This window comes from Rousettus aegyptiacus, unplaced genomic scaffold, assembly GCF_014176215.1.
Source record: "Rousettus aegyptiacus isolate mRouAeg1 unplaced genomic scaffold, mRouAeg1.p scaffold_m13_p_4, whole genome shotgun sequence".
In the NCBI taxonomy this organism is placed as follows: domain Eukaryota; kingdom Metazoa; phylum Chordata; class Mammalia; order Chiroptera; family Pteropodidae; genus Rousettus; species Rousettus aegyptiacus.
Genome location: NW_023416307.1, coordinates 99,203,919 through 99,348,097, shown reverse-complemented (window position 1 = coordinate 99,348,097; position 144,179 = coordinate 99,203,919). Strand labels below are relative to the sequence as shown.

Here is a 144,179-nt window from a genome sequence, read left to right as displayed (position 1 = left end):
ATAGCAGTGTGATTGAGTCTGGCTGTGAGACAATATCCTACCAACCGACTGACTTGAATGTGGTGACTGGAGGGACTGGCTGACTGATTTTGATTGGCTGTTGGGTGACAGATGACTACTAGGTGATTGGCTGGCTGTTTGACACAGGCTGACTGACCCTGCCTTGACTGATTAACTGAGTGGCCGATAGATTGAGATTGACCAGGTGGCAGGAGACCTGCTGACCATGGCTGTGACTCACACTGTGAGTGGCCATGTCTGACCATGTAGCCCTGACTGTATAACTGAGTGTGACTGAGACAATGACTAATTGACTGGCTAGCTAAGACTGGCTGAGTGGCTGGCTGGTTGACTGGCTGTGACTGACCCCTGTGTTGAATAGCTATGACTGGGTATAACCAATTTTGACTAAGTCAATCATTAACCTCTTGACAGGCTGACCGTAGCTGTGTCTCGTGTTGTGAGTGGCCTTGCCTCACTCTGTGGCCCTGAATGTGTGTGAGAGTCTGACCGTGAGACAGTGACAGACTGACTGACTGGCTGACTGACTTTCCTGGCTCACTGCCTCTAGGTCAGCCTATAAACACAGCCCTTACCCATCCCAGAACCACTAGAGGCCCTACATGGAGACAGCCCAGCCTGAGGGGACAGAGCAGCTTCTGTGGAACAGCCAGGGCAGAAAGAAAGGCGCTGCCAGAGGGAGAACAGGAATAGGCCCTTCCCAGGGCTGGGCCCAGATGGAAAGCTTTCTGCCTCACTCTGGCAGCAGCTAGGTCACTGACACACATTCTCTGAGCTGTGTTTTTGGCTCAAGTCTCATAGCTCCTTTCCTTAGGGGAAGTAGGGGGAGGGGATGAGGGAGAACCTATAAAAACATTGAGCCAATAACTCACCAGACAGGACTCCAATTATAGGAGCTTGGTGTGGGGGAGGGGATGGAGGAAAGGCCCAGTGAAGTTGGGGTGGGGCCACTGACTGTGGGTTATAGGGCTTGGTTTTGAGCCAAACTGCCGCCCTAGAAAATTCAGGCCTTGTAACATTGGGCAGGGGGAAGCCTTAAGAAGGAGGAATGTGTTTGTCAGGCATACCTCTACTACCTCTACCATTTTACAGCTGAGGAAACAGAGGTGCATGACCCTCAGGGCCTAGGGCATTTATCCAAACCCAGTCCTTTTTGGGCCACCTCACCAGAGCACAGGAAGATGATGAACTCCAGCCCTTAGTCTCCCAAAAGGTCCTGGGCAGCAAGTTTTCAGGGGCAGGATTGATGACATTCTGCAAGGAATTCTACCTCTATGAGCCTCGGTTTTCTCATCTGTAAAGCAGATAATTCTAATAGGCCACTTGGGTGAACTCAGACTGGGTTCACAGTTGCCTCTGCCACTTACTAAATATATGGTTTCCTCACCCACAAATGAGATTAATATCCAAAATGGCTCTTACTCTGTAAGCTTGTCATGAGAAGAAATAAAAACATAATCCAAATAAAGACTTCAGCTCGGTGCCTGGCACAGCTCTCTCCAGCCACACTGAAATGTCTTCTGTCCCCACAAAGGATCCCAAAGACTCTCTGGGGGACACCACAGCCACTGGGGCCTAGCCCCCAGGGATAGGGAAGCAAAAACACAAGGGAATTCTCTGGGGTTTCCCTGGGAAGAGCTGAGGGCCCAGTTGTCATGAGTAGTCCCTGGTGGGGCAGAGGCCTCTTCCAGGAAGCCTTAGGGTCTCGGGCCATCCAGGGTCAGGAAAAAAGGCCAGGCTGCCTCTGAATCGAGGTAGGCTAAGGGGCAGAATTTCCCCAATAGGCTAAGAACCTGAGTGTGAGCCCCGAAAAATCCCTTTCATACGAACACTGCTGCCCCATTTCCCAAGAGGCTGCTGACTGATGACATGAGCTCATTTGACCTCATAGTCACCCACTGCTTTGAATTACAACAAACCAGATACTAAAGCACCCCAAAGTTCACATCTAAGAAATAGAAGATTGCCTCCTGACTCACTTCTTCTTCAATAATTCCTTCATGAGGCCTAAGACCTCAGACTCAGGAGCTGGGGAGACTTGGGTTCAAATCCCAGCTCAGCAGTTACTAGATCTATGACATTGAGCCAGCGAGACTGGCTCCATCAGTCTCAATTTTCCCATTTGTAAATGGCGGACAATCATAGGGTCATGGCAAGGATTTGACAAAGTGCTCAATAAATGCTTTAAAAATGTAAGACTCAGCAGAAAATGTGTCCATTCTGCCCATAACACTTCCTCCTCTGCACAATGGGTGTAAGAAACTACCCCAGGGTCATTGTGAGGAGGTCATGAGCGCTTGGCATAGTTGCTGCCACCTTGCCCAACTTCAGGGGGTGCTATTCACATCCTACTTGATTAGTCACAGCCTGGACAGCTCTCTGTAGTGGTCTGGTCTGGCACACAGTAAAGGCACAATGAATAAGAGCTATTTGTCTTCCTCTTAGAGGGGAAAAACATAGCAGGAAGCCAGCATTTAAATACCAAGGGTGTGCTAAGGGCTAAATTAATGTGTGGTGAGAATGCAAAAGAGGGGCCTCCACTTGGTGGAGGAATAGTGAAAGAATGAGGAAGAAATGGAAGGGGTCAGAGACATAAAGGGCTAAGCCATGGGACAGTCCTCACTAGCTGAGGAGCTCCTGGAAAGGGGAACAGCCTGTGTGATGCCTGGAGGCTAGAAAGAGGGAAGTATGTGGGGAACAGGCTGGTGCCCGGACCTGCTGGTGGGCTGGAGCTAAAGTCTCAGCAGAACAAAGAAGGAAAAGATGCCCTTGGCCTGTGATGTGGTGGGATGGGGCAGAACAAAGGCCCTGATTCCTGGCTCCAGGAGTGCTAGGGGAGTGATCCTTTCAGCCTTGACCAGGGTCTTTGGCCAGTTCTGAGCAGCTCTCCTGCCTAAGGTAGGGCTGCTGGGTTCTCCCCCAACCCCACCCCTCGTTCTACAGGGCCTCAGGCAGGGGCTATCACTGCCCCATTTTACAAGAGATGAAATAAGCTACTTCTTATATTAGTTTCCTATTACTGCTGTTAGAAATTGCCACAAACTCAATAGCTTAAAACAACACAAATTCCTTATCTTATAGTTCTGGAGTTCTGAGGTCTATAATTAAGATGTCAGCAGGTCTGCACTCCTTCTGAAGTCTTCAGCAGAAAACTTGGTTCTTTGCCTTCTCTAATTTCTAGATGCCAGCCATGTTCCTTGGTTTATGGCCTCTTCCTTGTATCACTTCAACCTCTTGCTTTCATTTTCACACTGCCTCTGTCCCTGGAATCTTCTGCCTCCCTATTAATAAGGATCGTGTGATTACGTTAGACTCACCAGGAAAATCTTATCTCCAGAACCTTGAACTAATCATATCTGCAATCACATCCTGCCTCAAGGCCTTTGTACTTGCTTTTTTTCTTGCTAGGAATGTTTTTTCTCCAGATATCCTTATGGTTCGTACCCTCACTTCTCTCAAAGTTCTGTTCAAATGAAACCCCTCCCCTACATGCTGGTAGTCCTCATTCCTCTGATTCTGCTTTATTTTTCTCCATGTCACTCATCACTAATTTATGTATTAGAGATTCATATATTTGCTTATTGTCTCCTCCAACTAAAATATAAACTGCACAAAGACTGGGATTTTGTCTGCCTCATTCACTGCTGTATTCTTAACACCTACAATAATAAATGAACAAATGGGGCAACTGAAGTTCAGAGAGAGTGACTTGCCCAATGTCACACAGCTGATAAGTGGCAAAACTAGGAATTTGAAATCAGATGGGTCTGATTCCCATAGCTTAATTGTTTGGCTCAATGATACTTGTCAGCCTCTTAAAATTTATGTGAGTACTAGGCCTTTAGGCCCTGCTCTCTGCCTTCTTCTAGTTGATGATGAAGTATTTGTGGACTGCTATATGACTCACCCTAGGAAGCAACCAGAGGAATAAAAGTTGTTTCTATTAGCCCAGGGCATTAAATCTCAGAACAGATTGAGGGCACCTTGAGAGCATGAGTGTTTCCCTTGGAACTAAATAATCACTGTCCGACAAATGCCTGGCACATAGTTAGTGCTTATGAAATCTTTGTTGACAAATGAATGAATGATACTCATTTGATTGCATAGAGAAGATCTGCTCTATATCTTTATTTCTATATTTCTATACATCCATCTCTTCTCTCTCTCTCTCTTTCTCCCTCGGCTTTGGGGATCACCTATTTTCTTTCTGTCTTGAAGTCCGGACTGCATTTCCTGCTTCTCTGAGTATCCCTGTCACTTCTGCCTGTTTGGTTTCATGACAGGGTCCCATCCATCAGTGCCTCAGGAGGAGACTCCTCCCCTCCCCAGAAGTACCTGCTCTCAGAGATCAGCACCCATGACAATGGCCCCAACAACATGGTGGTGAAAAAAAAAAAAAACAACCCACATTAACCTCCCTGCCTCTCAGCCTGAACTGTACCCTCAGGATTGGCCAGAGGGTGAAGACAAATGTACTCTCAGATTCTCACATTTTTCTGTCTCTATCTGTCCCATCCCTATTCTGGATTTTCAAGAAAAACAGACCCTTTACCCTTCTGTACAGTTTCCTTATTACCCAGCTACCAGAAAGAGAAGTCTATAAATCCCCCACATTGGGAGAGAGGGGAAAAAGCAACGGGGAAGGTATAAACAAGAATTGATTAAATCCATATGCAGCCCTGAGGGGCAGAACAGTGGCAGCTGTGGCTGCAAAGACATCTCCCAAAGGAGAAAAAGGATAATAGGAGGGTCAATTGGGCTGCCCACAGCAGTAGGTGACTGACCCTTCATTGAAGAAAAAGGAACAAGACTTGCAGAAGAAATGTTGACCTGCCTTAAGAGGGGGGCCTAACTGATGTCACTGTAGCATTCATTCAATTCCATGCACAAACATTTCAATCAATCACTAAAGTACCATGCACTGGGTTAACTCTGATTCCATATGTTAAAGCCTTTGTTTTCCAAATACAATCATTTTGCCTCCAAGTAATAATAGAGCTGCCATAGTGTGTGGCCAGAGCACCGACAACAAGCACTGGCTCTGTGCTCAGTGCTTTATCTCCATTAATACTAAGAAATTTTGCAACATTTCTGCGAGTTAAGGTGTGTCCATTCTACACATGAGAAAAATGAGGCTCAGAGAGGTTAAGTCACTTGCACAAGGCCACAGTGCTCTTCTAATTTCCATTTTGTTACCCTCGGCAAACCACCACCTGTAGGACAATCCAGCTGCTGCTAGTTTTCATGAAGTTTTATTAGAGCACAGTCATACTTAGTTGTTTATGAATTGTTTTTGGCTGCTTTTGTGCTATACAACAGCAGAGATGATTAGTCACAATGGAGACTGTACGGTCCCCAAAGCCAAAAATATTTACAGTCTGGTTCTTTACAAAGAAAAGTTACCAACCCTGGCCCTGTAATCCATTCTCAGCCTGTTCCCCAAAGGGATCCTTTAAAAAGCTAACTCGGGTGATGACATGACCTGTTTAAAATCTTTTGAATACAATAGAAATTTCTTCCCACAGTCCATAGTGCCAGCAGGGTTTGGTACCTGCTAACCTCTCCCACTTTAATGCCACTGGCTACGTTTTAAGACATGGGACATTTTCCAGTTATCTAATGTGCTGGCTCTTTCTAGCCTCAGGGCCTATGCACATGCTGTTCTCATATCTGTAATTCTTTTTCCCAGCTTTAAGTCTTAACTCAAATACAATTTCCTCTGAAAGGCTTTTCCTGTTTTTATTCTCCATCTCATACCCAGTTCATTTCCTTTCTAGCAGTGATAATAGTTTGTCATTGCTTGTCAGTAGGTTCACTTATATTCTCTCTTTTGCCCTAGCCTGCAAGCCCCATGAGGGCAGGGACTGTTGCTGTGTTGTTCAGTGCTATAACCTGGCACATGGCAATCTATAAATATTTGTTGAGTGACTACAGCAAAGGCATGTTGGCATCCAGGCCACATTCCTCATGCAGACACTCCTGTCCTGTCTTCCCTTCCACAAGCATTCAGAAAGCTATATTTATAAAAGTCTGCAGAGGGACAAAATAACGCCAGAGAGGTGGCAACCAGACTCCTGCTCTTAGTGAGTTCTCCAGAAACCAAATCCTCCCAGCTCATTCCCTTTCCTTCTTCTTCAGAAATGGCAGCCAAAGAAGGGAGGCCCCCATCATGGCCGGGAGCAACCTGCTCTCCAGAAAGGATTCTGCTGCTACTCAATCAGGCCCCACCAATGTCGCCCAAGATTTTTATCACCTGAGAGGGTTTAGGACATAGCCTAGGCTTCCCTGGAGAAGGTGACACTGCAGGACTGGAGTTGATGCTTAACAAGGTCCAGATCCCAGGTGTAGTGGGTTGAAGTGGTAGATCTAGTGGTAGCTACAAAAAGGTATGTCCAAATCCTAAATCCCAGAACCTGTGACTGTGACTTTATTTGAAAAAAAAAAAAAAAGGTGCGGGGGATCTTTGCAGTTGTAATTACATTAAGGACTCAAGATGGAATTATCCTGGGTCACCATAGGTCCTAAATCCAAAGATAAGTGTCCTTTTAAGACACAGAAGAGAAGACACAGACACGGAGGAGGAGGCCATGTGAATGGAGTGAGAATAGAGTGATATGGCCACAGGTCTCAGAATGTCCAGAGGCACCAGAAGGTGAAAGGGGTAAGGAAGGCTCTTTCCCTAGAGCCTTTAGAGGGAGTGTGTCCCTGCCCACACCCTGATTTCAGATGTCTAGCCCCCCAAACTGTGAGAGAATAAATTTCTGTAGCTGTAAGCCACTCAATCTGTTGTTAATATGTTATGATAGCCACAGGAAACTAATACACCTGAGAAGGGCAGGCTCACTTCTTTCTTCAGCCCACGGAGGACATACTTTTGAGATAACAGAATTTTCTGCTGGAAGGAACTCCAGGGCTGAGTTACCTGGCATTTCCCAAATCCAGGCAGCCAGACCTCACCTAATGGCTGTTTCCACTTCCACTTACCACTCTACCTTATTTCACTTAGTATTTATCTTCAAACTGACCTACCTTTCCTGCTCAAAAGTTCCAGGGAGAACTTTATGAGTAGGGAGAACCAGCACCACTTGTGATTCACTTGCTCCTCCCCTTTATTCATACCAAAACATTTATGAAACACCATCTCTATACTGGACACTATTCATGTCTCTGGAAATGCAGTAAGGAAGAAGCAGACAGGAATCCCTGTCCTTGTGGGTCTGGCATTTACAGGTGGCAGGGGCTGCAGCATAATTGCCCAAATAGGTACGAAGCTGTTAAAATTAAAAACGTCCATTAACATATCCTTGAAAATTGTCTGTGACCCCCAGGGAAGTGGGGAGAAGGCAGAAACCAGGGTTTGAATTCTGGGTGTGCCATATTCTGGCTCTGAGAGCCTCAATCTTCCCTCCACCAAAGAAGAAAGGAATTCCTGGGTTCCCTGGTCCTGTCTCTAAGAGCCCTGGTGCTGTGAGAGGGAGAAGGGCCTTCCCCACACAGGGACAGGGCTGGAGCTGGTCTGTGGGGCTGGGATTGTGAGCATTTCCAAGGTGTTGAGCCCTCTGGGCCCAGAAGGAGAGGAAGGAAAGGGAAGCAAGAGAGAGGTTCTGGGAGAGAAGGTACAGCTGCCATAGCTAAGAGCCAGAGCCAACTACATCCACCTGCAGGCTATAGGAAGGGGTGTTCTATGACTTGTGGGATCTGTGGGCCCACAAACTATGAAGCAGGATATTTAGGGAGGACAGGAAATCTGCTCCCAAAACCTTTGGTTACAATAAACATGAACTATTCATGGAGTAACAACATAAATGATCTGTTTATATGGTTTACCAGCACAACAATCATCAAAGCAAGTATTCTCATTTTACAGATAAGGAGACTCAGGCTTAACAAGGTCACACGGCTCTAAGTGAAAAACCAGGATTTAAACCCAGGGCTGATCTTAGTCATCTCACTCTATTACCTTTAGATCTATTTCTTAATTAGTAAGGTGTTTTCAGTTACAAGGGACAAATATCCAATTCAAACCGGCTTAAACCCACTTCCATCCCAAAAAAGAATTTATTGTAAAGGTTAGGATTTTCAAGCACAGCAGATCCAGATGTCCAACAGTGTTCTCGTAATTCTGTCTCATCCTTTGGCCCTATTTTCCTTGTGTCAACTTTATGGTACCAGAGGTACAAAGATGGCCACCTGTGGCTCCAGGCTTCTATTTTGCTTCAAAAACTTACTGGAAACATGACTTTCTATTCTAATAGTTCTAGCACAAGTCATTGGCACATCTTGGGTCACATGACAGGCCTGAAAGCAATTATTTGGTCAAGGGGATGCAGTATACCCATTGGCCAGAAATGGATCAGGTGTCCACCCCTGTAGTTGGCAGGTAAGGACAGCAATCCCTTGTCCAAATTACAAAGACATAATAGGACAAGGTGATTAACCAAAGAGAAATTGTAATCATTTACTAGCAGAATGGATTCTTGGTAAGCAGAATCTACTACATCTCTCTGTTTTTCCCTTTAGTCTTTAGTAAACTTTCTTTGGAAAATCTCCAACCTGATCATCAGGGAAAGAAGCAAAGCCTTTGCCCACTGCAGCAAGGCAAGATGGCCTTGGGACGAGTTGCCTTTGTGTAGTAGATTAGATTGTAACAGAAGTGGATTGTACATCTCCCCACAGCAATGGTATGTTGGCCATTTGACTGGTTTTGACCAACAGAATGTTGAGTGTGTGCAAACAGAGGTCTCAAGTGCATTTGCTTCATTTGTCCTTGTCTTCTGTGCTCCTTTCATTTACCATTATCCTCTGAGTAACCACTGATATAGACCCAAAGCCTAAAGCTGACCTACCCCCAGATGACCCACAGTCCTAGGAACAAAACATATAAATGGTTGTTGTCGTAAGTGCCCAAGATTTGGAGGGTATTGTTTGTCATGTGGCATTATCACAGCAAAATATAACTACCACACTTTGAAAGTTTTAGAGGTTTTATGTTGAGAGAAACCACTATTCTTTGAAGTGAACAGTCTTTCAAGGAGTTAGTACTCTGAGCTATGGCCAGTCTCTATTTTGCCAAGATGCTCCAGTAACCCCAAAAGGCATAGCACCATATTTTAACACAACAGCCATATTTCAACGCCCACCAAAGAAATTCTTCACAGGCCAAAAAGAGTTTCAGCATCTTTTCTGGAGCCCTACAATTTGCCCTATCCTTCATTCGGGGTCTCTCAGGATCTTTACCAGTTCTGTGACCTTAGGCAAGTCACTTGCCCTCTCTTAGCCATAGTTTCCTCATCTGCAAAAAGGAATAATACTAATCTTTAGCTTTGAGGGGAACTAATTGAGAGAATATATAAAAACAGTTATAGTGCCTTGTGTAGTGAAATAGCTCAATAAATGTTAGCATTATACTTCCTAGTTTTTTCAAATTACTGGAGGAATAAAGATGCATTTAAAATATTCAATCCGATCCTCTGAGCCTTGGGGGCATCAGGCAATAAAGCATGTCTCATAGTGAAGACACCCTGAGGTGCCTGAATCTGGGAGAAGGGGAATCTGGAACACTGGCAAGGTAAGTTTTCTTCTGTTTGTTTGTTTGTTTGTTGTTTTTTAGTTACTTGAAATCATACAACCAATTTACTTTAATTGTTCATCATACAGATAAAAGTAAAACAAAGACATGTGAACGATGACAGCATTTGCTTCAACTTCAACCCATGAGAAAGAGTCATGGCTGAAAGAAAAGTCCCAATTCCATTAAATGGGAAGACATTGAACTCCAACAATTTATTTGCATAGGAAATTTACTATGAGGTGAGATTTTAATGCCAATTGACAAATTGGCCTCTGGTCCAGCCTTCTTTAGGCTCTACCTTTCAGTCTCCTGTCCCCAGCCATGCCGTGAGGACCCTGGAGTGAAATGATGATCCTTGTTAAATGATAGCAGCAGAACAATAGTTGACTGGGTGCTCAGCAGGTGTCAGGCACTGTGTTACACACTTGATGTGTAAAATCTCATTTAGTTCTCACCACATTGCTGTGAGGCTGCTATACATTTTATCTCAGATGAGGAAACTGAGACTCAGAGATTTTATGTGATGTGCCCACATCCCCTACCTAGCGGAGGACAGATACAGGACTTGAACTCAAATCCAATAACAAAGCTGGTGCCCCAAATCTCTATTTTAGGCTATTCTGTCATGGTCCTGGGTACTGCTAGTTCTAGGAGATGCTATATCAGAGAGAGTCACCTCAGTCCAGTGTGGAACCCCAGAAAGAAGCCCAGCAACAGGGCCTTTCTTCTCCTTGCTATGCACTTATGGTCCTAGCCTATGAATCTGGCCCCATAGCTCCACCCTCTCCTGGGAGGGATGAACCCAAAGCTGCAAATCCTTCAAGCCCATCACTGGCCCTGTCTAGGAAGGGCATCCTCAGAACTCAAACCTTCTGCCCTCACAGCAAACTCCCCAGTTTGGGCCTCAGTGGCAGGCAGACTTCTTTACTGCCAAAAGGCGCAGACCCACGATCCACTGTTGATGTGACCTTTCACAGGTGTGTAGACTCAGGCACTTACTAATCTCCCTGGGCCTCAGTATCCTCATCCTCATACTTGATCAGTGGTTTCCAGTTTTAGGCAAGGACACCACTATTGAAAGTGAACACAGACAGACCAGCTGTTCCAGATGATAGAGGCCTGGGTCTTGGCACCCTTCAGTCTCCATGGGTAGCAGTTGCAAAAGGGAATAATACTAATCCTTAGCTTTGAGGAGAACACTACTAGCCCAACTCACCCCTGAGGTCCATCCAGTTCTAACATTCTATGATTCTTGGATCTTGATACATACTCCCCTGACAAATTTTTCTTCCTAAATGTGTTAATCAAGATCCTTAGTGACAAATACCCAATTCAAACTAAGTGAGCAAAAAGGGGTATGTATGAGCAGAGTCCCTAGAATTCCACTTTGGTTTGTTTTCAAAGTCTATATTTCTTGCTTAAAGCTTTCTTGAATGCCTTTCCAGCCCCAGGAAATGTGAATGCCTTCTGTGAGCCTTTAAATCCCTGCCTGACCTGGCCCGTGGTTTCCACTCCAGCCACATTCTGAGCCTTTCTCTCCTTCCTCAGGGCCTTTGCACATGGTGTGCCTACTACCTGGGATAGTTTTTCCTAAGTTCTCAGTACCCAGCTTATTCTCACCATTCAGGGTTCAGCTCAAATCTCACCTGTTCAGAGGCCTTTCCTGTCCATTCCAACCTTGATAGTCCTCAATCACTCCCCTTCACCTCATCTGGCCTTGTTTACTTATCATAGTCTGGAACAATCTTATCTATGTACTCATGAGCTTGTTGTCTATCTCCCCACAGAATGTCCATTCCACAAGGCATTTTGCATTGTTTACTGCAGTGTCCTTGACATCCAGCACTTGCCATGTACAAGTGCTCTATAAATACTTGTGGAATGAATGAATAAATGATTGAAAGTAACTCTTCATGCTTTATTGAATCTAGATTCCTCTGCCTCAAGTTCAACACGCACCTGCTACAGCTTCCAAAGGGCTCTTCTGGAATCTCTTCTTGTCCTACTCCAACTCAGAGCATGCCAACCTTTGCTGAAAATCTATCAACAGCATTAATCTGGTACACTCAGAGAAGCCAAGCTGCCAAAGGATTTGCATGGCCTGACCCTTGGAGCCCGCCTTGTGCCTTCCTGCCCCTACATTTCTACTCAGTCCTGTCTTCACATGGCTCCTGCCCCTCAGCTTCACAGAGCACTTATCACAGTTGGTTCACACACCTCTGTGGCTACTGCATCAAGTTGGCCTCCTCTACTTCACTTTATGTTCTTCAGGGCAGAGACTTCACTTGGCTTTGCACACTCAGCCCAGCCTTGTTCCTGGCAGTTAGTGGTGCTTCTTACATATTGGTGAATGAATAGATGAATAAATGTGGTTGAATACTTACTATAGGCCAGACATTAAGCTAAAAATGTAATTATGTTATCTCATTTTATTTTCTCAGCAATCTCGCAAAGTAGGCACTATTACGTTTGATTGAATGAATACATGAATGAATAAATGAATGGATGAATGAACTTCTAAAGGAGGGCAGAGCCATAGTCCAGAAACATACAGAAGCTAGGAGGCAATGTAATTAGTGAGAGGCACCCAGTTTAAGGCACTAGCAAATGGAAGGAACCATGGCAAAATGAAGCACCATGGCATGTTACAGCTTGAATTGTGTTCTCTCAAAATTCATATGTTAAAGTCTTAACCCTCAGTACCTCTGATTATAACCTTATTATGAGATAGAGTCTGCAGATGATTAAATCAAGACAAGTTCATTAGAGTGGGCCCTAATCCAATATGATTACTGTCCTTATAAAAAGGGGAAATTTGGACACAGAGACAAATACACATAGAGAGAAGATGGTGTGAAGAGACACAGGAAAAAGTGGCCTTCTACAAGCCACGGAGAAAGGCCTGAAACTGATCCTTCCCTCACAGCCCTCAGAATGAACCCTGCCAACACCTTGATCTTGAACTTCTAGTCTGAACTGTGAGACCACAAATTTCTGTTGTTTAAGTCCCCCAGTCTGTGGTACTTTGTTATGGCAGCTCTAGCAAACTAATCAGCATCCTAAAGCATTCACATTCAAAAACACTTTTCAACACTGATGGGCCAAATAAGGCTTGTCGAGAGGCCATATTCTGCCTGAGAGGGTGCAGGTGGCAATCCCTGAAGCCGCCCTTGTTCCCAGAGCATACTCTTCCCACCAGGGAATGGGCTCTGTGGGACACTGAGGTCAAACAGATCAAATGGGAATTCAATTATGGTTTGGAGACAAGCCCAGGAGGTCACAGATTAAATGAGGGCAGGGATGGGAGTCAGGGCCTCACTGTGGTGCTTGTGCCCCAGGCTCCAGAAGCTGTGTGGCTGCATCCACACAGAGCCTGTTTGTCAAGTACAGGAGAAAATCTGAATTAAGAAGATAAATTGAATCAATTTAGACACGGCTGTCCACTAATACCCCCAGCATATGGTAATCAATACTCTGTAAAGACCATTGGAACTGCTGCTTACAAGTATGTTCATTATTAAAATTGAACCTCTTTCCCCCACTCCATTTAGTTGAGAAATCTTATGTTACACAGAAAGGTTAATTACAAACAAACTTCCAAGAACCCTTCCTTGGAAGCTTCTGTTTCATTTTCTCCAGGAGGAATCCTTGAACTCCATATTTGGGAATGCAAACCTGGGCCAGCTTAGTGAAATTGTTTGCTCATCCTAGCAGCTCCCAGATGGAGCAAACCTCTCAGATGCCTGATGGAGCTGGGATTAACCAGGAACCACGTCAAACTGTCCAAAACCATCTAAAATGTAGGTTTTTGTTAGTTTTTTCATTTAGATTGAAGACAACCATCTTTTCAACATGTGTTCTGGTTAGAAAAGTAAGAGGGTCTCAAGTTCTGGGACCACAGTGAGAGACATACAATATTCCAGTGGCTACACCAATTAGATCTGTTTGCTCCCGACTTTGGGGAAGGTAAATGGTCTATTACTTGGTGGGTAATGCATACCACATAGCATTCCTCAGTCTCAAGGGAGGCCTAGAAGCCTCATTTTTTTAGTGATAATCAGAGTGGCATGGTACAGAACAGGCCCTCAGCACCAAGGCTGAGCCCTTTCCCCACCATTAGCTGTACAAAGAGCTTTCCTGCTTGCCATGGCTTCAGCAGTACCTTCCCAGAATTTGGTTTTCTCCATCTATGTCGGGAAAAGTCCTTGTAGAAGGTAGGGGCAATACTGGTTCTTGTCTGCCTGGCCATTTTCTGCTTCCTTTGGCCTTTTCAACTCCAAGTGTCTTCTTCATGTAGTTTCACCAGGCTGCGATTATGATATGCAGTCACTGGGCATATGTCTAGGCCAAGTTTAGGACTACATTGCTCTGTTTGGGTCAGGAATGGGCGCATGATCAAAACTCCCTAGGACTAATTCTGTGCTATAGGGATATATATCCACGCTTCTAAGAACCAACTCTCTTGCCTGGCTGCAGCTGGATCACAAAGTAAATGATGATGAGGATGAGGATGATGATGAGGATGATGATGAGGATGATAATGATGTTAGTAGTAGAGCAGTAGTGGTAGTTAACTACTAGTAGTTAAATATGTAGCACTATTCTAAGCACATTACATATATTACCTCATTGCATCTCCACAACTCTCCTCTGAGGTTGGCACTCTTATCACTATCTTCATTTAATATAGACTAGGAAACTGAGGCATAGAAAGGCTAAGTAACTTGTTCAACATCACATGATAAGCAAGATTAAAATCCAGGCAGTCTAGCTCCAGAATTGTTACTCTTAACCACTACCATAGAGGGAGCAGGGAAAGAGTGAGGGATGATGTTACTTAAGCCCCTGGACTTCCCAGTAACACAAACCAATTCATTTCCTTTGCTCAAGTTGCTTTGTTTTGTTGTCTGTTACTTGAAACCAAAAAGTACTGCTTAATACATTCTTCTACAACATTCTTCATGGGTAGAAGACAGGCAAAAAGCATCCTAGTGTTTCCTACAGTCTATTTAACAGGGCTCCTTTCCTGTGGTTCTTTTATTACCCTTATTCTACAGACTATCAAACTGAGATCAAAAGGCATTAGGTCACTCATTTGAGAGTCCCTCAGGTTTGCCTGAACCACTGTCTATGACCCCAACTACCTCCAAATCCATAATATCATTATGCTGATATGTAACAGATAACCCAACTATTTCCGAAACTAATATAAAGGGTTATAGTAGACATGTAGGTACCAGGGTAGTTAAAATTGGTTTTTATTTTTTTTAAGATTTATTTGTATATAGTTCATATACCATACGGTTCAATCATTTAAAGTGTACAAGTCAATGATTTTTTAGTATATTCACGGAATTGCGTAAACATCACCAAAATAAATTTTAGAACATTTTCATTACCAAGAAAGAAACCCTATACGAATTATTTCCTATTTCTCTCCAACCCTCTCTCCAGTCCTAGGCCACCACTAATCTACTTTCTGTCTCTGTGGATTTGCCAATTCTGGACGTTTCTTATCAATAGAATCATACAATATATGCTATAAAATTAGGGCTTCCACATATGAATTTCAGGAGACAACATTCAGTCCATAACACTTAACATTCTTTGTTGATCTATGAGATTCTTTACACTTTGTTGGGTATATTGAATAGGGTATATCCAGGGAGCATCCACCATGTGTTAAAGCATCCTGTTATAAAGCTAGATTCGGGGCATATAGAGTTGGTCTAATCATGAACATTTTAAACATATACTTCTTATGAGTCCTGCCTTTGGATCATCACAGGTGACTCATTGTCAAGAGCTACTAAGATGGACCAGATTCCCATAAAGATCTTCTAAAGAAAAAAACAATTAAATATGTAACTAAAACCACATCTCTTCCCCTACCCAGAACTTCAGACCACAATACTCCAAACTTCAGTAACATGTCCCAGTTTTTACCTTAAAGGAGTCTAGTTAACTAGAAGCAAAAAGGTGACTGGGAATGTGAAACTGTGTTCATCTCCTGCCTGGTTTTTCCAGTGTACCAAGTGCTTCCACCTGGCTTCACTTTTCTTCCAATTTTAACAATGCAGCAAGAATGGAAATCAGATTTTTCTCTTCAGAGTCTCTCCTTGGATATGGGGGTGAGGGGTGAGGGGTGAGGGGAATGCAATGGAGGAAGCTAGGTTAGATTTAGTTCTTTTTAATCTTTGGTCAATTTATTTGTATTCTTATATTACAATAAAGTGATTTGGTAGTTAATGCTCAAAATATTTGCTGCCTTCCCTGTGGCACTTATCCTATGGGACAATTATACATCCCTATCCTAAGCAGTCATGTGATTCTTTAGCTCATCAAATGTGAGCAGATACTACATGTGTTATCTCTAAGTAGAGTCTTGAAGAGCCTGGGCATGGTTTGCTATCCCTTCCGCCTCAAGGCTGACAATAAAATTCCAGAGAGAAACTGCTCCTTCAGACTAGATACCAGAGTAAAGATGGCATGAAGTAGAGCTGTAAGAGACTCATAGCATGAGTGAGAAACCAACCTTTGTTGTTGTAAGTTTTGAAGATTTAAGGTCATTTGTTACAGCAGCAAAACATGTCCTGAGCTGACTGATTCAGGTGGGGATTTCTTCAGTTTGAAGTTGCATAACAGTTCCCCATTAACTCATATGACCACCACATTCTCTTCATAATATAGTCTTTTATTTTCAGGGAGGAAGTCATTTAGAAGAAAAGAAGAGGGAGCCATTTCGAAATTATCTGAATTCTTCTTAGCCTGCAGTAGCACTTCAATTTGGTACCATTCTAGAGTCCAATGAAACCTCTGAACACTGCCCCCAATAAAAATGCACAATTGCAATAAAGGACACACACATTTTTGTAAATAATTTCAAGCAATTCACAGATCCTCTGAAGCCCATTCATGCACCCTTGATTTAAGGTCTAACTTCAGACTCATTTTCAGCAAAATTCCCAGCAGTGGAAACTAAGCTGACAGCTGAAACTTGATATAGCACTCAAGAAACCTTCCACTAGTTCTGGTCAGGATGGCGAAGTAGGGAAATACTGTGCTTGCCTCCTCCCATGACTACATTAAAAGTACAACTAAATTATAGAAAATTCAACCTGGAGAACCATCTGAAGACTAGATGAACAGAACTCCTATAACTAAAGCTATAAAGAAGAGGCCACCTCAAGACTGGTAGGAGGAGCAGAGATGCAAACCAGGCTGTTCTCACACCCACAGGTAGCAGGAGGGTTATCTTGGCTATGGGGGAACGAAGGGTCTCAGCCCCACTCTAGTGCTCCCCAGCCCAGAGTTCCAATGCTGGGAAGAGAAGACCACATAAAATCTGGCTGTGAAAATCAGTGGGGATTTCAACTATCAGGGTAAGATAGAAGGCTGCTGGTAACCCAGATATCCCCTTAGATGCACCCACAGGCACTCACCCTGGATTTCAGCAGAGTCACAGCTGCTTGGGAGGCACCAGAGACATACAGGGAAAGATGAGTTGTGTGGCTTCAGAGTGAGGGCTTGAGGGAACAGACTGTTATCCGTTTTATGACCTCTCTGTCTATGCAGCCTACAAGGAAGTGCCATCTTGCCAATGTTGAGCCCTCCCCAGACATGGCCAAGTCTCAGTCTGCACTGACAAGATGAACTCTCCTAGTTCCACCCTGGTGACTGCCTGAGGCCCTGTCCCCACAATTCTCACATTGCTAGATGCATTTTCATGACTGAACTACAAGTCTCACCCTGAACTCGCATCGGGACACTCCTTCAGCAATTAATAGGCCTCAGCTCATGCTCCTCTAAAGACACTTTCAATGGCAGACAACCAACTCAAGCCCAAGCTGCAGCATTTCTTAAAGAAGTCTTGGGAGCCTGTGGGCCTGAGATGGGCAGTAGCTGGACATGGTGATCAAAGATTTTTGTGAGTGGTCACAGGCTCAGCACTGGCACCAAACCTGAATCTGCACTAACCTGAGAACACCACTTGCCCCACCATGGTGACACCCTGGGAGCCTGCCTCGCCCAACTCACATACTGCCTGAGATTCTTTCAGCTGAGCCTTATGGGCAGCTGGTAGGCAGCCTCAGGTCTTGGGGTGCCTTGGGCCTTTTGATGAGCTGTGCAAAGCTTGATACTGGTGGCAGCCAGTGTTGACCTAATGCATACAAACAAACATAGAGATGCAGCCAAAATGAGAAAATAAAAAAACATGTCCCAAGTGAAAGAACAGAAAAACACTCTAGAAAAGAACTAAATGAAATGGAGACAAGCAATCTATAAGATGCAGAGTTCAAAACACTGGTTATAAGGATGCTCAATGAACTTAGAGGAGGAATAGATAATCTTGTGAGAACTTTAACAAAGAGATAGTAAGCATAAAAAAAAAGGACATAGAAACCATAGAAAAAGAACCAGTCAGAAATGAAGAATACAATAACTGAAATAAAGAATACACTAGAAGGAATCAACAGCAGATTTGATGAAGCAGAGAATTAAATCAGCATTGTGGAAGATGAGGTAGCAGAAAACACCCAATCAGAACAGCACAAAGAAAAAGGAATCCAAAAAAATGAGGATAGTTTAAGGGACCTCTGGGACAACAAGTGTACCAACATTCACATATTAGGGGTACCAGAATAGAAGAGAGAGAGCAAGGGATTAAGAACCTATTTGAAGAAATAATGACTGAAAACTTCCCTAACCTGGTGAAAGAAATAGATATACAAATTTGTGAAGCACAGAGAGTCCCAAACAAAATGAACCCAAAGAGGCCCACAGCAAGACATATCATAATTCAAATGCAAAAAGACAAAGAGAGAGTAATAAAAGCAGTGATAGAAAGGCAGCTACATACTTACAAGTGTACTCCTATAAAACTGTCAGCTGATTTCTCAACAGAAATTTTGCAGGCAAGAAGAGATTGGCACAAAATATTCAAGGGGATGAAAAGTAAAAACCTACAACCTAGACTTCTCTACCAAGTAGGGCTAATAAATAAAATTGAAGATGAGATAAAGAGTTTCCCAGACAGGAAAAAGCTAAAGGAATTAATCACCACCAAGCCAGTATCATAAAAAAAAAAAAAAGTTAAAAAGAATTCTTTAAGAAGAAGAAGGAAATACATAGATATAAATAAATAAATGGCCATAACTACATACCTATTAATAATCACTTTAAATATAAATGGATTAAATGCTAAAATCAAAAGGCACAGATAGGGTAGCTGAATGAATAAGAAAACAAGACCCATACATATGCTGTTTATAAGAGACTCACTCAGATCAAAATACAAACATAGACTGAAAGTAAAGAAGTGGGAAAAAAAAATTTTCATGCAAACGGAAATTTAAAAAAGCTGAGATAGCAATACTTAGAGCAGACAATATAGACTTTAAAACAAAGATTATAATAAGAGACAAAAAAGGACATTACATAATGATAAAGTGATCAATCAAAGAAGAAGATATAACCCTAGTAAACATTTATGCACTCAACATAAGAACACCTAAATACATAAAGCAAATACTAACCAACATAAAGGGAGAGACTGACAGCAAGACAGTCAAAGTAGGAGAATTTAACACCCCACTGAAACTAATCAGATCTTCCAGACAGAGAATCAACAAGTAAACAGTGACCTTAAATAACACTCTATATGAGATAGATTAATATTTTTAGAGCTTTTCACCTAAAAGCAGAAGACCCAAGTAAATAAAATCAGAAATGAAAGAGAAGTGACAATTGACTCTTTAGAAATGCTACTAATTAAATCTAATCAGTAATAAAAAACAAAACAAGACAAAACCTTCGAACACCTGTGGATGGCTTCACAGGTGAATTTTACCAAACATTCAAAGAAACATTAATATCTATTTTTCTCAAATTATTCAAAAAAAATTTGAAGAGAGGAAAAGGCTTCCAATCTCATTCCAAAACCAGACAAAAACATTACAGAAAAAGAAAAAGAAAAGAAAAGAAAGAAAATTATAGTCCACTATCTCTGACGAACTTAGATGCAAAAATCCTCAACAAAATACTAGCAAACCTAATTCAGCAAGACATCTAAAAGATCAAACGTCATGATCAAGTTGGATTTGTTCCTGGGATGCAAGGTTAATGTGATACACCACATTAACAAATTGAAAGATAAAATTCATGTGATCATCAATAGATGCAGAAGTGTTTGACAAAATCCAGCATCCATTTATGATAAAAACTCTCAGCAAAGCAGGAATAGAGGGAACATACCTTGACATAATAAAGGCCGCATATGAAAAACCCACAGCTAATATACTCAATGGGGAAAGCTAAAAGCCTTTCCTTAAAATAGATCAAGACAAGGATGTCCATTTTCACTACTTCTGTAGTATTGGACATTCTAGCCATAGCAATCAGACAAGAAAAAGAAATAAAAGCTACCCCAATTGGAAAGGAAAAAGTGAAAATGTCATTATTTGCATATAACATGATGGTATATAGAGAACTCTATAGATTCCACCAAAAACTATTAGAACAGATAAATGAATTTAGTAAAGTAGCAATATACAAAATTAACATTTAGAAATCACTTGATTTTTATACACCAATAATGAACTATCAGAAAGAGAAATTAAGAAAACGATTCCATTGACAATTGCATCAAAAAATAAAATACCTAGAAATAAATTTAACTAAGGGGGTACAAGATCTATATTTGGAAAATTATAAATCATTGAAGAAAGAAATTGAAGATACAAATAAATGGAAGCAGATACTGTGCTCACAAATAAAAAGAATTAATATTGTTAAAATGTCCATATTATCCAAAGCAACCTATAGATTTAGTGCAATCTCTATCAAAATACCAATGATATTTTTCATAGAACCAAAATAAATAATACTAAAATTTATATGGAAACATGAAAGATCCCAAATAGCCATGACAATCTTGAGAAAGAAGAACAAAGTTGGAGGTATCATGCTACTTGATATCAAGCTATACTACATGTCTATAATTATTAAAACAGCATGGTAACAGTATAAAAACAAACACATAGATCAATGAAACAAAATAGAGAGCTCAGAAATAAATCCACACCAATATGGTCATTTAATCCATGATAAAGGGGGCAAGAATATACAACGGGTAAAGATGGTCTGTTGAATAAATGGTGCTGGGAAAACTGGACAGATACATGTGAAAAATAAAACTGGACCATCTTTTTCCACCATTTACAAGAATAAACTCAAAAATGGATTAAAGACTTAAATGTAAGACCTGAAACAATAAAATTTCTAGAAGAAAACATAGACAGTAAACACCGACATTATTCTTAGTGATTTTTTTTTCTTATGTATCTTCTTAGGCTAAAGAAACAAAAGAAAAAATAAATGGGACTACATCAAACTAAAAAGTGTTTTTACCCAGCAAAGGAAACCATCAACAAAACAAAAAGATAACCTACTGAATCGGAGAAGACATTTGCCAATGATACATTTGCTAAGGGGTTAACATCCAAAATTTATAAAGAACTCGTACAACTCAACATCAAGAAACCGATAAGTTTAATTTAAAAATGGTCAGAGGATCTGAATAGGCAGTTCTCTGAAGAGGACATACAGAAAGCCAATAGACATATGAAAAGATACTCACCGTCACTAACCATCAGAGAAATGTAAATTAAAACTACAATGAGATATCACCTCATACCTATCAAAATGGCTACCATCGTTAAATCAAAAAACAAATGTTGGTGAGGATGTGGAGAAAAGGGAGCCCTTGTACATGGTTAGTGGGACTGCAAATTGGTGCAGCCACTAAGGAAAACTGAAGTTTCCTCAAAAAATTAAAAATAGAACTACCTTATGACCCACCAATTCCAATTCTGGGTATTTATCCAAAGAAAACCAAAACACTAGTTCAAAAAGATATTTGCACCTTTATGTTCACTGAAGCACTATTTACAAAAGCTAAGATATGGAAGCTCATCAATATATGACTGGATAAAAATGGGATGATACATATATATACAATGAAATATTACTCAGCCATAAAAAAAATAATAAAATCATACCATTTGCAATGACATGGGTACACCTAGAGGGTATTATGCTAATAAGTCAGACAGAGAAAGACAAATATCATATGATCTCACTATATGTGGAATCTAAAGAACAATATAAATGAACAAACAAAACGGAAGCAGATGTATAGATACAGAGAATAAACTGGTGATTGCTAGAACAAAGGGCTGGGTGAAAAAGGTGAAGGGACCAAGCAGTACAAATTAATATGTACAAAACTGTCATGGGAACATGAAGTACAGCATAGGGAAATACAGTCAATGATATTATAATAACTACGTATAGTGCCAGGTGGATTCTAGACTCATGAGGGGATCACTTTGTAAATTATATAAATGTCTAACTAATTTGCTATACACCTGAAACTAATATAAAATAGTATTGAATGTCAACTCTACTTGAAAAAAAAAAATGGAATCTTCCAGTAGAGGACAGGGACTCTATTACTCAGCTCTGGGTCATTAAAATATTTAGCACAAAGTAGGCAGTCAAAAAAAGTATGTTGGACTAAACACAACAGCCATGTAGGGAGGTATCTCATTGTATAGGAAAAAACTCAAGGTCATCTGGCTGTTAAGTGATAATTGGATCTGTACCCTAAAAGTAATGACTGTAGACCCTGGTGCTGTTCATAGGCCCAAGCTACTCAGACCCAAGGTACAGGATACTGTAGGAGACATGTAGCACTTTTTTTCCTAGGGCATCAGTTTCACTAAAAATTGTATCGAATTGTATTAAATTATTATATTAAATTCATCTGCATATAACAGAAAACCCAAAGTAATAGTACATAATGGTTAATTTTGTATGTCTGCTTGACTGGGCTAAGGGATGCCCAGATAGCTGGTTAAATATTATTTTTGGGTGTGTTTCTCTGAGAATATTTTTGAAGAGATTAGTATTTGAATCTGTAGATTGAATACAAAGATCCCCCCTCACCAATGTGGGCAGACATCAGCCAATACACTGAAGGCCCAAATAGAACAAACAGGTGGAGAAAGGGTGAACACCATCTCTCTCTGCTTGAGTGGAGACCTTCTCCTACCCTCATATATCAGCATTCCTGGTTCTAGAGATTATGAACCCAGACTGAGATTTATATCATTGGATCTGTACCCCCCTGAATTCTCAGGTCTTAAGATTCAGACTGAATAAACCATCGGATTTCCTGTGTCTCCAGCATGAAGATAGCTGATTGTGGGACTTCTCAGCCTCCATAACCACGTGAACCAATTCTATTCTCTCTCTCTCTCTCTCTCTCTCTCTCTCTCTCTCTCTCTCTCTCTCTCTCTCTCTCTCTCTCTTCCCCTGCCACCCCACGCTGTTGGTTCTTTATCTTCGGACAGCCCTGTTACATAGTGGCTTAAATAAAAGAGAAGTTTCCATCTCATTTCTAAGAGGTCAGAGGCTAGGTAGGCAGACCTGGGATGGCAGCTCCATAGAGTCATCAAGGATCCATGCTTTTTTTGGGTCTTGTTACTCTTAGTATGTAGCTTCCATACTTAAGGTCACCTCATAGTTCGAGATGACTGACAAGAGTACCAGCCATCACACTTAAGTTCCAAGCTTGGAAGCTTGAGGAATCAGTCAAAACAAAAGGATGCTTGTCTCCCTCTCATCATTTGAGGACATTTCCCACAAGTGACATATGATAGACACTTGAGCTTGCTCCCAATTGGCTAGAATGTAGTCACATGGCCATACTCAGATCCAGGGGAATGTTGTCTTATTCTAGAAGGCAATCTGTCCTGCTAACAATCAAGATTTCATTATTAAAAAGGAAAGGAAGAAGAGAAATTGGGAGGAAATTAATAGTTTCTACCACATAATTGGAAGATGTTATTGTTTTATATTTAAATATGACCCCTTCTGATTAGGCTCTATTTTCAATCTGGCTGTGTACTTTGTGACACTAGGCAAGGGTTGTCAAGATGTAAAGGTTGTTGTGTTTGTGCATGTGTTTAGTGGGAGGTCAGGTCAGACTTTCACTTCCAGGGTGAACTCCTTGTGGGCAAAAATTTAAGGGTGGGCAGTAATAAAGGTAAGTATGCTGACATCTGACAAATCAAGAGAAAAGCAGCCCCAGCCAAGGAACACAAAACTCAGGAAATGAAATGTTAAGCCTTTCAACATAGTGGTGGGAGGGTGGCCACCAACTTAGCTCTTCCCAAAGAGCATGCTGTCCCTTGGGATTTAGGCTCCCAGCAGAACCGGTGGCCCTGGAATGGGAGACCCTGCTCTCTGAGGATGAAAATTAAGTCAGGAAGGGGTGAGAGTCTTCACTGGGTTACTGTCTTTGAACTATGTCCTTTTAACATCAAGCAGCAGCAGAGTCAATGTTGGTCTTCTGGGGGATGGGGGGACAGGGTGCTGGCTTTATGTGTGGGGAAAGACAAATTAAAAACAGAGGGAGGTTAAGAACCAGCTTTCACATGGTTGATTCCCATGCTTTTTAGAGGCATTCAGGAGGATATGTAAGAGAGGGCTGCTGACCCTAACTGCCAACTGCTAGAGACTAGGAAATGCACGTAGCAGGGCCTTGGAACCCATGCTTTATCAAATACATATTTAACCCGCTTCTCTGTACCCTCCCCAAACTAGGCTGCATGCGGGTGGGGAGCAGGGAAGTAGCAAGCTATTCAAAATGTGTCAAGTGAAGCACTCATCAAGGCAAAAGAGTACATGGAGAACATGAAATTTGAAGTCTTGGATTTTCTTCCTAAAAATACATATTGAGGTTGTATTTCCCCACACTCCATTCTCCTAGTAATTATATTGTACATTCAGCTACTCTTATGTGCCAGGTACCATGCCAACTCCTCCCGCTCTGGGGAGTGCCAACCTTTCCCACACAGGCACTGATGTGGAAATCACCCCAGCTCAGGCAGAGCAAGTTACCTCTCCGCCAGGCTCCCAAGCCTCCACACACTCCTTCCTGCAGTGACTCTATTAAGAAAAATCTTCAGAAGTCTGGGTTTGGAGGCAGTGGGGATTTTCGAAGGCACTGAAGTGAATGGTCATGTCAAGAGGCTGCCAGCGTCTCACCTACTGTCAGGAAGAAAGGCTTCTGGTGTCCAGGGAGTCCAGAACGACTCACTCAAGCAGAAGTGTGACTAAGATGAGAGTGGATTCAAGAGCACTGCTGACAGTCTGAGCACACTGTTATATCTCTCCCAAAAGGTGACAGAAGAGAAACCTAAGGGACGAAAGTGAGGCTCCCTGTAATGGCACCAAGCCACGGCCATGCTGTTGGTACACAGATGCACTGGGAATACTTTCCCATTTGCAATAAGGATGCCAGAACCTTCCCTTTTCTGTGGTGGGGGTTCTATGGCTCTGAATAGTCCTCTCTCGGCACCTGAGGGCAAAATGAGCTATCCCTTTGCAAAGTGGTCCCAAATGTGGCCATGGTGGGAACTGACAGGTGCTCAGGATGGATACCCAGGTAACCCAGGGCAAAGCAATGAACAGACATTTTGTGAGCATCTACCAGGAGCCAGGAACTAAATCCGCTTAATAAATTCTTATGACCACCCACCTTACCAGTCTACAGAGAAAGAAACTGAGGTTCGAAGAGGCTCGATAATTTTCTTATGGTCACAGAGATGCAATTTGTACCTAGTATTTCTTAACTGCAAGTCTTTTCACTAACTCTTCCCCAGTTATATCAGTTGGTGGAAGGTACATCAAATAAGTTTTAAAAATACCATATTAAAGTAAGTTAAATGGGTTTCTTTCCTGTAGAACTTCTCAGAGCCTTTGGTATGCTAATGACTGTGAAACTTCAAACAAACAGTATTTACCAAACTTATTTGGCCACAGCTAGGCAACTAGCCATGTTCCAAGGAATATGCTTTTGAGCAAGCTATCCATTCAGGCTCTCAAAAAGCAAAAGCCAGGACTCTATATCAGGCAGCCCTGATTCAAGTCCTAATGCCTCCACCTACTAGCTGGGTAACTTTGGGTAAGTTCTTTAAACTTGCTGCACTCAAGTTTCCTCATTTGTTAGGCAGGTAGTGATTCCTTCATTCTACAACCATTTACCTGAGTGCTGACTCAGTAATCCTTCTAGACACTGAGTGCTTACCTCACAGAATATCAGTAGAATGTAAGATAGTGTATTCTAGGGGTCAGTAACACTTTACTTAAGGCCCCAGATAATAAATATTTTAGGTTCTGTGGGCTACCTAGTCTATGTCGAAATTACTCTGCTGTTGTGATGAGAAAGCAGCCCTAGATAGTACAGGTGGGCACAGCTATGTTCCAATAAAACTTTATTTAGACATGGAAATATGAATTTTGCATAATTTCCACATGCCACAAATATTATTCTTTAAAAATTGTTTTTAACCATTTAAAAATGTAAAAACCATTCTTAGCTCATGAGCCATGTAAAAACAGGCAGTGGGGGTAATTTGGCATGCAGACTGCAGTTTGCCCCACCTCCCGCCCCAGCTGTATTACACAGTGGTACTGTGAGGAGGACTGAGATAATATACCTAGGGTGCATAAAACAGTACCCATAAAATGTGCTATCCTTGCTACTTAAATGCTTGTCCATGTTGAATTGAACTGGCTTACAGAGTCAGAATGAAATGAGGAGCTGTTACAGGGCTGGGAACATAAAAGAAGATCCTAGAGTGAACCACTGTTCTCAGCACTGCCCACTCACAGGTGTCTCCATTCGCAGTTCACTCAGACTCATTAGGGCATAGTTTCCACTTGGATCATCAGCTACTACAGAAGAGCAGTGCTCCTGGCTTGGTGTTGGCACTGTTGCCTGTGCTTAGCATTTCACCAAAGTGGTCTCCATTTCTTACCACATGGGCGAGCTAGCCCATCTGTCCGCAACATATTTGCTGATTGCTCGAGATGAAGGGGAGATGCTCTCAGTTCTTCTTCTTAGCATTCTATTTGCTTGTTGCCTTTGTCTACATAGTCAGGATGATCTCTGTAAGCAGGAGTTGCCCGGAACTTTACAGTATAACTTATTAGAGGGTCTTGCCTCTTGGGAATGCCTCAAACTCACTCATTTTCCACTCTGGCAGACTGTTAGAATTCCAGCCAATGAGATAACTACAAAAAGGTACAAATTCCTTTAAATGTGAACAGGCAATGAATACAATTTATATATCTACCTTGACCCAATACACAGAGCTCTCCTTACTCTGGGGCTGCTATGATGGCTGAAAAACAGTTTTCATCTAGAACTCACTCTTCATGAGTGTATATGTGGCTGATCTAGTGGTGTGTAGTTCCAACTTCTCTGTGCTAGGAGCTTGTGCCATTTACGCATGAATGAAAAAAATAGCATTCTTGGCATTGATACTAGATGTATCAGGGGGATCGCTTTTTAAGTTATATGTTGTACACCTGAAACTAATAGAATATTGTATGTCAACTGTAATTGAAAAATAAATTTTAAAAAATCCCATTCTCAATTAATGAAAGCTCATGTATGTATACATACGTATATTATGTGTCTGTATATATGTATACAATAAGTAACCCAACAACTAACACTTACTAAGCACATACTGTGTGGTGGTGCCACACAGTAGGCACTGTAGGTCTCTAATTCTCTTAGTGACTCTAAACTATTTCTGTTTTAATAATAACAGGACAGTGGATATTTTAATATATCAAATTTTTAATGAAGAAAGGTCACATTCATTGTAACACTGTTTGTAGATACAAACACCAAGCAGCTGTCAAAAATACGACTGGACTTTGTATTTGGCTTTCAACGCACCGCTCCCTCCTCTGGGTCAAGAAAATAAATAAAATTTAAAAACAAGATAAAACAATTACGGAATAAGCCCTTTTCATTCATTCCTGGTATTGATATCTGTGAAGCATTAGAATGAATATTTAGAAAAATATTTTTCTCATTATTAAAAACATGGCAAAATACAAGCAACTCCTAGGGCACTGGCCCCCAGTCTCTTGGAGCACAGAAAAAGGCAGTAGAGGGTTTCAGAGATGAAAATAAGCCTAGAGAGGCCGACTTGCTTAAGGTCACCCAGTCAGGTGGAGGTGATAGTCTTACTCAGCTGACTCCAAAGGTATATCCTGTTGTTTCTAGGAATCACATTCCTTTGGTGTTTTACCCTATTATTTGAGACTCTCAGGTGGATAGAACCAGTGTGACACCTTAGGCAGGTCCCTGTCTGGCCTATATTACTGGCAGTCCTGTGAGTCTGGTATTTAAAACTATAATGCTCAACACAGGCCTCTTGGTCTGGTCTACTTTTGAACATGGAGATGAGCCTTTGAAGAGTTGAGTACTAGATATCAAGTTCTCTTCTTTGACTCCTAAAAGCCTCTCAGTCTTTCTCTTGGAATTACTCTGGTCCAGGGAGGGCCCACAATTGAAGAGTTGATTAAAAACTGCCTTGTAAAGTTCCCCAGTTGCTTTGGGTGGGTTTTGTCCAGGGCAGGAATGACAAATGAGTTTTGCTTCACAGGAACATGGAGTCGTGGTGCACATGTGCTGCGGCGGTTCCTGAGTCTCAATAGAACTGAAAAAGGGTACTGTGATTAATGATGTCTGGCACAAGCTTGAGGGAAAACAGTGGTGGGTGGTGTCACTTTTTTTGCCAGGTCTAGGTCAAAAGCATCTGCAGGAATAGGCCATTTTCGGTCTATACCTTCCTCTCCACACACTCATTCCCGTTTGCTATTTTTATAGCATAGCACTGATGTGTAATTGGGACTATTGTAGAACCTAGTCACTGGAAGCCTTATAGGGAGACCCAGCCCCAGCCTCGTGGTTAATGTCTGGAGAGAAGGCAGATTTACCGCACAGAATATTAACACCTGGATATCTACTTTCACGCCAGGGTCTACCCATACCTGAGCCCTACTCACTTTCCCGACAGGTCCTACAATCTTTTCTAAAAAAATCAGAGCCTTCCCTGCAGTATTCAGTGGTCTATGTCTATTCAGTTTCCTAAGGGCACTAAGGGAAAGCCAGATTAGCCCCTGGCTCTTGTTGATAATAAGCAAATAAGACCTTGATGAAGTTTTTAATCCTAACACAAGGATAGCTATGAACTTCTCCTTGCTATGATTTTAAGGTTTCAGAATAGCTCTTCATAACCGCTGGGAGATCAGGGACAAGATAGACCAAGGGCCTCCCTGCCATCCCTCACCTTTGTTGCCTCATGCAGAGGCTGGCTGGTTTCCATGCCACAGGCCTATGAAAGCAGAGCATAAGCTTGGGCACTTCTCAGTTTAAGACATCTTCCTACCTTTGAGCAAGATTATTTCAGAAGTAGCTTCTTACCACAATGGTCACACAACAGCCATGGTACTACTCAACGGGGGTTGGGTCTGAGCATGTGGTTATCTTTGCCTCCTTTCTCATCCACACAATTGCAAAGAACCCACACTCTTCCTAAAAGACATCCCTGCACTTTCATTGTAGGGTCCAACCTCTTGCTGCATGCTTGCACCCAGTGTGGGAAATAGCTTCCATCCTCCCCAAAAGGTGATACCAGTGCTACCAGCCACAGGGACCCTCATAGAGGACTCCTCAGGTGCAAAAGAAAGCTGAGGAGTGGGGGGACTGAGGGTAAAGGGTGAAATGCAGCCTTTGCCTTATCTATACCTACAGTGACCCTTGGGAAAGACACCATCTGATCCCTGCCCTTCAACCCTTCCAGATCCTCCCCAAGACTTCTGAGGAGCCAGACTTGGGTTGTGACTAGGTACTAAATAATGACAAAGGAGAATGGAGTCTGCCGTTTTTTGTTTTTTTTTTTTTTTTACCATGACAAATCCTTTTTCAAATTAGGATCCTGCATCATCTATACTCTTCCTTTCAATGTTAGCTCAAGTATTAAACCAGGACAAAGAAGTGACTAAGGATGGATCTTGGTTTTTAAAGTAGTTTCCATATTTCTTGTTAGCAGCCCAGTGGCCTCAGCAGCATCCTCCAGCAGGGGAATAAGCCAGCTTTGCTTGTGTGCCTTCTGGGTTTGACTCTGCCTTTCATTTACATCCAAGTCACAATTTACCTAACTGCAGTTGGCCAGAAACAGGTTGTCTTTCTAAGGTTTTCAGTTATAGGATGAATTAACCATGTTAGTCATCATCTCCATTTCCTTCTTTCCTCAAATCACTGCAACCTATTTCAAAGGATGAGCTTAGAGATATTAGTTCACTTTCTTCCAAAATTTAGTTGTTCATTTGTTCAATTTTATTTCCTGCTGCAGCCATGTACTGAGACGTGCAAATCAACTTCTGCTTCTAATAAACAACTCCAGTTCTTAGACTGCTATTCACACTGGGAATATTCCACAAGTCAAAACTCTTGAGTACAAAAAGTAACTTTTCCTAAAAGCTAAAATCTACACACACAAAAATAAAGATTTCAATGTAAATTTTACTATTTTATTTGTGAAAAAACTACAAGCAGAATTCATAAATAGACATTTCTATTTAAAGCAGGAAAATGATAAAGTGGCTTCTAATAACATAGTCGTGCACATGCCAGTTAACAGGAATATATTAACATCTTTTATTTGCTAGACAAAGAGCAGTGTCCAATATAAATTTCCCCCAAACATTTAAGACCTGTGAATTTCTGACCAGTTCACAAAACCACCAACTGACACTTTAGCATGAAGAAAAAAACAAACCTAAGACTGTCAGCTCTAAAGACGTTACAGAGCATAAACTTCCAAAAGCGTTATACAAGCTGTCTTTCTGGGCAAATGAAAAATATAGCTCGTATAATACATTAACAAAAATTCACAAGATTATGTTTTGACATACTTAACAAGCATTCTCTATTTGTCTCCAACAAACAAAGCTAAGGAAATAATGTAACCATCTTTACACAGTAAATTAAGGTTACAAGTCATACACAAGAACAGAACTGCTTGCGCATTAAAAACTGTTCAGCTCCATTGTCATACTCTAAATGTTGGCTCTTAAACCATTTTCGGTTACATACAAGCAAAGGTTATTATATATTCAGCAATTAATAAATTTTCAATAATTTAAGATATGGTAGCTTAAAAAAGTAGACTGAGAATGGTCTTGATAAGGCAGGTGAAACATCTTAGTGGAACTAAACTCACAGAAGCTTCTGCCAATGTTTTTAAATATCCAGACTGAAACTCAAAGGTTTTGACTAAAATATTTTATGGGTGTCAAGATGTCTTTTTTTTAACTGCATGACTTAAGCAGAGCATGTCAGGTAAGCTCTGTGTGTGCGCACACACAAGTGTGAAAGATCACGTGGTGTTAAAACAAATGGAAACTTGCAAGCATTAACACTGTGCTTTTTTTTTTTTTTTTTGCTTTGTTTTATAACCTGCTTACTGTGTCACTGAATATACCAAGTATTTCTGGCCCTCTTTTATGTATCTTTCTAATCTACACTAGTGTCTTTACACGCTGCCTACTAGTTGTAGGGCAAACTGCAAATTCTGTAAGTTATAGGAATTCCATTTCCATAATACATGCCTGAGGGAGCTCATCAATTTCAGAAATTAAAAGTCTCAAGTACCTACTACCTCACTAACCTCAACAGAATACACAATGGCAGCTAAAGGACAGGTCCAATAACATCCAATTGCTGAGAAAAGTTCCAGTTAGCTGCAGTTTCTATCAAAACGGCAACTTCATCCCACCTGTTCTAAAGCAACCCTCTCTTTCTTCACTCTTTCCCATTTTTAAAATTCTTTATCATGGAGGCAAAATCAAAAAACCAAGACATTGGCAATGAATTAGCAGCCTATGAGTAGCTGGTTAATCAGCTTTTTCCACTATTCTATGGGGTCCAATCACTTTACATGAAACTAATTTTGAAAAAGTACACAGTGTTTCTGAACAAAGTGCATACCAACACTTATTGGTTCAAAAAGCAGTGCAACCCACGAGTTCGGTGGCATTTAAAAATTTAAAGTTAATTAAAAAACAGCATTTCCTATCTCTGGAAAATAAATATGGCTGACTAATTTACCCTCCCTGAGACCCTTAATAAAAGGAATATTAAAACTTTAGAAGGAATGTCTTTGCAATACCCTACTGATATTAAAATGTGGATTTAAAATTCATAGTCAAATCACTATGTCTTATATAGCCTGATGCTTACAGAAAGCATCTGATTTCCTTTGGTTCATTAATAAATACTTTAAAAATGTATTTAGAAAGATAAGCGTAGCTTGCATCCCAGATACAAGCATTTTTAAAAAGAGGGGAATATTGTTCATGCATTTGAGTAGAGGACTACAGCAACAAATGGCACTGCTTTATAATCTTTACCTTTGAAAACAGAATTTAAATCATGGTACATTAGTGACTACAGAATAGTTTTAATGTAAATGTGAAAGGAACCTTTCCTGTTGGCTACTCAAATCAAGCTGTTAATTTTTTTTTTACTCATTGCCTCCACAGACAAGTTACTTCTGTTCTTAAGCAAACTAGGTTTTTCACACCGAAATGTGGTGCTTCCTTACAAATGAGCTGCCCTCTCATGAGTCCCTACAGTATGATGATCAAATAAATGAAGGTAACATCAAGTCCCCATGCTTGAAATGGTTCTATGAACTCTGTGGACATGAATGGTTAAGTCAAGGGACTCTAAATCCAAAGTAATACAAAACATTTTTAACATGAGGAATCATGTTAGTTGTCTTCTGTTTTTTTTTTTTTTGTAAGACAGTAAAAATATAAGCAAAAAGAAACTTTAAAAGAGAGTTTACTCAGTCTGTCTTTACATTGAGGAAGAAAAGGTCACAGGCTCCCAGGAAGTATGAGCTTTCCCTGCAGCTCTGGCTGCAGCACTCAGAACATTCACTTGAGTTGCTTCTCCCACAGCAGGAATTGAGAAATGTCTCTAAACACTGAAAAGCTCCGTGTCCGGACTGAATGTGTGGTTGATAACCTTTGTTCAGTAAAATAAACAATGGTAGATTTTTAAGAAAGAAAAACAATTCTCACAACCAAATTGGTAGGGTAAGGGAAATAAAGGGACATGAGGCAAACAAATTTCAGTTACAAAAACCACCACTGCAATGTCACATGCAAAGTGGAAACAGGGATTTGTTTTTTGTGTGGACCAAAAATACAGTTTAGACAGTTTTAATTCTAAAACTAAGAGACAATTTATAGATTTACCTCAGACATGAGTAGAGGTCTAGAAAATGGATGGAATTCAAGTTATAGAATACCATATTTTCATGAGTGCTTATGTAAGAACAGCAATGTTAACATGTAACCATAATTTACACGAATACTTGCCATTCTGGAGCTAGTTTACTTCTGAATGATAAAAGCCCTCCCAACTAAACCACTTGTGATTTGTCAGTTATTCCATTGCAAATGCAGGCTATCTGGAGCAGTCTTTAAATTTGAGATCACAATGTTTAAAAATATATATTTTTATATCGTCCAGTACTCTTTAGACAGATGAGAGAGTCAAGTTCCCACATGGGTTGAAACATCATGTAAAACTGATTTTAATTTTATTTGTAGTAGGGACTGTCCCAGATCTGTTAACTGTTCAATGTTGTATTCACTTCACAGTGTATCAAGCACCAGCGTTGCCATGGATTGGTTTCAAATAACCCTTTATATATAATTTTATATATATATATATATATAGTTATATCAAAACTGATAGTACATAGTATAACTGGAAGAAAGAACTAAACTTAAAAGGATATGCTGATAGGATGTAGTTTGTGAACACAATAAATAAAAGTTCCCTCCCCCTCCCAGTCCACCCCCCTCAAAAAAAAAACAAACAACAACAACAACAACAACAACAAAAACAAAAAACCAGTTATAATGTACATGGAAAATTGTGCACAGCAGATTTTTTTTTTTTTATAAAAAGTAGATTCAGGAGCACATCCAATTATAAATGATTGTTAGGAAAATCATATAAAACAATGGAATACATAAAAGTGTCAAGAGTAATTGTCAGGGTGCGAAATTCCTTGGTGGCCAGATGCCCATGGCAAGCAGAAATCATCCTGGCAGCATCACTAAGAGGTCGATGTCCACAGAAGATTCTCCAGGGGTGCAAGCAGCATGGGCAGGTGGAGGATTTGAATTTCATACCCTGATTCATAGTTTTCACAACTCCATGTGCAATTTCAGAAAGATTCATCATTAACTGCTGACATGTCGCCCTTTGGCGTGGAGGAGCGGGAGGAGCCCTTGTCTGTGCTCTCTGACCCCGAGCTGCTCTGGTTCTGCTGTTCTGACCCTGCACTGGAGGTCACTGTGGATGAGGATGTAGAGGAGGAGCGAGTCTTTTCCTTAAAGTCTGTAATAATGACGGTGACGTTGCCCACAGTTACTGCCAATTGCTGTGCGGTGCTCCTATCCACGTTTTTCAGCCGGGGCCTGAAAGCAATTGGGAATAGCCAATTAAACAAGCTACAGCTTAAAAACGACTTCTGGCAGACAATCATCAATACACTCACACTGCATGACGCTGTTGCAATGAATCCTAATTGCTACCATACATGCCAAGCTTACTAAAAAATCTGTCTATTAACCTCAGAAATAATAGAAACCATCATCAGTTACAAAGCTTTGGACCACTGCAAAATTATTACCCATTTATCTTTCTTCTGTTTTGGCGACAATATAAAAGTAGCTCACATATATCTAAAAAGTTAACTGTCCCACACCTTGTTTTCTACCCCACTCCTTCTTAGCCTACAAATCCACAGGCACAATACCACCCTTGATTATGAACAGGTTAATTGAGAGCAGCACTTTTAGTATTTCATTCTAGTTTCAAATACCTTGAGGTGTGATTTGTTTCACTGGTCTTGGTTGTAGCATTTGCTGACTGTATACTGTTTGCTTCGCTAGGAGGATCTTTCAGAATATCAGACTTTGGTCTAAAGGGAGGGATACCAAAAGAAGCATTTAAAAAATCTCTTTGATTCACCTACAAAATACTATACTGTGCTGAATTGCCCAAGACTTACTTTGTTTTCTTGTTGGTATTTTTCTTGGTAACACCAGGGCTAATTTCCTTATCTTTCTCAGGTTTCTCTTTGTCTTGCTTTTCAACTTTCTCCTTCTTCTCCTTTTTTGGGGGTGGTGGAGTGGCATACTGTTGTGCCACCTGTTGTGCCACGAGCTGAGAATTGATCCGAGGTTTCCTAAAACATTCAAGGAAAGACACGTCGTTACTTGCTTTATAAATACTTCTTTAAATTTTTTATTTTAGTCTCATAAGTTTTTAGGCATTTTATTTCTGGTATCTGACATCTCAAAATTCAATTATATGGTATCATTTCTATATTACTATATTTTTATGTAGCATGGATGAATCTATAAAGCTTTTCCTCTTTCAAATACACTTTCTGTACATCTGCCTTTAATGACATATACACGTATGCTTACACAAACAGTTAAAGTTTTTCAGCCAATAAAAAGGGACATTATTTCTTTGAGGGTCAAGTGGACAGTGCTTCTTTTGAGTTGTTAAGATTATACTGACAGCTTTCAGATACTGCTGCAAGAAGGTCAATCTCATTTTAATAAACAGACACTGGTAATCCCTTGAAAAGAGAATAAAATTAGAAGTGAGACATTCACTCCTAAATCTAATTATTTCAACTTGGTCTGCTCCCCTGCAGCTCTGTGATTGGCATGGATAACACATATAGAGCAATAAAAGGTAACTGTGGCTCATACTAGTTCCCAAGGGGGTGAAGACTGAAAGACACTTAAAAAAATTCTTAGACAAGTGATATATTCATTGTGCTATCAACCATTATGTCCCCGCCAATCTCCAACTGACACTGGCACTTAACACTATTGTTTACAAAATCTAAGTAGTGCCAAACACATTTCACAATGCGTGAACATTAAGACTCAAATGGGAAAAAAAAGGAAAGTCTATGCATTGTTTCTATACAATATTAATTTTCAAAGACATCCCATATAGATTGGGATAACATAATAAACTCTCCAAGTTACAAGGTAGGGAAATGAATATTCAAATGGATCCATTCATGAGACACAACAACTGGCTGCCACAATGTAACCATCTCTTCAGATCCTTTTTCTCCCTATGCATTCCCCAGGATGGAGTCGCTGACCAGATAAAAGTAACTGGACAGAAGTCTGGCTCATCCATGGGAGAGCCCAGTAGTGGGGGACTGGGGAAAAAAAAAAAAAAAAACACCTAGAAAAAACAAAGCTTCCTTCTAAAACAATTCTGCCACTTACTGGGCTACCAGAGCACCTCTTGGGAGCAGGTACAATGTAGCTGAGAAGGAATGCAGGACGAAGGGGATGCTTACTTCACAACTTCATCGAGGAGAGTCTGAGCACAGAAGGCACTGGGTTTGTTCTAAGTGTTTCAGTACTGGTTTGGTGGTAGTGTGGCATTGCCAGAAAACATACCAACAAAGGTGCAATCTCAGAGCAAGTTTCCTATCAGCCTCCAGCAACATAGGCCTTAGTCATGCGGTGGCACACCATGAAAGTCAGTCAGGTACACAGGCTGGATCACAAATGGCCTCACTTGGCACGGAGCAAGGGATTCAAACCCATATGTGAAATATCCCTAAAGAAAGGGAGGAATGTACTTACTCTAAGCTTGGACCCCAAACAAAAGACCCCATCTGAAAGATAACTTTCTCTTTCATTCTCTTTCTTAAGTTCTAATGAAGACAGAAGAAGCCATTCTAACACATTCTCCTCCTTCAAAGAGAAGTATGGCTATATTAATATTCAAAAGAAGATAATAACCACTACAAAACAATTCACAAGCCCTTGCTGGGGACACAAACAGAACAGCCATCTACAGGGATTACAGACGGTTTAAATCTGAATTAAAACGAAGTGCCATACACTAACCAATACTCAGGTGTCAAAATGAAGTAACTTAACCAGTTAATACAGTGAATAAACCATTAAAATGTTATGAAAAACTATACCTTGAGGGAGAATTTCAATTAAGCCAATATGTTTATCTTACTCGAGGGAAATCTGATGTAAGAACAAGAAGACACCTAGACACCAGTCCAAGAGTATCTGCAACAGAGAAAGACTCAAAGGTATGTCAGATGCCTTGTTCCAGAGAACTCTCAGCCTAATCACCAAACCAGGCTCATCCAACGTGAGTTAAAGAGGTGCTTGTCTCATTCTAGGATATATACTACAATATTCCATGATTGATGTCACTTACCACACTGCACTGAAATTGCCAATCAACTGTTTATTCCTCGATGGCAAAACTACATCTTAATCACCTTTGTTGCCATGGAATTCAACACAGTACATTATCTACTGAGTAAGAAGAGAAGGAACCAACACTGCAGAGGAAGACAAAGCAGGATGAGGACTAAGAGGCTCAGCTTTGGTGATCAGAAGGTCACTGCTGACTCTTAAAAGAGCAGGCCACATGGGATAAGGGCTACAAAGATTAAGGGACTAAAGGCTGTCAGAGGAATATAGAGGTGAGAAACAGGGATCCTTCCCCTTCTTTGGTGCTAAGGGAAATTTAAATCATGCTGTACATTGAAAGAGGGGGAAAGACCGAAGGCCGGCAAGAGACAGGGAATAACTCATGGGGCAAAGGAGAGAATGAATACAATCAAAATCCTGGGAAAGTAATGGGGACACTTTCTAAGACATAAAATTAATAGTTTCTACCACACGACTGGGGGGTTATGGCAAAATATTAAAATGAGAAATCAGAGAAGAGATTCAGAAACTGTGGACATTAGAAGTGGTACCTAGTATGGTAAGTAGCAGGAACTAACAGCAGAAAAGAGAAATGGTGATGAGCAGAGTGAAAAGAAGTTACTGGTATGTCACAAATTGCCCTTAGTAGCAGGAGTGTGGTGTGCCTTACAGTAGTTCTCAGTGTCTACCCAGACATTATGTTTATCCAGAATGGATTATTTCTTAACAAGGCCAGTTTGCCAAGATACTGCGAACAGGTGAGGTGCCCACCTTTGTGTTTCTCCCACTGGCAGCCATTCTCTAAGACTTCGACAAATATGCTCTCAGAATTCTTCTCTAGTGCATGCATCACAATCCAGTATCTACAGCCCAAAACCTCCACATACAAAAGGTGAATTATTTATAATTCATAATATGCAGCATATGTGCCCAACTGTGCATGTCCTCACTTGTTTCTAAGAAAATGAATGTTTGCCTAGAATGGTGAAATAAACGTTCCTCTCCTGTACTGGCCAACCAAAGCAAAATTTCACAAATGAAAAACCTCAAGGCTATTTGGGATCTGATTGTTACCAGGAAATATGGGGTGTCTGCTAAAACCATAGGTATTGTTTCAAAGTGTTGCTGTGTTCTAAATGTCATATATATTCTAAGCAACAACCTAACTCTTCAGTCATCATTCGGCCCTTCTCCACAAAAACCCCTCAACAACAGATGAGCATTTATTATTTCAATTATTTCAAGTGAGTACCCCACGGTCAGGCAACACGGGTGAGGTAGGGAAATACACCTAATTAATTTTCAAAAGGCACACTGTTTCTGAATGAAGTGCATACCAATACTCATTGGTTCAAAAAGCAGTGCAAACGTTTTGGAAGGGGAGGGTAAAGAAAACAAGAAGGGCTGGCCACCAGTATGACACCTCCAAGACCTCTTGTTCTTACAATGAAGGTGCTATCCAATCAGAACTGTCTGGCAGCTCTTGCCATCTGCCCTCTCCTCATTTCTAAGCTAATACACTCTGACTGCATGTGAAAGCATGGGAATGGCCAGTCTCCAGTATTAGAGCGACACACACTTCACTCCTGTGAGGCCATGCCGCCTTCTTCAGATTAGATATTACAAAGTGAGCCTGAAGGAGCGAGGCAGACACCTTTTCACAGCTGTCGCAGGACAGACACACCATGAAGCTAGACTGAGCACATCTTCTAGAGGAGAAATTGTTGTCTATCTTACAAATTAAGAAAACCAAGAAGCAGAAAGATTAAGAAATTTATCTAAGGATTACACTTAAGTGCCTGAGCTGGGATTTTTAACCCAGATCCATCTGGACTCTCCATAGACTCCTCTTATGACAGTAACCACAGATGAGGCTCTCCACCTTTCAAGAGTACAGACCTGTTTTTACATGTGCATGGGGGTGGGGAGGAGGGTAATGTGACTCAGGCACATGGTACGAGGGATGAAAAACCCAGGGTCAACCCAGGCTACAGTTTTGCAGACAACTCCTGACAGTCCCATTACCCTCACCATCCTCACTCTGGTGAGAACTATTGGGTTATCCATAAGAGAAAAGGGCTGGAGGAGTTGAAAAGAATGTTTCCCACTGCCTCTGGAATATTGTCTGTAAGGAATGAACCCTTATGACGATATTTAACACTGCTGATTAGTGAGACATAGTTACTTCCCACAGATTCGCATTGCTCAATGAAGTCTTCGAGTGTCACACAACAAACTACATGGCTTTCAAAGGATCAATTCTCTAATAGGTAGCTGAGAGTCTGGGTTCTCCCCAATTACCTAAGCTGCCCAACTAACAAATCTTAAATAAGCAATTAACAGCCTTCACAATACAGTGGAAAACATTAGATGACAGTGTGTGGCTTATAGCTTTTGGTGCCTAAAGTTCCAATGAAAGCCAATCAACTACTTACCAACAAAAACAACAAACAAAAAGCCCTATTTGACCAGAAGTGCTATGTATGTAGTAAATAGGGGGCCAGGTTTCCTTTATAAGTAAGTATGGCACCAAACAAGTTTTTCGTATCTTTTCAAGACTATATATTTTTATGGGGAAAAAAGCTGTCTTAAAATTATTTTATATATCTATTGTATTTCAATAGTTTACAAATGAAAATCTGCTATGAAATTTCAATGCTTGACCTGTCTTTAAGAAAAATGTATATTTGTATTTAAGCAGCTACTATTTCAGAAAAGAGTCCATAAAAAGTAAAGCAAATTTTTAACTAGAGACATTTTAATTTTTGAAAAGGAAAATTTCCAGAGTTCAAGCATACATAAATAAATGAACACAAGTGAGAGCACAAAACAATGTATCTTATATCTTACAGGATTGTTTTGATGTGTACTGGTGCCACTTTGGGAAAACATAGGCAAACCATGTTTTTTTAGGAAAGGGTATATTTCTCCCATACACCTTTTCCCTTTTTCACTTGTGTATTCGGGGGAACTTGTGACCTTACATTTCTCGTGTACTTCTTTACATGTCAGCTATCACAACAAGCAGAAATGCAAAGCCATGTTCTGTGATTCAGGCAACAAAGATCAAAAGGCATCCCTAAATTTTACGTTCGAATCTCTTCTAAAACTATCATTTGTGCATTCTGCCCTGAATGGAATTCCATCTGCTGTTTCACTTTCAATTAAAATACTCCAAAGGTTCTGAAATCAGATAAACAACTTATCCATTAACGAAAAAAAAAGGTACATTACAACTTACAAAATGTCTTAAAGTCAGCATTCGCTCATTGCCGTTTAGCTCTTTGGACACTATCTTTATATCCTCACAGTCTCTTCCTTGCCTCGGCAATCTGTTAGTTGAAGAACTAGTAAATTCAAAGATTTAACAACTCTGATAAAGCCTTTCCATTTAGATCACCTCTATCAGGAGCACAGGGTTCTTTATGATAGACATCACGGTACTGTAATTAAAAAGAGCCTCTCCATGGGACCTGTTTTCCTGTCCCTACACTCAAAAGGTCATCCTATACATGTGCACTGGGCCAGCTAGGACAGACTTTCTCCCACCAACAATGACTAGACTTTTGTATTACTTACTGATGACCCAAAAAATACCAGCTGGGAGCACTGCAAAGCACTCTGTGCATGGATGGTCATTTCTCAAGAACACATGCTGACTGAAATATTTTAAAAATGAAATGGGAATAATAGTAAATGCTACTTCAGGGGACTGGGTAGGCCACATGTGTCAAAAATGCTTTATAAACTGCACAATTTTTTCTTTGCAAAAGTACTTTGTTGAAGCCACAACGGGGTTATTTAGTAAATCTGATCTTTGAATTAGCCTGCATCCAGTAATACATTCCAAGTTGTAAACAATCAAATTCCAAACACTTTTGTGGAACACATCCTTTTTTAAATTCAGTAATGTCTGAATTTACCTCCAAGGCAATGTAAGTGTTAAGCATCAGAGTTTGTCTATCCCAACAACATTGCCCCCTAAACACAAATGTCCTCTGGTTTTGATGACTAATACAGTAAAGAGGCCCTATGAGAACAACTTGTTTTCTATTCATTTCACCTATCACTCCCAATCCATTCTATTTTTTAAAAAACACCAGACAGCTCAGGAGAAATGCTGGAGTAGAACACTGAGTTAGGGTTCCAGCTCCAATGTCAATGACCTTGAGACCTTAAAAGGAGATTTCAGACTATGTTTTAAATATAGAAAATATATATTTATTAATGAACTTAAAGTGAAAAGGCTACCTTTAGGGCTTTCTCCTCCACCTGTACTTTTTTTAAACGACTACTGCTTTAATTTATCAATTTGAAAATATAAATTAGACAGGCACTAAAAAAAGGAGAGGCTTAACAATCACTCACCCAAGAGAATCAGAATCTCCAGACTATTAGTCTTGGTATTTTTTCAGCTATACCAGGCTAGGCTGAATTTTTTAATATAAGGTTTTAATATCTTAAATTTTCTGTATCTTTTTAAATTTGTTCGGTATTACTAAGCATCACTAATGTGATCAACCAGCCCAATGAAGAACAACAGGTGAGGAAATAAATAAACTGATTTAGAAGTAAATTCCCAGGGAGTTTCTAGGTAAATGCTTTCTTTCCTATTATTTTAAAGAACTGATAATCTTAACAACACTGGACAAATATTCATCTGTTCAGCTATGGGAAGATGAAACCACACAACAGCTCCAACCTAATACTCCCCTGATGCAGGATACGCAAGACCTTGTGGTACTAGTTGTTAGTCCCAGTAACAAAGGTGTCCTTTTAGCTTGCTGTGATTCAGGCCCATGTCAACATTACTCAGACCTAGCTGGCTTTGGTCTAGAAAGATTAGTATGCATGGCCTCCCTCAAATCTGTTCTTGTCACACTATCAGACCATGCTACATCAGGGTAATAAGGAACCTGTATGACCTTGTGACTCTCACTAAAGCCAACCATCATTATAATATGGATAATTAAAAAATGAACTGTCACTTAACTTTTCTAGAATGACTTGGGTGACCTGAAGTGGTCTTAGCTTGCATTGTAGGTTATTCTTTCCCACAAGTATACATTCAAAAAAGTATACATTCAAAGATGTATACTTGTGGGAAAGAGTAACCTAGAATGCAAACTCTGTCCTGGAGACTGTTCAGGAGAATCATTCAGCTCAGTACAAGAAATCTAAAATTTCTCCTCCAATCTGACTTTAATGATCAAATTAAAAACATACAAAAATAAAACCAATCCATCCCCTTTCTCCCACATATCTTTCCTTCTGTCATCTTCACAAACAATAAAGAGGATATGGACTTCCTTTGGACTTTTATCTAGGCCCTGCTACTGAGCTCAGGTAAATTACTCAAAATGGGAATGGGGTCACACCTACTTAAGAGTTAAAGTCAAGATTAAGTGAGGTAAAGTTCACTTAGCTCTTGTCATAGTATATGTACACAGAACACACAGATGTTCAACAAAATAATTTGATAATTCCCTTTATAAATAATAAGGTTTATTTCAAAGCACTACTTTTCCAACTGTAGATGTGTCTACCATCCCTCCTGAGCTACTGGGAGGTAAATGCAAAGATTTATAAATGAAAGAAACTGGCAAGTCTTCCCCCAGGAAATGGTTCTAGAGACATAAAACCTTCACATATGTTAGCATCCTACAGTTAATTATGACATGCAGCAACAACAGTAGCACTAAGGATACTCCTTGCTATAGCTGCCAATTTTTCTGCATATTTCAGAGAGATATGGTTTTGCAGATATTCGTTTAAAACTAAGATGCCTTTAGGAGGCCACAAGGTTTCGATTGCACAATATACATGGCACTACACACCAGATAGAACTTGTTTAGGAACTGGCTCTAACAGAACATAAACATTTTTAACTTAAAAAAACAGTAGAATTTTAAATGCTCTACTCTTGATTCAAAATTGTCATTTTGAACATTCGAATGTTTCTTATGCCCTGAAAACACACTTATTTAAGATAAAATTGAGTACCACCAAGTATAGGCATTATAACTTTTCTGCAACTCAGTAAAAAGAGCTACAAATGGTTTAGATTCTTGAAAATGAAACACCTACTATCTAAGCCAACCTGGCAGCCAACAGATATCTTAAACCCGTGGTTGTTAAAGTGTGGTCCAGAAACTTCCAGGGGTCCTCAAAACCCTTTCAGGAAGGATCTACGAGGCCACTATTGCCATAATAATTTTATTTTCTAAGACATTAATAAACCTTTCACTTTCCAAAGACTACATGACATGTGACACCACTGCTCTGATAGCTAATGAAATGTATGTTCGTATATTTTTGTGTTTTAACCATTTCTCGTGTAGAAGTTTCTATAGATATAAGCCAACATAAGCAAAAATTCCTTGGGGTCCGAAATAATTTTCAAGCGTATCAGGGATCCACTGACCAAAAAGCTTGAGAACTGCTACCCTAGGAACATGCTAAATATTTTATTGTGCAAGTTTGCTTCATCACAGGAAAAGATGAGACTTTTTTCAGAAGGAAACTTCTAAAACAACTCAAGCTTAAATTCTTTCTCAGTAAAACTTCAAAATGGAAACACGAAATGCAACATCACCTCCGATATCAGATTAAGAAAACATTTTGAAAATAAAGTTTTAAACTTACTAAATACCAGAACGACTTCCAAGAAGTAGGCTTTAAGAATTTAAATCATAACTATAGATCTGGCTTCCTTCTATTTCCTCTCACCTGTGGTACCTATTGTGGTCATTCAAATATTTTAAGTAAATGCCCCATAATAAATATACCCTTTAGATCTCCCAAAGCATTTCTCCAAAACCAAGCTCAATGACCAAGATACTACTGAGACCAAATCCTCCGCAAGCAAAAGACACTTGCTGAGGATTTAGTCTGAGTAGTATTTCAGGCTCACTGGCAAACTTGAGGCAGTGTTAGTATCACAGTAGCTGCTGATACTGCAACTACAGGTAGGTGTGGTGGAGAGACACCTTTCTTCAATTGCCCCCTTTAAGAGGAGGAAAAGTCCTTGTAGGCCTCTGATCCCTACTCTGCAGGTCAGCACTTCCTGCTTCGCAAACTCAGTTCAGGTAAAGGAGCAGAGATGTAACATTCCTTGCACCTTCTCATCTCCTCTATTTCACCTTTGACATTCTGGCTTATGTTTCCAAATTTATTAAACAGACTTTTCCTGGTGTCTACTATATGCTGAGGCAGGATGCTGTTTATGTTGGATGTGTTAATTTTCTAAGGAGTTGATAAGATATGACACAATAGACTCCAATGGCCCAGAGCTCAGGTGAAAGTCCTTTGTTTTATGGGGTGCTCCCTGCTGCACAAGATGGATCACAGGACTTATCAGGTGAATAAGTAATTCACCTTCATTTTCTGTATTTATTTTAGAGCCTAGCTCCATGGTCTTGGATGAGTTACATGCTGAACTGGTTAAAAAAAAAAATTAGAGTAAGTGACCTCTCTAAGGTTCCTTTAACTCAAGACACTTGTATTCAATATTTAATAACGATAACAGAGTACTTGTTTCTAAGGCACAGGCAAGTCTGTAGTTTATACTGTAATTCAATTAGTCCCTTTTTTAAAAACAGGAATAAACATTCATTCATGAGGCACACTCCATGAACTATACTGTTGGGTTAGTGACTTTGATATGACTTCTCCTTCTCCCCCAAAAGACACAAAATTACCTTATAAATCAAGTCAATGATTTAAAAGGAATCATAGAAACTACAAATCTCAAAGCAAACCATATCTTCAGATGCAAATAAACCTGATAATGAATCAGGTCTTTCTCCAAGAAACACTACTAAAGCAATCCAATATGCTCTGCAAATTACTTAATAGCTGTCAAAGATCCCATTTAAAATGCATTTAACCATTTTGAAATTACAGCTTATGTCACGAAACTGGACACTTGCAAAAAACACACAAAAGAATTAGTAATTCTTCAAAGAAAAAAAGGCTATTAGATAATTCAAAGAAATCGAAGGTCTCTAACAAATCATTTGCCCTCTTCGGTCTTGTTTTTTCCTCACCTGTAAAATTAAAGAGTTCAACTAAATTACGGTAATCTTTAAGGATTCCTCCAATCTAATCCTTAAAACAAAAATGTGCATACTAGAAAATAATGGTCCTAACAAACAACTAAGTTCATGGTCAAATTATGTTATAATAGGTCTCCTATATCGCTGTCAATCAAAACTTTTTTTTAAAGCCCATCATTAACTAAGGATGTCTAATGCATGGTTTCTTAACCACAGCAATGCTGATATTTTGATTATTTCATAATCCTTGCCGTGGGGATTGTGCTTCTGCATTGTAGAATGTTTAGTGGCATCCCTGGCCTCTACTCAGCAGCACAACTATCCCCAAGTTTTGACAGGCAAAAATCTGTCAAATGTTCCCTGAGAAAAATCCCTGCCAGTTGAGAACCACTGGTCTATACAAGAATGTAAGGGAATAGAAATATTTACAAATATGGGAAGGTAGCCCAGAAAAAAAAAAAAAAAAACACTTCTACTAAAATTTTATCAAAAGGTATCTGCCAAAAACATCTGTAATATGTTTATCATTCTAATTGTAAGGATTTAGGAAGAATAATCCCAAAAATTCTGAATACTCTGATAGTTTTTTAAAAAATAAAGGTCTATACTACATAGCACATAAATTTACCCACCATGAGGTATAACATTTAGATTTATTAAGCATGATGTCGTTAGTTATTCTATATATAGCTAAGCATCACGCTTTCGGTAAGGAACATTATCAGTTCCTTAGATCTAAGAAACTTTATTTTACTGTGGAGTACCTATTCTAGGGGGAAAACCCAAGATAAAGTATAAAGCAAAACCTCTGTGTATAATACCATGAGACCAGTTCAATCAATCACCAACAGATGCTTGAGACTATATGATGATCTCTACACAATTACAACTCTAATGGTTAATATCATCTACACTACAGACATTTCACATTAATCATTTCAGGTCTTTTAGTTCCAGTAAGCGAAAAAAAATTTTGAGAGTCTTATTACTTCAAATAGTTGAATTAGATGTGAATGAAGGTGAAGACTCTGAAACCACCTAAGTGTCAGCTAAGACACTAGCACTGAGTTTGAAAATTCCTTCAACTCAGGATATATATTTTTGTTTTGCTGGAGCAGCAAGGGACAGTGACATAAATTGAAAATGGGAATTCATATATCAATTTAAATGAAGTCTTTTAATTAAATGTTGATATTTGTTACACATGGATGAAACACTTCTCAGAATAACCAGAAAATCATTAGAATTATTTGGATAAGAACAGAAACTTGAGTAAATGAGAAAAATTTAATATCACTGTCAATAGTCACATATGATATCCTAACAGGTCCAAATATGTACCTTATCTTGGTGCCTAGGAAATAAGTCATCAAGAATCAAAATCCACTTTAGCTAAAGAAAACTTCTGTGAAAAAAATCTGATAACCGGTTATTTCTAGATTGTACTCATAATTCTCAAGGACCAAAGGAGGTGGTGCTTAGGTCTTTGCATTAGCAAACATTTCTATATGAAACATTAATTCTGAGCAGCCTCTACCTAGGAGTACTTTTCTTACCTATGCAAAATTCTCAAAAGAACTTTCCTAGCAAATAAGTGTGGTGAAATGTCAAATGAATGTATAATAATGGGTACTGTTAAACATTTTCAGTGTCAAATATTTATGATTGCCAAGTTCAGAACACCTTCCTGGGAATAGTCTGGTATATTCTCTCTCCTCTTCCTCATTCTTCGCATGCCACAAGGACCTCAGAACACTGTCTACCTACCTCATAAAAAAGGTTTCAAATCTGTTCTATTGCTACTTCTACATATTCACTGTCTTTTTTCCATTCTAGTTTAGGACCTACACATCTTCCTCCACAATGTCCTATCTGGTCATTTTTCATTTTCCCTCTAGTTATCTTACAGGACACTACTGACATCAAAGGTCCAAAAAAGAAAGTATAACTGCCTATTTCTCTGCTTAAAACTTCTGCCACCACCTGTGGCTTACAGAAGAAGTAAACTGTAATTCTAGCTTGGTATATGGGGCTCCTCACAATTTAGTTCCAACATTCCTCACCAGCTTGCCTTTTCTCCATTCACCACTATCCCAGGTTGCTTCTCAGTTCTAATTCAAGCCACACAGGACTTCATAAGTTCAGAAAATACTTTTTACCACTTGCTTATCTGCTGATCCCTTAGCTTCTGAAATGTCCTACCCCATATATCACCTGCAAAACCTACACCTACTTTAAAATCAGCTCAAATGCCACTGTTTTCCCAATTTCTCCTGTCAAATAAGTCAGTGTCCAGATTTTCTGGTTTCCCACATCACCCTGACATACTTCTACCACTCCATGTTCTACATGACAATATGACCCTACTTATCTCCCTCCCTACTATATTAGGAACATTTCTGAAGCAGTACTGACCTTTACATTTTATGCAATACTCCCCAAATTCGCTTCAAAATAATTGTTTCCTGACAGCACTGTTAATGCTGGCTGCAAAAATGTATGTCCTCTACATAATATGGTGCAGACAGCAGATGCTCCATCAGCATGTAACATAACACTGCATTATAATGCTGTATTTAACAGTACTCTCTGGGCATCAGAATTGAGGGACTTTGTATCACTCATCTTTTATACTGCCATTCTGGAGCAAAAAGCCTAGGACATAGGAGGTTCTTGATGAATATAAATATCTACCCCAGAGATAAACAGGTGGTGGTTTAAAAGAGGGAAAGAAGAAAATAAACAAAAACTAAAATGCTTCGAGTCTTCAACATACATCATCTCAATATTCTCACAACTTTTTGAAGTTATTGAAAGAATCAAAGCCCAATGGTCCAAAGACAAAAAAAAAAAAAAAAAAAAAAAAGGCTAGAGCAAGTACAGTTTAACCTAAGTTTATGCTGTCCACTAATCCATACTGCCCACCTGATGAACCTTGAGAAGGGAAACAAACTGAATCCAATGAAAATGAGGGAAACAAAGGAGAGTGATATACTATTCAAAAGAGAGACAAAATGTTACCAGGAAAAAAATAGTAATAATATTAAAAGCTGCAGCAAATGAAGGCTGAAAATAGGTCTCTGAATCTGCCAACCAAGGAGGTGTCTCTCATTCCTTCACTAGATTACACCCATTGTCCTTAACCTTTCACCTTTTCTTCTACCTCAAATATCCCAACGACTTTAATATATTCCACATACACAAGTTGGTATTCCACTCCAAATTAATTATCTGCCTTTGGCATCAGAATAACCCCACTGGCAGCCTCAAAACCAGAAAATTAATACTGGTGGAATACTTAACCGGACACTTTCTTTGTTTCTCACAAGTTTTACTACTAATGTTCTTTTTTCTGTTTCAACATTGTATTTAGGCTCCCACATTGCATTCTGTTGTAATCTGTCTCCTATCTCCAATAGCCCCTTAATTTGTTTTTGATGGCCTTGACACTTTTAAAGAGTATGGGTCAGTTATTTCGTAGAAATGTCCTCAATTCGGGTTTGTCTAATTGTTTTCTCATAGAATGAGGTTATACATTTTGACAATATCACAGCAAAGATGTGTGTCTTCCTGGATGCATAATACTGAGGGGTTTATGTTTCTATATCTTATTACTGGTGATGTTAACCATGATCACTTGGCTAAGGTGATATCTATAATGTTTCTCCATTTTAAGGTTACTATCTTTAACTACCTTAGAAATGATATTTTGATACTATATGTACAAACATGCTGTTTCTCCTCAAAATTTTCACCCACTAACTTTAGCATCCACATGTGGATTCTGCAAAAATTGCTATTGTTTGTTTGTTGTGCTTTGGTCTAATGTGACTTTATTTAATTCCCCCTTTCCTTCTACATTTATTAACTGGAATTCTTCTGTAGGTTAAGAGCTGTCTCTTCTCTTCCATCTATTTACTCAATTATTTCAGTATAAATTCATGGGCATTTATTTTATCCTATGGGTTAGGATCCAGTGCTACCATTATTTATTTTTGTTGCTCAAATTGCTCCAGCTTTTGAAGCTGCCACCAGAGCACTTCCCTTCAGGTTGAGTTTGATTAGCCCCCATCCTTTTCTGAGTCCTTAAGAGTTCAGAAGTTTTTAGGAACAAATGTTCTTTAGGCTATTTTACATTCCTAAGCACAGTATTCAAAGAGGACCATTATATGCCAGCTAGGGAAGAAATAAAATACTCTAACTTCTCAGTAGTACAAAGTGGTAAATCCTTACATTCTATCACAATTAGTATTATATTCCAGACAGCATAACCATTAACAAAAGCTGCACAGGGTCTAAGCAAGTGGGAGCTCTGGATCTCATGAGCGTATTTTTTCAGAAAGTACTCTCTAATCTAATGTCTCTACTAACAGAAAACTGCTGTGTTCTAAAGACATATTTGATCCTCAAACATTTTGTGGCCAGAGGTAAAAATGACAGGAGGAATGATGATAGATTCCAGTTAAGTCAGACAAAGTGTTCTCTACAACATAAATATAAAATTATATAATTTCTACCCCCTGCTATTCTGAGGAGGGAATGGGACAAAATTTCAAGCTCTGGAATAATCTGGAGATATTTTGCCCAGGAAAAAGGGTACAAGAGCCAAGGCTGAATGGATGTTCCAAAGTAAGTAGCTTGTGGTGGAGGTAAGTAGCAAAGAAAGCGTTCCTTCTGACTTTACGGAACCCTCTTCGCAGCTCTAAAAGTACTTACTACACACTAGTGGTACCTCCAAAATTACTCCACTTGCTTACAGGTACATGATCACCCGCCATCCAAACAACATAAAAAAGAGGGCTAGAAAGAGTACAGGTGCTGAGGTTTGCTGACTTAGCCACTTTTTGCCTAAGATAAATTTTAATGAGGTACAATTTAGATACAACAAAATGCACAGTGGTTTTAAGAGTATAGTTTAACTTCTGACACATGTATACAGCAGTGTAATCACTATCCCCAATCAAGGTTCCTTTGAGTCCCTTCCCAGATAAGCCCACTCCCAGCTCCTGGAGGCCACCAATTTGTTTTGTCACTATGGATTAATTTGTGTTTCCTTAAGTTTCATATAAATTAAATCATATGGCGTATATTCTTTATTTTGTGTATGACTATTTTCATTGAGTAAAATGTTTCTAAGATTCACCCATGTTGCTATGTCTTTTACTCAGTCTCCTACTGATGGATCATTGGGCTGTTTCCAGTTTTCAGCTATCATGAATAAAGCTGCTTTGAACATTCAAATACAAGTCTGTGTGTGGACATGTTCTCATTTCTCTTGGCGAAAATACCTACAGCCAAGTGTATATTTAACTTTATAACAAACTGTCAAACTCTTTTTCAATGACTGAACGGTTTTACATTTCCTCCAGCAAAGTATGGACATTCCAACTGCTCCATATCCTCAACAACACTTGGCAGGGTCAGTTTTAATTTGAGCCATTCCAGTGGGTGTATAGTAGTATCTCAATGTGGTTTTAAGTTGCAATTCCCCAATGACTAATGATGGTTGAGCCAACTTTCTGCCTAGGATGTACGTACTTTTACACAAGTGTAGTTGATGGCTTACCAGGAACAATATGTTTTTACAGTTATTTGTGTAGATCAACAAGCTTCCAATATGATTACTGCTGAAGCTGGGCAATGGGCAGGAAGACTGCTGTCTTTACTTTTGGGTTTAAATTGTGTTCATTAAAAAAAAAAAAAAAGTTAAAAATAAATAAACCAGAAGTTTGCTGGGTTGCACATCCAGAGAATGTCTTAATTGAGGTACACGGACTCAGAAAGAAAGAAAGTAAAAAGACAACTACTGGCTAATTTAGGCACAGAGTGATGGAATAAAGCCTTTTTGACTCTGAGCTAAATAGCTTTTCAAGAACCTACTATCGACTAACTTTTAAAAATTATCCCTTGACTCAAATGAGGAAGACTGTGTATATTATACATAAAGGTTTGTGAAAATCAGCAGACAGGTGACAATTCAGCTATCATAAAGAGGATAGCTAAAGGGATATGTAGCACTTTGGATGACAATGAAAATCTGAAGGGGGTTCGGTGACTGGAATAACAAATTTGAAATCAGAAAACTGGATTTTACGCAACAGCAATATTTATGGAGATAATCTGCTTGCTATATTTCTTAATGAGTGGAACTGGCCTAGTGAAGAGTGATTGACGGATGTTAAGAAAACAAAATTTTAGCCTTATTTCTTTTATCAATTTGTAAAATGACTTGTAACAAAGAATCGCAGCCTTCAGCCTCAGTTTTCCCAACTGTTATAGAGAATATTTGTCCTATATTCCTCTCAATATGGTTGAGGATAAAATGTTGGAACCAGCCAAATAAACACTCGGAGGACAAAGTATAAAGAGCTATGTTGGCTTTCACATCCACGTATATTAAGTAAATTTAAGTTTTAAAAACTCTGGTTTTAGTAAAAAGAGAAGTATATTTCTCCAGATTTTTACTAATATATGCTCCAGAGGGTTGATGCTATATAAATACTCCAACAAGAAAAAGACAAACTTTAATTGCCATACTACATTCATTGAGCACCACCAGTAATTCATGATCAAATTTTTCAGATAAGAAAATCTGCCTAGTACCAAATAGTTTTTTAAAAATTAGTCTTTAAAATTGTACTTAATATTCTACATGGAAAATAGTTTAGCTTTCCTCTGATTCTTTCGGTTGCTATTATAGTGAGAATCCCTGTGTAGAGCTGCTCCACACCTGTATAGCAAATGTCACTGTTTTCATAGTATTCATCAATAAGAGTGTCCTATAGTTATGCCATTTGTTACCCTTGGAGCTGTCCATTGTTCCTGCTAAGAGCCATCCACATCCATACCTCATTCTGGGAGACTAGAATGCACTTCAAAAAACCATGCGAGAACTGACTATAATTGTTACATATTACAATGCATTTTAATTTGTGACTACCAATTCAGCATCTTCTCGGATTATCTTTTAAAGAAACTTGCTCTTGTAACAGCATTAAATCCATCAATCATAATAATTTAAAACTTCCTCCCACACTCAACTGTTCTAAATAGATAAGCTACAGACATGTTCTCTCAATATGTATGTGCATCCTAAACTTAAAATCTAGTAAGGAAAACTTCGAGAAGACAAAAACACATCAATAATCATGTTCATTCTATAGATATGAAATATTGTATCACAGGAATGAAATATACAGCTAATTGAGACCAAAACCCTTCCATTCAAATAGCAGCTAGGAAATATATTTTTGATTGGTACAGACATGGCTGAAGACATTATCAGACTAACCATTAAAATCTTAATCCCAGAAGAGGTATTTCCTACCCAACAAATGACCCATATTCTCCTGAAAAGAACCAGCAAATTTAATTCCTAATTTCACAAAAGCACAAAACTCCATATAATATTCCTTAATTATCATTTTAACTTACTTGGTGTGAATAACAGAATTAGTGTCATTCAAACTTTTCAGCTACTGAAGAATAAGATGAGCCCCTTGCTGATTAGACTTTGGCAAAAATGAACTATCCCATAAAGAAAAAATATGAACATGTTTTAAAATAGAAAAGTGATAAGGAGAGCAAGTGGTTTATTGTGGGAGGAGGTACAGCATACGATTTCCCCACTAATTTTCTGAGTGGTGAGTGGCTATCCCACAGTCCAATATCCACAGGCTGCAATGACTACTCTGGACAAGGGAGCTGACAACCAGTCTCTCATGAAGCACCTAAGCTCCTGAAAAGCCCATCTGTGGATCAACAGGATCTTGCATGAAACCCCAATTCTGTCTGTGGCATAGCTGTACTTGTGAGAAAGGAAATCCACAGTGCTAGGGGATGGCGGGTAGGGGAGGTGGAGTGATAACTGGATGACCAGAAGCTAATTGCTCACTTCTGTTCCTTATCAGGGAGGATGAGGATTCAAATCTATACACATTTAAGGGTCTAATAAATGCAAAAGTGACATCATACTAGACGTAATAAACTGAAAAGAAAATAAGAGAGACCATGAGGTCAGCAGGACAAATACCAAAAAATTACAGAGTATATTAGTTTCATGCAAAGGGGAAAATAGATCCAATTGGTGTGATGAAAAAAAAAAATTCTGAGGAAGAGGTTCCAAGTGGACTATAAGGAATAAATAAGATTTTCAAACTTTCATAATGTAACTTTACAGAAACCTAAAACAGTTACCAAGTAGTGTTTGGTGGCAAGGTGCAAATACAAGTTTCTGGTAGAAATAAATATAAGAAACATATCTCATAGTATCACCTTTAAGGTTTACAATAGAGTTAAAACACTAAAAACCTAAAAGTCCTACATTAAATCTGCATAACTGTTTTTACCCAGTGATTCAACAATTGATCACACAATATTCTCTGGTTTTGCTTGTTTTCCCTGCTTACAGTCACTGAATTTCAAGATTTCAATTTTCTTTCTACGTTGTGTGTTCCACCTTTCTCACCATCGAACTAAAGCATGAGGCCTAGTGCTTTTTCTTTTGAGGTGAGATGGGGTGAAATTCTTTGTTACCCTAAAAGAAGTTATGGTTGATTTTTTTTTTCTAGTAATAAAAGTTAGCTCCAAAACGTGCTTAAGTGCCTATGATATTAATAACCAAAAGGGTAATGAGTTTAGACATTTCACACATCACAATTCCTAGGGTAATCTTACTGCAGCTGCACAGTTAACAAATGCCATCCAGGAATGGTAATACTGGTATCTCTTGCTTTTTGAAAATTTGTATTATGTCACTTAACTTTTACGAAAGACCTACATTAGTACCTGTTACTTAGTAATAGTAATGTTTAAAAAATCCAAAAGACAATTTCACTTTTATAAAGAAAGTGAAAACTGCATTCAGCGTATGTTTTACAGCAGCCCTTACAGAGGCAGCGCATATACCCTGAGAGTGGCCCCGTCAAACCCCTTCCCTGGAAACTACACCCAGCATCAAGCTACCAGAGTCCTGAACTGTATTTATAAGCATCTGTGCTTTATCGCCATTTATTGTGTGCATCATTAGCAAGATGTGTCCTAAGGTATCATGAAGTCTAAGAGAGCTTGTAAAGGTGTACACTTGGCATAAAACTGGACGCAGTTAAGTGTTTTGATCATGGTGTATGAAATAAAGACACTGTGTGTCTTCTGTTGAATTTACATATATCCACTATGCATACTATTAACATGCAGAAAGAATCTTCCAAACTGCCGAAGTTACTATTGGTTCTGCTAGTAGCAACGTGCTCTCTCTTTGATTTCCAGGCATCCAGTAATGGATTAAATGGATTGTTGCCTGACTGGGTTGATGGGTGTACAAAGTGTGTTCCGTTATCTTATACTTAAGGAGAAATCCGTCTTTTTAGTGTGACTACACTGTAAAATATTTCTACTTTACACGGGCTGTGTATTTATCATATTGTTCCTGCATTTACTATATGTGAGTGTTATTTTAGGTTATGTTACTTGGTATGATTTGGTAGATTACTTTTGAGTCTGGGGTCCCTCAAAAATTTTTCTAAATAAGCTAATGGTGATTGCTTCTTTGTTTTATGCCATTTCAAATTATGGAAGGTTTCATAAAAGCATTCTACTTTCAGATAGCAGGAGAAAACTATACAGAGATAGGTAAATACCTGTAGAAGTTGTTTGATACTTTCTCCCCTTTGCTTAGTTTCAAAGCAATTTTTTTTCATAATATCGAAAAATTTCCTTTATTTTACAGATGAGTAAACAAGCTTAGAGAAAAAAAGCAATTTCTACAAGAATCTGGGTTTAATTTGCCTCCACATAGCAGCAACCAGGTAAGTGGCTAAACAAGACTCCTAAAATTTTTTCCCAGTTCAACAGAAGGGCCAGTGCAAAAGAAAAAGGAAACTCTTATTCCTCTACTCCAAGCTCTCCAACTGTTCTCTTAATCTTTCTAAGTGTCAAACGGAAAATTTTATCTTCCATTTTCTAACATCAAGTAAAATGTCAACAATGTTAATATGTATCACCATTTTAGAAAGGTTAAAATATGGGAAACTGATGTACCAGAAAAGGCAAAACAGGGTATTTGATTTATTCCTATGGATCACTTAACACTTGCCCAGAAGAGTTTTCACTGCAAAAGATGAAGTGCTTAAAAATAAAACTGAATTAATTTTAAAATATTCTGGCATTCTAGTTTTGAAGTCAGATTTGATGCTCTCCCCGCTCCCACCCCAATCCAAAATAGTTAACTTTCACTAATACTCATCCTAAAGCTTCAGGCAGGCGGATGACATTACCACATGTCTACCAATTGCCTTAAAAAATAAAAAATTTAAAAGTGATCCACGAAAAGTAGTTTCCTTAAAACACTCTGCATTTTGTTCTGTTTTGGGACTCAAGGAGAAAAAGGAAGCAAAAACATGGATTAGTGGTAGGAATTATGGAACAGGTACAGTAATAAATTTTCCCAGAAAAATACTAGACTTGTGTGTCCATGGGGCATATTTATTCACTGTGCGTAGTGCTGACTGAGGAAATAAAGATAAAGAACACTATCTGTATCTGAAGTAAATTGTTCAGTAATTCTAAACATGCTGGGTGGTATCTTTCTTAGAAGCTTTTGTGAATGATAGAAACTATTGACCTACTCAGAAAAAAGTACACACTCGAGTAAATGTCTGCATGTAATTTCAGAAGATCTGTAGATCCCAATGATTATGACTGGTTCAGCAAATACCAGTTTATATAAAAACAAACAAGAACAACGGAGATGATAGGCTGTTTCCATCTGTGAGTTGCAGAATCTCAGGATATTACTGTTATTCTTCTCTTACTAACTATGACAACTTAAATTTAGCATTTAAGTTGGATCCTGCCTTGAACAACATCCAAAATCTTAGCTAAATTAAAATGATTGAAAGTGGTCACAAATGCTGTCAAACCTTTTTTTCCTATAGATATAGTTACTTAAATTACTTTCATGAAGGTGCAATATCCATGTCCAAGAATCATTCCATCTCTCCCTCTCCAACTCAGTCCCATCACTGCCTTTTCTCTCAAAGGAGTTAATGTAGTTTCTAATTTTTAACTGGCTTATCCCATTCTTAAATTGAGTTTTAGCTTGTATACCTAATTTCCCTAATGAAATTTTAAGTATTTTGTGATCGAAAACAGTTTTACTATCTTGAACATTAAGACTACCAATGTCTAGTATTATAGGATTGAGGGATGCTGTGTTACTTTTCTCCTGTGACACCTTGAACAAGAGCTGTCTTCAAAATCTACACTTTGAAGTCTTCCCAGAATGGAGATGTTCTGTAATATGTTCCCATATGAGGGCCTAAGTCTTTATATAAAGATTTGTTCAATCTCCTTCATAGATAAATCTAATGGGCCCAATGTGAAAATATGAATATTAAGAGTCTGGTGATACCTCAAGCAGGTCCCTGAGTTAATAAGGCAGACTAAAATAGGATGAGGCTTGCGTAAGATGAGTTCACAGGGTTGTGTAGCAAAGCTACCCATACATAACTTATACATGTATATACGTACAAATATATGTGTATGTATAATGAAATAATCCTAGCTCAGGGCAAAGGAAGATCCCTAATGCAGAGATATGGCCTTTCTTAGAGGCCTCCAAATGAGATCTCAACCTGCCTGATAAGAGTGAAGTCTACCTTTTCCCACCAATCAGCTTTCCTTCCAGAAATCACCAGTGTCACCCTACCTCAACCTCATCCCAGACATAGCACATTACATACCTTTCCAGACAGACAGGTACACATACATGCCTGCCCAAATCCCTCAAGCAACTCCACACAAACGTACACATCCCTCAAGTACACATGCTCTTCAAACACACACCTTAAATACTAACAAAATACACACAGAAATACCATCCAAATAAACTAGTACTGCTAATGCCATCCAAAAGAGACACACTCATATACTTTCCTTCTGTCACTTATCTAGGAAAACTGTCAACACCTAAATATGTTATATGTAACCCAATCATGTCCTTTAAAAATACAAACACAGACTCCATTCATTCCCTGCTAAGCCCATACAACTCCCTGTTCTGACCACGATCACCACTGAAATAGATGGTGCTGGTTTTAAAAATCTGTCTAAATTCTTTGTGACTTTTCCCTTAAAAAAATAAACAAAAATAAAAACAAAACAACTAGGGAGTCAATTTTCTTCTTCTCAACTGTGGGCTGCACTTAATGACATGCATCTAACAAACAAAATATTACTTATGTGATTTCTGAGTTGAAATATAAAGGTGTTGTGGTTTCCTCTCTTGCTTTCTCTTGGACCACTGGGGCAAGCCAGCAGTTAGTCATGTTATGAGGACATTTACAAAGCCCTAAGGAGAGGTTCATTTGGTGAGCGACTAAGACCTTCTGCTTTGCCTGCCAACACCCAGCAAAGAACTAAGGTTTTCAGCAAATCATTTAGGTTACCTTGAAAGCAGATCCTCCAGCCCCAGTCAAGCCTTCAGGTGACTGCAACCCCACCCAACATCTTGCTACAACCTCATTGGAGACCCTGAGCCCAAACTATTTCTAAATTCTTAACTCTTAAAAAAAGCTGTGAGAATCAGATAAAGGTGGTCAAAAAGTACAAACTTCCAGTTATAAAATTAATTAATGGGGATGTAACAAAATATGATGAACAGAGTTAACTGCTGAATGTTGCTAAGAGTAAATCCTAAAAGTTCTCATCACAAGGGGCAAAAAAATTTGGGGAGGTAACTATATGAGGTGATAAATGTTAACTAAACTTACTGTGGTAATCGCTTCACAATATATGTTCACTATGCTGTACACCTTAAACATATACAGTGTCAATTATATATCAATGAAACTGAGAAAAATACTGAGAGAGAACAAAAGGTAATTATTTAAGTTGCCATTATGGGGGATAATTTGTCACACAGCAATACATAACTCATAACACACATTTCTCAAACATACAATTTCTTAAAAATAAAATATAGAAAAACATCTAGAAAATAGGGCACATGTTCCAGGTTATGACACATCTACTATTTTCTACAAAACATCCTGATCATATCTATTCTAAAGGGAATAATGGTTAATTTGAGGAAGCCAGAAGTGAAGCTTAATTAATATAACCCAGCTCTGACTTCATAGCCAACTCTTCAGACATTCAATCAAATATTGTCAATAATATTTATTATTCCTTTAAACCAGGACTCAGCAAACTTTTTCTGTAAAAGGCCAGATAGTAACCATTTCAGCTTTGTAAGCCAAGAGGCAAAATCAAGATTGTATAGACACTTACATAACAAATATTTAAAAACATAAAAACCATTCTGAGCTTCAAGCCCCTAAAAATACAGATAGCAGCCCACAGTTTGCAGACTAGACTCCCAAACTACGAAAAGTATACAGTCTCTAATTTTATATCTAAATCTTATAACTAAAGCAAATCTAAAGCTTTCAGTGTCTGTATTTCAAAGGACTTCCCCACAGGTTGCATATTACACAAATCTTAACAGCAACAAAACTTACAAGTAGAATAGCTGCTTTTCCCATTAGAGCAAGGCTAGCCATTTCAAAGTTAACACTATCTCAACACCAGAGTTCTAAGCCAGCCACACATTCCTGTCAAACTGAAAGAAATGCACATTTGTTTCAGTCAGAATATTTGGGGCAAGATGGTGATAGTGGTATTGTTCCAGCAATTAAGGGGTCTGAGTAGCAAACATGATATACTGGTTACCCAATACAGCAAGGAATCACACAATTCACCTTCGACTATTGCCTTGGCTTTAAAATTCCACAAGTTATAGATTTCCTCATTTATTTAAGTGTGTGCAGCTCTGTAAACTCATTTGGAACAACAGAAGCTTGGAATGAAGTTAATCATTAAAATAGCCCTCCTAACAATAGAAGACCTCTAATGCCTAGTCCTTACACTCTTAACGAGCTGCTCAACCTTTACCCAGTCATTTGTTTTCTATGGGATTTAGAGTCCATATGATGGAGCAAAATTATATCTGAATCCTTTGAATGGAAAAAATTCATGACTGGTACATATTTAAAACAAATATGAAGAAGCCTAAAATAATTTAATTCTGTCTACTTAACTGACATTAGGTAGTAGGTAAGCAGTGCTCTTATACTAGAAAAGACGCAAGAAAATAATAAATTAAGGTCTAGAAAATACTCCATTTGCTTACGTTCTCATATTAGGAAAATCCTCTTTTCTAAGAAGTCAGTGAAATATTTAGACTCATTTGATTTGCTTTATGACAGTTATTTTGTGTCTGTCCCTGAAATTATAGACTCATTAATCTTCTCAGAATTATTTCCCCCCCAATAAAAGCTTCTGTTAAATGTTATCTTTTTAGGTGAAAACATCACTCTAAGTTCTTAAAATCATTCCAGTGGCCTAATCAATGACCCTGAAAACCCCCACAGGAAAAAATAACAGGATCAAGCTACATTTGCTGCAAATGGATAGCTGGATACTCCCTACACAATTATATATAGTTTTGCACTCACCTGGGTACATGGCCGCCTGTTTAGTGGCTGAGTGCATTTAGGTAAGACCTCATTACCTTATGTTTAGCATCTGGTGACAAGTAAGGATCTACTCTGAATCCAGGTATAAATTGAGATACTGTTTTTTAAGTCTTCAATATTGTAGACGTACTAAGCTTAATGTTGTGAATGTACACACTTATGAAAAATTCTTTAAAAACTGAAAAGTATTAAGTACCTTAGGAAAAGTCAATGTTCTAAGATAATTTATATTTTCTTAAATTTATTTAATAAATGTAGTGCTGTGCCATAGCTAATCATTTCCTCATCAATAAATATTACTTTATGTTACTTTAATTGGTGTTGAAGAGAGAAATAAAAAAGGTCTAAATGTTTCAAAGTAAGGAGTGGATATGAAGCTCGTATTTAAATGGACTGATTTGGTACTTTAAAAAATCTAACTATTATTCTCTCCACTGTGTTCCACAAAGGGTGAGGCAGCAGTTTGCAAAATTTTTAATGGCAGATTAAATATATATTAAAAAATCAATGCTAATGAAAAACAAATGCAGAAAATTAAGACTAGGGAAAAAGAATATACAGCATTATTGCTATAATTAATTGAACTTCAAATTTTGGCTTAGTTTCCCAGAACTTCTGGGTACTTTTGAAAACCACTAGGGTAACAGCCTCTATTTTGAGCTACTTGATCCTTAAAGAAAAGAGTTTAGGGGCAAGTGGACAAAGTATTCTAATTTTCCTTTAATATAAGTTTTGGGGCTAAGGGGGAGGCAGATCCACCTTTTAGATGAAGGCCTAGACACTAGAAACCAGATGCTGAGGTAGATGCTGAGGCATGACAACAAGTAAGGGACTTAAAACAGGCCATCCACCCCCTTATGCGGTGAACAGTAGAGCCAGATGTAGGCAAAGTTTCATTTTTTTTTTTTGGAGAGCCCAACTCAGCTTAAGTACAAGCACTAAACTGAACCCTTAAAGTTTGACATGTGACAGGCCACATAAGGTGATCTTCACCTGGAAAATTTTCACAAGAGGTGCCCACCAGGATTACAGAAAGGTCTTAAGGATGCTATGCTTTCCTGTGAGCTTAACCATTAAATAGATTGAGGCTTCCCACAAGGTCAAGTCATTAGCAAAGAACACTGATAAATCCCTGTACATTTTATCCCCTGGACAATTCAAAACGGGAGTAATTAATGAAGAAAAAAAATCGAAGCATGGTTATCTTTTTTTCCTTGTTTTAGGTTATTAGGGTGTCTTCTTTTCAGCTGTGAGAAAAGTCCAGACAAAAAATAGTAGGTAACCATGTTTGCTTGGTTCTTCCACTTCTATTTAGTCCAATTTCTTCCATTTTACAGATGACAAATATGAAATGCAGATGCTTCATGATTTGCTAAAGGCTTTACTGTTAGTGTCTTCTAACTCCTAGGTACAATGGGCTTACTTTTTTTTTTTTTAATTGCATAACACACTGCCTTCTTTATAAAATTCACATAAATATCCTAAAAGTTATATTCCTAGATATGTGAAAATATATTCCTAAGTATTAGAAATTTGTCCTAAGACTCATCTGCTATTAATAAGCATCAAAGAATTAATGACCGGTTGGTTTCCTTGCCAATTCTGAATTTAAAAAGGTATGGATTATTTTCATCTCATAAAAAAATAGCCACCCAGAAAAACCAAAATATCTTATTTATGTCAATAAATTTTGCTACCATTTGATAACAATTCCTCTAAAATAACCGCTCTTTTAAATCACTGTTTCTCCTCCACAGAATTTCTTACACTGACTCCTTACCATCCACCCTGCAAAGCCCAGGGATGGCAAATACCCAGCACAAATTCCATCCTTTCCAAACCCAGAACATACATGGTAGAGCCCAAATAGGGCTGAAGAATATTCAAAATTACACTTCGGTTCCATAATTCTTCCATGTTAGCCTGTACCCTAATGCCAAATTCATCTTTTAAACTAGTGAGTTGATGCTAAGACCTTCAGTATCTTTCAACTACCTATGCAGTAAAAACCCAACGTCCACAACATAATACCAATCTAATGCCTGCCTTTCCCCAGCCTGACCCTATACCTTAAACAAATAAGTCTGGCTACTGACCATCTTCACCCCTAAAACTGACAAACCATTCCCTTCCTCCTTACTTCTACCTGTTTCCAACCCTTCCATGACTGCTCCTGCCTACCACAGTATCTCCAGCCTCAGAAGTCTCTGAGTTACTTACTATTAGCTCTCCTATTTATTTGGTTCTATAGAAATATATAGCTAATGGAAATTTTATTCAGTTGCCTTGCACATTCATACATTCATTCATTCAACATATGCTATAACTCATATACTAGAAATATAATGGTGTGGGAAAAAAAGCTCTTAAAGAGCTTGGTCTAAATAGGGAGACAAACCAGCAAATAATCACACACAAAAAGAAAATTACAACTTGAGGGAAGTGTTCCAAAGAATAGGAATATCAAAGACATATTCAAAAAGAGTGGCTTTGGGATGAGGAAGTTAACCTGAGATGGAGGGAGGAAGAATAGAGGACTGGTAGTCTCAGGTAACGGAAACACAAAAAAATGGCCCTGTAGTAGGAAGGAAAACTGTATGGTTGTTGAGAATGGGCACCACAATAGAGGCAGGAAGGGCAGGCAGGGCACCAAACTGGCACTATTATTTAGGGATCACAAATTCAGCTGCTATAAATCTCCTATACTGTCTACTACAGTATTATGTAGTCTGAAACCTAATAAAACTCACTTGCTCAATGAAAAGTTACATGTATCCGTAGAAATATGCTGAAATACTCAACAAAATACAAACAAGTTGCTAAAAAAGTAAGGAGCCTGGCAGACAATTCTTATAGATACATATCAATGATTCTCAACCACACTTACCCTAAGAACCATTATTGATTTAATGGCCTCGCCAAAAACGTTACTGATTTAATGGCTCTGAGATGGAGCCGGCCTAGGCAAAGGTATTTTAAAAAGCTCCCCAGGAGACTCTAATGTGAATTCAGGGTAGAGAACCATTTGTTTTAGGGACAGCTGTCCTAACTTCTCAGAAATAGCTATGTGTTCCTCAGAGGCCTTCCTTATACCTAGACACTGTCTTTTCCTGATTCCTTCTAGGGCCCCTACCCAAAGACTAAATCCCAGGAAAACTACTCATTCTTTTCACGAACTTCCAAACGGGCAAGTTGGTACCAAAAATGAAGTAGAGGTGGAATGAGGTGTTGTTGGGTTAGAATAAAACCACCCTGACAGCAAGCATTTCAATCTTGAATACTCTAGTCAAAACTCTAATTTGTGGGAGAGGGATACAAAATTAAAGTGGCAGACAATACAAGAATATGACTGACTTTTGTCCAAGAAAGACACTTCCCCTCATCACCAGCAAAAAAGGGAAGAGAACAGGAAAAAAGGGAAATCACTTGATTCAACCATGTTCATTTGTGTCTCAGACAAAAAGCTTTGAGAAACATTAGTCAGCAGGGTCTCAAGAAACTGGAGGAGAGGAGTGCATTCAAAATGGTTCCTGAAGTTGCCATGAGTTACTTTAGTGATAACTCAAATACAAGTCTAATAAAGGTCAACTATTAAAATTGCCTGAACTTAAGTAGATAGACTTTGGCTATAGCTTGTCTTTTGTTATGTAAGAAAACTGCTAGTCAATAGTATCTGTAATAATAGGATTCTACCTCAATACTGTTTATATACAAAAATAATGTTTATAATTCAAAATTAAATGCATCTTATGAATAATTTTAGATTTCAATGGCTGCTTTGGTTTATCTGTGCATGTCTCCTCAGTATTAGGTTAATGTGCAAAGCATAAAGCAGTTTTTAGGTCATTAAAGTAAGCAGTTTTACACACTTTTAACAAATCAGGATTTTCACTGAAATTTATCTCAAAAGATGCAATTTTCACCTCTACTGTAAAACTAAGCCCATTCTAAGAACAATTACAAGCAACACAATGCGACAAATTTGCTCTGTCCAAGAACTTTTCATTCTAAGATGAACCTGTAAAAAAATCACATGATCCAGTCACCATTATTTGAAGTCATTTTCCATTTAGAGTCTCACATCAAAAGCAGGCTTACCTTTCATATCGACCCTACTTAATGCCCACAATCTCTCCCCAGTTCCACTGACCAGAGTATATAAAGCTGATGTGAGAATGGATTATTGGGGGTCTTAATGCCTTTACTTGGTGAACTAAGGGTTGAACACTTGACATTGTGCCCAAACTATGAAACACATGTGGAATTGCCAGCTTAATATAAAGTGTCTTTGAGAAGCCTTGAATGAATGAAATAAAAAATGTCTGCTCAGCAAATGCCTTTCGTCTCCACACTACTAGAATTAGTAGTGAAATTTTTTTCTTTAAATCCAAGAACAAAAATGTTCCATTCCACCTTTTGATGACATAATTTAAAACACATTTCATTCAGATTTTTATTTCCTTCTCAAAACACAGTTACACTTTGGGGAAAAAAAAAAAAAACGACTTAAAGATGTCATCCAATAGAGGTCCTTCTTTTAACAATGGCTGCATTCTTGGAAATGTGTTATATTCCGTCATCGCCTTAAGGCAACGGTATGTCTTTGTATTTAAAAAATTAATATAAATCTTAGGATTGGCAGAAATGAGACAAAATTACTTAATTGTGCATCAGGCATCAGGCATCTTTTTCAAGTACATTTCTCTTTCTGTGGCATGTAACGGTTATTTATAAACTTGGCAATTTAACACTCTCCAAAACATTTCCCCCATCTTTAGTATTTCATCCAATTGAAGTAGCTTATAACACAAAACTTTAAATTAAATTACTACTTCATACTAAAACTTTGTTTAAGTAATGAACCTGGACTAAGTTTAATACCAAACAAATGAAAGATGTTACAATTCCCTTTTGGAGATTATGACCTACACCTATAAACACAAAATATTCAGGGCACACAAAATAAAATGTTTGATACAAGCCAAATGGGGCATTCAGTGGACTGGTGAATAAAAAGGCAAAAGATAAATGGCAATATGTTGCAATAAATACTTCTAGAATAGCTGAATACTTCTTGATATTATAGAAATCTACTTATTTCGAACCTCTGGGGTTTACTGAAAGGAGAAAGCTGACAAGCAGATTTAAGGCATTTCAGAAATAAATACAATTAGAAAGATGGCTTGATTGCAAGAATAGAAATCTTAAATGAAGTGGATCACTGTACAAATCTATATGGTCTACAGAAGGCAAAGAAGTGTGAACACATGAGAGGAACATAATGTAATCTGTTCAAGAAAGGGAGTTTGTGATATAAAACAACTGATAACAGTGTGCACAAATACTTGAATGAAAAAATGTGATTTTCATTTCTTCTTTGGGTGGTGCACATGGTTAAGTTACTGAAGTGGGAATTTAATAACTGAACAGAATTCTTAGTTTTACTTTCAAAAGTATGTAACTGTTATTTTTCTCCCCAACTTCAGAATTTTAACAATACATTACCACTGTTCATTCATCAGCTGGTCTTTTCAAAATAGGTAATATGCATTTTCAAAGTGGTTAAAGATCTTTCTCACGGTAAGACTAATGTTCAGTAATAAACTTGAATATCTGATTTATTTAAATAATAATCAGAAAATAATTTGAATAAAAAGTCATGTTTCCAAAGAAATTAAATCAGCTTAACCTTAGTCCTCCACCAAATCTGCAAAGGCAAACCCTGAAGAGGTCCACAGTTGAGGGCAATCAACTTCAACATCACCACTACCAACCCACCACCCTGCTTTTTTCTATCCCATTTTTAAAATGGGAGTAATAATAAGTATCTTCATGGCTACTGTAAAGACAAAAATCATCTTAAAACGCCTTGTACCACACCTGACATATATACATAATGGTCACTCAATAAATGGTTATTATCCTACCTCCTGCTCTACCTCAAAGTAGAGCTCACTGGAGATACTTACTATACAAACCTCCTTGCCTATAGTACTGTCCATTTCTCACAAAGAATAGCAAAATTTATTAATTTCACAATCCATTCCCAAGTAGTACTGGCGCTTCTAGACATTCTCCAGACGTACCTTTAGGTACTCTTTCTGTACCAAGTCAACCTATAGTGTCATTCTTATTAATTATATCCTGAAACCTCACTTCTTTCACTGATTCCAGAAGTATTTACTGAAACATATGCAAGGCCTTATTTACTAACTTCTCTGACAAAAGAAGTGACAGCTAGAAACCTCTCAACAATTCAAACTTAGAATGTTCTGTCTTGCTACATTTCACATTTCTATTTTGTTGCTGCTTTCTCACTTTCAACACAGTTGTTCATACATTCTCAAGCAATTCTCTCAAAACAAATTCCCAAATAAGAAAATTGTGAGAGTCCCAGAGATGGTTTAAGACCTAATGACAACAAGGCAATTTCATTTAGGTCTTCTGGGTATATACCTTCTTTGAAGCTCTATCTATCCACTTTAATTTTACCTACCTACCTACCTACCTACCTACCTAATTTTTTAAAAGACCTGTTGGCTTATTCTCTGCCACTAACTACGTATCTGTATTTGATGTATTATAGTCTTATATCACTCAGGATATGTTTTAATGTCTTTGTGCTCCTGTTAGCCAGTAATAGTAGTTTTGGGTTCAGCTGATTTGAGTGTTGTGTTAATGAAGCCAAGATTGTACTTCTATCCCCATGCAGACCAAGGTGTTCTGTTTGGTTTCCAAATCCACTGCTGTGGTTACTGGTAGAAAACCTAACTATAAATGCCTACTATTACACTGTGAAAGTATAAATGAATCATTCAACATTCAACCAACATACATTAGGTATTGACACGTTTAATCTCTGCCCTCTGGGGATGGGTTAAAGATAGGAATAGTGAGGTATTTCTGCAAAATATTATTTTTAAATATGAAAAATGATGGTTAAAAGACTAGGTACTGTGGGACAAAAGAGGGAATATAAGTTTTCCCTGGGAGATGAATAAAGAAAATGACTAGGGAGTCTTCAGTGAATCAGCTGAACAAAGGGAACACCCCTAAGAGGCAAAATATATGTACAGGAAGAGACAAACAATTAGGTGTGGGGAATTCCAAATGACTTGTCAAAGCACATTATCACCAGCGATAGAAAGGATTGCAGGAATTCACTAAATATTTTTGTTTTGAGAAAACTAAAAGCATATGCCAGGGGGGTGAGCTCTCAAGTACAAAGAACATCTTTTCGTTTTGCATTTGTAAATTCACATGAGAACTGATTATATCATAATGTATTCTTCTAGACCTGAACCACAGAACAGAGAAAATAATTTCACTGATTATTTCTCAATTCTCCCAAGGACGTATGTAACTGGTATGGTTTTAAATGCATAGGGGAGAAGGTAATTTACTATTTCGATGGAAGCCTTAGGGCAATAGAGCTTAACTCGCTCAAAATCAGTTAAGAAAGACTGTTGGGTTTAAGAACTGTCTTTGCCGTTACCTTAGTACTGAACACAGAATGTGCTATTGACTCCAAGAATGAATGTACTTGTTGAGATAGTCTCTTATAGGCTAACTAGGCTCAAATTTATCAACAGAGCCTAGTAGCCATTGCTAACCAGGGGCCTGTCACATAAGCCTTGCTTCAGAAAGAAGCCTTCACTGAACTCCCTGCCTGCACTGTGTTCCTATAGTCTGAGCCGACCCTTATAAAGGAGTTCCTAGAATCATATTTCAACCAACAGGACTAAGACTTTCCCCATTCAATTGAAGATGCACAGCTATATCTCAACTAGCACATAAACAACCAATCAATGCAGCTCCATTCCAACCAATCAGGACAGTGCCTTTGGACCAATAAAATTATAGGAATTTGGAATCCTCATTTGCATGAGGACAGGCCAATCAGGACTAGGTCTGGGGACTTCCCTCTATATAAGTCAGCTCCCCTCTTGACTCTGAGAGTTCACTTTCCCTTTCCACCAAAGCCAGAACTGTGTTTGCCCAAGAGCAGAGCAGACATAGAGAGTGGACCAGAGTAGACTGGAGCAGAGCAAAGCTGTCTGATAACTGAGCTGTAGCACTACTGAGCTGATTCACAGCCATTCTGTATCACATCTGAGCTGTTTAGTTTCCTTCTTTACCACACCTTAATTGGGAATTCCTACTGGCACTGAATTGGTGCCAACGACCATCCATTGACAATATATATAACTCAGCCTGAGGTTTGTAACCTTATATGAAAGCTAGTAAATGGTAAAGGAATTGCTATCACTGTTATATCTTTCTCTCGGAGGTGAACGAGGGAAAAGCAATAGGATATCTATCTTCTAGTCTTTAAAATATTTGCAAATAACTTAATTGCTAAGCATCTCAGATGGTATATTTAAATAAAGCTTTATGAAAAAATTTCAACCCACAAAGCTGGAATTAAAGCTGGAAAGCATTGCTGAGATCTAACAAATATAAATACAAGCCTTTCGCTGTACAGGTTAGAAAACAAAAGCCAGGGAAGGTTTAGGTAATTTGTCCAGAGTCACATGCAGTGAGTGCTCAAACAGAAGCTGCACTGAGCTCAAGATTTTCCAGGCACTCTTCATTTCTGTTCACTACTTGTCCTCTTTCAACTGACATACCCACTTCAGAACAAAAGAACTTCATAATGAGTAATAATTAGCAATAGCTGTGACAGAGAAGAGACAGGATTACTTTATAATGCTTCCCAAATTCGCTATTTATATTCACTTAAACACACATGAGAATTACTAGGCTTATCTGGTTGTAGTTCAACGTCAATTTTTTAAAGTCTAAAATACTTTTAAATTTGTTTACTGTAAGTATTACTAACGATGTTTTTGTAAATGAGAAACTGATTACTATCAGTAGAAATACTCTCTAATGTGCTAAGAACATCTAACTTGCAGATAAACAAAATTAAAGTTTAAAGTACAAATTCCATCTTTGAGGTTACTATAAGAAGATATTTTCCAAATTCAACTTTAACACCTTTGCTTTACCAAAAGGAATAAGCAATATTTGAATTTACTTGTCTCAAATTAATTTAGTTTCACTGTGCTACAGGTTTTAATGATAATTATTACTTATCTTTTACAATAACCTATTCAGAAACTTCAAAGTATATTCTAAACTATATGTACACCCAGAACAAAAACCTAAGAACATTTTATATTTAAGGAAAATGAGCAATCAACTTTAGCCCAGATGACAAATTCCAGGCCAATAAATAGCAAAAATTAAAAATGATTCAGCCAATTTGTAAACCTGTGATGAAATGCCAGCTCAATATTTATCTCCAAAAACTAATGTAAAAAGAGGATTCTCGCCATGTCCCATGAAATCGCTTCTAGGTGACCAGGTCTATATATGCACCTTGTCAGCTAAAAAGGCCAAAATCTACAAGGGGAAGTAACAGTGGTTTAACTCTTGCTATTCTCAAAAGATCCAGAATGGTTCAAATCAATCCTTACGCGGCTATACTACAGATGTAAGATGATAGTAATCCAACAATTTTTTCTATATTGCACCAAATGGAATTCTATTATTTGTTAGATTTGCCTTTTTATACATATTTATGCTCAAATGGAGTAGAGTGGCCCTGAGATCCATGTAAGTTTCCTGTTCAAATAGAACTCCTTCCCCAAACACCATCCTTTCCTATCCTAAAGACAGTGACATAATTAAATCGTACAGTGAAAATGTAGCCAGTGAAAGTTAACATCATTTTTGAGAAGAAAATTGTAAAAAGGAAGTTTAAGTCCAGTCACCTGCTTGTTGAATATCCATATTTCTTCAAGAGCCTGTAAAACATGCTTTCAGGTTTGTGATTAAGGCAAAGCATTCAAAACAGCTTGGGGGCCCTAAACCACTCATTTTACTATCATTGGTAAGACAGCATCCAACTACCTGTATAGCTAGGTGCTGCTCTGCCAACTATAGCCTAACCAAAAGCTCGGCAGATCCATCACCATAGAAAGCTCGAAAACCATTACTTGAAATCTGTTTCTGACAAACTCCAAGACAATAGTTGTTTAGAAGATTACAGCACACTTATGACAAAAGGTTTCCACATTTTCACATCTGTGTATAACTATGTTGTAAAAAAAAAAAAAGTGTTAAGTCAAATGTCTGCAGAAGCAGGTGCTCCACGTCTATAAGATGAACTTCCACATAACTGTATACAATGCAAAACAAAGGAGACATCTTCCAAAACAGGCACAGCTAATTCTCTGATGGGAATGACCTTGCAGAGCTTAACACGTTCCTCTACCAACACCCCAAATGCCACATACACTTTCTCCCTAACAGAACTCATTTAAGTAACTTTTCAGTAAAGCAACAACTATTAACACCTCCTCTCCCATCTTATCAAGTTTAGATATGTTGTTTTACAGGCCAAAGTATGCATAACATATACTCCTTAGTTCACACTATCGTGCACTGCGAAGTGATTTCAGGCTCCTCTAGTTTCTGATCTTCATTATCAGTCACTTATATTATTCGTAGTTCACACATGTTTACACATGCCCCCAAATAGGGCTGTTCTGCACAAGGAAGATTCATAAAAGATGGCTGGTACAAAGTGGTGTTAAGCATATGGAAAAAGTACTCAAATTGTCTCTTTAACTTGTATCCATCTTGAAATCCACCTGAGAAGTTTGCTTTCAATTAAGTGTTATAACTGTACTGCCTTTGCATATGAAGATGATGACTGGATAACAAATTCAACCCAAATGCCATAATTAAGTATATAGTTTGCATTCTTTCCTTCCTCCATGAGTTTCTTCTTTTTCTCTTTTTAAAAAAGAATTTACTCAAGATCTACCTCGCACTTTTATCATTTATTACTAGTGAGCAGATGGCGAACAAATTAGAAATCGAGATATGTAAGTATGAAGGGAGGAAAAAATGACAAAAGTTTGACACCTCAAGCTAGAATTACTCTGTTGTAACTGACTTCCAGGTGGCAATTTTTAAAAAGTTTGCTGCAACAATAAAGTTTACATTAAAAAATTACAAAAGGAAAAAATTAGAGCCTTTTTATTTCTTTTGCTGAGTCTGAAACAAAATGAGGACAGACAACAGAGCTCAAATAGAGACTCTGGTTCCCTACTAGTCTGCATTTCTAATAATCTGACTGCATTTGGTGTTAGTTTTACCACATACATATAATGTATCTCAATCATGCTTTATTACTTGCTCTTCAAGTGAATGTCCTGCACAGGCCCAGGGTGAAAGTATTTCTTGCTTTTCGATATAAAATTATATGAAAGCCAAATGTTTCACACAAAATTTATAACGCATTTTGAAGGTTCTGGGGCAAAAAAACATATAGATACTATAAGCTGTTTTTCATTTTTCAGTAAGAAAACTAAAAAACAAGAAAAAAAATCAAGGAATTATAAAATAACCCAGAATAGTTTTAGAAACAGGCTAACAAAGCCTTAGCTCATAGTGTATACACATCATTCTTTCACTGGTAAAATTGCCTTCTTAAAAAAAGCACTTCCATTAGAAGAAAACTAAATTGGACTTCATCAAAATTAAAAACTTTTGCTCTTCAAAAGACATTAATAAAAAAATGAAAAAGGTACATATATTTAAAAAGGGCATATAGCCAGAATATAGAAAGAACTCTAAAAAGGCAGACAACCCAAATTTAAAAATAGATAAAATATATGAATAGACATTTGACTAAAGAAGATATACAAATGGCTAATAAACACAAGAAAAAATGCTCGACATCCTGAGTCATTTCAGAAATACAAATTAAAACCACAATGAGGTTCCATAATACACCCACTAAGAAGGCTATAATCAAAAAGACAATACCAAGTGTTGGAGAGGGCATGGAGAAATTGGAACCCTCATATATTGCTGGTGGTAATATAAAGTAGTATGACCACTTTGGAAACAGTCTGACATTTTCTTAAAGGTTAAACATACAATTATCACACAAGTTAGCAATCTACTCCTAAGCTATCTACTTAAGAGAAACACCACCACATGTCCACAGAAATGCTTATAGCTGCATTATTATTCATAACAGCCACAAGTTGGAAACAATCCTAATCCATTAACAGAAAATGTGGCAATACTACACAACAGTAACGTCACAGAGCAGTCAAACCTCAAAAAAAGTATGCTAAATGAAAGAAGCCAAATGACATTCAGGCAACTGAATGATTCCATTGACATGAAATTTCTGGAGACTAAAAGGATATAAAGAGTTGCCTAAAGAGTGATGACTGACTGCAAACAGGCATGAAGGCATTTTTTTGAGGTGTTATGTAAGTGTTCTAAAACTGGACTATGGTGATGGCTGTACAACTGTATAAGTTTGCTAAAACTCACTGAATTGTTTGATGGGTGAATTGTATAGTAAATTATAAAGTAATAAAGTTGTTAAAAAGTGAAACTAACAATCCCATTTTCTAGAAATATTTAATGTAGAAGCTAAATTTACTTTTCAAAATAGTCTCTTATTATTTATTTACCAATACACAATTATGTTTCCAAGCATAACTGTATTAGGATTAAAGGAAACTCAAGATGATAGAGCAGTTTCCCCTTTAAAGTGTGTTGTTCGGAAATTTCTAACAGCTTGCTTATCTGTAGGGTCAAAAAAAAAAAAAACAAAAACCAATGCACTACCCAGTAATTGTACTCTTGGACCCTATCCTAGGGGAACAAAAATGTACGGTCACACAAAAACCTGTGCGTAAGTGTTTATAGCAGCTTTATTTGTTTATAACTAAAAACTGAAAATAACCTAAATGGTTGAACCTAAGTGGGTGAACATTAAAATGGTAGTACATCCATACCATGGTATATACCACTTAGCAATAAAAAAGAATGAACTATTGATATACATGATGCTTGAATGGATCTCAAAAGAATTATGAGTGGGGAAAAAAAAAAATCTCAAAGGTTGCATGTATGACTCCATTTACATAATATCCTTGAAAAGACAAAATTATAGTGATGAGAGAACAAATTAGTAGTTGCCAGACAGGTTGGTAGCAGGGGAGGTGACTGTGATTATAAGAGTAACAAGATTCTTATGATGGGATATTCTGTATCTTGTAATGGTTATACATCATGGGATAACATTACATAAAACTAGATATGCATTCTCAAATTCTCCACTGTTTGCCTCCCCGCTACCCTACAATGCCACACACACACTTCCAAGTAAAACTATAGAGGAATCAGAATAGTTTGTGGATTGTCAATTTCCTGGGTGTGATACTGCACTACAGTCATGCAAGATGTTACCTACTGGGAAAAACAGAGTAGAAGGTATATGAGATTTCTCTGTAGACTTACATGTGAATTTATAATTATTTCAAGATAAAGTTTTTTAAAGTTAAAAAGAATCAACATATTACATATGCACTACTACTTCTATGGAATACCAATATATCACATATTCTGAAGCCTCATTATGTTTAAGGCTTGCAATATATCATTCTTTTTATGGGACATAAACCTTTTCCTGAACAGAAGTAGACCTAAAAAGAGTTGTGATTAAAATCAATCACAAACTATTGATTCCTAAACACCAAAGGAAAAGAGTAGGAAAGAGATTCAGCACTCACAACTTCTGTACCAATTTTCACAGAACACAAGAACGATCTCATTAATCAGAAAAATGTTTTCTACAGTGTGGTACAGACGGAGCCATGCCTTCAAGACTATAAGACCCACAACACAAACAGACACACCTTTTGTTACGAATTCTGCATTAACCAAGCACATTCAAATCACTAACCTGGGTTCTTAGCACGCTGACACGTAACAAGGTACATCTGACAGGAAACCTGAGCATCTAGTTAGTGGAAAGAATTCTCACAATAAACTATTATGTCAGATTTCATTTTTTCATCTTTAACTCCACTTAAAACCTGAAAAACTCAGTCCCTTGAATAATATCATGTCCTATTGATGGCACCCAGTAAGTCTTCAAATGGAATGGACAGCTGCCAGAAAAAGGAGGGTGAAGGGTGGAGATGGGGAAGCCTTCCTCTCTATTTTGAAGAAAGAAGCAGTTCTAAATGAGCCATTTGAAAAACCATAATAGTGCCTGATAGTTATAACAATAGAAAGAAAAGCAAGATGGGCATATCATATGGACATATTATATGACCAGGGGGTCCTCAACCTTTTCGGCACCAGTGACCAGCACTCCTATGAGAATCTAATGCCTAATGACCTAAGGTGGAGCTGAGGTGGTGATGCTAGTGCTGGGAGATGAAGCTTCGCTTGCTGGCCTGCCACTCACCTCTTGCTCCACAGTTCAGTTCCTAACAGGTCACAGGACCAGTGCAGGGCCATGGCTCAGGGTTTTTGAGCCATACACCGGCTACAGTCTTTTTTATACCTTGAACTAAACAGACAACTAAAGACAAAAGATAGAAAACATGAGAAGAATTTACAAAGCAATCAAAAGAAAGGATTTTGCCAAAGTTCAAATTATAACTCAGGGAAGTATGTCCAGAAGATTAAACCCTCTCAACATTCCCAAAACACAGTTAACAGATACAGAAGGATTTAAAATTGCATATGAAAAGATACACCATGTTTGAGGACTGAAAAATTCAATATTGTTAAGAAGTCAATTCTCCTCAAAAGGATCTACAGTTGTTAGCTAAGACAGCAGCCACTAGTGACCAGATTATTTATTTTAATTTAAATTAAAATCAAATATAATTAAAATTAACTTTCTTAGTCTTACTATTCACATACTAAATAGTCAACAGTTACATCATTTGTGGGCACCATGTATTGGACAGTATAGATACAAAACATAACCATCACAGGAAGTTCTATTACTCCTGGACAGTGCTGATGTATCAATGCAATCCCATCAAAATCCTAGCAAGTTTCAAAGAAACTGACATGTTGATTCTAAAAGTTAAATGGAAAACCAGACCTAATAGTCAATTTTGAAAAAGAAATACCAAGTTGAATATTGACACTACCTAATCACATGATTTACACTGACAACTTTTAGTATTTAAAGACACAGTGGCACTGTCAAAAGGGCAGATACATAGAATCAATGGGACAAAACATTCTCGAAACATCCAAAATATACAGTCATTTGATTTTTGACAAAGACACCAAATATAGTTTGATAGAGAAAAGAGTTTTTCAACAAATGGTACAGAAAAAATTGGAACATCCATATGTAAAAATTAAGGACCTCAATTCATACCTTTCTTCATAAATAATAATTTATTTAAAAATGGATCATACATCTAATGGTAAAACTTATCATAAAACTTCTACAAAAACATAAAAAGAAAACTTTGTATTTGGTTTAAGCAAAGATTCTTTGGATAAAACATGAACCATATTGAAAAAATTAGTGGGTTTCATAAAATTAAGTTTCTGCTTTTTAAAATTTTATTGAGAAATAATTTACATATCACTATAAGTTTAAGAAGTACAGCATGATGGTTTGATTTGCATATATTGTGAAATGATTACAATAGGTTAGTTAATATCTATTATCTCATATAGACAACAAAGAAAGAGAGAAAGAAAAAGAAAGAGAGGGAGAGGAAAGGAAAAGAAAGAAAGGATCTTTCTTGTGATGAGAACTCAGGATCTACTCTTAACTTTCCTATATATCATACAGCAGGGTTAACTATAGTGGTCATGTATACATTACATCTCTAATACTTATCTTAAAACTGGAAGCTTATACCTTTGACTATGTTCCTCCAATTCCCTCTCTCTCTGAAAGACACTATTAAGAAAATGAAAAGCCAGACTAAAACATTTACAAAATACTGTCGTATAGGGGGAAAAAACTGTTATCCAGAATACATGCAAAACTTTAAAAGCTCAATAATAAACAACGGAATTTTAAAATGGGCCAAAAAAAATTAAAGCTACCAACAAAAAGATATATGGATGACTTACATAAGCACATGAAAAGAGGCTTGTCATCAGGGAAATACAAATTAAAACTACGAGATACTACCTACTATACCGGCTATTTAAAAAAGACAAAACAGTAACCGTCAATACCAAGTACTGAAGATGCACAAAAACTGAATTCCTATACTTCTGATGGGAATACACTTTTTAGGATAAAAATATTAATGTTACTATATTTAAATATCTCAAATCTGACTTTTAAAAAATTCAAATTTTTCTTAAGTATTTTCTCTAAAGTATTTTAACATTTCAGTTTTCAATAACTCTTCTCCACTACGTACTTCTAAATGGCCTAAGAACTTCATATAACCAGCTTCCTCAATCCTTAACTTTTTAAGACACAGTGATTTCATGTCCCACATTACTAGACAATGTTTCAAAGGAATAGCAATGTACAACCAATCAAATAAGCTTCAAAAAGGGTAAAGACATGTAAAACATTCCACCTGTGTCAAAGTACTCCAAGGACAAGAAAGAATTCTAAAAACAAAGGAAATCTTACAAAGGGAAAGGAAGTGCTAGGGATGTGGTACTTAAAAAACGATGGTAACTTAAAAAACGAATCACCAACCCATACTCATACATACTTTCCACTACAGGATTTGAAATCAGGTGGGAAGAAAAGAGAAACATAATAAGAGAAAGCAAGTTCACACCCTTAAGTCCCTCATATCAAATAAGAAATTTACCTGTCAAACACCAAATCATAGGTTTCCTAGGACAACATATAAGCAATAAAAGTCTAAGATAGTTTTATAATTATTAAAGAGTATATTTCAAAGAAGTGCTTGCATGGAGAAAAATGAGAGCTAGAAATTGAAAAGAAACAGTTTTTATTTCATTATGAAATACACAGGTGCCTGAAAGAGTTCTGAACCTTAGAGGTAAAGAAACCCTACAATATAGAGCACAGCAGTAGTCTTACTGCATAGAGTTCAGAGTAATACCTCTAGTCATCCTCCTAATATTGTCTGTTACAAAAGTGGTATAATTTTATGAGAAGAGGACAAGGCTAGTCCAGTAGTCTATTCTAGGCTCTAATACTACTAATCTGGCTCCATGACCTTGGGCCAGTCACTGAACATCACTGGATTCTAGTTTTTGTGGGTACAATTGCCAATATAAAAAAATTTTTCCCAGGAAAATGAAAAAATTTTCCCAAGGGCAATTCAAAAGATCCTGGCTCTTCTATGGCAAATTTCTTATTTTATAAATGCAGATTTAACAGTATCTTATTTTATACAATTGTATATTATTTTCCAGCAGGATGTGAGCTTTAAATAGAAAGCAAAATGCTGCTCAACAAACCCCAAGTATAATACACATGAAGAAAACATTAAGGCCCATCATAATCAAATTGCTGCAAATCGGTGATAAAAAGAAATCTTTAAAAGCAGCCAGAGAAAAGACCCATTTTGCAGAGGAACAAATATAAGAATGGCAGTAGATTGCTCATCTGACGTAATGTAATCCAGAAGACAATGGAAACTGCAACAAAAAGAATAAAATACCTATGAATAAATCTAATGAAACATGTGAAGGACCTATATAATGAAAACTATAAGACTCTACTAAAAGAAATCGAAGATACAAAGAAATAGAAAGATATTGCGTGTTCTCGGACTGGAAGAATCAACTTAGTTAAAATGACCTTATTACACTTAAAGCATTATACAGATTTCATGCAATCCCCATCAAAATCCCATCGGCATTTTTTAAAGAAATAGAATGAAAAATCATCAGATTTCTATGGAAGCACAAAAGATCCCAAATTGCCAAAGCCATCCTGAGAAAAAAGAACAAGACTGGAGGCATCATTCTGCCTGACTGTAAATTATACTACAAAATGGCAGTAATCAAAACGGCACGGTATTGGCAGCAAAACGAATGGACCAGTGGAACACAATCGAGAGTCCAGATGTAAACCCATACTTATATGGGCAAATAATTTTCAACAAAGAGCCAAAAACACACAGTGGAGAAAGGATACCTTCAATTAATGGTTCTGGGAAAACTGGAGAGCCATCTGCAAAAGAATGAAACTAGAATGTTGTCTATCACCACACACCAAAATTCACTCAGAAAAAAATTAAGAACCTGACTGTAAGACCTGAAACAATAAAATGCATAGAAGAAAACATAGTAACGAAATCAAGGACCTTGGACTTGAGGAAGATTTTATGAATTTGACCTCGAAGGCAAGGAAAAGTAAAAGCAAACATAAACGAATGGACTACATCAAACTAAAAAGCTTCTGCTCAGCAAAAGAAACTGTTAACAAGGTATAAAGAGACAACCATCCGAATGGGAAAATATATTTGCAGGCAACGCCTCTGATAAGGGCTTAACATCCAAAACATACAAAGAACTCATAGGACTCAATAACAAGAAAAGAAATAATCCAATCAAAAAATGGGCAAAGGACCTGAACAGACACTTCTCCCTAGAAGACATACCAACATGTGAAAAGACGTTCAACATCGCTAGCTATTAGGAAAATGCAAATCAAAACCACAATGAGACACCATCTCACACCTGTTAGAATAGCTGTAATCAACAGGATAAATAATAACAAATGCTGGAGAGGATGTGGAAAAAAGGTACCCTCATACACTGCTGGTGGGACTGCAAACTGGTACAGCCACTATGGAAAACAGTATGGAGGTTCCTCAAAAAACTACGAATTGATCTACCATATGATCCAGCAATCCTTCCACTGGATGTTTACCCCAAAGACTTGGCAATCCATATCCAAAAAGATATTTGCACACCGATGTTCATAGCAGCATTATTCACAGTGGCCAGGACATGGAAGCAACTGAAGTGCCCTACAACAGATGACTGGCTAAAGAAGCTGTGGTACATATATACAATGGAATATCGTATAAGAAGAAATGAAATACTGCCATTTGCAACAACATGGATGGACTTCAAGATAATCATGCTAAGCAAAATAAGCCAAACAGAAAAAGTTGAAAATAACATTGTAACACTCATATGTGGGATATAAACCTAAAAGCAACAAAAGAACAGGACAAATAAACAGAAACTCACAGACGTGGACAATAGACTAAAGTAAATATTATAATATATTGTGGGGGGGAGGGGGCACGGGTTACAACATATGTAGAAGTAAATATATGAAACAACAGCACAAAGCCTAGATGTAGAAAAGGGGCAGTATACTACTGTGATTCTCATGCTACACGTAAAGTATACTATCTGAAGGTAAACTGTGGTAAGTTAAAGATACATACAACTAGCAACAACTGAAACAACCAGATTTATAGCTAAGAAACTAAGGACATACACGGGTTTTTTAAAACACTCAAACCAAAAGAGGGCAGAAGAACAGAAATAGAACAAAGTATAGATGGGAAAAAATAGAAAGCAAAAAGCATGACAGTAGTTTTAAAGCCAATTCTATCAATAATTACATTAAATGTAAATGGTCTTAATACCACAATTAAAATCCAAAACTTGTGATATTTGATTAGAAAAACAAAACCAAACTATATACTGCCTATACAGGACTATAACTTAGACACCCATTTCAAATACAGACACGTGGAAAAGGATATGTCGTGCTAACCCTAGTCAAAAGAAAGTGGAAATGGCTATTTAATGTGACGAAGCAGGTATCAGAGCAAAAAAAATTACCAGGGATAAAGATCATATCATAATGACTAAGGAAGGGCTCAGTTCATGAAGAACATTAATTCTAAAATGTTTACATACCTAACAGAGAAACTGACAATTACATTAAGTTAGATGTCAAAACAGAAGAACATCTGGAAAATCCTCACGTATTAACGACATTTTAGTTAACACTGGGATACATATACGATGGTGATTCCATAAGATTAAAATAGAGCTGAAAAATTCCTATTGCCTATTGCTGTCATAATTGTCTTAATGTTATAACGCAACACATTCATCCTTTGTTTATGGTGATACTGGTATAAATAAACCGACTACGATGCCAGTCATATAAGAATATAGCACATATAATTCCAGTTGTAAGATATACCACTTAGGTTTGTGTGAGTACATATACTCTACAATATTTGTGTAATGAAGAAATGGCTAGACACAGTTCTCAAAATGTATACTGTTTAAGCGGCACGTATCAGCCAAAAACACTAAAGTGAAAATTATAAAGTATTATGAATTGAATGAAAATGAAAACACAACATTATCAAATTTTATGTACTGTAGCTAAAGTAGTACTTGAGAGGGAAATTTACAACACCAAATGCTTATACTTAAAAAATAACGTTCTCAAATAAATGACCTCAATTTATACCTTCAGTAACTAGGACTAGAACAAGTAAAACTTAAAATAAGCAAAAGAAAGTAAATAGTAAAGATCAAGCCAAAAATCTATGAAATAATAAAAAAGTAAAATGAAGAAAAATCAGTAAAATCTAAAGTTTGTTGAGATCAATAAAATCCTGATAAAACTCAGGAAAAAGGGGGAAGACACTAATTACCAATGAGGAATAAGAGGTGACATCTCTACAGATACTAAAAGGATGATGAGAATATTATGAACAACTTCATTGCAATGAAATCAACAATGTTCTACATTCCTTGAAATACAAACTGCCAAATTCGCTCAAAAAGAAATGATTTGAACATTCCTATACATTTTAAAGAAATTCAGTTTGCAGTTAAAACCCACCTAAAAAGAAAACTAGGCCCAGATGTTTTCACTGGTGAATTCTATCGAATATACCCAATATGGATTACTGCCACGGGAATACATGATGACAAAGTGGACTTTATCCCAGGAATGCAAGTTTTGTTTACGACTCCCAAAATCAGCCAATGTTATTCATCATTAAATATGAAAAACTGTATTATTATTTTAATAAATGCAGGAGGAAAAATGTATATTGACAAAGTGCAACATCTACTCCTTAATAAAAACTCTTAGCAAACTAGAATAGAAAGGAAATTCCTTACCCTACAAACGAAAAAACTATAGTTAATATCATATTTAACAGTAAAAGACTAGAATGCTTTTCTCTCTTAAAAATCAGGAACAATGCATGGATGCCCACGCTAACAGCTTCTACTGAAGAGTTGGCCAATATAATAAGCAACTGAAAAAACAAAAGCTGTCCAAATTAGAAAAGTAAAAGCTACCTCAGTTCAAAGACAAGATTATCTATGAAAAAAATTCTACAGAATCTACAGAAAAGCTACTAGAATAGGTTGTTTCGCAGTCTCAGTATACAAGATATACTAAAATAACTTTCTATAAATTAGCTACAAACTACCAGAAATCGAAAAACTTTAAAAAGTTTAACATTTACACAGCATTGAAAATGTAAAACACTTTGTGATAAATTTTACAAAAGATACGCAAGACTTGCACAGCAAAACCCACAAAATACTGCTAGAGAGTTATACCATGTTCCAGGATTGGAATACTGAATCCAGTATTATTAAGATGTCAGTTTTTCACAAGTTTATCTATAGATTCAATATATTCCAATAAAAATCCCAGCAAGCTTTTTGTAGAAACTGACAAACTAATTCTAAAATTTATTTAGATGTGCAAAGGGCTTAGGAATGCCAAAATAACTTTGAAAACAAAGTTAGAAGTCTTAGAGTCCCTGATTTCTAGACATTATAAAGTTGTAGTAAGATGGTAGTACCCATGTAAAGAAAGACAAATAGATCAATGGAACAAAGCAGTCCAGGAACAGAGCGACAAATATATCTTATTTTCATCAAAGATACCAAGGCAGCTTAAAGAGGAATGAATTGCTTTTTCAATAAATGATGGAACAAACACATGGCCACAAGTAATAAAATCTTACCCTTACAAATTTGTATACAAATATTGACTCAAAATAGACTAAAGACCTAAATGTAGGAGATAAACTATAGGATGTGAGAAAAATATTAGTAATATTGGATTTGGCAAATATAACAAAATATAACAAAAAAGTAAAAGCTATAAAAGAAATATATAATTAATTGGGCTTTATCAAAATTAGTAAGTCTGCCTGAAAACATACAGAATAAGGAACTCTCATAATTCAGTAATAAAACAACCAAATTTAAAAATGAATAAAAGATATGAAAAGATAATACTTAAAATATATAGATGACAAACACATGAAAACATGCTCAATATAATTAGTTATTAGGGAAACACAAATTAAAACCATAAGATACTATTAGACACTATCAGTCTAAAATTAAAAGACTAACCACATCAAGGTTGGCAAAGATGTACAGCAACGGGAACTCATACAGTGCTTTGGGAATGCAAACTAATCTATAATGACATAAAGCAAGATCAGTGGTTGCCTAGGGACAGAAGAGACAGAAGAATTACCCAGGGAAAAGAGAAAATTTTTAGGGGTGAAACATAAGATCATTATCTTGTTTTTGGTGATTTCCAAGGTTACACTTTAAAAATGAAGTTTCTTGTATGCCAATTCTACCATAATAAATTTGAAAAAAATTAAGCAGATATTGTGCTTTTTCTCCTGGTTGCAGTACAATACGGATTGATACAAAGATAAAAAAAAATACGGAAATTTTACATTAGTGGATAAAATTTAAGTTATACTGCTTATCATCTTTTCAAAACAGGATAAAATCTAGTTTATTACTATTTGAGGGTGTATTCTATAAACACTACAAATAGATCATATTTTTATAGAGCAAAGTATTTTCTCACTAGCTCCTAAGTATTTTCAAAATCCTCTATCTTCATTCCTAGTGATTTTAATTGCCAAGAGCCTAATATTTTAGCTGTAAATTTAGTATGAACACACACACACACACACACACACACACACACACACACACACAACATACCCTGTAAATTATAACATACATCTCTTCAGAAACAACCTGTACCAGTAAGGTTTTACCAAGGCATAAAGTGGTTTTCCTGATAACTGGAAGAGATCATAAATCAAGCTTGTTTACAACTTCATGTAATTTTGAGGTCACTAAGCTATTTGTCATATTTCCTACAGTAGAGTAATCCTACTCTTCCTTTCTTATCCTCACACCAGTATATGATCCAAACAAGAAAAGAGGTGAAAGAAACACATCCAGGCTGGGTTTACTCAAAGGTCAATTATCTAGTTAACTCTTTCTTACTTCATGTCATCTAAAAGTTTTCATGGAGCTGGACAAGGGGAGAGGTGGGACTTCTTTCACTAGTTTTAAATTCTGAGTAGTAAAAAGCAAAAGGTAAAGAAAGAAAAATAAACCAACTTTCATTTGTCAGAAGCCTCCTTTTTGCTTAATTCCAGGGTTTGGGTTTTGTTCTGTGTTTTGTGTGGTTTTTGTTTGTTTGTTTGGGGGGGTGGTAAAAAGGTTGAGGCTCATGATTAAAATGAATTTTAGGGTTAGATGAGAAAATTCTAAATCATATCAGACAACTGGAAACTGGGGCTAAGTGCTAGGCATTCATCATTCTTATGTTGCTTTCTGCTGTAAAGCAGAAGAAGCCAATAAGAATACTTTTAACTGTAAACAGCCAGCGGAAAGAATTAAAAATGTATTCATTCATATACAATAAAAAGTATTCCACAACTTAATGCAAATATTTGCTAAATTGAAGATCAAATTACATTGCCAAGAATAGAAATGTAGAAAAGTCTGATTTATATGCATGGTACAAATATTCTGACTCTTAAAGAACAATCCATCAGTCTAAGTCTATTTTTTAAAGGATATAAAGAACACAAAACCACATACTACATCTTACTTTCTAAAATTCAGATGTTTACTCAATTACATAGAGGTAAAAGAGGTTTAAAATGAAACACTATGCAGCAGAAATCACCATAAAGTCAAAGATAGATGTTTCACCTCTTACCTCTTTCGCTGAAAAAATCTGGTTCATTTTCTAGGATTAGAAAAGTTAAAATGACACAAAAATATCTAAGATACATTTGTCATTACGTTAGAGTTAGAAAAGTTTTTCACTTTACCACATTGCCAATTACCAGAAGTTGGAGAACAACGAAAAGTTGTTCTCCAACTTCTGGTAATTGGCAATGTGGTAAAGTGAAAAACAAGATAGTTTAACTAAAGAGTTACAAGAAAATCCTCATTTCTAAAGCACTGTTTCATATAAAACTATAGAGCCTGGATAAAGGAAAGAGGAAATAGGAAAAGATAATTAGGTCCTATTTACTTGATAAAATCACTAAATTGGAAACACATCCAACTTTCAGTGATGGCAAAACAAAACTAAAAATTACATTATAAAGATTATATTGGTCACTGAGACAAAGTAATATCCTTATACCAATCTTCTGTGATTGTTATAAAATTTATTCTAAAAACACTGTACACCTTTCAAAACCAAAAGAGGATCACAATGATTATCAAGTTACCTTTAGTTGATTTAACTATTAGGATTAAGTCTAATACTAAATTTTTTGAAAGTTCCCCCATCTAGGGATCAATCCAGTTGCTATGTACTAAATTTATTCACTTTTGTAAAATAATTTGTTTGTAAATATTTTTTTAAAACAAGATATTGATTTTACAAGTTTCATCTTTTGTAACATCTATTTGTATTCATCTAAATGTAACATCTATCTAGAAACCAATATTGTAGTTCAGTATTAATCTCTCTTCAGAGAGAATTTATTTATTCTCAAAGTTTATGCTCCAGTAAGTGTTCATCAATACCTAATAGGTTAATTTAAAATATAACAAATTCTCTTTTTACCAAACATCCTAATTCATGAGAAATGTCTTTTTTCAATTCGGTCAAAGAGATCTGAAAATACTAATAAACAATTCTTATGCTTCATCTATAAAAGAGTATCAGCTGAAAGGGAAAGGTTGCCCAGAACTTCACTCCTGAAGATAAAATTCCAATATCTAAATTAATCAGTTCAAAAAATTTGGTAGCCGACTTCTTGAAAATTCTTTACTAAGAGATTTACAACCATTCTGGTCCTAATTCGGCTGCAAAATTTCTAAGAAAAGTATAGACTTCATACTATAGGCCTGCCGAGTTAATCCACCTTTCCTCCGTAAACCACATTCTTAGTCTAGAAAGCTATTCTCTTGTTCTCTAGTCACTGTTTTACAAACCTTTGCAAGATAGCTGTTTCTAAAACCTTAAGCTAGAAAGGACAGAACAGAATTGAATTGAAGAGGAAGGCATTCTTAATTCTCCTAAGATGGAGAGACACCGCTTTAGAAGAATTCCATTTTGCAATCAACTGTTATCTCATCTGTGAGCAGAAAAGCAGGTATAAACTTGATAAGCAAATAATTAAGGGACTGATCTTAAGAGTAAAAAAAGACTGCAAGGAGTAACATTAAGAACTAGAGAAAGCAAACTAGTATGGCAGTATTTCCAAGTCATTTACTAAGCATTTTTTTTTTTTTACTGTTAAGTCTAGTTAATATTTGTCTTCATACACAGTTCAAATTTTTCTCGTGATGAAATATTTTTAAAATCTACTCTTAGCAAAAGTCAAATATGCAAGGGAACCCTCCTTTTCTGTCTGATTGGTACAAATGGATGTCTAAACTGAAGTCTATATATTGGGTAACTGTACCAACAGTAATGCCATTATCAGAGGAAAAAAACTAGAGAAACAATAGGCAATAAATACCGTGAAGCTGGAAAAGATTTGAGTCAAGTGCAACTCTGCTATATAAACTTGGGTTAGGAATGTAAGCTCTAAGTCTCATTTCGTTATTTGTAAATGGGAAATGTATTTATGTATACATCATAACCTCTTAAAGGTTAAATGAAACAATGCATGAAAATGGGCTTAACAAGTGCCTGCTCTATGTTAAGTACCCACTAAATGTTGGCCCTTATAAGCATTATTATTGGGTTGGAGGCGGATCATCAATGAAGCCTTTGATGACCTGTGTCCCACTGTTTTTCCTGTTACATAATAAAGCTCCTCTGGGTAGGTGTAACACTGTAAGCACCCAGCTTACTAAGTAAACAGTTGTTCAAGAAATGCTAAGCATGAAAAACATCCAATGCACACCTGTTCTATTAGAACCAAGCTTTGCCTTGGGAAATAACACCAGTATTAACTATTTCAGTAATACACACTTCGAATTCAAAAAATATAATGATATAACAAGAACTAAGGTTAAGAATATCCCTAGGGCTATAGGACACCTGTCTGTACGTGTAAAAAAAAAAAAAAAAATCACTTTCCATACCAGGTGTTCTGAGGGGAAGCCCTTATCTTAAACAACCTTAATAGCATATTAACTCAATCTAGGTGTTTGGGTCAGTCTACAATGAATTTAATTTCTTAGACTGGGAATCAGATACAAGATTTGTTACCCATAAAAGAAGGATTTTAAAACAAAAACATTAACTTAAATAAGAAAACTTCAGCTACACAAAGTCTACAATTCCAAAGGTTTTAAAAAGCTTTCCTATTCAGGGAGTCTGAAAGGTATACAAAGCTGCTGATTTATCTTGTGGGTAGAGGGGTGAGATATTACAAATTATTTTCTACGTATTTTAAGATAATTTGGCATTGTGATACTTGAGTCATTTTACTATTTATTATAAACTGCCCAAACTGACATAGATCAGCTATTTTAGAACTGAGACACAGAAACCACGTAGTTCTGGGAATTTCAGAAATTTTCAAATATTAATTGCAACCCATAGTTTTAAATCCAAACCTAGCATAGACATCGTTACACATTCTTACAATGTGTTATTTTAAAGTTTTTATTCACAAAATAATTGCAGGAACAGAAATTATATGGTGATACTTTTAAGAAGTCCTAGATGTTGAGGTCCCCCCTGCCAAAACAGAAATCTTTGCAACATGATTACATTTAATCAAATTTCATCCCAAAATTCAATCATGATAGCTACATTCCACAATCCTTATAACAGCCCTTCAATAAAGAAAAAAAACACCAATGCAGAATTTTGTATTGCTAAGATTCACTAAGATTTAGGATTCTGATGTGTTCTTTGTATGAGGATTGATAGTCCTAAATCTATAGTAAAGACTGGGTAGACAGGAAGAGAGGCACTGCCAGATAAATCATGCTGAGACAAAGGGGGGGAAAAAATCTAAAAAGGCAGAGAAAACTAAAAGGCAACCAACCAATGGGCTACCTACCTACCTCCCCCTATCATCACTCCTGTTCTAAGAAACGAAATATAATTCCCCTCTTATAAGTACGTTTTACTGATGCATAGCAAAAGTACTTGTCAAAATGAGCTGACAGTTTACTATCATACATTTTATCTCAGAGTACACTGGATATCATGTGACTTCCTCAATTTCCTTAATTGGAAAAGAAACTGGAAATAAAGCCAGCAATGCATAGCAGTGAAAGCAGAATCATCATATTAGAACACACAGACTGAACACCTAATGATACATGCTCCAGCTGACTCTACTTAGAAGACAAGTGCCTTCCACTGCATCCCTGCCTTGGGGGAGTCAATCATTCACAAATTCAGGGACTCTCACCACTGATTTTGATGGTGGCAGATAATGTTCTTTTAAAGAACTGTGTGATTTTCTGACTAAGTCAAGCAATGAACAGTACAGTTCAAAGAATCTAATTTTAAGGCAGTCAGCATATATTGCATGTTCTCAGCCCATTTTTGTGGATATATTTAACGAAGAGAATGAATGAGAAACACTCAATTTTATAAAGAGAAATATCACTAATCTATACAGACTTGCGTTTATGTTTACACCACAGGTGATCTAACCAGGAGGCTAATAATCTCAAGATAATTCTGAGCAAGGTAAGCTATCCAATTGACATTATAATCACTCTCTTCTAATTCAAATGGCCCTGGAAGAGGATGATGTGCTCTCTCCTGAGATAATAAAGGTGGAAGGGAAAAAATCAAAAAAATGCATTTAAAACACTTTGGTACCAAATTAATTTGTCCATTTAATTATGTCACCTTCCTATTCTACTAAGTGAGTATGAAATTCACTAAGTTACTTCACTTTTCTGAGTCTGGGCTTCTTCTACTGTGAAAAGTTGGAATAATAACTACCTTTCAGGACCGCTTTGAGTATTACCTTGAGAAAATACACATACAACTGGCATGCAAAATGTAAAGTACTATGCAAATATATAGTTATTTGAGGACATCATCTTAAGACTTACGTCTAAATGTCCAAGCACCTGGTGCAATATTTTGCACATGACTGCTCAAATATTAGTCCATCATTCAGTCATAATTTAAAAGGGCTCAAGCTTTAATCCTGAAAAAAAGATTATCTCATATACTATTTATACGTTTATTCACTAGTACTATTATAAAAGAATCAGCCATGTCTTCAAAATGACACACATGCAGCACACACTCTACTGCAATAACATTACCAATAGTCATATATTGCTTACAGTATATATTCTGTGCCCGATCCTGTGCCTAGTATACTACACACTCACTCATTTAATCTTTATAATACCCACCTATGGAGAAGTTATTATCCATAATGAAAACCTAAAGCACAAGTTCTAGTAACATGCCCAAGGTCACAAGGTTAGTAAATGGCAAAGCTGATGTTACGAGAACTTAGATCTGACACCAAAGACCTGGCTCTCAACTACTACTACTACTTTCCAATATGGCAGCCACTAGCCAACATGTGGCTAGTGAAATATGGCTGGTCTGAATTGAGTTGTGCTGTAATTGTAAAATGCATACCAGATTTTGAAGACCTAGCATGGAAAAAAAAATATAAGACATCTCACTGCAATTTTCTACTGAGTTATGTTGATGATAACATTTTGGATATAATGGAATAAATAATATGCTATTCTTAAAATTCATTTCACCTGCTTTACATTCTTACTGTGGCTACTGAACAGCTTAAATTATTATGTGGTTTGCAAAAGATATACTCATTCTGGACAGCACTAGTTTAAAACATCATACAGGATTACCTTATAATACAAAAGCATAAAACAATTTAGAATTTACAAACACATTTTAGAGTACAAATGCTTTCCAATGTTAATAGATGTTTTAATACTAAATTAGTGTATCCAATATAAACAAAACTTTAAAATCCCTTAATATGAAAATATAGCTCCACTTATTTAAATTTCAATATTCCACAATCAGATTTTTTAAACTTTTCTATTATGGAAACTGGTCTTCCCAACTACAAAAGTAACTCATCCTAATTATAGACAAGCACACACAAAAGAATCCATTGTCCAACCACTCAGCATTAGTATTTTGATCAGTCCTTACTTCTAGGTGTGTATATTAAATGGTATGAAATATTAAAGTGGGATCATACTGGTCATCATTTTGTAACTTGCTTTTTTTCTATCACATTTTCTTTTATTACAGATTTCTCTAATTTTTAACTTTTTACTTTGAAATTATAGATCCACAAGAAGTTGCAAAAACAGTACAAGGTCTCATCTATTCTTCATCCAGTTTCCTTGAAATGGCTGCAACTGGATTATAGTACAATATCAAAACCAGGAAAATGACATTGGTATGTGTGTGTACATAGTTCTATGCCACCTTATCGCATGTGTAAGATTCACTTAACCAGGACCACAATCAAGATAAAAATTGATTTCATCACCAGAGATCTCCCTTTTCGGTACCCCCTTTATAGTCACATCCACCCCTCCACCACACCCTAAACCCTGGCAACCGCTAATGTGTTCTTTCTGTAATTCTGTCCTTTCAGGAATGTTAATAGTATCTTACAGTATGTGACCTTTGGAGATTGGCTTTTTTCAATCAGAATGCCCTTGAGTTCCATAACAGTTGTTGTATCAATAGTTTGTTCATTTTTACCCCTGAGTAGTACTCTGTGGTGTGGATGTACCCTTCACCTACTGAAGGACATTTGGGTTGTTTCCAGTTTTAGGCTATTGTAAATAAAGCTGCTACAAACAGGTTTTATGTGAACCTGTAAGTTTCATGTTTTTATCTAAGTTTTTTCTTTGGGACAAATACCCAAAATGCAACTGCTAGGTCATATGGTTAAGTACATGTTTAGTTTTGTAAGAAATCGCCAAACTATTTTCCAGAGTGGTTGTACCTTTCTACATTCCCATCCCCAATGTATGAGAGATCTCGAAACATTTTTAAGATTTGCAAAATATTCATGGCTACCCCATACTTTTTACAAGTCCATGCTGATTCCTATGTAGGTAATTTTCACTTTAGTTGTTATAATGATCCAATTAATACACTTGTACTTATGCAGAAATTTCTATATGTAAATCACAAATCCCTATAAGCTAAATTACTGGGTCAAAGCGTACAAATATTTTAAAGGCATTTGATACCAACTATCATAATGACCTTCGGAAAATTTAAATCAACTAACGCACCCACCACAAAGGGTTTGCAAGAATACTTATTTCCTACCTCACTAAAATTGTTTTCAATCTTTAAAATCTAACTTGCCAAAAAATGTTATCTTGTTTTATATTTATGTGAGTAATGGGGAAGTTATACACTTCTCTTCTTCCCTAACTTAATTTGCAGTTCTTTTATGGATTACCTGTTCATATTATTTGCCGAGATTTTATTAGAATGTTGGTTTACTTTTAAGACCTGGTTCTGTCTAACATGTTACAAAGAAACATGTTTTTAAAATACATCTATCTGAAATCCAATACAAGTATCAGAATTATAAGACAATAGCTGATTTTAGAACATAAAAAAGTTATGCCAAAACATAATTTTCCATAAGAAACATCAAAATCTTCGGCTTCACTAGGAAGTCTGGCTGGATGGATGTTCTTGAGGAGAATATAAGATTATCTAAACCAGTTATTCTCAAAGTGTGTTCCCCAGACCAGCAACATCAACTTCACCTGAGAACTTATAAGAAATGGAAATTCTCAGGCCGTATGCCAGACATAATAAAAAATTCAGCAATGTATTTCAATAAGCCTTCCAGATGGTTCTGATGCATGCTAAAGTTTGAGAACCACCAATTTAAACAAATTTAGTATAAAAACATTAAATCTAGGTTGCCTTCTATACTTAATTGTTCTTTAAAAAAGAATTTGGGAGAAGTTAATTATGTTATGGATATTAAGAATTCAATGACATATTTTCATTCTTCCCCAAATTAAAACAATCCAAAAAATTAGAAACTGGATTTTAGCTTTATTTTCTACAAATAGAAATCCTAAAACCATAAAACCATGAAGTGGTCACAAAAAATTTCTCTTAGAAAAATCCAAAATGAACCATATAAATAGGTCAGAATACATCTTTCAAATGGAGACCAGATTTATTTCACCTCACATACTGCCTTATTTCCCCACTTCCGCATGGAACTACCTACCACCACCTACATCATTTTGAAAGTTCCACAAACTAGCATATTAAAACACAGCACCTGGAAAACTATACAGTTACTCAAATATCTGTGGTCCAGTAAACAAAAAAAAAAATTGCTCAATAAATAAAAATAATTCTGGATGGCAGGACTATGGGTCACCTGTTTATTTTGTTTGTTTTGTCCCCAAATTTTCTGTATTACCTTAATAACTAAAGGACACAGTGACCAAATATAATAGAAAATTAACCTAACAAAACATCGGTATTTTTAAAATTTTACCAATCTTCACTGATAATCTTTCTTCAATCTATGTGGTAAAAATTTTCAAGATGCTGGGGTGATACCAGATAAACCGAACTCCTGCCTTCAAATAATTTATTATAGCTCAAAATTAGGACTGAACAAATAATGAGTATTAACCCAGTAACAATGATATATCATACTAAACTATGGTAGCTATGTTCAGTGAACCAATTTCCTTCATGTAATAGATCCTGCAGATGTGTTAGGTTTCACCAATCACAGTATCCCAACCTCCAGGCAACAAAGAATGGTCCAGAAATTGGGCAAGAGACAGGTGCCTTGATTCTTGCAGTTCTTCTTTTGATTTTAAGTTCAAATGGTATTTTTCTCATTACTGGTTATGTGAACCAGTAAATTCATTTTTAATTTTGTTTTGACTTAAAGTAGTTTGAATTGAAGTCCTATTTCTTACAATCTTGAATATTTGTGCTGCACCTAAGATACTAAAAAACTTTCAGTTTTGTTAAAGAATGAAGAGAACAGTGTATAAACCTCATAACCTACATATGAAACCTGACCTGTTCTTAGAAAGCAGTCAACAGGTTTGTTTTCTCCCTTTGGCTAACCACTGTGCCCTTTGTTTTTTAAAACCCAATACACTGATGAAACTGGCATTATACATAACCCTTAATTTCTTGTCCTTCTCAAAGGCTATCAAAGTTTCATCTTAAATTGTATTGCTAATGCCCTTACAGAGAAAAATGTTTTGAGCAAGTTTTAAGATGGATTTTTTTACCTCTCTTCCAGCAGTTCCCCCCTCCCCCACCCCGCACCCAACAGAAGGGTAAACTACATAAGTAATTCTAAACTGACAGGGAGAAAAAGAGAGGATGAATATCTAATCCTATTAAAAAATTAAAATGTCACCGTTTACCTTGATTTCAAATATTTATGATTTTTGTGTAATACAGTTTACCTGTATTGCGTTTACTGAGAATTCACCTTTTACACTACACTCTGTGTCAATCACTGCATGGAACTAAAAATATAGCGGAGTAAATGAAGTGAATGAGTCAAGACTTCAACAAAAATAATTAATCCAAATTACAAAACAAGATAGTAATGCACACCATGTAGAAGGTATAACTACCAAGTTATGTGTATGTTGACCCAACAGAACTTACAAAATCAACAGCATAACATTTCTAACACCCAAAATGTTCTACAGCCATTTAAAAACTATCTTTAGGTGCCAGCTTACAAGCACACCCCCCATCCTGATCCTTACTGCACCTCAAAATTGGGTTTGCACAACATGATTGATCCTCTGCTTTTTTTAAGCAGACTTTTCAATATGATTATTGGCTGCTTAAATCACCAAATGGACAACCAAAAAAAAATTAAAAATCACCTGTTACTGTTATTTAGGTAAATGTCCTAAAGCCTTGAAGCCAGGAAGCACTTTAAATGAAATGCCTACAGTTTCTAAGGCTACATGTCTGTGTTTAATTTCTAGTACATGTTGAGACCAGAAAAATAAGAAAACTACTTTTAAGGACATATTTCATAAAGACAACTTTCTCTAATCCAATATTACACATACAAAATGCAAACCCTTATATGAAAGTTTATTAGAACTCTTAACTGGAAGTTTTAAAGAAAACTCCAAGTGAATACCAAATCTTTTATTCTATATAATTTACTGAAACCCAGTCGAGTGAGAGGCACTATAACAGACACAAGAAAATAAATCAATGAAAAGAAAGGTCCCACCTTCAACGAAGATGCAAAGGTGTTCCAATGAAATACAATGCAACTGTTATAATGAGGTATATGCATCAATGGCAGGTGATGAAAGGGCTTTCTGAAACACCCAGAAGTACGAACAGGAGTCAGCCAGGCCACAAAAGAAAGAAAAGCATTTCAGACGAAAATCTCGAGGAAAAGGATGTGTGAAGGTATGGAAATGAGACATCATGGTCCATGCTTGGAAAACCCCAAACAGTTTAGTATGAAATACATACATACGCTGAGCACAGAGGGTAGATGGGTGGTGGCTGGGTGCTTCCAGAAATTCTAAAGAAAGAAACAGTGAATTCTAAAGCAATAAGAGAAGCTCCTTTCGCCTGGAATTTGAACTGTATCCTATCCTAAAGACAATGAGAACCCAGAGATAATTAAGTTGTTCAAGTGGAAAGGTCCAAGACCTAGTTGGATTTTTAGTCACAGTTATGAGTAATAGAGGTAGTGAAAGGTGGTTAATAAATGTTTGGGAATTACCAGCCCATGGGAGAAGTGGACAGGTGTAGATAACATCTGAAGAGTAAGCAGTTAATAAGAAGGTAGGGGGAGGTGAAGAACTAAGAACTTGAATCAGCCTGTATAGCAAACCCGCCATTCAAGAATGATGAAGACACAGCTTAAACTCCTCACTGAGTGAGACCTTCCCCAATGTATCCCCATAGACAGTCTCTACTCCCTCTAAAAAGCACATTCTCTACCATGTACTCAATCATTCCATGTCTACAATAAAGTTCATTCACATCACTGGGTGCTTTACACCACTGGTTATCTTTTTATGGTCTTACCTTTTCAACAAGTCTGTTGGGTTCCCTGAAAGCAGGAATTTTCTATTTAACCAATGCCTTGAAATATAAATGACTAATGAACAATACTACCAATGAGAGGCAAGTTTGTTCCACTTATGTACTCTAGAAAGTTCCACACACCAGGTTTTATTTCTTCCACCTAATGCATGGATTTATGCTGCTGGGAGACAGCTGAGTTAAAGTATGAAGGTACTGAAAAGGCCAGAAGAGATCTTCTATCTACAATGTATAAGGGTCTACGGGCAAAGAGGTGAGCTCTAAGATACTCTGGATTAAACAGCACTGGTAAAATAAACAAGAACCACACACAACAATTGAGATGGACCTCACAAACATAACAGTGAGTGAAAGAAGCCAGACCCAAAAGTGTACATATTATATGACTCCACTTACATTAGGTTCAGAAACAAGAAAAATCATCCCTGGTATAGGAAGTCAGGAAAGCAGCTTACAGGAAGTGACTGCAGAGTAAACAAGGGCCTTCTAGGGTTCTATTAATGATCTGCTTCTTACTCTAGGAGCTGGTTACACAGGTGTGCTTAGTTTGTGAAAGTTCATCAAGCCTTATTTGTACACTTCTCTGTATGTATGCTACAGTTCAAAACGTTTACTTAAAAATAAACGGGGGGGGGGGGGGAGGGCGCACCAGTGATGGGGAGTATAAAGGATAATACCACAAAGAGAAAAGGCCCTGGTGATGGGGCAAAAGAGAAAATGAGAGTCAAAAAGATCATAGAATGTTTTAGTTCAAATTGAACAGGAGACATTTAGAGACCTAATATCACTTAAAATACCAATGAGCTGAATTAGTGCAGGAAACTACTTTGGTAAACTACAGCCACTTAAGAAAGTTTTTATCAAGCTTAAAATCTCTTTAGCATCTAAGGAAGCACATAATAAATGTATGCCACGTGAATAAATAATACATAAGTGACTCCATCCAGAAGCTCCAACCCTAGCAACTAACAGGACATACTTACAAATTAACTGGCCTGGCTTTTAGTCTACGACAAGCAAATAAGAAAAGTTGAGTAGCCTGTGCAAAGGCTCCAACTCTAAACTGTCCCCAAATGAGCTACATGGCACAGGTAAACATACAAAAATAACTATCGCCTTGTTCCAAAAAAAAAAAAAAAAGCAGTATTAGTGTTTCCTGAAAACGCAAATGTGTTATCTCTATAGTCTATAAGCAGTCACTCCATCCAGTTCTCACTCTAAAGTTCCTTATCCTGCTCTAAATCCTTAGTATTACTTGCTGATAGTATCTTATTTTTCTGTTTACTTGTTTATTTTCTCTTCCTCTCTATAACATTTTAATTTGTGAGGGAAAAAAGCACCTTGTCTGTCTTTTTAGCACTGTACACCCAGAGCCCAGATGGCTTTATGCTCAATAAAAACTTGTCAAATAACCACAACTACTCAGGTAATTTACTTTACAGTCACCCAGTATACAAGATCAAGTCAGTACCAATAAATCAGTAAGTCCAATGTAATAGCAAACACAAAATAATCACCTGTTTCTGGGTAAGAGTGACTGATCCAGTTTTTATACCAGCTTTGAGACTGAAAGGTTTGATAATGTTTGATGATTTGGAAGACAGGTAATTTTTCGATGTAGTTTATGGAAAACTTTTAAGAAAAACAAACACTACAATAAAAATAATGTGACCTAAGAAGCAAAACCACAGTAGTAGATGACCCAGGACCGTGGGGAACAGGTCTGGCTCTGATCCGGGTTAGGTAGGTATCTACCTGCTCCCTTTGCTTCCTGGAGTTTTCCTATCTGTAAGTATTAGGGGATGATGCACTTTCAAAGCTATCAGCAAAGATCAAAACTTTGATATTATCATTAATTATGTGGTTTCCCCTAAAACTTCTAAAGTACTTCATGACTACTGAGGAGATTTTGAATTGTCAAGGTATCTGAATTTACAACCACAAAGAATCAGGGAACAAGGAAAACAATTTACACACAGAATGAGTACCAACTTTCAATTCAATAATCTTAAGTATCGAGTTTTTTATTTAAGCTACACAACCTTATTACACATCTAAAGTAAATTCCTCACTTGTTTTGGTAACATCTCTAAAAGCAGTACCCCTTTCAGAGGAACAGTATTCAAATAAACAGGAATTAAACAAAACCTGATTTCAACTCAACACTATGATAAAATCTGGAATTGAAGACTATAAAATTCTAAATCTATGGTAATTATCCAAAGCAAAAAATTTCCACTTTTTCAATTGAGTATAACAAAAGTAAAATATATCATCAAATATAAAAGTACTGTGCCCAACACTCAAGAACTTCACCTTAACAATGGTTAGATAAATTTACAAATTTGTAGGGTTTTTTTTTTTCCTTTTCTTTTAAAAGCTAGTATCCGCTTTCATGAAACTGGCAAAGTGGGCTGAGATATACTAGGAAGGGATAGTGTTTCTTCTCCACCCATCACAACCTTGCATACACACTCTTTACTTTTTTTACCTTGAAAGACTTATAGCACCGTCAGCACCACAGGTGGAAAGGCAACCTTTACAGCTGCCAGTGACTCCTCCATGCTCTAGTGTTAAAGGCTTAAAAGTATATCACAAAACAGGCATGAGGAAATCACATGTGATAGAAATGTTCTAAACTGGTTTACAGTGATAGTTGCATCTGACCTTCCTTTCATTCTGCATTATGCTGCTCCAAAAAGAATAAAGACTTTCTGAATCACTTTCATGATTCCACCTGCAGAATTAAATATATCTGGTACACATGGCAATAACAGTGAAGAGTTGGCAGGTGATTTTGTAGAAATCAATTCACCTTGTCTAGAATAAACAGAGGGAGGAAGATTCCTAATTGATCCCCCAAGCCAGACTGCTCCGACCTCCCACAGCTCTTTATACCTCTCTTAGGGCCACTATAACTTAGAGTATAGTTATTCCAATACATGTCTTACGAACTTTTAACACCCTCCTTCCATTCTTTAATGTCTTAAGTAGTATCTTTCACATCCTGGGAATTTAATAAATGTTCTTTAGATAAATAGGAATATTTTCCTATCAACTTAAGGATTATCAATTCTATCTTCAGGATAAATACAGTTGTATTTTACTGGACTACCACTAATTCAAAGCTGACTTCCTTGGTTGACTGGCAAATGGCAACAATAATGACCAGAATGATGAACTAACCCCAAAATGACCACTGGGTGACTAACCAGCCATGCTGTTATAATACCAAACATCAGCTCAGAACAATAAAACCAAATTTCTACACCAAGTCAACAAGTTAGAAACACTCTTCTATTATTTAAAAATTATTCTAATATAAATTTTTGCCTATTTCCAGCATCCAAAACTCAACAAGTTTTCTGCTGCCTTCAATTATGCATAATTATCTATTTGATTAAAAGTATGAAAGGAAGAAAAATGTTAAACCTTTGAGACACCAAAAAAATTACAAGAAAAAGACCCAGCAAAAAAAACAGCAGTAACTGGGATCACAAATTAACCAATACTCTGGATAGGACAGGATGAAAACCTATGAATTCACCTTTCCACATGAAGCCAATTCATAGAATAAGAAAGACAAAATGTCATTTGTCTTTCAATTAATGACAACTTCTATAATAGATTTTAAAACACCAAAATATTGACAATAACCAAAATGAAACCAATTTAGGCTATTATCATGAGTTAGTAAGAGTTTAAGTCCTTAGATCTCTGAAATCTGTGTTCAAAGCCTACTCAACAGACATCAAAAAATTACTGAAAATCTTTAAAGATAGGTGAGTATCCTGTTCCTGAACAGACTTGTAAAATATTTTCATAGACTTTAACAATGATAACATTTTAAAATATTAATAACTATGTTTATTTAAAAAACTGAATTTCAGTCATCTGTGACAAAAACTTTAAGCATTATAATGTTTATTGATGAGTCAGATTTTTAATGCCCATAGAAACTGAAATGCATTTCATTAAGTGTGATAACTATTCCCAGCAATACATCAGATGTAAACTTTTGAATCTGGTGTTAAGTTTCTCTTCACCAGTAAAGTTCTCAAGTTCTTAGGACTTTCCTAGTCATTTACTTGAACATCATCTACGGTAACACTCAAAGCAAAACCACAATAAAGAGAGTTGGCCTCTGAGGGATTCTACATGCAAAAAAAAAAAATTACTCATAAACAAAATACGATCGGTACTGCTTTAAATAACACACATTTCTAAACCTCCGTGCCATTTGATGGAATTCCCTGTTTTAGAAAGCAAAACATCTTTAGGCTCCGTGTGTTTTTTAATCTTAACTAAATAAATCGATAACAAAAAATTGACATAAATTTACTTTTAAAATTATGCTGAAATAGCTTCACTTCTTATTTTTATTCAAAGGTCTCATTACTCAAAGAAGTAGTGGAATTCACAGAACTGTTCCACTATTGGACCCATTCATCTGAGAGTTATATTCTTTAGGTTGCCCAATATCCTATTTAATCCCAGGTATAAATAAAGCAATGAAATCCTAACTAGACATATTCACTTACTCAAAGAACAATATCCAGTTAAAACTATGAAGTACTACTACAGCCAATGGAATGTCAATTCAAAAACAAGTATCTGATAAAAGGACTTTTGGCAAAGCTAAGTCTTCAAGGATCCACTAGGAATTTACTCATTTTGTCTTTCACGTACATACCCCAAAGACTGTCCCTTAAATAACATCAAAAACAGTTTAACTTTAAACTGTAACATCACCAAAACAAATTCAAGATAGAAGTCAAAGATGACTGGAAAACTACAAAATCAGCTTTGACATTTTATTCTAGTAATAGTTAAATGTTAAATCTGGCATGCAACTCGTTTTGATGCCAGATGCAATCTACTGCCTTTACCAAAATGAAAATAAATTCTTTCCACATTCTTTTCATTATAATAAAGCTTGAAATGCAAACTTCAGTAAGTCACAGTACTCATGTCACCGTTTTGCAAAATCGTCCTCCATCACTGCTCTGCATAAGCTTATGGGGGGGGGGGGCAAACTGACAGGTCAGCCTTCCAAAAAAACGCACTCTTTATAAAACCCCAACATTTATTTTCAAGTGCAAGAAAATAACAGACATTTGGAGCTCAAGACAGGAAAAGCACAACCAATGTTACTGTACAACCAATACTGAATTTCCCATAAAGAGGAAAATAATTCAAGACAGGCAAATTAAAAACATTCTGCCCACGGCAAAAATAAAAGGTCTCATGTCCGACAATCCAGAGCAAAAGTTGTTTCCTCTCTTTGTGAGCCATTACCAGTGAGCCAATAGAGACAAGTGTTAAACTATAATTCCAGTGTCTGTTTGAAATAAGACGAAAACCTGGGAAAATTCCTTCCCATAAATCATTTATTGAAGATGAGACTTTGCATCCAACACGAAATAAACCCAAAACCACAGCATCACCCACCTCACAAATGCAGAAAAAGCTGTAATCAACAAGTTGGAAAGAGGACAAAAAGTATAGCTCAATACTCATTCCCCTTTGAAAAAAAAGTCCTTTAACAAAAGGTAACACAGATCTTAAAGTACCTGGTGGAGGTGCCTTTCCTCACATCGCAGATGCTGCATTTAAAGGCTTCGGCGCTGTTTCTGAAGGTGCAGACACTACAATCCCAAAAGCCTTCGTCTGCAGCAGGTTTCGCTTGTCTTTTTGGCCTTCGGAGTGAGGGAAAGGGGAGAAGAGAGAGAAAGAGCAGGAGAAAGGGGGAAACAGCAAATCACAGGCGCTAGTGAGCTGTCGTAATTTCGCAGGAATCCAGCGCTGGAAACTTCGCTCCGGCGACCACCCACCCACACCTTTTCGGGGACTAGAAGAGGGGCCAGGAGAGGGGCCAGCGCGTTCCCCTCGGCACCCTACAGCCTCTGGGCCCGGGCCGTGTAGCCTCGCACAGCAAGCGGCGGCGGCGGCGCCCTGGGAAGGGCCGCGGCGAGCGCAGGAAGCGGGCGGACTTGTGGACTTGAGCGTGGGGCTGGGGCGAGGGGGGGTTGGGGGGGACAAGGGAGCGGCGGGCCGGATCTGGAGCGGGCGCGCAGGGGCAGCCCGAGGCCGGCAGCGGGGAGTGGGCCGGTTCTTTCCCTCTCCCCTCCCATGCTCGCGCCCTCCCTCCCTCCCTCCCCACCTGGTTAAATCTCCCTTTGTCTGGGAGGAGTGGCGGCGGCGGAGGGAGGCTGAGGAGGAGCCGCCATGGCTGCGGCGCGCACGGCCGCCGGCCCCCAGCGGGAGCGACACCGCCTCCCGCCGCCCCCGCCATCGCCGCCGCCACCGCCGCCGCCTACCCCCGCCCCCGGATCTCCATCTTAGCTGCGCCTCCCCCCGCCCGGGTGGCTCCGGGGCCTAGTCGTCGCCGGCCCCCGCCCGCCTCCAGCCCTCCCTCCCCTTCCGCCCCCTCAGCTCTGAGCAGGTACCTGGTCGGGCTCTTCTTGTCGCCCATGGTCATGGATGGGCTGTACCCCCGCCCCCCCAAAACCAAAACCGGCGCCGCTCGGAGGAGAAACGCCGTCCGGGGAGTCGTCCCGGACCGACCCCCCCTCCCTCCCCCGCGCCCGCCCGCCCTCAGCCGCTGGGGCTCGAGCTCCGGCCGCCGCCGACGCCGCCGCCGCCGCTGCCAGTCTCCGGACGAGACTAGTCCCCGCCAGCGCCGCCTCCGCCGAGTGACTGACGAGAGGCGGGGCCGGGCGCCGCGCGTCACGCGCAGTACGGCCAATGGGAAGGCGGTGGCCTGCGCCGCGGGGGGGGTGGCGCGGGGGAGGGCGTGGCGTGGCGGACGTGGGCCGGGCCGTCGATGTGCGTGCCCTGGAGTGTGTGCACGCTGGGGGCGCGCGTGCCTGCCGGTGGCCCCGCGGCCAGGCGCAGCGGAGCGTGCGAGCCCGGCGGGGCGCACGTGGCCCATTCCCGGGAGCCGACGATGGGCTTCGGGCCCCTCACGGCCGCCTGGTGAGGCTACCCCGGGACCCAGGCCCAACGCCGCCCCTGGGGTTAGTAGTTCCGCGGTCTGCGCGCGCCCTTGAGGTTTGCAACAGCTGCGCCCGTAGCAACCTCTCGAGGCTTGCAGTGCCACAGGAGCCAGTAGGGCCTCTTTGGCCTGGGTTCCCCGGGCCCTTCTGCACCTCTGCCACGCGGAGCTTTGTATCAGCTTCTCTTGAAGTCCCCGCCTCCAGCCCTAAACCCTTTCCCAGGCCCCTGACACAGGAGGGAACTGTGCAGAAAGGGTGTGACACAAGTAAGGGTTCCCCAATGCTGGACACAGTTCCTTCGCGCTGACTTCCTCCACCCCCAGCGTAAATAGGGCGTTTCCTTAGGGAAATCTCTGTTGGAATCTTAGCGGCCACGTGCCAGCAGTCAAACCTTAGGCCTCACCTCCGTCTCCAAAATGAAGCTAATAACCCTCCTCCTAGGGCTGTTCGGAAAATTCAGAGACGTAATTCACGAAAAGCACGTAGATCAGTGCCTGGCATTTCAGAAGGACCAATACAAAATACTGGGTTGAGAACTGTCATACGGGCTAAGTAGTGCACCACTCCTCCCCCCAACCCCCCTTGTTTAGTAGAGTCTCGAAGGCGAAGAACATGCAGTACCCTTTATTTTCTGCTCTACTCCAAGAATGATTGCCAAATTGACTTGAACATGCTCAGGCCCTCTGCCCTCAAGCCCTGGGGAGTGTGGTAGGGGGAGGACCCCAGATGATTAGATAAAAGGCTTAACTGGGCTGAAGCCCTGGATGGGGTAGGGACAGGGTCAAAGAATGCTGCTAGAAGTTGTAGTGGAGTGGGGAGAGGGATTAGAGGGAAGATAATACAGGCCCTCAGCATCTACCGTGATAGACCCCGTTTAAATGCAAACACAAAGTGGATTATTATTATCCACGGAAGGGAAGGGGAAGCATACTGAGATTGAATGCCCAGGGAGCAGGAAGGCCTAGGATTGGCCCAGGAATCAGATGCCAGAGAATAAAAGAGGGAGGGAATGTGTCAACTATAAGCTTGATCAGCACACACTGTCCTTTCCAGGCAAGCACACCCTAGAAGGCCAAAAGGGACAACACTGTTTAGCAAGGGTCAGCAACACCCCCACCACCACTCTCAGTGCTGCCCCTTCCTTATCAGGAAGGGAGGGAGAAAAGGAAGAAGAGGAAGAGGGAGGCATGGGCCTGGGGTGGAGAGCCAAAGGGGCCAGAGAAAGCCAAAGGGCATGCATATAGCCATGGCCCAGTGCCCACAGCCTTGGCCTCTGGAGTCTGTCTGGCATGCTCCCAGGACTCCACTCCTGGTGTGAAGGTACTGAAAGTAAAGGATCATTAAGAAATCTCAGCTGGGAGAGTGACCTCTGAAGAGGGAAACTGGGTAGCTGGGAGCCACAGGTAGTGAGAAGGAAGGAGACTTCATTATCATTATTTATGTAGAATAAAATGCACAAATCATTTTGCAGTTCTGTGAGTATGTGTGTATGTATGCGTGTGTGTGTGTGTGTATACATATACATACATATATATATACATATATATATATATTACACCTTGGTATCCACCATCCAGATCAAGATATAGAACATTTTCATCCTCCCAGTGAGTTATTCCCCTCTCTGTAGTTAACCATTATTCCAACTTCTGTTACCAGAGATTGGCTTTGCCAATTTGTGAATGTCATATACATGGGTCATATGGTATGTACTCTTGCGGCTGGCACCTTTTTCTTGATGTGATATTCATCTATAGTGTTGCCTATATCGGTAACTCATTTTTGTTTGTTTGCTTAAGTGTGTAGAATTCCATTGAAAATACAAGGAATTTAGTCATCCATAGGTGACTGAGTTTTTTAGTATATTTTTTGTATCTTTGACCTGTTTTATCTTTTCAAGAAAAGATATAGTTTAAAAAATGTTTTTAAGAAAAAAAGTTCAGTTTAGAGAACTAATTTCTAGGACCATATCAGATCCACACATCACTCTGTGATTGTAACTGCAGAGGCTCTAATTTCATTCCTATGTTGGAGGTATGTATCTACTGAAACCTTCCTTTAAGTTAAAGGAGCCAGACAAGACTACTTCTGGAGCAGTGTACTGTAGAATAGCACGGCTCTAGGCAGAGCATCACACTATGATTCTAGAGCCATGGTTTCAACCTGAGCTGGGCCAGGACAAACCTTCCCCCACCGTGTTGCCTTAAACTGTGTGGCATGAAGGGATGAGTGTGCGTTGACAGAGAGCCCATCCCCTTCTCTTCCATTTCTTATCTTGAACTTCCATTTCACGTTTCATTTGAAGGGGTTCACTGATTTAAAAAATATTTGAAATCCATGGTTTTAGAATAGCTACTAGTTAGAAGCACTCCCCAAGAAATATCTCATGTAAATGAGTCCACAAATTAAAAGACCACATTCTGCCTCCCTTCCCCTCTACTTCAGTCACACTGGCTTCTTTGCTATTCCTGGAGCAGTTGCCTTTTCACCACAGGGCTTTTGCATTTGCTGTTCTGTCTGCCTGAAATGCCCTTTCCCCAGGTAAGCACATTTTCAGCTGCTTCCCTTCCATTAGGTCTTTGTTCAAAAATCTTGTTCTCAAATTTTCCCTGGTCACCCAATGTGAAATTTTCATACATCAGCCCAAAACCTGGTGCCTCTTGTCTCCCTTTACTGCTTTACTTTTATCTCCTTAGCAGTTATCACCATCTAGCATACCATGTTGTTTACTTATCTCGTTTAGCAGATCTTGCCCCAGGAGAATGTAAGCTGCAGAACAGCAAGGATCTTTTTCTTTTTGTCTGTCCCCCCACAAACACAATTATCTGTAAGTGCCTAGAACAGTGCCTAGTAAACATGTGTTAAAGATAATTTTTTTCATTTAACAATAGCAATTTACTGAGCAGCAACTTGGTACCTTGCCCCATTCCAGGGACTGGAAGATCTTTTGGAGTTTATATTCTAATAGAGAAGCCGGACTTTATACAATTAATTACTCATGATTGTGAAAATTGCTACAAAGACAAAGTACAGAATGCAAGTTCAGAGGGTACTAAGGAAGAGAGGGGATCTCTGAATAAGTAAGATTGCCTAGAAGAGAAGGAAAATTGTTCAGGGATATGGTGGTGCTTTGGAGGAGCCGAAGGCAAGCAGCTGTTACCAGAGCCCTGGGGGAGAGAGAGATAAGGCTGGAGAGAAAGGCTCTGGCTAGATTCTGTATGGCAGGATAGGCTTAGTTGGGAATTGGGTTCTCTATCCTGAATTCATGGAAGCCATCGTCCATGTAAGAAACCTCTAAACCTGTAAAGAATTTGTATGAGTTTATTTGAGCTAAAATTGTCAATAACAGCTGGAAACAAGTTTTTAAATGTTCCAGAGCAGTAGTCTCCAATGTTTTTGGCACCAGAGACCAGTGCTCCTATGAGATTATAATGCTTGATGATCTGAGGTGGAGCCGAGGTGGTGATGCTAGTGCTGGGGAGTGGCTGCAAATACAGATGAAGCTTTACTGCTGGCCCACCACTCACTCACCTCCTGCTGTGTGGCCAGGCTTCTAACAGGCCACGGACAGATACCAGTCCGCAGCCTGGGGTTTGGGGACCCCTGCTCTAGAGAATAACAGTTTGCAATTTCTTTTCTGTGTTTGGAATTAAGGAGGAAACATAAGGAAGATTATAGGTAGGTGGGAGAAAGCAGAGCAGAGATTGTATTACAGGATAGTTAAGATTACGTGCTCTCTTGAGGGTGGTTACGGCTTCCAGGGATTTTACTTCTGGCATTTTCAAGATGTGTTAACCTAGATGCACAAGAACAATGGAGTGGCTAGTTTAAAAACCTTTCACTAAAGAAGTTATAGACCTGAGTCGTGACTGCCCACCAAGACCTATTTGATTAGGAATTTATAATTTATTACAGGATCACTTTTTTCATCTTCACAACTGATGAGTTTACCAAGAATATTCATCTACCTAGGACTGTTTTCAGTCCGCCTTAATAAATGAGATGCTGGGAGAATACAGCCCCCTTGAAGAGAGGAGGGATTGAAAGGATTTTTAAACTGCCCCTAGTGATGGGTCAGGATGGGTAGCTTGCATGGGCTTTCCTCCTTTCTTTTGCTCAAGAAAGAAGCAAATATTAGTGGTGCCTGCCAAAAGAATATTCTGTATTGTTATCAACTCAGCTTCCTCCTGCATTTAAATTTGCAAGTGCTACTCCCAGGCAGAAAACCTAAATACTCACTAAGACTGAGACTTTGAACCTTAGGAATACCCAATAAAGTTATCATAAACAAGAGAAAAAGCCTTTCTCTAAATATCTCAGGGCTTACCCCACCCAACCCATGTTTTACCTTCTTCTGTTCTGATTTCCAAACTGTGGTTCAAGGTGAGGTTTTCACCAATCTGCAGTGAAATGAGAAAACTAAGAGATAAATGTATGCATACTTTCTTACCTTCAAGTAAATTACCAACAGTTGATTCTGGGCAAAGACTTTTTTATTTAAAGATTATGTCCTTCCAATTTTGTTCTCTCCCTGGAATGTTGGGTAGTTTAAGTGCCCCCTTCTTGGTGGTGTAATGGCAAGAGGAGATGACAGTTGCCTTTCTTAAAATGTTCTCTATGAGCCAAATCACAAGTTGACAATTCCTAACCTTCTCTTTTCTCACCAATTATATTCTTCAAGTTTTAAGAATACCAAGATCTAAATGATTTTAATGAAATATTTAAAGCTAGTGTTATTCAGGGGAAGAGAAGAGAGAAAACAGTATCATTTGGTGGCTGAAAAAGCCACTCAAGAAGGACAAAATCTTGGAAGGTTTAAGATTTTGATCCCAATTGCTAAGGTTTAATGCCCTACTTAGTACCGAATGTTCCTTCAGGGTGTTAAGAGACAACATTGTTTCTTGAAGCAACAACTAACTACCAGGAGTGTCTTAGGAACTGGGGAGAACCTAGCTCATTTTATTTAAAGTCTCAGGCTTGTGCTGGTATTACTGGGGACATCTGCAGAGAGATACCGAAGATAGGATTAACTTCTAAAGAAGTAGCCCTGAAGTCAAAGAGAGGTGGAGCTTCCTTGACCATTTGTATTTGAACCTTAACCAGATTTTGCAACCAGCTACAAAGTCACCTGTGCATGTGCTTATCATAGATGTGAAGTTTTATTGATCTGCTTTTTGCACAGTGGGAAATATCAGAGTTAAGTTGTCCTGTGTTATACCTACACTATTTATAAAAATTAATTAAAAATAGATCATAGACAAAAGTGTAAAACCTAATACCATAAAACTCCCAGAAAAAAAATGTAGAAGAAAACTTTTCTGGACTTTGGTAGACAAAGATTTTTTTAGCTATGATACAAAAACAAACAAACAACAGAAGTTATACTCTGTAAAAGAAAAAGTTGGTATCTTGGATTTCATAAAAATGAAAAACTTCTGCTCTTTGAAAGACACTTAAGAAAATGAAGCCAAGTCAAAGATGGGAGAAAATATTTGCAAAATGTATATCTGATACAAGAATCATATTGAGAATATATGAAGAATTTTACTATACAATAAGAAGACAAGCAAACTAAAGAAGACATGACCTAAAGATGTAAATGGACAGTTCACCAAAAAAGATGTACGAATGGTTAATAAGTACATGAAAAGATGCTCAATGTAATTATTCATTAGGAAAATGCAAATTAAGACCATAATGAGATGTCATTGCATATTAAAATGGCTTAAATAAAATCCTACAATTTCAAGTGTTGGGAAGGATGTGGAGTAACCCTCATACATTGCCAGCAGAAAAACGGTTTGGCAATTTCTTTTCTTGTCTTTTTTGTTCTGTTTTGTTTTGTTTTTCACTACTGTTAATTCGATCATTTTTATTTTTTAAATATTTTTTTATATTTTAATTACAGTGTACATACAATATTATATTCTTTCCTGGTGTACAACATAGTGATTAGATAGTTATATAACTTACAAAATGATCACCTCAATAAATCTAGTATATGACACCATACATAGTTATTACAATATTATATTTCCTATGCTACACTTTAGATCCCATGACTAATCCCTTCACTGTTTTTGCATATCCTCCCAACCCTCCTCCCAACTGGCAACCATCAAAATGTTCTCTGCATCCACAAGCCTGCTTCTGTCCTGTTTATTCTGCTTCCTAGATTCCACCTATAAAAGAAGTCATGTGGTATTCGGCTTTCTCTATTTGACTTATTTCAACCAGCATAATATCCTCTAGGTCCATCTATGCTACCACAGAGGGCAAGATTTCATTCTTTCCCATGGCTGAGCAATATTCCATTGTATGTGTGTAGCACCTCTTCTCTATCTATCCATCCACTGATGGACACCCAGGTTGCCTCTATATCCTGGCCACTGCAAACAGTGCTGCAAAGAACATATGAATGCAAATGTCCTCCAAAACTAGTGTATGGGGTTTCTTTGGATGAACACTCAGAAGTGGAGTCACTGGGTCTTTCTTCGCCTCTTGTTATAGCCTTTGTTTTAAAATCAATTTTGTCTAGTACAAATATTGCTACTCTAGCTTTTGATTCATTTGTTTTCATTTTCATATCTTTTCCTATCCCTTTATTTTCAGTCTGTGTGCGTCTTTCAATCTGAAGTGAATCTCTTATAGGCGGCAAATGTAATGGTCTTGTTTTCTTCAGCCACTCTATGTCTTTTGATTGGAGCACTTAATCTATTTACATTTAAAGTAATTGTTGATAGAATGTAGTTATTTCCATTTAATTATTCATATTTTTAACTGTTTTTCTTCTTCTTAAAGAAGTCCCTTTAACACTTCTTGGAATACTGATTTGGTGGAGATAAACTCCTTTAGCTTTTTCTTATCTGGGAAGCCCTATCTGTCCTTCGATTCTAAATGATAGCTCTGTTGGGTAAAGTAATCTTGATTGTAGGTCCTGGGTTTTCATCACTTTGAATATTTTGTGCCAATCCCTTCTGGCCTGCAAAGTTTCTATTGAGAAATCAGCCGATAGTCTTATGGGAGCTCCCTTGTAGGTAAATAACTGCTTTTATCTTTCTGCTTTTAAGATTCTCTCTTTGCCTTTAACCTTTGGCATTTGAATTATGACGTCTTGATGTGAGCCTCTGGGTTTATCTTGTTTGAGACTCTGTACTTCCTGGACTTGTATGTCTATTTCCTTCACCAAGTTAGGGAAGTTTTCCATCATTATTTCTTGAAATAGGTTTTCAATTCTTTGCTCTCTCTCTTCTCCTTCTGGTGCTTATATGATGTAAAAGGTTTGTATGTGTGATGTCCCAGAGACCTTAAACTATCCACAATTTGGGGGGGGGATTTTTTTTTTAATTTTTGCTCTTCTGATTGGTGTTTTCTGCTACCTTATCTTTCAAATCATTGATCTGATCCTTTGCTTCATCTAATCTACTGTTGATTCCTTCTAATGTATTCTTCATTTCAGTTAATGTATCCTTCATTTCTGAATGGTTGTTTTTTATGGTTTCTATCTCCATTTTTATGTTTTCTATCTCTTTTTTGAAATTCTCATTGAGATCGTTGAGCATCTTTATAACCAGTATTTTGAACTCTGCATCTAATAGAGTGCTTGTCTCCATTTTGTTTAGTTCTTTTTCTGAAGCTTTGTTCTATTCTTTCATTTGGGACATGTTTCTTTGTCTTCTCATTTTGGCTGCCTCCCTGTGTTTGTTTTTGTATACTAGGTAGAGCTGCTATGTCTCTGGTCTTGTTAGAGTAGGTGTCCTGTGGGGCCCAGTAGTACAGTCTTCCTGGTCACCTGAGCTTGGTGTCCCTTTTTGGGATCGTGTATGCCCTTCTGTTATAATTGAGCCTTGATTGCTATTGGCACAACAATGGGAGGGATTGACTCTTGAGCTGATTGATTGTGAAGACTGACCGTGACTACAGTGGAGGGGCTGACCCTATCAAGCAGGATTTGCTTGAGCAAGGCTCTGGTGCCTACTGAGTCTGCCCTTTGGGTGTGTTGATTTTGGAGGTATTTGGGTACTCCTCTGGTGTGGTCTGAAACTAGCCACCAGGTGTGTTGGTTCTGGGGCCTCATGGGAGTGCTTTGTTGCAGGCCAAGTTTAGCCACTTCCTGTGCCCTGCCTGGGGCCACTTGGTATGAGATACAAAGTGATCTGCAATCTTTCCAATTGTGCTGGGTTTTGAGGTTCTTGGGAAAGGCTGAGTTGCAAACTAAGACTGACTGCCACTAGTTCCAGGCTTGGGGCTGCTTAGGAAGAAGTATGGGGCATGCTGAGGCCAGATGTTGCTTTTTTGGGGTTTGTGAACCTTTGAAAGATTTTAGGAAAGTCTGTAGCATGAGCCAAGATAGGCCATTTATATGGAGAAGCCACTGGAAGTGGCTTCGGTGGGCTGGCAAGTTGGGTGGGGCAGGGTCTCAGGGAAACATCAAAGTGGGAGTATTAGCCACATTAATGGAAACTCAGATATGGTGACTATCTGATGCTGCATGCTGGGTCAAGTGAGGGCTCAGTGAAGGAACAATGGCTTCTGCCATCACTTTTATCTGGGAGAAAGCTGCCCCTCAGTGCCTTACTTTGAAGCCAGACAATTCAGGATCCCCCTGTATGTCCTTGACACCTTTCAAGCTGTTGCCCAGCTCTGGACCTCAGAATGAATCTATTATCTAGTAAGTTCATGTGCAGGCCCTTTAAGAGGAATGCTTGGGATTCTAGCAGCCCTTTATCTCACTCAGCCACAATCTCTGCTGGTTTCCACAGCTAGAAGTTATAGGGACTTCTCTTCCTGGCACTGGAACCCTGGGCTGAGGAGGCTAAAATGGGGCTGAGACTCCTCGCTCCTCAGGGGGAACTTCTGCAACCGAGATATCCCTTTTGATTTTTAATCACCACATGTAGGTATGGGACCAGCCAGTTCTGTATCTTTGCCCTCCCACCAGTATCAAAGGGGCTTCTTCTTTATATCCTTAGTTATGGGACTTCTGTTCAGTTAGTCTAGACTGCAAGTGATTCTTGGTGATGGTTGTTCTGTAGTTTAGTTGTAATTTTGACATGGTCATGGGAGAAGGCAAGCACAGTGTTTACCTACTCCACCATCTTGATCAGAACTAGTTTGGCAATTTCTGATAAAGTTAAACATACACTTATTGTATGAGTCAGCAATCCTACTTCTAGAAATTTACCAAGAGAAATAAAGACATATGTTCACACAATAATCTGTACCCAGATATTTATAGCAGTTTTATTTATATTCCGACCAAAAGTCGGAAACAACCCGAATGCCCTTCAGTTGGTAAATGATAAGCAAAGAGTGATCCATCCACACCATGAAAGAAAAAGGAAGAAACTACTGATGTGTCCAGGACAGATGAATCTCAAATTCATTATCCTAAGTGAAATAAGCCAGTCTCAAAAGGTCACATACTGTGTGATTCTACTTATGTGACATTCTGAAAAATGGAAAAGAGATCAGTGGTTACCAGGGTTGAGGGGTAGAGGAAGGATTTGACTACAAAGGGAGGAGCAGCAAAAGGGAATTTGGGGAGATGTTAAAAGTCATTTACATCTTGATTGTAGATGTGATTACAAAATAAAATACATTTGTCAAAACTCAGACCTATATGCCAAAAGGGTAAGTTTTATTGTACATAAAGTACACTTTAATAAATCTGACTATTGATCATTCTGGATTGATGAATTCTTCAAGCCTCTACATTCCATATTGCCTGCCACATTTCTATTATTATTAATAGTAATAACCACAAATCGCACATTTTATAATTTAGCTGTGTGCCTAGCACTGTGGTTAATCCTGTGCTTTTCTGAGTGTTCTTCATTTCACTATTTACCCAGTTACTCAAGCCATAAATCTTGGAGTCATTCCTGACTTCTCTCTTTCTTATACCTCACATCTAATTCTTCAGCAAATCCTTTGTGCTTGACCTATGTATACTGAATCTGATCACTTCTCATTATCTCTATTTCTATCACTCCATTCCAAACTAGGATCATCTTTCAGCCTCTTAGCTGGCCTCTCTACTTCTCCTACTCTTTGAATCTGTCAGTGTATGCTATATTATGCTATAGTTATGATTTCCAAATCTTCAAGATTTATCTGCACAAAGGTTAATTTCTCGCTGAAATGACATGCCCACTGCAAACCAGCTACAGTTCTGTCCCACATTTCCTCCCCCTGGAACCCAGGCTAAGGGAGCAACATCCACCTGAACATTGTTGGTCACTGAGACAGAAGAAGAAGGAGCTCTGGAGGGCCTCACACGGGCAATTAACTGCTTGGCCTGGAAGTGACACTTGTGGCTTCTGTTCACAGCTCACTGGTCAGAGTTGCATGTCCCCACTCAGCAACAGAAAGTATGGCCCACCATGCGTCTGGGAGGTGGAGAGAAGGAAATATTTGGCCATTTGCTTTGTGTTACTATGATTTTTAAAAGTCTTCTCCAAATAGTCAGAGGAATCCTTTTAAGGTGCTTATGACAAGGGCACTCCCCTGATTGAAATTCTTTAATAACTTTCATGACACTTAACTTAAAACCCAGAATCTTGACCCTGACCCTCAAGGCCTGCTGACTTCATCCACTTCTAACTCAGCTCCAGGCACACTGGCCTCTTGTAGTTTTCTGCTAAGCCTGGCTACTCCTTAGGGCCTTCTACCTGTTCTCCCCGAGAAATTTCCATGGCTCCATCTCTCTCATCACCCAGGTGTCTGCTAGATGCCCTCTCTTCTGAGAAGACTTCCTTGACTAAGACAAGTTACATGGCATAAGCTCCAGTATCCTACTTTATTTTCTTTTGCATCCTTATCATGACCTGGCATTACGTGTTGTATTATTTGTTTTTGCCCCAATTTTTCACTAGAATTTAATTTCTATTAGGACAATGACTTTGCTTTGTTCCATTTTATATCTCTAGTGGCTAGAACAGTGTAGGAAATGTTTCTACACATAGTAGGAACACTGAAACTATTTGTAGAATGAATAAAGCACTTTTATACCTGTTATCCCGCATTGAAACCCCAAATGATCCAGTGAGTAAGAGCTCTTATTACCTTATTTGAAAGATGAGAAAACTGAGTCAGTGAAATGATTTGCCCATTCAGGGACAGTCTGAATTCATGCTCAGCATCTGACTTATCAATTCCATTCTTAATTTCTCTCTTCACTATGCTGCTTCTAAAGCACAACTGTCATTGAAAAAGAACCAGCTGCTTTTGGAAGGTGCCTGAGAAATGTGCGCAAACGTGGAAGTTTAAGTGGTCCTTTCTAACAGAGGATCCCAGAGTCCTCTTAAAGACAGGGAGGTTTTCCCAGCCTTCATACACTTAGTTTATAGGCCCATATTACTATGAGTTCTTGCCAAAGCAGACAAACCACACGTGCCAGAACCCAGGGAATAAATGATACACTTGGGCACTGCTCTAGTTTGGCCTAAGGAATACGCAGAGTGGGAAATTCCCTATGATGGTATGATTTTCCTCATTGATTCAACAATAACTATTGATGCCTTGAGCCCAGAAATTGCTTCGCTAGCAGCTTGTTCTTGATACTTGAATTTCCAGCCTTAGAATCAGAGTCATAGAATTTTGAGGGTGGAAAGGAGAGTCAAGATAACCCATCTGGTTCTGTCTTTTTAATTCAGACAAAAACCTGAGGGCATGGAGATAACCTGGGGCTTTCACGCATATTGTTGCCTTTGATCATCACAGCCATCCTTGCTGTGAGTGACCATCTTCTCCTTCTGAGGATGAAGATGCTTGCTGAGGCTCAGGCGGGGCACATGTCTGGCCCAAGGCCATAGAACCCTGAGCGAGGTTTAAATCCCAGCTTCAAAAACTACTTTTCTGATCACAGGTTCTTTCTACTATTACCACATATAGAATCCCTAGAACCCAAACATCCTGGAATTCATTAATTAAGAATTAGATTAAGACAGAGGCTCACCCATAGGAATATCTAATTTGTCATGGACTGAATTATATCCCCTTTAAATTCATTAAGCCCTAACCCCCAATTCCTCAGACTGTAGCTTTGTTTGGAGACAGGGCCTTTAAAGTGGTGATTAAGTTAAAATGAGGCCCTTAGGGTAGACCCTAATCCAATCTGACTGGTGTCCTGATAGGAAGAGAAAGAGGCACCAAAGATGTTCAGGCACAGAGGAAAGCCCATGTGAAGACACAGAGAGAAGGTGGCCAAGGAAAGGGGCCTCAAGAGAAACAAACCCTGCTGGTCCCTTGATCTTGAACTTTCAGCCTGTACAATTATGAGACAATAAATTTCTGTTGCTTAAGCCACCCAGTCTATGGTATTTGTTACAGCAGCCTGAGCAGACTAACACACATATTCATGAGTTTGTGTGTAGCTAAAGAGTGGCTTTTGGTTGAATAACAAAAACCAACATATAGAGTGTTTACTTGGGTGAGGTGCTAAACACTTTAGCTGTTTTAACTCAATAAATGTTAACAGTAAGCCTGTGAGGTAGGTTCTATGATGGGGTTCCTTTTATAAATAAGGAAATTAAAACAAAGAAAAGTCACATGCTCTAAGTTAAACATTTTGAAAGCAGCATTGCTGGGATTTAAACTCAAGGGGTCTGGGCTCCCAAGCCCATTCTCTAACGAATCTAGTTAGGTTAGTTATCATCATTCATGTTTTTCAGATGAGAAAACTGAGACTCAGACACTTATCCAACATCTCACAGTCAGGGTGGGCAGAACTGGAATTTCGGGTTCTTTGTACTTCATCACAAACTGAATCCCTGGAACTCAAGAGTCCTGAAAGTCAGTAATTGAAGGAAGGGAAAGGGTGCATCCAGAGGGGTAAGAGCAAAAATCTATGTGCACACGAAATGAGTTTGCATGGGCGTCTGATATAGGAGATTGGGTCACTTGAAGGGTGAGGGGCGATGATAAAATTAAGCCAGAACCTAGAAAGGATAGGAAGAGGGAAACAGACAAATGACAAAGCTTTTAGAAGCACCATGTCTCTCTCCTCTCCTCTTTGGATCCTCTCCTCTCTGTTGCTACTGCCCATGGTTGGAGAGGTCAAGTAATTTGCCCCAGGTCATACAACGAGGAAGGTAGTTTGCAGGATTCATTCAGGTCTTCTTGACTCCAAAGTCCACTTTCTTCTTACTTTTATTTTTAATTTTGACAGCTATTTATGAGGCACCTAATAGGTGCCAGATACCAGGCTCTGACAGTGTTGGGAAAAAGTATGCGGCAGGCTTTGGCCTCTACAATGCACAGTCTGGGAGAAATGGGCACATAAGCAGATCATGACAGCAAGATGTTCAGAGCCGTGGTTGTCAGGTGATTGCAATTGTCCCTCAGTGTCCCTCAGTGTCCCCTTTCCCAAGCAGTTTATTGAGCCTGTGTTCTCTGTCCTAAGGAAGAAATGTGATGGAGTAGAAGCAAAAAGGCCTTTCAGTCTTTCCCTCTTGTGTTCCATCATCCCAACTTTTCAAAGTTTCCACAGGGGAACTTAGGGGAGGTGGGTGACAGACAAATGTTTGGAAGAAACACGTAGAGCAGAGTGCTTTTTCCAAATAAGAAAAGTCTTCCCAGGTGCTGTGAGAGGGAGAGAAGGCAAGAAATTACCGAGATGGTTAGGGCTGAGAGCCAAAGAGCAGAGTGGTTCGTCTATAAATAAGGCCCCAAAAAATGGCAAGACCTCAAAGCAAGAATGATAGGGGTTGTATCTATGGAGACAAAGCCTAGGCTGCCTTGCAGAAATTCTAGGAACCTAGCATGGAGTGGGCATTGTCAAGATGACTCCTGGACCTAAAGGGGTCATGAAGAGAAAATCAGTCCTATGGCAACCTGTGATGAACAGATACCTTGAGACCAGACAGACACCTTCTTCAGCACCCTGGCACTAGAGAGTCTAGAACTTAGAGATGACACTGGATAAAGGGAAATGACAAACTGACTGAGATTGAGTCAGAGTGGGAGTTCAAAATAAAAATAAAGAGGGGGAGAGATGAAAATAAGGAAAGATATTTCTGGCATGTTTGAAATTCACACCTGCTATGTTGTACCAGAGTCAAACCAAGATGTGTGAGAAAGTACTGGCCAGCCAGGATTGCTCAGGGAGACAAGTCAGGGAGGGCATCCCAGGCCCAGTGCACCACACATGCAGTGACCTTTAAGGAGTAGTGGCTCGTAGACCACAGGAAATCAGTGTGCTGGAATAGTTGAGGGAAGAGTCCAGAGAGGTAAATCCCATCTTGAAATAGCTTACAAACCATGCAGCTTGGTTGGATTTTATCTTGAAGACAAGGGTATCGTATGGACACATTTTAATCAAGAGAGTTTCAGGATTAGTATTGAGTTTATAAATCTCTGGTGGTGGCTTGGGTCAGGACCAGAAAAGGGGCAGAAGACCAGTAAAAATGGCAAAGAAAAGAAAAGAATAAGGAGAGAGTTAGTGGAAAGAAAGAATGAGAGATTTTCAACAGTAGCATCTCCTGGATATGATCTTTGATTGGACTTCAGGGGTAAGGAAGGTGTCAAGAATGATGCTCAGGTTTCTGACTTGGGTTGATGACGAGTCAATCATGGTGATACTAACAGAGATAGAGTCATAGGAGAGAAGGCTGTTCAGAGATGGAGATATTGAGTTGAAATGTAGATATAATGAATTTGATGTGTCACTTAGGATACTTTTGGCTGCAAGTATGAATAACCATAAAACAAAACAAAATAAAAACCCATGAAACAATGAGAAAATGTATTATCTGACATAATTGGAAGGCCCTGTCCCATATAAGACACAATCAGTTAGTCATTAGGAACTCAGATTCTTTCTCTTATTGGATTCAACAACATATTCCTCAGTGGTGTAAATGCTTGTCACTACTCCAATATTACAAGGCACAACATCTAGAGGAGGAAAAGGAACCATCTTTCATGTGTCTTTTAAACAGGAAGAAAAATCTTTCCTAGACATTCCTAGCAATCTTTCCCATCATGTGTTACTGGCAGAATCAGGTCATGGGCCCATTCCTTAAGCAATCATGAGTTTTGGCTAATCATGACCATTGGAGAATCCACCATCACCGCCTCTACAAAATGACTGTGACACATGCAAATAGAGATATCTTGAAACAGTTGGAAATGAAGATCACGGGACTTCATTGGCTGAAGATATCACAGAGGTACTACGAGAGGAGGGCTGTGAATGACAGAATGCAGGTACGGGGGCAGAGAGAAATAAAAGAGAGCCAAACACAGAAGTCTGGAGACCACTTCTATTTAAGGAGCTAACTGAAGAAGAGAAATTACAGTGTATAGTTGAGAACCTGACTCTGGATTCAAATAGACCTAAAAAGGAATTCCAGTTCTGCTACTCATTAGCTATGTGACCTAGGGTGACGATCCCTTTACAACTGTCCTTGTATATAAAATGGAACCACTAAGAAACCTCCCAGGGTTTCTGTGAATTGTTGATAAGAAAATGCACACAAAGTCTCCCATGACCTCAGCCCCACAGCAGCTTCTCATAGCTGTTGGTGAAAAGAAGACCAGCCTAGAGAGGGTCTGAGGAGTAATGGGGAAAGCTGGGGAATAATCATGATGGGATGGTGTCATTGAAAACACAGGGTGAGAGGATTTCAAGGAGGAAAGAGTGGGCAATTATGTCATTTGCTAAAGCAAGGTCAGTTCAGAAGTGGACTTAAAAGTGCCCTTTGGATTTAGCAATTAGAAGGTCACTGGTACCCTTGACAAGAGCACTTTGAGTGGAGTGCTGGGGCTGGAAGCCAGGAAGCAGGGGGTCAACAGTCAAGACCGGCATTTGAGTTGCCTGGCTGCCAGCATCAGCGTCTTTTTCCACTATGCCAGGAGCTACTTCATTTGAAAATTCCTGTTTTAAGTCATGCCTCAAAAATACTCATTTGGAAAGCAGTAAACAGTAGGATTCCACAATCTGTGAATGTAATGGCTCCTCTTCATCATTTTTAATTTTTTTGTGTGTGTGGATAAAATGAAGGTGGCTGTTTCCTTTTATTAGAAATATGTTACATTCTTTTGGAGGGTTTATTTACATTACCCTTTTATTGCTATATGGCTTTTTTTTTTATATAACATATTTTGCAACCATAAAAACAAACAAACAAAACAAAGAAAACCCAAACAACATGTGTGCTTTGCGTTTAAAAAGTTCAAACCCCCTACTCTGTGCACTTTTTGGAAGCAAAGTGTGAAACTAGGAAAACCTAGAAACCCGTTCAATTTGGCAAATCCTCCCTTAATAAATGATAGCAGTTGCTTTTGAGACCAGCTTGGATCATGTTTGTCAGGGCTGTCATTAAAAAATTAATAATTTCCCCATTGCTGAATGTCTCCAAGTAATCCAAATGTGGGCAGTGGCTGAGCACGGTCAATTTCATGACCTCCTTCCTGCTACCCACCTCCCCCTCCTGGCTGTCTCAACTCCCCAGTGGATGATCCCTCAGCACTAGCAACACTGCAGCTGCTACTGTTTCTTGATTCTGGCAAGGAAAGTGGGCTTGGGGCCAAGTCTACTGTCCAGAGCTCTCTGTGGAAGATGCTAGAAGAGAGCACCAGATACTTTCTCACTGTCAGTGACCCACATTCATCACTTCTGCCAAACATCTGGATTGCAACACACAGAGTTCAAAGGTCCAGTGTGTGTGTCTACACCTGGCCTAGCTGTTTAAACAGAGCTGACCTCAAACCAAACACTGGGTCTTGGTATTGTTACTTATGCAGAGGGTTGGATACCAAATATAAATATTAACTTCAGCATCTTCTCCCCACAGGCCTTTGTGACTAAAGGATGCATATTAACCATCTACCCCCAAAAGCTACCAAAGTTGCATAAAAAGCCACCCAACTTCTCTCTGAGTACTGAACTCTTTTCCCAAGCAGGCTGATTTTTTTCCCCTGACAACTAGTTTAAATGTTTATTTACTTTAATAGTATCACAGTTCCTTTCCACTGTGGAGCTCACCATAGCCTCTTGCACTTCAAGGCATCAGGTGATGGGCACACTGCAAAGATGGGGTTTCCCATTCCCGGGAGAAGGTGTGAGTGAGCACCATATGTTATTAAGACCTCTCAGAATTTAGTGCCAGGAATGGGACCACAGTCAGGAAAAAGCAAGGTAAAATGGCAATATGAAGTGGAAATGAGTTCTCAGCTCTCAGCAGCTCTGAGCCATTCTTCCTCTGTGAAGTCAGCTAAGGAAGATAGGTGAGTGTGTGTGTGTGTGTGTGTGTGTGTGTGCGTGTGTGTGTGTGTTGCAGATGTGGCTGAGAGCAGGAAAGATTGTGAGATTTCTGGGCACAGGACCGAATCTACTTTTTCTGTTTCTAGAGGGAGGCCTGAAGATAGAACATAATTTAATTTCCACAAACATTTATTAACAAATTATAACTATTATTCAATGTAATAAGTGCTAGAAGACAGGAGCATGTGCAAAATACGATGGGGTAAAGAGAAGAAAAGACTATCCTTGACTAAAAGTTTCACAGAGAAAGAAATGTTTGGATGGGATCATTCAATCATTCCTTCATTCAACAAATATTTATGGAGCCTCATGTGCCAGCACTGTACTGGGCACTAAGCAGGTGACAGACATTGTTCCCATTATGGAGCTCACTCTTTTGTGAAGTGTGACCTCACGCCTACTTGGTGCTAGACTCTGGGAGGTGCCCTCTTGGAGATAATATTACCTGTTGAAAAAGATGAGATAATCAGACAAATCACTTCAAAAATGTGCCATGGGTGTTATGATCAGGGAAGAACAGGACGCTATGAGATGATTAGAAGGGAACTTGGTCTAGTTCAATGGTTCTCAACCCTGGGACAATTCTGTCCCCCACACCTAGTAGGCATTTGGCCATGTCTGGACACATTTTTGGTTGTTGCAACTCGGGGAAGAGGGTGATCAGCATCTAGTATGTAGAGGACAGGGATGCTTCTAAACATTCTATAATGCCCAGGACAGCCCTCATAACAAAGAATTATCCAGCCCCAGGTGTCAATAATAGGGAGATTGAGAAACTCCAGTTTAGTCCTAGGCTCAATGAATGCTTTGGGTAAGAAGTACATTTTAAGAAATGGAGGATGCTAAGAATTCAGAATGCTAGGGAATAGAGGTCAAGCATTTAATTAGATAAAATAATGGAGGGAGAGAAGAGTTCCTGGGAGCTCAAGCTAAGGATGCAAAAGAAGGTAAAGAGAAAATGGCAGGAAATGAAACACAAATTACAGCCGGTACTCAGAGTGACTAGAAGGTCTTCTGTACCATGTTATGAAGTGTGGACTTTATTTGGAGAGCATGATGGCTAACACAACCTTCCCACTCACTTGTTTCTTACATACAACTACTTACCACCTAGGAAAATTTTAAATCCAGTGATATGATTGGACTTGTTTTTAGAAAATTCACTCTAACAGCAATGAAGATGATTGAAGAGAGGAGAGATGCTTTTACAACACAGAAATGATAAATGAAAGCTATAGCAGTGAACATGGAGAAGCTGCAATCGACTTGTGAGAATAGAGAAATTTTTATACTTGGTGATTAATTGGATGCTGAGGGAGAAGGAATTGCTTATGATAACTCTGAGTTTTCCAGCTGAGGGCTAGTGTAAGTGGTGAGGTGTATTATAGAAGAGAAGTAATTTTTAGGGGACAGGGTTCACTTTAAATATGATGTTGATGGTCCTGTGGGGATATCCAATTGGACATATTCTATTCGCAGAGAGAATGATGGGTCTGGTGCTGATGAAAGATCTGTGCTGCAGGCATGGAAATGGGGATCACTAAGGCTCACAGGTAGTAACCAAAGTCTTGAAAATAGAGAAGGCATTCAGGGTAAATGCTCAGTGGGAAATGAGAAGGCAGAGGGCAGAATGTTGGGGTTCATACACAGTTAAGGGGCAAAAAGAGAAGAGACTACAGAGGAGGGACTAGAGTGGTAAAAAAGAGTAATGACTCATGCCAAGGGAGGGACTCACTTTATGAATAAGGAAGTGGTCAAGCTCTCCAGTGGAGCAGAGGTTAAGCAGGATGCAAAATTAGATAAAGCCGTTGGACATGTCAGTCAAGAGGTCATTGGTGACCTTTTCAAGAGCAGTTTCGCTGTAATGATGAGTGTGGAATTTATTTAAAAACGCTTGATTACCCAAATGTAGGGAAAGGAAATGGGAACCTAATATCTTTATATCTGGACAGAATTTGAATAGCCAGGCTTGGCAAACAGAAAAAGAGTATATCAATTAAGTAGCAGAAAACCAAATCAACCAAACCAAATAAGTCAAATCATAAGAATAGTTTTCATGTGCTAAAAAAGAAGGTTTGGAGGCAACCAGCCCCCGGGTCAATTTGGCAGCTTAGCAATGTCATTAAGAATCTGGACTCTCTGTTTTCCTGCATTGCCATCTTAAACATGTTGACTTTTGTCCTTACTCTTATAACCAAATGATCACAAAATGGCAGCTGCCGTTCCAAGTTTTACATCCTCAGATGACAGTACCTAAAGTAGAAAGGAAGAGGGCAGGGACCAAAATGAGGCTCACCTCATACTTCTTACTTTTTTCCTTGGGAGATTTTCACTTATACTTCATTGGCCCTAATTCAATCACATGCCATCCCCTAAACCAGTTAAAGGTAAATGAACTGCCGTAATTGTTTTTAACCAATCAAGGTCCCTCCTCTGGGGCTAGGCACAAGTTAGAAGGGAGATTGTTAGTTGGGGTGGCAACTGGAACTGTCTGTCATAGGAAACCATCCTTTCAGAGCCATGGGGAATGGGGTGAACAAAAGACTTTATAGAATGGGACAAGCCATTGGAAAGCTTTGAAAAGAAGGATTAGATTTTAGGGTTGATATTCACAACAGAGACATCATAACATCTACCATTTATTGAGTGCCAATTTTGGGCAGAAGGCTGAGTGCTTTGCAGATCTTATATCATACACTCAACACCAAGATGTAGGTAATGATTATGATGATGGTGCTGGTGATAAAATATACTTATTGAGTGCTTATTGTGTGCCAGGCACTTTATATTCATTATCTCAATTACTCCTCAAAACAAGTGAGATAGATAGATGCTGTTAATATTTCTATTTTATAGAGGAGAAAACTGAAATGCGTGGAGGTTCAATAATTTGCCCAAAGTCCCTCAGCTAGTAGCAGCCAACCATGGGCTGCCTCATCCTAAAGTCAGTGCACACACTGACTACACTCTACTATCTTATCAGATAAAATAAAAAGAAGCCACTGGGAAGTTTTGTTATATTCAGAAGTGGAAGCAATTGTATGTAAGAATGGAAAATTTGCTGTTATGAGCATTCTGTTTACTGGTGTCCTGAGCTTTCAGCATTTCATTTTCCTCATAACTTTGCAGCTAAAGCACATCCAACAGACAGCTCATTCCTTCCAGCTTTGCATGCTTGTTAACAAGCTCACTGGCCTTACATTGCACTTCTGGGATCTGGAGAACAAGGTAGTTAACTGTGCTCATGGGCTAAGTGCACATTGTGATAACCAGGACTTCTTCCTGGTGGAAGTAGTGACACAGATGAAGTTTTGAACACCAGGATCACATTCTTAGGGCATTCACATGAAGAAAAGAGAGGGCCTCCAACAAAAGATGACAAAAACTGTCTCAGGTGTTCAACTAGTTCTCAACCGGAATTTAGGTTCACATCTTGCAACATGAGAAGAGCCAACATTTCTGGGGACTGTTCTTGGCTCTATGCTCAGCATTTTACATGCATCATTTTGCTGAACCTTACAATGAGGTTATAGAGAAGAAATTTTTATTATCTCTGTTTTTTAGCTAAGGAAAATGAGGTTTGGAGTGTTTAAGCAATCTGCTTAAGATTATACAGCTAGTGAGTGGCAGAGATGAGATCTGAACCCACCCCTATCTGTTCTTCCAGACTGATCATTTTTAACCTATGCTTTACTGTCTAGGTACTCCATATGTACTGCCATGCATAAATATATCCAGGTATTAAATGAACCTAGGGTAGGGGCAAGAGGAGGGGGATCCTGAAACTCACAATCTTTCTGTTGCTTTAAAATCCTATTTCTGTTCCAAATATATTCCAAATGTGTATATTTCAGGATGAGCACACATACATAATGAAAATCATGGCAGCATGTTGCAGTCATCTTAACAGCGCCCAGAAGCAAAAGTAAAGAGACTATAAATAAGATGTAACACCTAAGCTGCACCTAGAGTGTCCTGGGGGTTGAGTGGAAGGTCTTTCAGTTTCTTCAGAAGGAAAGAGCTCTAAGGCAAGTCGTCCTTTCTTGGGGTTAATATTGGCCTGCTCTAGTCTGGGTCTTCACTGAGTTATTTTGCTGAGTTCCAGTTTCTTTCCTCACCATTCCTCAAATGGCTAAGATTGTCTCTTGGAGCTTGGATAGAGAGGTGGGAGACAAGCTGGAAACTGTCAAAGAGAAGACTCCACCCTCCCATTGACATGCAGAAACCCAGTTCCAACCAGCAATATCAACCCCTCTCTCTCTTAAGAATGACTTACAGAATTTGGATTTCTCTTGCCAGTATAGAGACTAGAGGTATTATCCAGAAATGGCATTATCCCAAGTCGTAATCAGAATCTAAAGCAGGGAAAATCTGAAGAGATATTATATCTATTCTACACTGCCCCTAGCCCACAGTGCCCCCATAGGGTACTCTAGGTTGTAAATTAAAAGATGGCCCTTCTTCCTCCGAGTGAGACAACCTGGTGTCAAGCTACATGCATTGGTGAGTTGGGGGCAGCCTTGATTTCAGCCCTCATTGTACAAAGTACAATAAGAAATGGCAGCCCTGAGCCAGGTCTTGTCTCAGATTCCCAGAATATTTTCCAGTGTTTGAAAGCAGAAAGCTGTGGGATACATTCCCATCCAGCTTAAAAGGAAAGAAGGAAAATTCTGAGAACTCTCTCTCTCTCTCTTTTTTTTTTTTTTGATTGTTGAATTACTTAAATCCTGAAGCACAGCCTGGAAAGACTCAATTAAGAGGGATTGTAGGAAAATCTTGGAACCATGAAAGGCCCAAGGCCATGTTCAAAAAGCTTTCAAAAATTGTTAGCATGGAATGATTTTGTTTAGTTCACAAAATTGGCATTGACCTTTCCAATACCTCTTTTCTTAGCCTCATCTCTCAGACTTAGTCAGGACTCCTAACAGCACAAGAAGAAGGAAAATACAGTGCCTAAGAGGGCTGGGCTACAGATTTAGGTTTAGAATTGTCCATAGTATTTTGGAGCTCTCTGACTTTGAGCAAGTTACTTACATACTCTGGGTTCTAGTTTCCTCACAGGATTCTTATGGTGGATAAATGGGATAATGATGTATAAAGCACTTTACATTATGTTTGCCTCTTGGAAAGTGAACATTGCATGACAGCTGTTATTAACTCAGGCAGTGCTGAGAGAAAGAACTCAGGATTGTCAGCCCATCTGACTCCCCCTTTTCTTCTTACTTCAATACCTAGATGGGTTATGGCCATCATAGAAAGAACCATTAGAAATATATATGGCTAGAAGTGGGTATGACCAACTTTCTCTTTTTACTTATCTTCTATACAAGAAGCACTGAGCTTAGAATGATGTGAAAATGAAAAAAAAAAGTCTCCTACCCCTAAGGAATTCATATGTTGGTTTAAAAAAAAAAAAAAAAAAGATGGCAGAGAGGCATCTGCTATTATCAGTTCAGAAAATATTCGGAAGGTATCTATCGTTTTTTCTCTGCACCATAGGTCATCTGCAAGGGCTAGCCCTCCATATCTTGTGAACCCTAACTCATCCTGGGTACAGCTAACTGGACCAGAGCTAGACTCCTGACCATACCAAGCCAATTTAATTTTCCCCTGAGTATTTAAAATAGAGTGAAATAAAATTCAGATTCAGGATGGTTAGTCATAATGCTGGGCACAGAACTAAAAGTGATGGAATTCTTAGCCTTGGCATGCCAATTAGTAAGCAGAGAATTTCAGACAAAAGCAATGATGAGAGGCCAGGTGGCTCCAGAGAGAGATGAGAAAAAGAGACAGAGGCAGTAGACTTTTTTGGTTCCTAATAGCCTTTCAGTTCCTATGAGACTCAGCGACTCTTTCTTCAATGATGTTCATGAGTCTTTTCTTCAGATAAACCCCTTTTACTTGAGCAATCAATGCCCCTGGTTCCTCAGAAGGGCTGAGTAAGTGGGATCCACTGATTGTATATAAAAAGCTGCCACAGGACATTCAGATATGATTTCTTTAATCAAAATATCTGCTTCTTGAAAGCCTAATTAGATTAACTATTTGGTTTTTAACCCAAACAGTTTCTATGCATAAACATAATTACTTTTACCCAACCACCCTTTTGGAATATCCTGTGCTTGCAACATTATTTTGCTATTGCCAAAGCCTCTAAATTTAATTCAGAAAAGTCTATGAAAGAAGTATTGTATTTGAGGAATATGTATATTGCCTGTACATCAATTGGCATCTTGGGACTGCTCTGGGGCACAAAGGTCAAAGTTTAGTGATGCATGGAGTTGTCGTCGTAATGCTAAGTATTGATTAGTAGCCTCAGAAACAACCAGCCAGAACTCAGTATTCACCAGCTAGATGCCAGGATCCCCAAGGAATGTCTTTCCCAGAGAGCCTTGAAAAACAATGCACGGAACAGTCAAGCCTGCAATATAGAGAGACACTAAGATAGTGAATGATTGCTTCAGCAGGAAAAGTGGAAAATAGTAAATAACATCATGCAACATCTGCATAGCTATAATACCTGGTAGGAAAGTACTGAAAACCAGTAAATACGGTATACATATAAACATATTAGTTTTCTGTTACTGCCATAACAAATTACCCCAAACTTAGTGACTAAAAATAACACAAATTTTTATCTCACACCTCTGTAGATCCAAAGTCCCGGTTGGCTGGACTTGTTTCTCTGCTCTGGGTTTCACAGGGCCAAAATCAAGGTGTTAGCAGGACTGCATTCCTTTCTGGAGACTTCCCAAGTGAGTCACTTCCAAACTCCTTCAGGTGTTTTTAGCTGAATTCAGTTCCTTACAGGTGTAGGACGGAGTCCTAGTTTCCTTGCTGGCTGTCAGCCAGGGCTGTTCTCTGCTCCTGGAGGCTGCCTGCGTTCATTCTCATGCTTTACCCATTGGCCCCTGCCCCCCAGCAATGGTGGGGTTCCCTTTGCACCTGGAATCTCTTTAACTTCTGCTGAATCTCTCCTACCATCAGCCAGAAAACATTCTCTGCTTTTAAGGGTTCGTGTGATTAGATTGAGCCCAGTTGGACCATCCAGGATAATCTCTATCTTTTAAAGTTTGTAACCTTAATTACATCTGCAAAATCCCTTTTGCCAAGTGACAATATATTCACAGGTTCCAAGAATTAGGATGTGGACATTTGGGGGAGCTTATTATTTGTCCCTCTACAACATACGTATATTTTTATATTCTGAAAAGCAGAGTTATAGCCAGAACGCTGGTGGGTCTGCATTGCAATCTGATAAACTGAGCAAAATGTAATTGATGTTGTATTAGTTACCTATTACTGCATAACAAATTACCCCCAAATTTAGCAGCTTATAACAACAAATCTTCCACGTGTCAGAAATCTGATGTAGCTCAACTAAGTGCTTCTAACAAGGTCTCTTATGAGGCCATCCAGCAGCAGTTTTATCTGAAGGGGCTTTCATTGGCTTGGAGGTTGAAGATCTACTGTCAAGTTTACTTACTTGTTTGCAGACCTCAGAAGATTCACCTCCAAGTTGAATGAGTGTCCTCCCAACATGGTGGCTGGTGATCTGAAAGAGAGCAGCAGAGAGTGAGAGCACTGAGAGAGCAAGAGAGCCTGAGATGGAAGCTACTATTATTTTTCTTTTTAAAGCATCTTAACTACTTTTAAGTTTACAGTTCAATAGTGTCAAGTATATTCATGTTGTTGTGTATCAGATCTCCAGGACTTTCTCATCTTGCAAAACTAGCACTCTATACTCATTGAACAACTCCCATTTCTCCTCCTCCTAGCCCCTGGCAATCACCATTCCTCTTTCTGTCTTTATGAATTTGACTACTCTAGGTATGTCATGTAAATGGAATACTATAGTATTCATTTATTTTTTTGGTGATTGGATTATATTACTTAGCATAATGTCTATAAGTTCATCCATGTTGTAATATGTGATAGGCTTTCCTTCTCTTTTAAAGAGGATATGTATAATATATATTATATATATAATATATATATATATATATGTGTCACATTTTTTTTATCCATTCATCTATCAATGGGTATTTGGGTTGCTTCTATTCCTTGGCTATCATGAATGGTGCTGCTGTAAACATAGATGTGCAAATATCTCTTCAAGATCCTGCTTCTAATTATTTTGATTATATACTGAAAAGTGGGATTGCTGGATAATACAAAAGTTCTATTTTTAATTTTTGAGTACTCTCCATACTGTTTCTCATAGCAGCTGAACCATTTTACATTCCCATCAACAGTATATATGGGTTACGATTTCTTCACATCCTCAATATCGTTTGTTATTTTCTGTGTGTGTGTGTGTGTGTGTGTGTGTGTGTGTGTGTGTGTGTGTGTTGAAATGCCTACAGCACCTGGTATTTCTAGGTGGTCTCCCATCCAAGTACTAACCGGGTCGACTCCGCTTAGCTTCCAAGATCAGATAAGATCTAGCATGTTCAGGGTGGCATGGCTATAGACCTGTGTGTGTGTGTTTTTAATAGTAGCCATTCTAATGGGTATAAGGTGATAGCTTATTGAGATTTGATTTGTATTTCTCTGATAATTAGGGATATTGATCATCCTTCAAATGTTTATCAGCCATTTGTGTATCTTTAGATGGAAGGCACGATCTTTTTAAAAACCTGATATCAGAAGGGATATCCCATCACTTCTGTTGTATTCTAGTCATTAGAAGTGAGTCAGTAAGTCTAGTTCACACTCAAGGGGAGCAGACTACTAGGAGGCCCTCTGAGAGGCTACTGACCACAGATGAAATCTCAAGGGTCCATGCAGAAGGATGGCTTAGATCTTCAGCATACCAAGGAATCTTTCCTAAACTTTTCTTTTGATTAGAATCATTTGGGGGAGTTTATTAAAAAACAGATTCTTAGGTTCCTCCCTTATAGGTGCTAAATCAGTGGGTCTTGGTTAGGCCGAGGAATCTGTTTTTCAAAACAACTGCCCAAAGGATTATTTTTATTATTATTATTATGATATAATTCATTTACCTTAAAATTCGCCCTTTTAAAGCAGCAGACCCCACCCTTTTTAGCACTAGGGACAGGTGCTCCTATGAGAATTTAATGCCTGATGATCTGAGATTGAGCTGAGGTGGTGATGCTAGTGCTGGGGAGTGGCTGCAAATACAAATGAAGCTTTGCTCACTCTCCTACTACTCACCTCCTGCTATGTGGCCCTGTTCCTAACAGGCCACAGGCTGGTACCAGTGGCGCAGAGGTTGGGGACTCCTGTTTTAAAGTATACAATTCAGCATTTTTTAATATATGCACCAAGTTGTACAACCATCACTACTTTCTGAGAACATTTTATCACCCCTAAAGAAAACCCTACCCATTAGCCGTCACTCTGCATTCCTTTCTCCCTCCAAACCCCAGACAACCACCGATCAACTTTCTGTCTCTATGGATTGCCTGTTCTGGACATTTCATATAAATGGGATTGTATAATATATCATCTTTTGTATCTGGTTTCTTTCACTTAGCGTAGTGTTTTTAAGGATAATCCTTGTTGTAGCTTGTATTAGTACTTCATCTTTTTATGGCTGAATAATATTTCATTGTATAGATACTACTTTTAATTTGTCCATTCATTTGTTGATGGACCTAGAAGATTCTTCTCGTAAGGGAAATTTAAGAAAGGCTGCAAACTAACTTTTATAGGATTAGTAAAAACAGTTGAATTCTTCAGATGCTTATAAAAATGCAGGCTTCTAGGCTCAACCCAAATAGTCTGAATTAGAACTAGGAATCCATATTTTAAACAAGCTTCCCAGGGAGATTCTTTTGCACACTGAAACTCAGACTTAGAGCAAAAATGAGGAGGATGGGTAGCAGGAAAAATGGTTAGTCTCTCTAAGAACATTATTCCTAAGGGACACCTTTTCAATGCTTTTTAAAGGTGACTGTGATGAAAAGACCTAAAAAGAAGTTGCATGAACACAAAATCTTGAGATACATGGAGAAGGTAGTCAAAGATGATACCTCTTACTGTTTTTTGTTTTCTGTTTGATTGCTCTGTAGACCCTGCCCTCTGGCCAGTCCCTCCCCAACTCCACTGCTGACCAGCTTCTCTTGATATAAGAATTAACCAAACAGGTTTAATGCCATAAATTCTTAAAGGGGAGAAGGACTTAGGAACTTATCTTATGCAATGGTTACCAAACACAGCTGATCCTCCAATCAACTTTCAGGATTCTTTAAAAAATCCTGCTTTTTTAATACTCCTCCCCCACATTTCCAGAGTTTAGATTTGTTAGCTCTGGGACCTTGAAATCTGTGGCTTTGCAAAGCTCTCCAGGTGAATCCAATGGTCAGCCAGATTCAAAAACCACTGGTCTAACACCCTCATTTTTCAGAGCAGGAAATTGACTCAAGGTCAGACAACTCTGGAAAAGAACATCGCCTAGAACTTAGGTCTCCTAAATCCTCATCAATATTCTTTGAAACCTTTGTTTTCAAAATGTCTAATCCTTGGCATAATAACCACAAGTAATTTGAGAATTTGGTTGTTGACACTGGGGTACAAGCCTGTACACAGGTTTTAGGTCAGTCTTTGATATTGTGAATGTTAGCTGGCCAAGAACGAATGATGAATGAAATTGTCATTACCAAGTTAATACCATTTGGAATCAGCAGCCATTAGTATTCAACTTGGGCTATATCTCCTGGTGGTTTATCATTAAGATTTAGAAATTAGAAAATTTGGGTTTTAGCCATATCATAAATATGGATAAAAAGCATGCTCACATATATTTACCACAAACCTGGAAAAAACAACTTTCCAGCTCAGTAGTTCTCCAATTTCAGTGTGTATTAGAATCACCTGGTAGTGTCTGAAAATATACCCTTGCCTAGCCCTGATTCTCAAGACCCCAAGAAATAGACTATATGGCCAGAACCCAGGCTCATGTATTTTAAAATAAAGCTCCCCAACTTATTCCAATGTGTAACCAGGTTAATAACCACTATTCTAGCTCCTTAGATGTCTAATAAAGTGAGAATAATTAGAAAACTTTGTTTTGCATCATATTTCTGAGAAAGATTTTTACCCTGAATGGGCTCATGAAGGATCTCATTCTGTGACCCTACAGCCTTGGAAATTATAATCAGTAACATTTGTGCACTGCTTTATAATTTACTAAGTGCTTTCACATACATTTCACCACCCAGTTATGATTATTTATTAAGTGTCTGTCATACCTTTTCTGCTGGAAGTTTAAGGTTGTGGATTCTCCTACTCATTATAAAAAAAAGACTATTAATAAGGCTTTTCTTTTTTTAGAATTTTAAATAAGGCAGAGGAGCAAAATGTCAGAAAACAAGGCAGAAATTTACTGGAAAACTGTGCTGTATGTAATGACGCTAGGACTCCTTGAACCTTTTATGTTGAGATTGAGCTAAGTTCAGCCTCAGAGACTCATAGACCCTTGGGATTAAAGTAATGATGACAAAGGAACAAGGGGGAAAATGTAAATTCTAGAACAGTGCTTTTCAAATTCTAAAGTGCATATGAATCAGCTGAGGATATTGGTAAAATGCAGATTCTGTTTCAGTAGGTCTGGGGCTGAATATAAGATTCTGCTTTTTTAACAAGCTCCCAGGTGACACCCAGGCTGCTGGTCTACAGATCACATTTTGAGTGCAGTGGTTCTACAAGTAGGGACAGGCAGTTGGAAAGAGGTCAGAAGTCAGTTTTTCCCACTGGGCTCTGCCATAAAGTCTCCATGAGAGTTTAAAGAGAAGTCACTTCACCTCTCCAAATCTTAGATTTCTCATCTCCAAAATTTGGCTAGGATTAGACTAGATGAGAGATACAAATAACCCTTCTAACCACTTCCCAGATGCTGTGGAAAGACAGAAGATCCTGGAGGCAGAATGGATACAATTTCTAGCCCCATAGCCCAGAAAACACAGGTAGTGTTTTAGGAAACATCCTACTTAATTGAACATTTCACATACTGCAAATTGTGACTTGATAACTCTTTTGCATAAATCTAATTGTCAGAGCAATTAGGTTTTGAGTCACAACTGGTATGGATGAGTTTTGGTGGGGAAAGAAGTTGCCACAGTTAAAGAGCCTGGAAATATAAACAAGCCAGGTCCACAAGAAAGATACTGAGGGAGGAAAGGGATTCAGCTGGAGGCTGGCAAGAGAGCAACAGGGACACACTAATCCACCTCATTATGCCCTGGTTCTTGGATTATCATCTGAAATCTTGGTCTTCCCAGAATTTCAGCTTCAGCCCCCTGAACCTGAACTCCTATAGAGAAGGGACCTCTCTGCTTCAAACCAGGCAGGAGAAAGGAGACCTCTATGGGCAGAGCCTGCCTACATTTCCCCTTCAGGACCCAGGTATCCTTTTCAGCAGGGGTCCCCAATCCCTGTGCTGTGGACCTGTACTCCCTTCTGTGGCCTGTTAGGAACTGGGCTGCACAGCAGGAGGTGAGCGGCCCACAAGTGAGGAAAACTTCATCTGTATTTACAGCCACTCTCGAGAGCTGGCATCATCGCCTCAGCTCCATAGGAGCTGACTCTCATAGGAGCACCGGTCCCTGGTCCCAAGCAGACTGCTGCTTTTCAGCCTTGGCTCATGCCGACTAGTGCTGAGAATGTGTGCTCCTGAGACTTCCTGGTAAGCCACTTGGTCTCATTGCCTAGAATTGCACTCCAGCATCTCCTAATTGCATGGAAAGATGGTTCTTTATCAGTGAATAGAGACACTGTTCAATGGGAGCCCATCCATGGGTAGAAGTTATCAATGTACTCCTCATGCAAAAGCCTTGGGTGTTATGTGGCTGGCACTACTTTCAGATTTTCAAGGTTAAGGAAGATATTCCCAGAGAGAAAAATATATATTCTTGAACACAGACAATGTGCTAAGGCACTGTGCTAAAAGCAATTGTTATTTTTATCTCTTTTAAGCATCATGACGCTGCAAATTTAGTGTTACTGCTCCCATTTCACAGATGAGGAAACTGAGGCTGAGAGGTCAACAAAACTCTCTAATTTCATACAGCCGAAATATAGATGGATGACTTGCTGTTTGATTCTGATTCATCTGACTTCAATAACACTGCCCCTCACTGTATCCTAGACATGGGCTTGGAGGGGGGACTCTTCAGATTGATGAAATGAAGCCAAATAAAACTTTGTTCTACCTTTCTGGTTTGGGACAAGACAGATGCCCAACATATTGGAATACTTCTTGCAGTTCTTGGAAGAAAAATGTGGACCTGGCTCTTCTGTCTCCAGGTGGTAGCAACCTGACTTAGGGGGTCCTGAGTTACAGATGAATAGACAAGGTGCCTGGAATTCTGACTACCTCTTGAGTTAGGCTTAGTTTCTTCTAGATACAAATTGCAAATGCCCTTAGCAACTATCTTGTGTATACCTCCAAACCTTGCAATCAATTCAATTCAAACATGTTTTGAGTACTACAACTTGCTCGACAGTGAGGCAGGTGCTGAGAGGTAAATAGAGGTGAACAGGGCAGATAAGAAGTAAATAGAAGTGAACAAGGCAGATCGGCCCCTCTCCAAGGCTGATCTTCTGGCTGAGGAAAGGACATGCAAGCTGATCACACATAAGGCATTTCATGTGTAAGGAAAATGATGAAAGGGTGCCTTGGAGTGCCCTGGGAGAGCACAAGGACCCAAACTCTCAGCAGGCAGCTTAGGAGCCCAAGTGGATTGAATTAAACTTAAGCAACCTTCCCCTGCCTAGAGAACCTTGAATCAAACCAGAGGGAGAGCCACTTTTGCCACCTGGAGCCATAGCTGTCCTGGCTCTCATTTAAAGAAACACTCTCTTACTAAAGTTGTAATAAACTTCTTGCCAGCTTGGCCAACTGCTGACGTGTCAAGCCTCTTTAGGTCTGGGCATGTACACATGTATGCACAGAAGTACACATGCACAGACATGGCCTGCCACACTCAAGAGGTCATATTTCACATTTTTCCTCTCCTCAGGTGAAGTCGAGTGGATGGAGTTTCCTTCAGAGTTTGTCTTGGGGATACTATTAATGTAATGTATTTTCTTTGTTCCTAGGGGAATACACATAGATATTGACAGTGATAGATCTGGGTGATAGAATTGCAGAGAAATGTCTATTCCTTCCTTTTTAAAAATTTATTTTTATTTTGTAGCCTTTCACTAATGAGTATAAATTACCTGTGTAATAAAAGTTTTTTTAAATAAAGTAAAATGAGATCTTTTCTACACTATGACTGTTTTCTAATTCACACTTGTCCTAGAAGAAAAAGAGGTATATGGTTTCTTTGAGGCTTGGTAGCTGATGTGCAGTATGATGGCAAGGGCACTAGACTAGGAACTACAACACACAGGTTCAGTTCCCGGCCTTCCAGAACTTTCTAACTTTGGGACATTGGACAAGCCACTTAACTTATCTGAGACTTTATTTTTCTTATCTGCAGCATGGAACAGTAATAGCTACCAGAAGGTGACAAAATTGATGTGCAAATGTCAAGTGGCATCATCATTATAATTATTCATGCAACTGAAAATTGGCCAATTTCATACTTATGCAGAAAGAAGAAAAAAACAAGAGTTCTGGGAATTATAGCACGGTCAGTTTTATTTGGTACCTAGAAGTGATAGCCAGACTTGGATGGCCCTGGAGATCCTCACCTTTTGACACTCATGTCTTACTTAGGACAGTCTCCTCCCCAGTGGGTAAGACTGACCTCTGGAACCACTAAAATATTGTAGAACCGACAACTTGTAACTTTTGAGGCTCGGTCATAAAGGACATTATGACTCACGAGGACACTCACGTGACCTTATGGAAAGGTCTTGAGAGTGAGGTGCTGAGGCTTCCTAACAACTGCCAGCATCAACTTGCCAGCCGAGTGAATGAGTCATCTTGAAAGAAGATTCTCTAGCCCCAACCTTCAGATAACTGCAGCCCCAGGTCACATCTTGACTGCAAACTCTTGAGGAACCCCAAGCCACAACTCCCTAGCTAAGCTACTCCCTATTTCTTAACCCGCAGAAACTGTGTGTGAGAATCAAAGTTTATTGTTACTTTAAGCTATTCAATTGTGGGAGATGTTATGCACCAATAGGTCACGAACCCTTCAACTAGCAGGTATCTAGGAAGGTTAGAGACCCTCGCGATTTGGGGAAAAGCAATTTGTTCCAAGCCAATTTAATTTCCTTTTATCAAGTGACCTGGCATGTGGATGGAGGAGCATAGAGGAGCAACAAGTGTATTTCTTCAGTCTCAGGAGGGCTTTTACTTATTTATTTATTTTGAAACTTTGTTCAATTTATTGGGGTGACGTTGGTTAATAAGATTATACAGGTTTATATAATACATATACTTCTATAATACATCCATGCAATACATACCATATACTGCATTGTGTGTTTACCACCCAAAGTCAAGTCTCTTTCCATCACCATATATTTGACCATTTTTACCCTCTTTTACCTCCCTCCCATCCTTCTTTCCCTCTGGTAACTGCCATACTGTTGTCAGTGTCTATAAGTTTTTTGTTTGTTGCTTTCTGTTTTATGTTGCACATATGAGTGAAATCATATGGTTCTTGACTTTTCCTGTTTGACTTATTTTTCTTTGCATGAGATTCTCAAGATCCATCCATGTTCACAAATGACAGTATTTCATCTTCATTTATGGCTGAGTAGTAAGTACTCCATTATATATATGTACCACATCTTCTTTATCCAATCATCCATTGAAGGACACTTAGGTTGTTTTCATGTCTTAGTCACCTTGAATAATACTGCAATGAACATAGGGGTACATAGATATTTACAAATAAAAGCTTTCAAAGTTTTTTGGTAGATACCTAGAAGAGGGATTGCTGGATCATATGGTAACTCTAGTCTTAATTTTTTGAGAAATTTCCCATAGTACTATACCAGTTTACATCCCCAACAGCAGTGTACAAGGGTTCCTTTTTCTCTCCACCCTCTCCAACACTTGTTATTACTTGTTCTGTTGATAACAGCCATTCTAACAGGTGTGATGTGCTATCTCATTGTGGTTTTGATTTGCATTCCCCTAATAGCTAGTGAAGTTGAGCATCTTTTCATATATTTGTTATCAGGAGGGCTTTTAATTGGATACCACATGTCATACTCATCAACATGCAGGGAGGTAGGGTTTTAGCAGTGGTTTATTGATTCGCCCCCTGGAGAGTGGATGTAAGAACTAATCCAGGGGGAGAAATATAGACACTAATATCAATGTCGATACTAAGAGCAATACTCCACTAATACTCATAGTAACACTGCTGATACTTATCACCAACTTGGAGAGGCCCAAGTTCTTTGGAATTCAGTAATCATCCTTTTCTTTAATAGACAAGGAAAATGGTTTCACCCTCCATTGCTGCACTTTGAAAAGTCTCCTTAAAAAATCCACAGATTTTCAGAAAGATCTACATTCTCTGATCAGTGGGGGCTACACCTATAGTCACTACAGTTCTATTATCCTTAACCATCATCCTTTGCTCTTGAGTCTGCCATTCCTTATTCCCTCTTTGCTGGTACTGGACCAATTTACTTCCTTTCTGTCTGAAAGTGCCATGAACAGAAGGCTGGCTCCTGAAAGTTTGTGGATAATGGGAAGGATATCAGAGTCCTATACAGCAGAGAGATTCAAAGGGAATTCAAAGCAGCTTGGCCTTTGAGTCTCTTGGCTGTCGCTACTGCAGGTGTTTCTATTGCTTGGTGTATGCCCTTGCTGATTACTGCTCTCTTGAGCTGCCTCCATTTTTCTCTGGATCCTCTCCTCTCAATCTCTCCCTTCCTCTCATTCTCAGGTTCCTTCCCCTCGCTTCCTTCTCACAGCCTTGCCAACCTCAATTCCTGTTGCCTTTTTTGCAGACAATCTACCTCTGTCTGTGTGTCACCTTTTCCCACCAGGGTGGTATAGACATGGTTAAACACATGGGCTCTGATGACAGATGGGACACTCCTGTTTAACTCCCAGCTCTGCATTATGTCTTCGAGTTCTTTCTATCCTTACTTAACAGTTGACAAAACCAACTTCCAGAGAGATTAGGATTTGTGATAAGACCCAGGATGAGTAGGAAAGATCTGGGACAACTCCCAGGCCTCTTCCAGGCGGGAGGAGAACTAGGTTAGAGATCACTGGTTGAGGGCACCTGCAGAAACTAAATCGAGCCTGCCTGAAGCTTTGGAGCAAGGAAATATATGTAGCTACTTCCTAGATGGCTTACACATAGGATTGTTGCTCATCTATCCCAAAAAGCACAGGGCTGACCTTTCTGAGAGGAGGGGAGGGGGCAAGGTCACATGACCTCCTGAGATCATTTCTAGCTTGATGATTCACTTGGCAAAATCCCAGTGTGGGTTCAGCCCCACTGAATGTACTTTCATTTTGCATTATAATTTGCCACTCGAGCTGATGTAAACCCAAATTGATGTCATTTCCCTCCTAATAAGTTCTTGACTAGAAAATATCTATTTCTCCATCTAGCTGGGATTTTTTGGGTCACAGTTCCTGCAAAATCATATTGCACTTCACCTCAATATTTTTCTTCTCTCTTAAAGATAGCATTTGTTAAGACTTCTCTTCTGGCCACAAAACTAATGTATACGCTCATTGCAAAAGAATCTGGGAAGCATAGAAAGCTGAAAGAAGAAAATTAAAATTATACAAAGTGCCATTCCCATAGAAAAACATTAAAAATTATTGTGTGCTTCTTTGTCTTTTCCCCATCTATGATTTTTTTTATCATAATTATTTCAAATGCCTGTTTTAAGACATCTGTTGAAGAGTGAGAAGGAAAGATTACACTTTCTGGCTTTAGTGAAAATTGAGTTTTAATAATAGCATACAGTCATTGAGTACTGACAGTGTTCCAGGCACTTTACTAAGTATCTTATATGCATTATCTTTCTGAATGCTCACAACAAACCACTGAGGAAGATGCTAATACCATGCCCATCTTACAGATAAGGAAACTGAGGTTCTGAGAACTTAAGCAATATGCTCAAGGATAGCTAGTTCATAGCACAGTTGGGATGGATTTGAACAAAGACCTTTTTGCCTCCTCATACTGGGCTATTAACTTTAATAGATAGAGAGCTTGCCTTTTTTCAGCAATAACTGCCACAACTGGAAGTGCCACAGTAGAAATACTGGCGTCCTTCTCATATAATTGGAAATATTTTAATCAAACCACAATATATTCATGCTCCATTCTGACCTTCTATAGCACTTTGCTTCTAAAAAATCCGAGGAAGGAAATCTGAGGAAAAGGTCGTAAATTTATTAGCTTCTGCTGCCTTCTACAAGCTTGTACATGTATTCTTATAAGTTTTTGCTATTTTAGTGCTTGACAGCCATTTAAGATGTCTCTGGGCATAGATACTATGGTTCAGCACATATGCTGTGAAGTGCTCATTCTTTCTACAGCCATTCATTAAGCATCTACTATGTTTTTCTCAGGCACAGTGCTAGGCACTGACTCCAAATATAACCTGTATAAAGCCAGCACTCAGCCCAAGTGGTGAAGTGATGTTGTAATTCAAACATACACACAGAGTCAAGATATAAAACATTATTTCAAAATAATAGCTCAAAATGTTATATTGATTAAAAAGTATATTTGTTAGGGTGTTTTGTTTGCAAGCAACAGAAACTGACTGGCTAATCTAGGCAAAAAAAGAATTTCTTGGAAGGATATTGTACAGTACACTAGAGCAAAGGGAAGGTAAAGGACTCATGTTTGGAACTATCAGGCACCCAGCATCTCCAGAAGACTCTTGGCAGCAGAAAAAGCTCAAAAATCTCACCCAGCTACCTTGGCTAGAATGAGAACACTGCAATTGTTTTCTATTTTGGGTTTGAATCGGTGATTCAGGTTTCAGAGTGGGAGCCCTCATTGGCATTGGAGCCAGTCACATGGTGGAGGTACAGGTACCTGCCCCATTCCATCAGAAAATATTGGAGAGCTATTAGCAGAAGATGGACTAAAGACTGGGCAGCTGACAAGCAATGAACATCCTTATATTGCTTGAGAATGATGAGAGTCAAATAAATACAGAGACTGTGACGACATTAAAAAAAATTCCTTTTTCTCATTTATCCATTTCTCTCACATGCTGAAGCTGCTCCACTGAATTTCTTTCCGTTTATGTTGTGCAAAATGTGGTCTGAGGACCAGCAGCATCTGCATCCTCTAGGAGCTTAATAGAAATGCATAGTCTCAGGCTCCTAAGTATCAGAGTCTGCATTTTAACAAGATCTCCAGGTGGTTCTGGTGCATACTGAGTTTGAGAATCACTCGTTGATACAATTTCTGCATCTTACCTCTTTCCATTTTTTTATTATACAGATCTCTCACCAACCTGAAAGAATCCCTCTTCTGTCAAGTGCGAGGAGATGGGTTGTCACCTACAAGGTTGTCTTTGGTGGAGTGAAAGAGAAGAAATAAGAACATTTGCATACTACTAATTTTGTTTTGTAAACAAGAACTAAGCAGAAACAGTCTGTGACTTTGGAGAGTTCATGTTCTAGAGGGAGGAGCTGGCCAGTCAGTAATAATGGATATTGAGGGCTTCCAAAGGGCATGGCACAGTTCTCAGGACTGAGCTAGCTCTGGCACAACCTGATCTGCTGAGAATTCCAGGGACAAATGGACAGAATGGGAAATTAAGTTTCATTGGGCTGCACAGATACATTTAGAGAGCCAGTGGCACTTTGACTGCCCTCCCAAATGCCACGCTGAGGTATTAAAAAAAAAAAAAAAAACAGTGCCAGGGTACTCAAGGCTGGTCTGTCTTCTACTCAAAGAGAACAAACAGGAAATGGGTCCCACAGGGGCGCACAGGAGCCTATAAAGTGTAAAGTTTTGAATGAAGAGTTTCGAAAGCTCTAGAGTTCAGGTACCACTCTGTTGGCCTCTCATCACATCGGTCTTCACAACATCCAAATAAAGCAGACAGAAGATTTCCCCAGAGTTAGCAGTCTCCTCCTGTGAGTCATTTCTCGGGAACTTAGAGGCAGTCACTGGGCTGAAAGCAGCTGTGAGAAGGAATGTCCAGGAGGGTGGTTTCAACAATGGGCGTGGCTGTGGGCGAGACTGCTGCTGGAGGACAGATTGGGGGCGTGGCTGCAGTGGAAATGAGGGCTGGTTGTAGGCGTGGTCACAGCTACCGTAGAAATCGGTGCGAACTGTGGGCGTGCTTGTCAGCCTCACAGCTGCAGTGGAAACTGGCGTTGACTCTGACTAAATGGCAGTACTCAAAGAATTGTGCCCGTGGTTCCTCAGCACAGGTAGAACTTGAGGAAGGTCAGGGGAGGAACTAAGCCAAAGACAAGGACAGGCCCTAGGGGACCTAAGAAAAAAATCAGGGAAGATGTCTCAGTCATACTCTTTAGTGTTTTCTTCTGCTGCTGATGGCAGTGGAGTCCAGCATGAGGGTGACCTGAAACTCTTTGGACCCCTTCTGTCTGGAGGGTACCTAGGTTCAAGGAGCCCAAGCTAACACTGTCTGTGACAGAGGGGTGTGATGTGAGGATACCCTAACCCAGCTCCACGGGGACTTAACAGCAGTATTCTCCTGCAACGCGGCCCTAACCTCAATGATCATTCAAATCCCGCAGGCTGCATGAAGGGTCTGACACCATCCCACTCTCTTCCTTATGTCTTTCTCAGGTGTCATAATTCACAAAACATTCTCCTACCTTTCATGAGCCAGAAGTAAGCAAAGCCCCCAGGCGTACAAACACTGTGGGTTCTCACCAGCCCGGCCCTTCCACAAACCGAAAGGCTCAGAATTCAGTTCGAGATCAGCTAGAATACTCTGTTCTGGAGTCCAATGAGTTAATGATTTAGAAAGCTCTTTTAAAAAGATATACTCTAGTGCTCTTAGAAGAGCATGATTTACATTTCTTTGACATTCTCCAGTTTCAGAAACCATTTGCAAATGCCAGTACTTCCAAGTTTTATTTCTGATACTCATACCTACAAAGAAAGGCACCTCTCATTTAAAAATAAATAAAAGCCTTTGAAACCATGGTACTTCAGGAAGGGAAAACTGAAGAAGCAGAAAGTAATAATGATGAAGTAAATAAACAAGCAAATCAGTGTGTAAAGTAGTCCCAACCACAAGTCCACACCTTTGCAGAACCTCCTCATCAACCGTGGTCAGCACTTTATACCGGGCTTGAACCCTGAGCACTTACTTGGTGACAGGTACTCTTCTAAGCACTTTACCTATATTATCTCAAGTGATATTTACCCTACTCTAAACCAGAGCTTCTCAAGCAGGGACTCTTTAGCACCCCCTGTCCCCAACCCTGGGGATATTTGGAAGAGACTGAGAAAAGTTTGCCAATATTTGAAATGAACTAAGAATAGAAGGAAAAGGGGAACCATTACCTTTGTGTCAGTTCTGTTTTAGGATAACATGAATCTGTGGAACATACTGAAGTGATAAATCAAAAATTTCTGTGCCGGTTGTGCTGTATGAGACACTTTTAGTGAAGGTAGTGACACTGCTTTCTAAACTCACTGTTTACTTTCCCTATTTACTATTACTCTGTTTTCCAATCTCACAGCTGCATTTCTCGTTCTCTTCTCGATTTGCAGCCTATACTTTTACCTCATTAGGTCATTTTGTGAGCACTCAGTCTAGTGGTGATGGAGATGCCCCCCTAACTGTGTGCTTTTTTAACTTCGGGCAGCCTGCACCTGTCTGGGGGTTGTGGCGGATGGAGTAGGTAGCCAGCTGTCTCCAGGTCTCTCCTGGGCAAGATCTATCTTCTCAGAGTCATCGCAAATGTTAGCTGATAGCCTGTACTAAGAATGTGGCCAAAAGGAATTAAAAAGAGAATAATATTTGTTCATATGGACTGTAATGAAAAAGCGAAGTATAAAATTGAATGCACATAGATGATGACTTTTAAAAAACTTTCTATTTCCTAAATGAACATGACTTTTATCAGAAACAATCATTTTAACAAGAATGTTTTTTTAAAATTCCCATATAACAAGTGAAATGAGTGACATCCACAAAGAGGTGTGAACAAAAATACTCATAGCAGCTTTTTTGTATGTGACAACTAAATTAAAAATGATCCAAATGAAGTGTAGAAGGGATAATAAATTGAGGATATTTTGCTAAAATAGAATACAACAGAGCAATGAAAAAGAACAAACTGCTGCTACGCATAGCTACATGGATCAGAGATACAACATTAGCATTATATCTATGTGAAGCTCAAAACCAGGCAAAAATAATCTATGGGGATGAGTACTGACTGGGAAAAGATCCTAGGAGGAGGTGGCTCCCTCTCTTCCAGAGGTACTGGGCTGGCCTCACATTTGCACAAGCCATTCAGCAGAACAAAATCCCTGGAGATATTATGAATCTACTCTTTTAAAAGGCAATGTAGCCACAATACATTGGTCCTCAAGTGTGCTGTACCTTAAGGTCTCACCCACCAACCCCAAACGGTTGCCTTGGGAATCCTATTTCACCAGTGTCATGCCTGCTTAGTTTAGCCTCCCACTTGAAACTATTTTCTTGCTGCTTCCCAGTTCTAGAGCTGAGCCAGGAGGCTCACTGCCCCAGGGAGGGAGCAAGATCTTTTCAAATAAAGAGGCCATTTATCAACATTAATCTCCAAGTCGTAAGTTTCTTGACTTTTGCAATGAGACAATGGCCTTAAAAGCCAGGCTTTATAGAGGAGGCAGGTATTTCTCAAGTACTTAGGTTCTTTCTAGCAAAGTTAGATTGAAGGCTCTAAGGAGGGCTTCACAACTGGAGTGCCCCTACAACTCCCAGGAAACTTGGTCTTCTCTGCATGTGGAGCAGCCAGGCATGATTTGGGTAACTGGGGACCCCACTGGTTCTCCAGAAATAGCTCTCTGAGGTTTCAGAACCCCTCAGGTCACCTAGTGGGCTATACACAGATTATTTTCTCTTTGTGTTACAACATGAAAAAGCTGGAGAAGTACCAGTCTAGATCGCTGAGTTTTGTCATTCCCAGGAATGCCTCGAACCTGTTCCCGCTACTCTGGGGCGATGGTGAATAGAAAAGGAAACCTTAATGCCATTGATTATGTCAGATGTCTCTAGGGAGAAAAGATTTAGCAACATCCTGAAAAAGATGGGGAAGTTCTCACACATAACAGTAAATGGATCACATCTTAGAGCACAGTGCAAAGAAGTCTGCCAGCCCCTGGGGGACCTGCCTCTAGCTTAAAGGCATGTATCCCTCAGGTCAAAAGCGGTGGATTACAGGTGGTTGCAGGAAGAGAGTGGAGAAGTGCCTGAGGAAGATGCCCTGGACTTTTTGGCCTGAACAGGACCTGTAGGGGAACCAGAACTTCCCACTGGCCGGGTGTGGAACCGGGAAAGTGCCAACAGAGCTTGGAACCAGCTCTGGCCTATAATCAGGACCAACAAGCTGCCACAGGAAAAGAATGCAAATCTAGTAGCCAATAACTTGGACTCTGGACCCATAGAATGCCTTTGTACAAATTAGGAAAATGCCTTCCTTCTGATACACACAGCCCCATTGGTTAGTGGCTTGGCTAGCAAAGCATTGGCTAGATTTCAGCTCTTTGGTGGGTGCCCTTGTACTTTGGGTGCCCTTGTGCAAAGCATAATTGCCATATCTGTTAGAGAGGTGGCTCTAGTTCTAGAATATTGCTACGGAAAGCTGGATGGACTAACAGTCCCACAGCAGTCCCCTAGTCAAGGCAGCAGCTCAGACCAAGCACTCCTTAAAGAAGACCCGTGATCCTCTTCTACTTCCTACTCATGCCCCATGTGCCAAAGTTCCTTCTTCAGGGGTGAGATGGGGTTTTGCAATTCTGAGATGGGGAGATAGGCCTCAGAACTCAGGTTGTATTTCTCCCTCTGCTCAGCTATGTAACAACCTAACAACATCAGAGATTGTTTAAATTACCAGGTTGGCATAAAATTATATTTCTCCCCTTCACTATCTAGCTTTGTAGCGATATGCAAAGAAAAAGAGCTATTATGGAAAAATTAAGATGCTACATTTTTTTTTTTTGTCTTTTGCATATCCAAGTATTGGGTAAGTAAAACTGCAAACCTGTAAATAATTTTCTCCCTTCTGGAGAGATACTGACACCTCTTACATCTAGGGTAACTGAATGTTGTAGGTGACTAAGAAGTTTGTAAAATGGTCCTGGATTTTGCAAATTCTCAGCATCATTATTAATAGCACCCCCTTTCAATCTCAGAACTGTCTCAGTATAGATGATAAATTATGTGGTCATCTACTAATAAAGACACAACAGATGTTGGGTGTGGCTGAGCTGTTCTTTCTAGCTCTGGTTAATGTCAGATAAGAAAGATAGGCACAGTGCTAGGCTTCAAGGAAGGAGAGAACACTCTGGACTAGAGAATCTAGGCAGGAAGAAGAATTTGATTTGAGCCTTGAGGGAGAATGAATTTGGAGAGGAAAAAACCAAGCTTTCTAGACAGAACAGTGAATATATTAATTACATTTTGTGGCACAGCAAATTACTGTAAACCTTGGCAGCTTAAAACAAAAATAAATAATATTTCACATAATTTTAGTGGGTTAGGAATTTGAGAGTACCTAGCTAAATGGTTCTGGTTCATGGTGTAGTGAAAGTATTGGCTGGGGCTGCCATTATCTAAAGGCTTGACTGGGGCTGGAAGATTTGCTTCCATGATGGTTCATTCACATGCCTGTTGGCAAGGATTCCTCACTACATGGACCGCTCCACAGAGCTGCTTAAGTGTCCTTACAACATGTCAACTGGTCTCTGCCAGAGCAAGATATTCTAGAGAGGGCAGAGTAGAAACTGCAATGACTTTTATGATGCAGTTTTTGAAGTCACACTCCATCATTTTTATAACGTTCTATTGATTACATAAGCCAGCCCTAAACAAATATGTGAATACTAAGAGGTGAGGGCCTTCCTGAAGGCTGCTACCACACTAAGTGTGCACTAAGGCAACAGAAGCAGAAGTAGAGAGCACGTGCCCAAAAAATGAGTGGGCAGTTATCTAGAATGTTTACTGATTTCCCACCGTACTCAACACCAAATAATCCTCTCCAGTCAAAGTCCAGTCATCCAGTATTGTAGAGTATTGATCTACAGAGCACATTGGAAGGGGATTTGCAAGCTCTTATCCATTTTTAAAAAAATGTGAATTATAATTTATGCCTACAGCACCTGGTCTTCTTAGGAGGTCTCCCATCTGAATACTAACCAGGCTTGACCCTGCTTAGCTTCTGAGATCAGACACCAGGCTTGGTTCTGAGATCAGACACCAGGCTTGTGCAGGGTGGCATGGCCATAGACCATAGACTATGGCTCTGCTGGGGTGTGAACCCAAGACCTTCTGCATGTAAACCAGATGTGCTAACTGCTACACTATAGAACCATGTCCTCTTATCCATTGTTGAACTCTAGAGCAAATGGCTAAGAAATATTTTATTTTTGTTAGCATGAGAAATGCACTGTAAATAAAGCATATTGTTGTGTTACATTGGCGGTGAAGATTACTACTTTTTAAAAGTACACTTCAGGAAAAAAATACCATTAAAAAACAATCTTTGAAGATTTTTACTTATGGGCATTTTTTCTCATTTTAAAAAATGATATACTGCTTGGATAATTTTTAAAAGATTGAAAAGCATTAAGAAATATACTCTGCACAGAGCTGTTATCATTCTCTTTCAATACCTGACTCTTTTGAAATAAAAGAGAACAAGTTTTCAGGGATCTGTACTGGAGTTTGGAATGCAACTAAAGTTTGAGCCAAGGGGGATCTGCTGTGGTTACTGGCTGCCTGGCTTCCTGCTAGCGCAGCATTTTAAGCAGGTTCAGTCTTGGGCATTTGGGTTTTGGAGTTACTCCGTGGTCCTAGTAACATTAGTTCTTTTCTAGATTTTTTTCTCCATCCTTAGATAATGCGTTATGTGTCTTATACCTCCATTTTAAAATATTTTAAAATGTTACTGCTTGAAACTGTTCTCTTTTAGAGGACAGTTCCTCCATGCTCAACATTTATTTATTTAACAATTATTTCTTGGTAATTCTCTGGGGATACCGTGATGTACCAGGCAGACATAGTCCTGACCATATGGACCTTTTATTCAGATGGGCAAGTGAAAAGAATACAGCAGGTTCTCCAAATGTCATTTCATTAAATATTGTTATTTTGTTATAACATTGATGAGGGGGAAAAAAATTGATTCCTGATGGGCGCACTGTCTGGAGTTTGCACATTCTCTCCATGTCTGCATGGGTTTTCTCCACTTATTCCAGTTTCTTCCCACACCCCAAGGATGTGCATGTGAGATG

General features: G+C 38.8%; 1 protein-coding gene across 1 annotated transcript; it reads right to left on the bottom strand.

The window, feature by feature from the left end:
* Nucleotides 1-30,036: 30,036 nt before the first annotated feature.
* Nucleotides 30,037-100,180, bottom strand: LOC107509182 (RING1 and YY1 binding protein). The gene is made up of 5 exons (XM_016141506.2): nt 100,005-100,180; nt 99,129-99,254; nt 34,627-34,803; nt 34,438-34,536; nt 30,037-34,030 (listed from the first exon to the last, which is right to left on the bottom strand). The coding sequence occupies exons 1-5, from the start codon at nt 100,034-100,036 to the stop codon at nt 33,778-33,780; spliced, it is 687 nt and encodes a 228-aa protein (XP_015996992.1). The 5' UTR covers nt 100,037-100,180; the 3' UTR covers nt 30,037-33,777.
* Nucleotides 100,181-144,179: the final 43,999 nt, after the last annotated feature.

What these genes read in the sequence shown, in the direction of transcription:
- LOC107509182 (XM_016141506.2), bottom strand. Translation starts at nt 100,036, where the DNA reads ATGACCATGGGCGACAAGAAGAGCCCGACCAG. An exon ending in GACAAGAAGAGCCCGACCAG is followed by an intron (nt 99,255 to 100,004) that starts GTACCTGCTCAG and finishes CTCACTCCGAAG; the next exon opens with GCCAAAAAGACAAGCGAAAC. An exon ending in GAAACAAATCACACCTCAAG is followed by an intron (nt 34,031 to 34,437) that starts GTATTTGAAACT and finishes AATTGCTTTCAG; the next exon opens with GCCCCGGCTGAAAAACGTGG.